The sequence below is a fragment of the Maylandia zebra genome, linkage group LG20 (genome assembly GCF_041146795.1).
Source record: "Maylandia zebra isolate NMK-2024a linkage group LG20, Mzebra_GT3a, whole genome shotgun sequence".
NCBI lineage: Eukaryota > Metazoa > Chordata > Actinopteri > Cichliformes > Cichlidae > Maylandia > Maylandia zebra.
The window spans coordinates 1,918,129-2,061,632 of record NC_135186.1 but is presented as its reverse complement, the minus strand read 5'-3'; the positions used below and the strand labels follow the sequence as shown (position 1 = coordinate 2,061,632).

At 40.8% G+C, this 143,504-nt stretch overlaps 7 protein-coding genes across 14 annotated transcripts; 2 read left to right on the top strand and 5 right to left on the bottom strand.

Annotated features, from left to right (window-relative positions):
• Nucleotides 1-25,002: 25,002 nt before the first annotated feature.
• cbx5 (chromobox homolog 5 (HP1 alpha homolog, Drosophila)) lies at nt 25,003-28,557 on the bottom strand. Its single transcript, XM_004558813.5, has 5 exons — nt 28,405-28,557; nt 27,695-27,871; nt 27,117-27,342; nt 26,803-26,903; nt 25,003-26,215 (listed from the first exon to the last, which is right to left on the bottom strand). Exons 2-5 carry the CDS (start codon nt 27,823-27,825, stop codon nt 26,074-26,076), a joined length of 600 nt encoding a protein of 199 aa, XP_004558870.1. The 5' UTR covers nt 27,826-27,871; nt 28,405-28,557; the 3' UTR covers nt 25,003-26,073.
• A 528-nt stretch (nt 28,558-29,085) lies between these two features.
• Nucleotides 29,086-32,763, top strand: hnrnpa1b (heterogeneous nuclear ribonucleoprotein A1b). Of its 2 annotated transcripts, XR_001167707.4 has the most exons (11): nt 29,086-29,236; nt 29,762-29,878; nt 29,983-30,129; nt 30,208-30,418; nt 30,509-30,661; nt 30,736-30,789; nt 30,875-30,991; nt 31,075-31,212; nt 31,298-31,365; nt 32,496-32,562; nt 32,653-32,763. XR_001167707.4 is itself a non-coding variant. In XM_004558812.5 (10 exons), exons 1-9 carry the CDS (start codon nt 29,222-29,224, stop codon nt 31,351-31,353), a joined length of 1,008 nt encoding a protein of 335 aa, XP_004558869.3. In that variant the 5' UTR covers nt 29,086-29,221; the 3' UTR covers nt 31,354-31,365; nt 31,540-31,849. The 2 variants fall into 2 exon arrangements, 1 of the variants encoding a protein (XP_004558869.3); XM_004558812.5 differs by lacking the exons at nt 32,496-32,562; nt 32,653-32,763 and adding an exon at nt 31,540-31,849.
• On the bottom strand, nt 31,698-37,696 carry nfe2 (nuclear factor, erythroid 2). 4 transcript variants are annotated; one of them, XM_004558809.3, is made up of 4 exons: nt 37,471-37,696; nt 35,887-35,965; nt 35,630-35,767; nt 31,698-34,199 (listed from the first exon to the last, which is right to left on the bottom strand). In XM_004558809.3, the coding sequence occupies exons 2-4, from the start codon at nt 35,932-35,934 to the stop codon at nt 32,919-32,921; spliced, it is 1,467 nt and encodes a 488-aa protein (XP_004558866.1). In that variant the 5' UTR covers nt 35,935-35,965; nt 37,471-37,696; the 3' UTR covers nt 31,698-32,918. The 4 variants fall into 4 exon arrangements, with proteins under 4 accessions (XP_004558866.1, XP_012776653.1, XP_004558867.1 ...); XM_012921199.2 differs by lacking the exon at nt 37,471-37,696 and adding an exon at nt 36,055-36,227; XM_004558810.4 differs by lacking the exon at nt 37,471-37,696 and adding an exon at nt 36,082-36,212.
• Nucleotides 37,697-43,010: 5,314 nt separating this feature from the next.
• Nucleotides 43,011-47,728, top strand: copz1 (COPI coat complex subunit zeta 1). Its single transcript, XM_004558814.6, has 9 exons — nt 43,011-43,163; nt 43,608-43,676; nt 44,300-44,381; nt 44,471-44,562; nt 45,942-45,997; nt 46,090-46,167; nt 46,255-46,306; nt 46,389-46,427; nt 47,077-47,728. The coding sequence occupies exons 1-9, from the start codon at nt 43,146-43,148 to the stop codon at nt 47,122-47,124; spliced, it is 534 nt and encodes a 177-aa protein (XP_004558871.1). The 5' UTR covers nt 43,011-43,145; the 3' UTR covers nt 47,125-47,728.
• Nucleotides 47,729-58,767: 11,039 nt separating this feature from the next.
• On the bottom strand, nt 58,768-68,347 carry znf740b (zinc finger protein 740b). 2 transcript variants are annotated; one of them, XM_004558815.3, is made up of 7 exons: nt 68,241-68,347; nt 66,369-66,518; nt 65,969-66,202; nt 65,667-65,795; nt 65,447-65,576; nt 62,534-62,652; nt 58,768-60,938 (listed from the first exon to the last, which is right to left on the bottom strand). In XM_004558815.3, exons 2-7 carry the CDS (start codon nt 66,411-66,413, stop codon nt 60,789-60,791), a joined length of 807 nt encoding a protein of 268 aa, XP_004558872.1. In that variant the 5' UTR covers nt 66,414-66,518; nt 68,241-68,347; the 3' UTR covers nt 58,768-60,788. The 2 variants fall into 2 exon arrangements, with proteins under 2 accessions (XP_004558872.1, XP_004558873.1); XM_004558816.3 differs by lacking the exon at nt 66,369-66,518 and having other exon boundaries at nt 68,241-68,337.
• A 232-nt stretch (nt 68,348-68,579) lies between these two features.
• Nucleotides 68,580-75,269, bottom strand: csad (cysteine sulfinic acid decarboxylase). 3 transcript variants are annotated; one of them, XM_004558818.2, is made up of 14 exons: nt 75,224-75,269; nt 74,996-75,140; nt 74,792-74,918; nt 74,627-74,717; nt 73,911-74,133; nt 73,715-73,794; nt 70,627-70,681; nt 70,410-70,526; nt 70,259-70,323; nt 70,089-70,170; nt 69,801-70,000; nt 69,512-69,563; nt 69,335-69,424; nt 68,580-69,166 (listed from the first exon to the last, which is right to left on the bottom strand). In XM_004558818.2, exons 2-14 carry the CDS (start codon nt 75,125-75,127, stop codon nt 68,993-68,995), a joined length of 1,488 nt encoding a protein of 495 aa, XP_004558875.2. In that variant the 5' UTR covers nt 75,128-75,140; nt 75,224-75,269; the 3' UTR covers nt 68,580-68,992. The 3 variants fall into 3 exon arrangements, with proteins under 3 accessions (XP_004558875.2, XP_076734145.1, XP_012776608.2); XM_076878030.1 differs by lacking the exons at nt 73,715-73,794; nt 73,911-74,133; nt 74,627-74,717; ... (1 more) ...; nt 74,996-75,140; nt 75,224-75,269 and adding an exon at nt 71,924-72,302; XM_012921154.2 differs by lacking the exons at nt 73,715-73,794; nt 73,911-74,133; nt 74,627-74,717; ... (1 more) ...; nt 74,996-75,140; nt 75,224-75,269 and adding an exon at nt 72,119-72,302.
• A 1,405-nt stretch (nt 75,270-76,674) lies between these two features.
• Nucleotides 76,675-80,514, bottom strand: zgc:174906 (uncharacterized). Its single transcript, XM_012921176.2, has 4 exons — nt 80,377-80,514; nt 77,736-78,070; nt 77,560-77,640; nt 76,675-77,479 (listed from the first exon to the last, which is right to left on the bottom strand). The coding sequence occupies exons 2-4, from the start codon at nt 78,049-78,051 to the stop codon at nt 77,199-77,201; spliced, it is 678 nt and encodes a 225-aa protein (XP_012776630.2). The 5' UTR covers nt 78,052-78,070; nt 80,377-80,514; the 3' UTR covers nt 76,675-77,198.
• Nucleotides 80,515-143,504: the final 62,990 nt, after the last annotated feature.

Below are 143,504 nucleotides of genomic sequence, written 5' to 3'. Positions count from 1 at the left end.
CCACATTCTCTTCTCTTCTCTTCTCTTCTCTTCTCTTCTCTTCTCTTCTCTTCTCTTCTCTTCTCTTCTCTTCTCTTTAACCAGCTTATCTGCACAGTGCCCTGAGTGTGCTGCTGTGCTCTGTGACTTCACCATGATTGATTGTGGTGGGGGTCCTCCACTCCCTTGGTGAGAGTGAAAATGGAGGAGCGAAAACAGGAGAAAGCAAAGAAGCCTGGAGAGAGCCAGTGATGGGTAAAGTGAAACAGAAGCACTATTTGTGTACGCATGTATGTACATATGTGGGCCTATATATATAAATATTCATTAGGTGTGTAAAATGTGTTCTTGTTGGAAAGAATGAAGGTTAACTAAGTCTGTTCAGGCCTGGAGTCAGCATGCAGGTATTTATCCAGTTATAAGGCTAAAGACTAGTGATGTTTGGTGAGCACAGTGATGTGCAAGTGCTGCCTAGGTGTTGTGGAGGCTGGGGGTGCGTGGCGCTGACCGCTCCCTGTCTCTCTCCCCCTCTGTTCCCTGGAGGGTAATAAAGACTGATGACACTGATGCTGTGCCATCCGGCTCCACAGTCTCCACTGCACAACCATTTGCGCCATCATTTATCCCGCTCCCCCCTCCCCGTTCTAATTCTGCTTTAATAACCGCCAGCTCCATTCATCAGCGTATTGACAGGCATGACAGGCGGTGCGGCACACACTAACTCCCTGCCCTTTACTCGCTCACAGCCAGGGTCAGTGTGAGGTCACACAGTCAATAATCACAACACACCTCACTGTCACCTTGGAGCGACTACATGCCCTGCATATCTATTCTCATGTATGCCCAAACTGCTCGTTGACTTTACTGCCTCGTAACCAGCACTGTGCACAGTCGCTAAGGTAGAAGTTGTGGCCAGAGGTAAAGCAGTAGTGTAAGAAACATGCAGGGTAGAGGAAGAGGTGATTCTGCTCCACTGGTGAAGAGTGTGGACCCAAAGAACCTGCTGTTTAAATGAGTTGGGTAATAAGTGAGTTTGGACCATCCCCAAATCCAAAAGTATTCTTATTCTTACTCTGTCATACAGTCTGACATACAGAAGATTTTTTTTTTTTTTGAAGGGGATGGGCTTTTTGGGTGTGGTGGCGGGGGGTAATTGTGGGCAGTCATTTGTTACAGGTGCAGAGCCTCCTTGTCTCTCCTTGGGCATTCACCTCTTCATATGCAAAACATGTCCTGCTGTCCTCCAACTCCAGCACAGTTTGCCGCCGTGACACATTTTTTCTTCATTTCAGCTTGACAGTGACATTTATGTTCATTTGCTCTGTGCAATTGTGAAGCATCTGGAGAGGCTGTATCCCTTTTTTCCCCTCCTCTCTCACCTCTTTCCTTTTTTTCTGTCCTGACAAAAATATTAATACACATTTGCATGCCACAGTGACTAAGCCCTTGATGAACAGTTGGATTTTTGGGAACACACAGAGGAAAAACTCCTCTGCAATTACACATGGCAAGAAGAATAAGGACTGCAATGGAGTCTACTGTTTTTAGATAGATTACATAGAGCAAGTCAGGATATAGCCAAGATCACTGGTACTGGGAACCTACGCCAGTCCATGAATCTTGTGATGCTGCTGAGTATGGTGGTGCTGGGAGTTGTGGTGCACTGGGGAGCTGAACATGCTGCACACAGAGCTGGGCCAGGTGGCACCCACCCTTCTTCCTGCTCCATGGTCACATGATTAATCCCCGCTCTCTCACAATTCCTATTATTTTCCCTGATCCTTCCTGTGTACACAGATGTGCAAATATTACAAAGGGACAAACAAAAGAATTTTAGATTTACTGTGAAACACGTACATACATGTATGCACAGATTTCCCAACCCACCCCAGCCCTTCTTCACCTTTCCTGGACAGGCAGCAGCAGCAGCCAGGGGTGCGGATGCTGAGGGCTCTAATCTGCGGTGCAGGTCCCATCGGCAAGGATCATTGAGCTAATTAATAATGTGGCACAGAGAGGGATGGCAGTCATTAAGGAGCCATGGCTGTGTGTGCTAAGATGCTGTGGGCTTCTGCACGGTTGTTTGTGTGTGTGTCTGCTTGTGTGTGTGTGTGTGTGTGTGTGTGTGTGTGTGTGTGTGTGTGTGTGTGTGTGTGTGTGTGTGTGTGTGCACTCGGGGGGTGAATGCGTGCAGATAGAAGGGCGGGTTGATGTAGAGAGGGGGCACTGCAGACACAGGGACTGACTCCTGCGTGCAACCCTTTGATTCATAATTCACAGAGGCCAAGCAAATAGGAAGACACATCATTATACCAGACCCACAAGCACATATGCAAACATGCATACAGTGTGATTATAAATGCATGTACACCAAATGTGTCCCATAATTTCCTGCAGGTATACTCTGTGGAATTTCTTTAAGGGTCATCCAGAGTATGGTGAAGCAGGATTTCCCTGCCTCTTTTTACATCAATAAAGACAACTCTGCTCTCCAGTTAGACCACGCTGTAAGTCAGACACAAGTGGAGCAGCACAGTGCTCCATGGGGGTTTTGTTTCAAACACTCTACTGCACCAGGAGAGCCTATCATTTCCAGTTTACAGCCATATGTTAGGAGGCGCTGTATACATCACCAATATTTACTATAGACATGGGGACCAGAAGGCTAAGAGCACTTGGTTGTGTGAGGCAGCCCAATAGCTCAGCCTGGGCTAATGAAAGGAAACAACAGGAGCAATTAGCAGTGTAAACAAACAGCTCGCTGAGGCCCCAGTCTCCAGCCTCCCCCCTGACAGCAAAGGGACTGGCAGCCTGGAGTAGGAGGTAATTGGGGGAGCTAGGAGCCGAGACAAAATCAATGGCAACGCATGCACAGACACGGCGTGATTACTCACCACCACCGTCACAGCGCCGGGGACTCAAACACGACAAGGTATTACAGCAGGTTTGACCCTGCCAAGTTTACACTCACTTCAGGATGTGCTGAGTGACTGTATATCATTGGGGTTTACATGTGCATTTGCTCTTAGAGCCACAGTAAAGACAAATGCACACACTGGCACACTGACAGTTGACACAACACAGCATTCAAGCATCGCACTTGGACCACTAGCCATATAGGAGCCTAATGACCTTCCTCTCAGTCTAATTGATTTCATCTTGGTGCCACTTATGTGTCTGCCTCTACACTAATGTCTCCTATTCACTCACTCATTGGGAAGTATCAGCGTCTACAGTGCGACCATGTGGCTGCGGCCTGCAGACAGCCGTGCAAAACCCATGGCCATGTTTGTCTCCTCCCTAACCCTTAGTGGAGCCACAGGGCAGAGGGGCACCACTAATGCAGAAGGCTGGCTGGGATTTCTACACTGCAGGGCACATTCTGCTGCAGGCACGGCACTTCTGCTGTCTGAGTGCTAGCCAAGAAAATAATCAGCAAGAGAGACTTTCCTGCAGAGGTTTACAAAAGTGTACCATGCATCCATTATGGAATGCAGTTTTCATGTGAATTAGGACTTGTTGACCCTCATTTTGGGCAGTAAGATGTAATAATGAGTGCCAAGAGCTTAGCAGGGGTTCATTCCTTCACTCATCTATAATTACAAATTCTTCCTTGTAAAAGATGCTTCATTGCAACAAAAGATCTGTGTCACAAGATGGTGGTGAGACGGAGATGGGAAACAGGACACAAAGTGGACTTGGAGATGGCAGAGCAGACTGGGCAAAAACAGAAATGGGTTACCAAAGCAAGGCTGAGATGGTTTGAATATAATAGTGGATATAGTGGACAAAGGATAGGAGAAAGCTGGAGCTGCCAGGCAGGACCACCGAGAAGCTTCATGGATGTAATAAAAAAGGACATTCAGAGGGTTGTTGTGACAGAAGAGGATGGAGAGGATAGGCTTAGATGAAGACAGATGATCCACTGTGATAATCTCTAAAGTAGAGCCTGAAAAAGAAGAAGAAGATAAGAAAAGGCCTGACTTCAGAATTTTCTACTCAACTAAATGTTTCAGCACCAACAGCAAAGCGCTCTGTTGAAAAGGCCTTCTTCCATAGGCTTTATGAAGTTGAACAAAGTTACTGTATATTTTATCACTAAACTTGAAGATTAAAATTCATGACTGACTAAATAATACCAAGCATCTGTCTACTGTTTTAAATGTCTAGTTTTACTCTGGGTATTAGTATAAATATAAATGCCTAAAAAGTATTTAATTAATCATTTTTTCTGCTTATAGTTTTGTGAATATTGAAGCGTTCCAAAAAACACGTTTACTGTACTTTACCAAATGCACAAAGACACGTTGAACCTAAGGTTTTGTGTTAATAAACATCCTCTGGTATGTTCTTGTGCAAAGCACTGAATCCCTGCCACCTCTGAGATTGCTACAATCCAAGAACAAATAAATTGTCAAATATTCAGTTTTTATAATCATTATTGCTTTTTTTTTTACTCTTAGTGATGGCAGGAGTCAGCAAAATGTGGACATGAATTTCAAGCTCATACTGGAGCTTAATCTGGATCTGAGAGACTTATTCCATCATCTATGCTTCAGAAAATTGGGGGGGGACACAACATTAATCACCTGCTTCAGCTACATTTCTGATTTAGTGGTCAAATGGATGGATATTGCTTCTATTAGTCCTCATTATTACTGTAAATTCGGCAATACCGCCAGGTCGGCTCAGCAGGGATTATGGACCATTATCAGCAGAGTGGAGACAGAGACAGAGATACCTTCTCTACAAGTTGCAGAGCAGGGAAAGTGGAGAGGCAGGGAAGGCAAGTGCAATCAGGCTCCACATAATGTTAATACAGGAGACAGAGCTCTAATTGGGGTGCAACACAGTCTCATTCAGCTATACTTAACAACATCCTCCATAACAGCATCCCTCAGTTTAAAGAGCCAAATGTCTGCATGGTGAAGATGCACACACTTACACATTCCCGGGCTCCAAATACCAGTGCATTACTGCCCTGCTGATCATTGACAGACCTGCCACTCACCATGGAGATGGATGCTTCTCCTGGGACATCTCCAAACCTTGTTCTTTGACTAAGCTGTTTTGCTGATCTAACTACCTTTGAAAACAACACTGAGGTGAGTGCGTGCGCTTTCAAAGAGGGGCAACGTCAGTGTTTTCATGTGCGTTTTTGTGCCAAACGGTGACTACAGCTCTCACTCCCTTGGTACCTGCAAAACACCCTCATGGGTGCTACTAAGTATTGGTACTGAATTAGAAAGCCTGGAACCAATCTGCCCCCCCAAACTGTTCTCCCTCTAACTAAAAAGCAAGTGATGTTTTCCCTCCTGAGATGCTCCACAAATAAATCCTGTTGCTCATTTATGCACGTTTCCCTCCAAGTTCCTTGATTAAAAACATGTAAATGACTGGTTTAACATCCCAGCTTCCCTGAGCATTATATTAACCTCAACAAGTCTTTAAAATTTGCATTTTCATTCAATTTGAGGGGGCTCAAGGAATCTCCAGCCACCACTGCCACACACCACGTCACACCCCTAGAAATATCTTTATCTCCTATCAGTCTCTCTTTTTGGAGTGTGTCACTACCGCGGCCTACACACACATTTCACAGTCGCGCATTCATCACACAGTCCCAGCCATGTCGATAGTCGCCTGGCTGAGCAGGCTCATAATGAATTTGAAGAGTTGCACACCTATAGCAAAGTCATTTACTTTATCAGTCCGATAAAAGGAAGTGATAAGATAGTGGCTTGGCACTGTAAGAGTATCAGCCTCACTCCGCTATTCATCTCACCAAGATCTACAAATGGCAAAGCTCATCCCTCAAGGCAGCCGCACAGAATCTTTATCTAAAGAATTTTAAAAATGGCTAATATCTCATAAGAATGTGTGCTTATGAAACCCAGCATTTCCATATCATTACCAACCAGAGCATCTGACTGCCATACTAAGAGGCTTGTCTGGCCTCTCTGTCTCTATTCTGCTTCTGGTTCGGGAACTGCTCGGAGAATACAGGTGCAAATATGATTTTGGCCTGTTCCTCTTATGAAGTTGACCTCCTGTAATTGACACAGACACACTGGCAATTTGATTAGCTCTTCCTGCTGCTTGAGGGCCTCTGACCAGAGCAACCTCATCTGTTTCTTGTATATAGCCCCACCTATTGGGGAAGTCAGCGCATAACACATAAGCGAGCAGAACAAACATAACTTCCATGACTCACATTTTGTTTGGGATCAAGCCTCTGGGCCAGATCAAACAACATTTAACAAAGCAGACCACAGTTGAACCACACACCAATTCCCATTAATGCCGTACGCTCTTCTGTGCAGGTGAAAGGTAGCACGGTATTCATGGAAATTGCTGATACAATTATCCAAATGCTTTTCATTTTTGTCATGTGTCAAACGGGAAAGATTTAAATGGACGTATCTCATAATTTTTTTTTCTCATGCTATGTCTTAACATGCATTTAGATACGTGTGAGAAAATGCCAACATTCACTTACAATGATTTGCATAAAGCTAGAGGTATGCTGTTGAGCAAGTGAGTGTGTGTATGTACCCAGCCAGCTTGTATGTTAGTGAGTGTGCGCGCGCCGCTGAAAGTAATTCATCCAGTTATTACAAAGAAAACTGATAAGAGCCTCTTGAAGCACTTGAGATAAGCTTGCTGGCTTAAGTGCGCTGACATTGTCACCAAACATGCAAGGCGCAGGAATGGAAGTCAAGAAAAATGGTGAAAAAACACGCACACTCACAGGCAAATGAGATTCACTCACAGCCCCCGAACAAGAATGTGCTCAATAGCAAAACAGTGTGTCACATGATGTGAAAATTACTGTATATCGATTCATCAAGATACATCATTTAAGCTGTCAAACATCAAAGGCTCTCTGATCACAGCTCATTCTTGAAAGAGACACCGATAGCCTCATTTATCATATTTGTTTGAGCAAGGAAAGAGAGAAGCAAGACACCAGAGAGAGAGAGGAGGCTGTGAGAAAAAGTTAGGCAAAGTAAATTAATCTTTAACGGAATGAAAATATAGAAAATAAACAGAGTGAAATACAGACATTAAAGACAGACGAGTGTACAAATATAAGCGACAGGCAGATGAGAAGAAGAGAGGGTGTGGATGTGTAAAAAGTAGTCGTGCCAAACGAGGGAAAATTAATAGCAAGCAGCAACAGAGATTCTTAACACCTCTGTTTGTAGTGGGACACCACCTGGACCGAGGCCCTGTAGCCCCCGAGGCTCTCCAAGCTTAGCATGTTGGTTCACAGCTTGACACAACTGCCTATACCAAAAATGTGCAGAAAAATGCTGTTTTCTTCTTCCATCGCACTACTTTTATTATCTGCATCGCTCGCCTTTCACCTTTATTTGACCTGCTGAGACTTCGGGCGTGCCATTCACTTCGCTCCAGATTTATTACCATTTATCTTTTTATTAACATGGGAAACATTTTTGGGGAGATCCAATCGCTAATTTCTATCCAAATAATGCTTGTAAGAGGACATCTTTAAAGTTTATGCGGCTCGTGATCAAATGGTTTTTATATATCCCCAGGCTCTTGTATTCTCCAAATTGCTTCAATAAATAACTTGTAAGTCTAATTATGCAGCAATTAATTGCAGCCAACATAGAAAGCCCATCAATCTTCCAACTTGAAAAAGTCTTTTCCAGCAGCACAGCCTGGCAGTCCAAATAAGAAATTTGATTAAATTTTGCAGGCACGTATGGGATTGTGTACGCGTGCCAGTTTGTCATAATGTCTAGAAAAATATGAGAGTGTCTATGTGTGTGTGTGTGTGAACATGAGCAAGTGCCCATGGAGGTTACAGCCAGATCACAGAAGCGAGAGCTCCATCCCAGCGGCTCTCTGCAGTCTGCTCTCTCTGCCGTCTCGTCCCGTTGCTATGGCAGCAGCAGTGAAGGCTGTATCCATGGCCAAAGGAGGAAGCTGGCATCCCCCACTAACAGACCTCCTGCCCCCTCCTCTCTCCCTGTCTCCCCCCGCCTGGCTCCTGACCCGCTGGTGAACCTGCCTAGGGGTCGAAGGTCAATGGCTCAGAGCTGCAGAGTGACAGTGAGGGATGATGAGGGAGAGAATGAGAATGAGAGGAGTTACACCACACAGATGGGGATGAGAGATGAGAAAATGAAAAGATGAGACCAAATTTGATTAGTATCAAGAGGTGGGGTGGGTGGGGTGGCGATTCCACATTTTAGAAAATGACTGCTGTTTTTGCCCAGTGTCTTTGAAATGGAGTTGGAATACAAATGACGTTGACTTTTCTTGCTCTGAAATATACAGCATTTGTTTATTGTGGGTTTTTCTTATTAGTGTGCTCTGAGGTGATGGGGCTACAGGGGCTGGGGGACACAGAGAGAGGCGAGGGAGGGGAAGGGAGGTGAAAGTCTGACATGCTTCCACTTTTTTTTGTTTATTGATTCTGTGGGTGTGTTGGGGTCACAGGAGAAAGTGTTTCTCTCCTTGACTGTGCACAACCCGCGTGGGGAGAGTAAAGATATGCGGGAAAGGAGTCCTCTGTGTAGTATGTAGTCAAAGGGGTTGATATGGTTTGGGGAGGTCAAGTGAGTTGACCCCTGGCCTTTTTGCCTTTGAGAGGTCAGACAGGTTAGCTCAGAGCACCACTTCCTCACCTTGATGAGTTGTGTCCTTTCATACCTAGGGGCAGTTGTTTTACATTGCTCAACAGTGTGAAAAAATCTGCTGACATCATTTAACCATTTTACACTGAACCGGAAAACTTCCCTTGACTTACACTTATTTATGTTGACCTAAGTTTGAATGTGGAGGAATTCTTTTTAAAGAAACTTTTCAGATTTGGCATGCTGTTACAGTACAGTGCACACTGAACAGAGGACCAGAGGAGATGACCACTCCACCCACCACCGCCCAGGCGCACATCACCATATGCTGCAATATTGCCACCTGTGGTAATACATTTTCATCAACACTGCTGCCAATATGAACCAGGAAATCACTTCTGCCTCAGATAAGTGCCATGGTTTCACTGGAGAGCTGAGTGGCTCCTTTGAATACTGTGAGGATAACATTACCCCCCAGTGGCAAATGTTTGCAACTGCACTTTGAAACTCATGAGTGAATGTCAACAGACACCAGCACAATCAATCTCCATCCATAACACTTTGTGGTCCGTACAGTAGCTATGGAGCAGAGGATCTAACACTCTGCCTATTCCATCGGATAGATGCAATATGTCAATGCTATCAGGAGCAAGCGGCCTGTTTCATTTTTTGTCCATCATTATCTTTGGGTACCATGAAGCACATGAGCCTTTTTAGTACTGTCAATGAGAGACTTACACTGTTGCCTAGAAGGCAGGGTATGTTTGCTTTTCCGCACACTCACAGCGCTATGCAGACACTCATGCAGTCCCCCTCTCTGCTGCATTCTTTTTCTTCTGCGTTTTCTCCAGATGTCGTGTCCTCTTCGTCACCCCGTTCCTTTGCTCCGCTCTACTCGGTTCCCCCGCCCGGAGACTTGTCACAGCCCCTAACCGCATCAGGAGCACTGCTAGATTGGATATACATGATCTGTCCATCCATCAATGGGGAGAGGGAGAGAGAGGGAAAGAGAGAGAAATGGCAGTCTATCTGCGAAGAGATGAGATAGAGACGCAAGGAGAAGGAGAAAAATTGGCATGGGTCGTCACTTGCAAACATGAACCTCTTAAACCAAAGGGGAAAGAGGCATTAGACAGGCACAAAGAGAAGAATATTAAAAACCTGTCTTAGACAGCACATGCACGTAGGCGGCTCAAGCACATGTTGAGGTTCATATAGGAATAAATGGTACTCTCTATGCAGTGTTACTGATGCGTATATACATGCTCCCAACTGTTGTTATCGGTTAGTAATGTGATTAGTAGTAATGCAGTTCTGTGATGAAGTGAACTGGATCAGAAGGCTACACATTTTTTTTCCTGCAGGTCATCCAGTGTGGCAAGATTATTCCCTCTTAGAAACCTTGTTAATCAAGCAAAACAAGATTCTGCACAGGGCTGATCTGTGTGATATTTCTTCCACAGGGTGATTCCAGTAGTGCTTTAAATGTGAACTTAAATGACAGCATGTCGTGCCAGCTATAGGTTGATTGTTTAATTTAGGGTTTGATACACGTGATGTAAGACTATTACATAGTCTATTATTATTTCCACAATCTTTCAAGAACCAGAAGAACAATAACTCTACGAAAAGCTACTGCGGTTTCAAATGACCATTTTTCTTCCACTGTGAAATAAATAAATCGAGAGGCAAAACACAGCATCCGACTCCAATAAAAGCACAACAGCTCTCACATTTTTACTTGTGCGACTGGTTCTTATAGCTGCAGACAGTGTGCTGTCAAATATTTGCTTGATGTTGAATATACAGTAAAAGGAGGGTTCAATCTGAGGTTGCCCCGCGACTCCATCGTTCTGTGTTGTGATATTCATCTATGTCTGCCGCTCTATCTTTTTCATACATTTCCAGATGATGCAGTATCACATCTGTGCATCTCCTCCCTTTCTCCTGTCTTCATCGTGCTCTCCTTATTCTCTCAGCCTCTTTCTCTCTTTCCCCCTCCTTATGTTTTTCCTCACACCTTTACCTCTGTCTTCCCTTATCTTTCTTTCCATTTTCATACTGACACCCCCTCCGCACCTCTACCTCTGTCCCTCTCTCCCTTTCTTTTTGTCCCCTCTCTCTTTTGCTCTCCTCTCTCTCTCTCTCTCTCTCTCCGCTGTGTTCTGATGAATTGCCTTCCCCTCCCGGTGAACTCGACCGATAATCCTGGGGAAGCAGTAAAAGACCATCGATCAGCCCTGCAGACAGGCCCACAAGCCACAGCACAGGAACAACACGCTAACAACAAGCCTCTGCACTCGGCTCTGTGCATGCATATATGTGCATGCATGCATGAGCATGTTTTTGTACACGTGCAGCCATCTGCATACATGTGCAAACTTCATGCATGTATGCAGAAACATCAGGTGGCATGCATAGTTGTCTGCCTTAAGACAGAGGGATGTGTCGCTTTAGTATATTTGTTAGCTTGTTGCTTCACACATGTGAGCCACATGCAATGATACGTTGAAGAGCGTTCTCTCATATTGCTGATTGTCTTCCATGTGCTATGTTTAGCTGTATGTGTCAGCAGCATACTTAGCATACAGTGAAGAGTTCCCTCTGTGCTCATCCTCTGTGCTTCCTCACACGATCCACCCCCTGCTGTGAGTCATCTTCTTGGAATGTGTGTATGTACGTGCTAACATGTATGTTTATGTGCACATGTGGCATGTGTGCGTGGGTGCATCCGTTTCTGTGTGTTTGCCTCTCGAGCGTGTACGTTTGTCGGTGTGTGTGTGTATAGTACTCATATATGTATGCAGCACACGCAGAGGCCATAAATTATCTGGCATTCTCCAGGCCCATCCTGAAGGAGAAGGGTAGAGAATGCACATGATCTTGGGCAAAGCTTGATGGCTATGAAATTGACCAATTGATTGATTGAAACAATTAATTTTGCACAGTGCTTTTATGGCTGAGAAGCCAAGTGATCATTAGTTTGCAACAAGCAAGTGAGGACAGCTGGAGTGTTTCATAATTTCCACAGAAACACTGCAAAGAACCAGCTACTGCTCCAGGCTTAGGATAATGATAAGCTACCGGCTATTGGTTTAAGTTATACATAATATGATAACTCAGACTGTCATGTATAAAGTCCATCTGTCTTCATCCGCCATTTTACACACAAAATAAGCCAACTTGAGCGATTCAAGCACAAAGCAGCCAATGGTCATTATTCTATGCCCTTAAATATGACAAATGTATGACTGCCTCTATTGAATACCATTCTTTACATGCCAAATATACAACGCACTGCTGTTCGCCAGTATGGAGGAGCTTGACCATAAAAAGCCAGTTGCTTGGAAAATAAATCTCCACTTCTGACAAGCACTAAGCTACTATTCATTGAGGAGACTCACCATTCATACTTTATCTCCCTTTTTATTTTGGACCTGTTTGTGAGTTGTCCTTCAGTGCCTTTCTCTTTGCTGCCTTTGTTCCTAATGTACTGGCACGGCTGACTTCATTAAGCTCTGTATGCGGCAAACACATTTATGTCCTATTTTCATTTTTCCTATTTCATTTTGCCGTGATACACCACGGCACTGCCACCAAAGCGGAAAATAAACCCTCCATCAGGCTTGAAGCTACAGTGCTCTTTGTGAGCAATGTGCCACCTTGTGGTCAAACTTGGAAACTGCAACACCAGTTCAACTGAGATTTGTTTTTTAAACGAAGGTCAGCTGATATAATGTGCAGCCCGGGCAGTTCCGTCCTGCAGAAACAGATCGGAAAATTCAGACAGAGCAAAAGAATCTAATGTAGATCAGCAAAATAAGGCGTGCACGCCACTACCCAGACCTCAAAAGACACCTGCAACAGGTATCTCAAACATTTCACAACCGTTCAGGAGGCGTTTCTGGCGCTGATTCTTCTAATACTTGCGGCATGACTTAATGCCAGGGCGTGTGTGAAAGTGCGTGTGTGCTTTCCTGAGAGTGAAACACCACCATGGACATTGACAGATCGCAGGGGAATGTTCAATTGCAGGTTGTTGCGTCCTGCTGTCATTGGGCTCATCTGTCACAGGGCAGGGCTAGCTGGGAGGCAGGAGTGAGGGGCGGCACTCCGCCCATAGATGATGATCACACCGGAGCTCATGCCAGGCAGGCTGCTGGCCCTGTCTTGCTCGTGTGGTCCCACGGAATTCTTGTCATTCACGAAGCAATAATAGTACAGCTGTGATAGAATACAAGGCATTATGCGGAAGAAAGGGATTTTCCCACTTCGATATGCCTACAGTGCAACTCTCCGTGTTTATCGCTTCATCTTTTGGCCACGGGGCTGTGTTGATTGCAAAATTAAAGTCTTTGTTAATATCAATCTGGCATCTCTAGAGATTATTTTTGGCTCGGTGGTGAGACATTTCTCACTACAAATGCCACACACAGATGCTCTGTATCAGATATGACTCAATACAAAGGCCTGCAGGAACATAGCTGATCTGACTTGCTTGTACACACACACTGCTTGCAGGGAAGGCAAGGGAGAAAAAGAACTCCAATAACCTTGTGTCTTCCCCACCTAAACGCGATTTCCTCATCCTTCCTGTCTCTTTTGTTTCTTCTTCCTGTGAAAAAAAAAATCTGCTGTTGTCACACTGACACAGGGCTGCACTTTCACATGTGCACCCTCTACAGTCAAGGCCGGGAAGTGCCTTTGTTGTTACATGAGAAAAGATACAAACAGGAAGGCCAATTACGGCTCAGCAGTCATCTATCTGTCAACCATCTGACAGGAACACAGTACAGCCAAATATATGGCTCCCCCATAAATCACTGCATCTCACTCTAACTAGCTTGTCTTGTATGAGTAATTAGTAGTATCATGCAGAAGCATTTTGGCGTCCCGAAATACCATTAGATCATTTTCCTTTTGATTTTCAGTCACTTTTCTCCAAAACCCACACACTCAAATGGCCAAATGTTCCTGAAAATTATATGCATAAAACTGATTTAGGAGGCACTCAGGAAATCGATCATGCAACAGAATCGTTTAATGTTTAAGGAAGGGCCTTATGATTTGTGGATGTTGAAACAGAGTTCATATTCCACATTTAAAGATTAAAAAGAGGACCTTGTATTTTCATAGTGAGCCCTAACCGCCTCGTACCCCCTTTGCAGTGGTCCCTCCCCGAGAGCTCCATTGCTATTGCAGATGCTTTATGATGGGCAATTTAGCTTCAGCTGCTATCTGAGCCATCTCAGGAATGGACGCGCTTAGAATCAAGTGCAATAAAGCAGGGAGGGAAGTGGGAACTAAAGGGGGGTGGGAGAAAAACAAAATGCAGAGACAACAAGCTCGTCTGGACAGCGCCTGCAAACAAATGTTTTTTTTTTTTCGGGGGGCAAGGGGGGGGGGGGGGGGGGGTTGGGCCTGCTGTGGATGCACACAAACACAAACATTGATTTCCCAGGCGCTCAGCTAGACAAGAAAGAGCCATGCCTGTTTGTTATCAAGGGAGCCTCCAAACAAGGCCAAGCCTGTCCGAGCAAATATCACATTTTCTGCCCGTTTGTGTATGTGCATGTCTCAGTGAGGACCAATCTGAGTTTGAAATAGTGGGAGTGAGGCCTTTGTGTGGATATTTTAGGCTGGTCCTGCCTGTGCGACACACCTTCAAAGTGTTGTCTGAGGTGATAGGATTTAGGATAGAATTACATTTAGGTTAAGGTTAGGGTAAGGGGATACAGAATGCATTTATGTCAACGAGAAAAGATGGAAGTGCGAGCGTTTGTGCGTATGTGTGTGTGTGTTTGTGTAACATTTAGTCCTCCACACTGGCTCGGCTTTGTTGAGTCTGCTGAGCCCCAGGAAATCTCCAGAGACAGGGAGACAGATTTACACCCTTCCCCCTGAGAAGGCTATAATGCCTGGGACCCAGCAGAGCTATGGAAGGGTCCAAGAGCAGTGAGTGGAGACCAGGGTGATGAAACAGAGAGGGAGAGGGAAAGAAGGGAAGGATAAAGGGAGAGAGGAAGGATGAAATACGGCAGAAACCGGGACTGCGATATCGATGGAATGCAACATTGCTGAAATTTTGCTTGCCGCCCTTCGCCTCTGCTCACACAGCCTATCTCTCTTTCTCCTACACACAAACACACACACATGCTAGACATACACACACACACACACAACACACACACACAAGGGGATGCCATAAATCTGCCAGTGAGCACTGCTGGGATAGAGACACCTAAGACAGGCCTATGCTGTGTTTGGAGAGAATGCAGATGTACCTGCCTCCAGCACATCATCCTCTGTCCCTCTTCCTCTCCTTCATTCTACTCCTCTCCACCCCTTCTTTTTATCCTCTCGATCTCTCTCCAGAGTTCCCTGTCTCATGTTCTTAACCCCTTTCAACCTTAACTCAGTTCATCTCCCCTCCACTCTACTTTCTACACTCCCTTCCCCTTTGGTCTCACTTTAAGAAGCGAATCTCTTCCCACTTAGGATGAACAAAACCCTTCAGCCAAGCCCAAACGCCATTGTTGGGCTGAGACGAGACTGATTCAGGAGACAGACAATAGCTCAACCAGAGGGGTACACAAATCTCTCGCTTTGCATTGCCCATGCATCGCCTTTTGGGGGAATAATGGTAATGAATACACTGTCTATACAACCTGTTTGCTGCAGTTCTTCTGTCTGAGAGCCTGTATACATCATCCGGTGACAGGTCTAACTACCTGCTGAGTGATACCTGATGTCCTCAGATGGGCTACATTCACATGGTCTATCCACCTCTACATGATATGTCTGGGATAAAAGCAAACAGGGGACATCACAAAAGAAGCATGAAACGTGTTGAATAGGTTTCATATTTGCTCACAATTTAAAAATGGCAACAGCAGGTGTGTGTATTGAGGGGATCTATAAAAGGTATCTTTGTTAGTCTGACAGCCTAATAACTTGAACAATAGCAAGTGCTTCATACCATCTGTACCATAGCCCCGATGGCCTCCAGACAAAACAGACTTAAAAACACATGCGCACACTCTCACGTTCACAACGACACATTAACACCTATGCCTTGACATTATCACAACCGGGCCTCACGCAGCCTGGTCTTCTGGCTAAAAACAAGGACTCAAACACAGGCGCACACACGTAAACATACACTGTCCAAAAAGATGTGGCCTGTGTGACCTGATTTACAGTGGAGTAAACGATTTAAGCCGCACATCTCACTCCAACACCTAAACACCTGACAGGCCTCTCATAAATAAAGCTGACTAGAGACTCCCACATAATTTATACCCTGGCTATCTCCTAAGCTAACATGTAACAGGTCTCCACTCCATATTTCACCACCCAGAGCTCGACATTCACTGGGAAAGACGGACATGCAAAAGTGAGTCCAGAAGAAGGGGGCAAGAGAACTTCAAAAGCCGAGGAGAAAGGTTTGGATTTGGGGATGCGGTATGGAGACTAAAGCTCTCTTGATCTCTACTAATGTGTGTGTGTGTGTGTGTGTGTGTGTGTGTGTGTGTGTGTGTGTGTGTGTGTGTGTGACCCTGGCCTAGGGCGTAGCCTAAACTAGCCTAGCCACCCCAGCTCAGATCAAGGCCCACAGTCAGGAGTTCCACTTCTGCGTCTCTCATAAATCGTCCTGCCTTTGTCTGATCTCTCTTTCACTGGCTGAAACTTATCCTCTTCCATTAAGGGTGATGGATCAGTAGCTCTCAAGGCGTTCGAGACTCTGAGGTTACAGGTCCTTGTGTAGATTGTGCTCCACGCTGTAAATGTGAGAGGCATAGACACAACCTTACACCAAACATGCAACATGAGTAAATTTTCACGGCAGAGATTGACACAGAAGGGGGGGAAATGGAAGTGTCTGAAATATTTTTATAACACCTGACAGTGATTTAAAGGAGTAATAGTATGCATTTACTTTTCTTGCAGTTTCATGCTCTTATTTGTCAGGTAGCCCCCCCCCCCCCCCCCCCCCCCCCCTAAATTTGACAGCATCAGTGCTCCCTCTGGTGGCCGCTACCTGCCATGGTCGCATAATAATGTTTACTCTGAAACAACGTGCAACTCTGGGTTGTTTTTTTTCAAAAGTAGCTCTTAAAAATTTTGATTTACACTCGATCCGTTTGTTGTATCAAACAATAGGTGACAATAGCAACAAACCAGGTGACAAATGTAACAATTTGTAGCTATTAAAATCTATCTAGTGCTGATTTAAGACCGTTGCTAGAAGTGGAACAACAACAATGTAATTACACCAATAATAACAACAGACGAGACAGAATGCAAATCACGAGCCTCTCCCATCCAAGCGACCTGGCTGTGGCTGGTTTCCAGGGCGTGAGAGATAATTGAATAGTTTGGCAGGAGACTTCACAAAGCCTCTCTCCACATGTTTGAACAAGGACCTACGATCAGCAGCTGCTGTGCGGTGCGTCTGTGGGCGAGCGTGTTTACTTTAAAAAGCTGGGAAGCAATAACACGTGAAAAGTGTTTTGTTGTGTTTCACAATGGTGGCCGATGAAAATGTTAACAGCTTAAAAAAATCACTGCAGAGTTTTGAAACGTCAAAATTTCCTTCATATAAACTGAGCTGCTTAACTGAGGCTTTGTTTGCATTTTTTGCAGTGACGCTTAAATCTGCACCAATGGAAAGCACAGAGACGCTCTGAATCACAGAAACATTTATTCTTATTATATTTTAATGCATAGTATTGTTTGACGGAGGGGTGCTGTTACTTCACGTCGAAGCTGTTGAGTGACATTGCCCCCAGCTGGTGAGAGTAGGACACAGCAGCAGTGAATGTGAAGCTGCAAATGATTCACATAGTGATGCACACATGTGAGGTACAAATGAACTGTGTTTTATTTATTTATTATTTTTACTGTGCGTGTGTGTGTGTGCGCGCGCGCGTGTGTGTGTGCTCCATGGCGAGGAGAATGCGCATGCGCGTATATCGGGTGAGAGGTGGCCTTTTGTCTCGGAATGTCGGTCGCCTGCGCTTGCGCGTTGCTTCTCCGGCCATCGTAGGCGCATAAAGCCTGGTAAATTGCACCAGGGCAATAAAATGGCAATAAAATGACAACAACAGTGCATTAATCCATCACCAGGGAGCGCTGAAGGTACTGTAAAGAGCTCTGGCTGGAGTCGGAAATGATTTCTAGGTTTATCAGTTCAGTGGCTGCAGCGTCCATTCAGCTTGCCAGGGGGCAGTGAGGAGCTGGAAAGTGCTGAGATTCTCCTTCCCACTGGACTAGGCTTATATTAATAATCGGGCAGGTATTTAAATAAATAAATAAAAAATTACAAAATGTAGCAACTTTGTATTGAATGGTCCCCCTTCTTTTAATTAGAAGACAGCTTTAATGAAATGGAGCTTTTAACTTGCAGGAGACCGATAAAAAAAATTCCCAGCTCCCTACTTCTCTCTGCCTGGCCTTATTTGGAGCAGTATTTTCCATGCCATGTTCTCACAGGGAGGCAGGGCTTCATTGTTTCAGTGGTACAGCCCCTCCAGCCTTCAGCCTCCTCTCTGGCTCCCCGTGGCTCCTGGAGAAAGAGAGCTTTATTTAGGAGCACCTGGATTATGTGGAGGAACCAAAGCAGCAGGTGATGGAAATCACTGGCCCAGTAGGCTAGCTGTGGCCAGGGGGTTCTGGCAAGGTAGTAAGTGGGCCTGTGGGTCACACTGTCATTTCCTGTTTCTCTACCCCTTTGCTCTCTTTTTACTGTCTTTCTATCCCAGCCTGCCTTCATCTACTGCCTCTACCTTCCTGCCAGGATCACTTCCTCCAATAGGAAACAGATGAGTTGCTCAGAGTCTGAGGTGGCCGTGATTTGCCCTTCCCATAATCAAAGCAACACATCTGACATAGATTTTCACATAGTTGGGGCTAAAACATGCCGTTAAAGATGCTGTTTTTAAGTAATGCAGCCTTATTAACAAATATTATCAAAAGTTATTTTTCATGGAATGTTAAAATCCAACAAACCATTTTTAAAGAAGATTACCTAAGGTGAAGCCATTCTTTTCAGAGTTCAGCTTTGACGCTTAACCACTGGTATCGTGGCTTAGCACTGACACACCTTTGATTTTGCACCTACACCTCAGGTCGTGTCAGACATGACAACTGAACATTTCACAAAATAACCTCTGAGCAAGCATATTGTAGACTTTTAGACCTCCGCTCCCCAGATGAAACCACTAGCCGGCAGCTATTCCACAGAAACAGCAATCTAAACTGAACCAGGTGTGCACATGCTGCAGTGGAGAGGTCAAAAAGTGGGAACACATGATCCACTCTTTCTTCTTTCTTTTTTCCTGCTCTTCTTCCATTAATGATTGCTGCCTGGTTGAAAGAAAGAAAGAAAGAAAGAAAGAAAAGGAAAGAAAGAAAGAAAGAAAGAAAGAAAGAAAGAAAGAAAGAAAAACCATCTGCACTAAAATAGACCATTAAACTTCCAATAACACTTATGTAATGGTAGCTCAGTGTATGGCAAACAGATTTCAAACCAGGCAACACAAAGCACAATGAATTTGTGTGTGTGTGTGTGGGGGGGGGGGGGGGGGGGGGGGGCGGGGGGTAAAGTGGTGGACAGACAGTACAAAGTAGGGAGACAGAACAAACAGCCTATGCTGTGGAGAGACATCTGTTTGGTCTGCTCTGCACTCTAGAATCTCTCACATCGACTGGACCCCCGTCACGCTGCTCTGCCTGGGTTTATTTCTGGCCAGCAGTTGAGATGAAGGACTCAATGTTTAGACATGAGCTGTTAGGATAAATTGTCCCGTGCGCGTTACAGATCCCGCAAGTAAAGCCCTGTATCACTGCGCCCTCAGAAGTACGACATCCGGGACACATTATATTTCACTAAGATTCTGCAATGAATCAGTGTGCAGTCCGTCCACCTCTATTTCACTTAGTTTTATTACAAATGTGTTTACTGCTAATCAGTGTAATGGACTGGACCGTGAGCACTTGAATGTGTGTTTAACTTATATATTCTGTGAGCCTTGGGAGATGACAGGGTCCTTACAAGGATGGTGGTTGTAATATTGAATTATAAAACCTATTCAAGAACCTGTCAAGAGCCCCTTTATCCTGTGTGGAGTAACATCTATGCCTTCTTTTATATGTTAGATTTGTTATGGAACGCAGCTTTATAAAGTATTTATCGAGCCTTTATAAGCCACTAAAATTACAATCAGTTCAGGAGCCACCTCCAGCAGCAGAGCAGCCCGTGTTGTTGAAAGCTCTCAATTCTAAGGCCCGGCTGAGCCTCGCAGCATTTTAAGTTCTGCCAGAACTGTTCCTTGTGGATCAGTTAATATGAACCTCCACATCTCCTGCTGAAATAAATACTACTGTGGAAACTGTGGGGATTTCATGGCCTCTCTGAACTCTAATCCTTGATGGAAATAGAAAGGACTGAAACTTCATGATCATTTGGCTCACTGTAATATGTGTAAACTTCTACGGTAGACAAATGTGATTTTTTTCCTTACTCTAAGAAAATGAGCCTATTGCAGCTGGGCCCTTTTCACTTGGTTATAAGCCTTGCATTCTATTACCTCAGGCATATAATGCTTCACATTCATATACATGGTAACATTAGATAGTTTATGGCTCTGTATTATGTCAAGACTGGCTAAGGCTGGGAGAATGTTGTGGTCAGCGGTGGGTCAAAGACTGTCAGGGCTCTGAGCTGGCAGAAAGCCAGGCTCAGTACGTGTTTGCCCTGAATGTTAATGGATTAACGCTCACCACACATACAGCCAGACTGGGAAACTCAAGATGACTTTTTACGTGAAAGGCCGCCAATAAGTCGCCATCATAAATTCAGGGACACATGCTGTCTGTACGACCACGGCAGTCAGGCATGTTCCCTCCGGGAGGCCAGGGCTGAGGGACTCCGTGATGGAGAATGGGGGAGCAGGTGGGCTCTGTGTTGGCTGACCTTGCCTCTGGAGCCCCGCAAGATATGATCAGAGCATGCCGGCAGCTGTGGCCTTGCTTTAAAGCACCCAAGGTATCATGTAGAGCAGGTACAGCAATGCAGTATTCTACAGCCTACTGTCACATTACCCTTAACCGCTTAAGATTATGTCTTCATACAGTGTTTTAAACTCAGACCCTGCTGATTCAGCACTTTGCACCCCTAGTGAAGCCCATTGTGTTACGCAATTTTTCTCTTAATTGCTTCAAGCGAGTAACTTAGGCTTGTCTAATGTGAATTTCTGCACGGCAAAGAGAGCTGCTGTTGCACTGCTCAAACACTCTGCAGCGACAGCCACAATCTCTATGTGTAATTTAGCAGCAGGGGACAATGAGATAATCTTGCAGGAGAGCCTATACTACCAATTTAAAATCAGTAAAAATGCACAGTTTTTTCTTTTTTTTTAGGAGCTCCACTTAAGCTGTGCTGTAAATAAGAACTCAGTTCGAAGCACGTAACTGTTGCCTGCCTTCAGAGGGGGTCATTTTCAATCCACTGATGGGTTCACAGCAGATTTCACTTCAAAGTTTCACATCCATTTTGACAGTAATGCTCTCAATTTTTCCTTATTATTTTGCTATTGCACTGCGAGCAATTAGGCATAATTATGTCAGTGGATGATCTCTAGCAGTTTACTGAAGGAGTGACTTACAAGCAATCATTAGCAGCAGCATGGTTTTTAAAAAGCTGAGAAAAAAAAGTGACACATGCCTGAACCCCCCCCCCCCCCAAAAAAAAAAAAAAAAATCTTATTCTATAGTGGATAAAACACTGTGCTGTGGTTTCCTATGATTTTCTGTCTCCAACAACCCAGGCCTCACTTAATGCCTTCAATCTTTTGTGCTCTCTCTTTCTCTCTCTCTTCTCTGCAAATTAATTTATGGTCTGATTACAGGACAAGCCTCCAGATATGAAGGAACACAAATCACTGGTCCTTACCAGATGGCAGAAAAACGGCACAGGATAATTGAAAATCTAGAAGTGGATCAATATTTAGAAGCCCAAGGTTACACGAAGTATGACACTACTATTAACATGGAAATATGATGCATTACATCCACAGGCAAATTGGCTCCTCTTTCTATTTGACGGTGAGTGAGTACTGACTGATAAGCTTCTAAATAACAAAGATGCAACACTAGCTTTAAACTATTAGAAGCTTAGCTGCTGCTGCTGCTTAGACGCGTGCACGCGGCCTCTCGATACACTGCACCACACCGCTGCGGTCTTACAGTGGTACCTGTGGCCACATGTGCAGCATACTTGCTGGTCGGAGGTATGCGGAGCAGGTCTCCTTTATAACAAGCCGTGTACCCTGAAAGCTCAAAGCCCTGCCATGTCACCGACTACCTCTGGCTTACCCCACCCTTCTCCAGCATTTACCTCTGGCCTGTTAAAAATGATATCAGCTCATGGAGGGCAAGCATTAGCATTTGCATTTTATTGGAGGAACAGAGATTTAGAGCAGAGGATATATCAGCTCTGAGCAGACAGAATTAGTTAACAATGCATTACCTGCCTTTTATGGCAGCTATAACTCTTTCCCCCTGGTGGGGAGAGGAGATGAAGGGAGGAGTGTTGGGGAGGGGATGTGAAGGGGTGGTGGTGGCGGTGAAGGGGAAACACAGCCAGCAGTAGGTTGGTGGTGAGAGCTGTGGAGCAGCACATGGGTGGGGGGGCATTTAGAAGGAAGAAGCTTTGTCTGTGGTGCTTTACTGCGCATTAAGTGTGATGGGCACCCAAATTAGAGCATCACGCCGCAATCACCTTCACACAGATCAGTGCGCTTCGAGACGACGCCGATGCAGTCGTCGCCGCAGACATTTTTATCTGATTGGATCAAGGAGGCGCAGCTGTGTCTACATGATCACAGCACAAGTAAAGGCCACATCAAATTACACCGGCCTGTGTGATACTTGTGACTCACGACGCTTTGTCTTTTTTCCCACAATTTTTCGTAGTTTTGCTGAGACTGACAGAGGAAGGTGAATCTTTCCTCTTTTTGTGCTCACGTTATCTCCACGAGCGCATGTTTATTTGTTTGTGGCATCCCTGAGCAAGCTGTAACTCTGATGAGGCCCCACTGCTGCAGTCCCTTTCCTCACCACAGCTGCACAGTAGCTCCCCCGACGCTCATTTTGTGCAGTGTGCAGCAAGACGGCCCACCTCTGCTGTGGACAGTACCCTGTGGAACTCATTTGCACTAGAAGTTACTAGCGGGGGGAAGTATGTTTGAAGTGCAGAGAGGCTGCTGCGAATAAATAAATACATTTACACCAGAATATGATTCCCATGGCAAAAAACAGCGTTAAGGGTTTTATAAATTTTATATATTACAAATGTCAAGTTGTACTTCTTTGCAGCGTCAAAAATCTGTGTCCTGAAAAGCCAACACTTTTTAAGCATTTCAAGCTTTGATGGAGCTTTATACTTACATCCTTCTGATCAAATACCCTCTACGCCGCCTTTACTTTGTACTGCATTTGCCACACATAGTCACCAGAGCCTCTTGTTAATGCACAGTGTCTTTCCCAACCAAACCCATACTGGCCTGGGTTTGTGAGCAGACAGCTCCAGGCTCCATAAAACAGCCTGCTGCTCCCTCTCTTTGCCCAGCTTAATGGTCCCAGGGGCTGGATATTTACTAGTGACCTTTGCATTCCATTTGGAGTGTAAAAGCCTTTTTGCAAGGAAAATTCCATCACTTTAGACGTAGCCAAGCAGCACAGTGTGTGTGTGTGTGTGTGTGTGTGTGTGTGTGTGTGTGTGTGTGTGTGCATGTAAAAAAGAGTTGCTATAAAGGGCAGCAAGAAAGAAAAAGATGGTGGTGCGAGAAGAACAAGACTACACCTTCACTGCGGTTTATGACTAATCTTGCAGCTGGTCCGTATAGGAGCGACATTATTCTTACCTTATATTATATACCATTTTTTTTTTTAAATAAAAATTAACAACTCGTATTGTAATGCACTTAGTTATTTCATAATTTGTTATGGTTGCCAGATAAAGGGAATTATAATTTGTTCTCACATGCTTAGAGTCTGGTTTTAGCATAGCTTCAACTCCCTGCTTGTGTTTTTCTTTGAGTTTCAAGTAGAAGAAAAAAAACCCACATATTGCAGCGATGCATATTTGTTTTTATGGCTGCATCATGAAATTGAAGTGGATTGCTTCAGTGGCCTAAGGGTTTAAGGCACCAACCATGAATGAGCCATAATAACTGAAGTTTCTATCTAACCTTTATTGTGTGCTATTCCTTCATCTGTCTTTCTTAAACATTAATATGAGCACCAAAACAAAAATGACTAATTGTATTGGATTTTTGTTTTATGTGTTGTGAGCCACTTTAGATATAGATAAAGTATCTTAATTTAATTTAACAGATGTTTTAATCAGCTCTATGAGTTGGGGAGATATGGATGGCTTCAGCAGAAATGGTAAACACACTGTGAATCCCTGGACCTCAAAAAGCTGCATAAAAATCCATAAACACCCATTTATGACTTGTTCATGTGAGCAACTTTAAGAGTTTGAACTGTGAATGACTTGCATAAAAATACCTTTACTTTTGGATTGCTATTGATTAACAGCACCATCTGCTGGGGAAGAGCAGCCATTGCGCTTTAAACCTTTAACGGATAAAAAGTCGTTTCACTTTGAAAAGAAACAAGCCCATGTAATGATACCCATCATATGTTATCCGGCCAAGATGGTGATTTTCCCTCAGGTAGGAAACTTCCAGATATTAAGTTACAGTTTGCCTCCATAACAGTTCTTACGAATTATATTCAAGAAATTTCTAGTATTATTTTCTGACTTAAATGCTTTGTGAATGGAATATTCAGTCTAAAATGAAACCGACAGCAACTTTAACACTGAAAATGTTTATTAAAGGGTGCTACTGTACACATACTCACAACATTTCATTCACACAAGAAATAGTCTACATTTTAAAAATTCTGCACTGGCAAAAAAATAAAAGAAAATAAAAAATAATAATTCAGGAACCAAATACTTGTTATTAAAGGAATCGACACCAGAAGGATCATCTAAGTTAATATCAAGGGACATAATTTGTGTATGGTACATATGAAAAGGGGAGAGGTGCACAGCCTTCATTCACAATGCCAATTAAAGCTAAAAACATTGATAAAAAAAAAAAATTTAAATCAAAAATAAAACAGATTTTATTCGGTAGACACGAAACATTTGGTCCCAAGAGTCCACGCTGGAGCACAACAGATCAAACTGCAAAGCTGACATCCATCTAGTGTATAAAAGCTTGGAGGTGCTTTTCAGGTCCCAGAAAAGAAAGAGAAAAAAAATGTAAGTAAAATAAAAGAAATCTTAAGCTAAGAACAAATAGAGTCAACACAAGAGAACCCAGGATGTGACCAATTCAGTTCAAAGCTTGCTTTAATGTTTGAAATTATGGCAATGTCAATAACCATTTAACATAAAAATCAAAAGATGACTAACAACAACTATTAAAACCACAGGGTTGTCATAGGGATTGGTCACACATTCAAGGTTTACATCTTTTGGCCACAAGGTGGCAGACCCTAATGACAGGCACAACCCTGGCTTCATTTCACTTGGATACATAGAAGATTGTCAGACTTGAACACACAAAAACCCCAAAACAAACAAACAAAACAAAAATGCTTATTTAAAAGGGAAAAAAAAATGTGCATAATTGGTTTTACTGTCCTTTGGGTTAGCTGTTGATGTGGTAATGTATATTTGTATAGACCGGTATATTTGAACGTGAAAATAAAACTTTGTTATTTAAAAAAAAAAAAAAAAAAAAACACCCACACACAAGACAAAAAACAACCCACCACTACATTATGAATTACATTATGAAAAAACTGAGTAAATCCATCCTGGCAAATGAGAAACCTATGATATCGAAGTTTTTCCTTTTAAAAGGAAGCGATTATGCAGTCAGGAAAGTGCGGCGGCGGCTTCCTGACTTTAAAAAATAAAAAATGTTTCCATCTTTGTGGTGTCAGCTGGGTTCTTAAAAAGAAGAGGTACACCGTTTATAGCAAATTAAAAGTTGTGAACCCACAATGGAACACACTCTGGGTTAACACAGCCTTTACCAACTCTGATTTTCAACACTAACATAATCGTATCCTGTAAGCACTAAAACAATGTGTTAAATTTTTTTTTTTTTTTTTGAAGAAAGTAAAGAATACAAAGACAGAATAGTATAAACTCTCCCCAGTAGCATATCACCCATGTCAACTACAGCTTCTCCTCCTGAATGATGGATCCTTTTTAGTAGTCTGGGCCCGTGTGCTCCAATGAGGCTTGGATGGAGATAACACAGTGTCCAAAATTTGTGTGTGTCATTGCTGGACATGGTAAAAATTGAAGGTTGGGAGTTTAGGATGTGAAAAATGTCCGACTCAAGGTTGTCCCTGCAGTGAAGAGGTCCCGTTTCCTCCTGAGGCGATACACTCACGCACTGACTGCATCCTTCTCCTTCTTGTCACTGTCTTCATGCCAGGTGAGACGTTCCTCATAGAAGGCTATGACAATCTGTGGGCACTTATGATTGGCCTCCTTTGCGAGCACGAGATCAGCCTCATCAGAGTCTTTCCTGGAAAGAGAAAGTTTAAAATTACCGCTTGGGTTTGTGTCTTTGCACAACCAAGATATAATATCTCCGTTTTCAAAACACTTGCAACATGCAAATTTTGTCCAACTAGTTAAAATGTAGCATAAGATTTCACACATTACATTAATTACATGGAGTGCATTTAAATTCCATCTGCTGCAAGTGATTTTTAAAATAACTTACAAGAAATTAAAAGAAAAAGAAATTTGAACTGTACAGCTTTCTGTGATAAATTAAACTACTATTAAACTACTACAACTATTATCTGACATTAACCCTTAAACGGGGCTTGACCAAGGATGAACAACAGTGTACTACCCTTATCCCTCAAGATAATATGCAATTACATACCATAGGCCAGCTAAGCTATAAATGCTGCTAAAGGCAATTTACAAATAGAAATATCAGAGTGTAAGAAGAATTATGTCAGTACAGCCTGCATACAGCAGAAGAACTGCCTGCATCTGAATGGTTGTGCATATAAGAAGATTTCTAACACTAGGTGCATTTATTGATCGATTTCACACAAAAACTAAAGGCAAAATTAAATCAAGACTTTCAGAACCTACCACTTCATAAGAAACATGAGGTCTCCACACGAGTCTGTTGCTCCAATGATCTTCTCCGGCTCAAGTCCTCTCTCAAAGCCACGTGCGACTAGAATGTCATCCTGAAAGACCCCGAACAAAATTACTTTAGAAATCTGGATTTTGTATTAAACTCTTGAATTTACACCAGCTGTCTTTAAATGTAAACAGTCTCAGTTTCCACACACCTTAGATAAATGTGTTGTGCTAACTTAATGTCAAGTGAAAAAGGAAGCCAAATGCAGCACATTTCAAGTTCTAGACATCCTGCTTCTGCAGCCAAAAATAGTTCTTACCTCTTTTTTCTTCTTGGGCTTACTTCCACCTTCCTCGTCATCATCCGAGCTCCTCTTCTTTGAGCTGCTAGAATCTTTGGAGCGTCCAGAGGCGGCCGTGTTTGATTTGCTGGCCCCACTGCTGGGTGTGGAGGTCCCGCCACTGCTTTTCTTGTAGGTCTTCATGAATTCTGAAATAAGCTCAGGGCAATCCAAATTTTTCTCTGGTTCCCATGTGTTGTGCTTGCTGAGAAAGAGCACAGAACAGAAAAATCAGTGCAGCCTTAATGCACCAGTTTGGATTGGAAACTGCAAGATATGCTAAAAAATTTGATATCTTGCAATGTTTAAAACACTATAATCTAATGTTCCTTTCATGGTCATTACTGTGCTTTAGATGACAGCATCTGTGTCTAAGAGAGCTGTTCTGTTGTGCACTGGGTGCATCTTGGACCCGAGTGTTAGAATAGCAATCTCCAATAACCTACCTACTCCAAAATGTGACCAACTGTTTACAACATTTAATTTTAATAGAGATTCAAAAGATTTTTGACTATGGGAGCTATGACCGTTGTTAGTACATTTATTTAATTACTTACTCCGAGTATCCCTTCCACTTTAGGAAGAACTCAACCCTTCCTTTCACCACCCTCCTGTCCAGCACTTTTTCCACAACATATTCTTCCTCATCAGAGGATGAAGACTCTTCTCCGCGAGACTTTTTGCCCATGGTAAAGTTTGGTGCTTAACACAACGCGGTTGCAGGTGACACTTCCCTGTTTAGAAAGAACGGAAAAGCTCGCGTTAAAGATATTTGAGTTTTGATCGCTCTCCCACTAGCTCTAGTTAATAAAAAAAAACCGCACCAATTTTTAAAAAGAATAATGGCTACACAGCCACATCACTCCAATCGCAAAGCAGCTACAAATTACAGATCGGTAACACTTTAACATTAGCTAATTAGCCACAGCTAGCAAGATTGTTATCATATTTCAACGAGAGGCTTAATATCGTTATAGTTTGTTTAATTGCAACATGCAACGTTAAAAAGACCAACTAAACAGTGCAGCTAAATATCCAGATCGCAATCTACTCGCTAAATCGGTGAAAAGTCGGTCACTGTTACTACAAAAACGTACAAATAGCAAGGACGACGGCTACTAGCTGAATGGCGCTAGCAGCAAAGCAAATGAAAACTTGCTACAGCAGGTAGCCTGCAAGCAACCGCTAAATCGAGCTAAACTACTATGCTATCAAACCATGCGCCCATATCTACAGCGGCATGAAACTGCAAAAAATAGTGTCTTACTCTTCTGGAGGTCCCAACCGTCGATCTGTACCCGTCAAACCCTGTCTTTGTGGAGGAGCGGCGAGGCCAACCTTTCAGCTACTTTAGCAGCTAGCACAACACACACACACACACATACACACAAAGGTGCTGTGCGCAAAAAAGCGCGCGTTAAAGCGCACAATAACTGACCCGCCCCTCAGTCAGCTGATGATCTTCATATAAAGTGGTTGAATGTGCTTCTATCGTGTTTTTAAGTTTATTCTGTAACAATTTGGATTTTTTTTTTATCTTAATACGTGTGCACTCTGTATAGAAAATATTTTTCTTTGATAAGAAGGTGTGTATGTTAATGTGGGAGGTAGGGCTATTGCTGTACAAGGCTGCTGTGCTTCCGCCCACAAATCAAAAAAGGAATCATTTACGGTTCGTATGATGTTTAATCTAAAAAACTGACCATCTTCCTTGTGTTTTCCAGGAACATAACTTAGCGAGCTGTGCCCACTGTATGCTTACTGACTTAAAGCCGTTATACACGACAGACTCGATACCTTCTTCAAATTTTCCTTTTCACATACAACAACCGTAATCCATTTTTTCATTGTCGTCATTGTACACCAGGTGATTGGATGTTGGTAATGATTGATTCTATATGGCCCAATCAAAATTGAATCACTGCGGACGACAAACTGCAGCGGGAATAGCTGCCCAATTGCCGTGCGACAGGGGCGGTACCGTTGCTATTTATTGTACTGTTGAATAGCAGGCTACGCTCGTCTGACGCAGATCTCGGCTCTTCGCAAGTTACACAACACGTCTTCAAGGCTAAATCTGCAACATGTCGAGAGAGAGTGTGAGTACTGGGCTCGGGACTACTGCTCTGTTATTGCATGCGTTGTTTTATGTTAGAGAAGGTAGGAAATATGAAGTTGCGGCATGCTTTTGATTCGTAGTACAGTCTCCGGTTTGGGTCGTAGCTGTATTGAAACGCCGCCATTTTATAGCAGCCAGGCCTCGTGGCCTTTTGTTCCTGCGGGTGAGCTGCAGTGGAAATTTAGGACTTTGAATCAACATTTACGATGGGAAATCACGCTTAAATGCAACACTCATTTAAATCACGGCTTACTCTGGCAAATAAGTACTTAAAATATTTGCCCTATTCGCTGGTCTTTCAGCGGCTTTGCTAACGTTAATGGCGGCGGTGTGTCCCTCCTCCACACGCCCTGAATATAAATAAGGGGAGCAGGGAAGGATGTATGTAGACGGTGAACAGCATTAATTAATACTACTATCACATTAAAGTTATGGTTGTATTACATTAAAGCCGACATTGGAGAAGCTAATCAGATGTTATTGCATTGCTTTGTCTATTGTATAGGTCCCACGTGAGCCAGAGCAGCTCCGCAAGCTGTTCATCGGAGGCTTGAGCTTCGAGACGACAGACGAAAGCCTGCGTGCTCATTTTGAGCAATGGGGGACTCTTACAGACTGCGTGGTAAGTCGGGTTTCATTAAAGATGTAGTCATGTTTCAGTGGTCATGGTTTTGCAATAATGTGGAGCACGTTGGTTACTGGCTAATCCAAAAGCATGTCTTTCAGGTCATGAGGGACCCCAACAGCAAGAGATCCAGGGGTTTTGGCTTTGTAACATATTCATCAGTGCAGGAAGTTGATGCTGCCATGTCAGCCCGTCCCCATAAGGTCGATGGAAGAGTGGTAGAACCGAAACGAGCTGTTTCCAGGGAGGTGTGTAACAACTGGATGAGGTGCAATTGTTCTTGCATTCAAAAGGCGCATAACAATAACAAATGTCTTTGATTCCAGGACTCAAACCGACCAGGAGCCCACATAACTGTGAAAAAGATCTTTGTTGGAGGCATCAAAGAAGACACAGAGGAGTCACACCTGAGGGATTATTTCCAGCAGTTTGGCAAAATAGAGGTCATTGATATCATGACTGACCGCAACACTGGGAAGAAGAGGGGCTTTGCCTTTGTTACGTTTGACGACCACGATTCAGTTGATCGGATTGTCAGTAAGTGCAGAAGTTGACTTTTTTCCCCCAGACTGTTTTGTCAGACTTTTGATTGTTGGCTAGCTTGTTTACAAAAAATTCTCTCCACAGTCCAGAAATACCACACTATCAACTCTCACAACTGTGAGGTGAGGAAGGCCCTCACAAAGCAGGAAATGCAGAGTGCAGGAATGGGTATGGGAATGAGAGGAGGTCGCAACACTGGTGGCAGGCCCTATGATTACGACCGGGGCTTCAATCAAGGTACGGCTTATTTTGTTGATAGTGGAGTGATTGTTATACTGTGCGATAGCAAACCATATGATTATCTTATTTAGGTGGCAGGGGGCGATATGGAGATGGTCCTTACAATTGCAACGGGGGTGATGGTGGTGAGCATGGTTTTGTCGTGTCTTCCTATTTTCTTTGCATTTCTTAAATTCCACAGTGTATTTTAAGGCTGTCTTATATTTTTAGGCTATGGAGGTGGACCTGGTGGTCCTGGTGGCTATAATGGAGGTAACCGTGGTTACAATCAGGGCTACAACCAGGGTGGTGGATATGGAGGAAACGGTTATGACAGCAATGGTTATGGTAAGATAATGCCATTACACTGCCTTTTACTAGAATTGTAACTTGCTTGAGGTTGACCAATCCTACAAACTCTGTAATCACAGGCAATTGTGGTGGTGGTGGAGGCGGCGGTGGCGGCAATAACTACAACAACATGGGCCACTACGACCCCCAGGCCTCTAACTTTGGCCCCATGAAGGGCAACTTTGGTGGTGGTGGTGGCGGCGGCGGCAGGAACTTTGGTATGAGTTCCCAGACTTCACAAGTAGATGCTTTTATGTATGCTGACCTCTTGTTTTGACTTTGTTTTTGTTTTTTTGCTTCCAGGTGGATACGGAGGCTCAAACAACAGCGGCTATGGTGGACGTCCAGGACGATTTTAAAATGACAAAGTGGTAAGAGCTTGAGAGCATGCCTTAAGAGTCTCTCTTTTTTTTTTTAATGTAAAACAACAGCTTGTGGTGAGCAGGGAATCATTGAGTGCAGATAACCTTTAAACAAATTCACTCTGGATGTCAGGTCACAAAGTCAGTGCACAGTTAACAATGTTGTTCCGTATTGTTCAACAGGACTGAGTACTTAGGAGAGGAGAGCAAGGAGAGGAGAGCAAGCGAAGTGACAGGGCAACTGCAGGTTTACCTCCTAAATCTGCTCAGCCTATGAGTTGTGGCAGGTTACAGCTGCTGCAAGAAGAGATGTACAGTAGATAAATCATGGAGGGCCTTCATTTAAACATTTTGTCTTATGTTTTTCTTTTTTCGTCAATTGTGTTAATGGAAAGCAAGCATTCCAATGAGGTTTTGTGTAGATCTTCAAGTCTGGTTTTTATTTGTAACTGCATCAAATCAAGCTGAAATAAACACCTTTCAGTTTTTTTAACAGTCTCGTTAGCCTTTTCAGTGGTTTTGGGAAAGGGAGGGTTTACTATTAGGTGAAAATGGGTTCAGCCATATACATCACAAGGTGGCCGGGGAAAGTCAATATCAGTGTCTCCTACATGCTGGCTCAGGTCAGTGCATATGCAATACTGGTTAAAGGGCGGGCAAAGAAATGGTGCGCAAATGCCATCATCAGAAAAAGCCCATCACTTTGGTACAAGCTCTGCCCTGATTTCTGCAAAGATCACCTGGAGAATGCTAGCTTACATGCAAAGTCTATGAGGCTAGCCATGGAAGCAAGCTGAGGGAGAGAAGTAGCAAAACCATCGCCAGGATCATTGAAGCAGGGGAGAGTGAGAACAGAGGCCTGAGTCTAGCAGGCAGCAGCTACCAAAAGGCTTAAGTGCTGTTTGTAGGTAAGACCAGACTTCTCAACTACTGATGGTATATCTTGCATTTTGTCATGTAGCTGGTAGTGAGATATGTAGCCCAGTAATAATTTAATCAAGTTTTATGACCATTCTACTATTTGACTTAATTTGGCCTCCAATTGTGCATTGAGGCCCAAACATATTGCATGCTATGAAATGAGCAAATATTTTGTATTTTTGGGGTATTGTTTTACTTACAGTATTTCTATTTTGTAGGTAGGTAAGGTAACGAGACATGGACCCCAAAACCTGGCCTCATTTCTGTGACAATGGTTTTTGCCAGGTACTAACATTACTACTTCTAGACACATCTATATATATATTTTTTTTTATAATACATTTGAATTAATGTAGTTTTCTCTTCTCCCCACAGGTTGGCTGAAAATTCATGCTGGTGCTCAAAATATTTTAAGAAGGCTGCTGTGCAGATTTTATTTTTTTTAACCTTTTTTTTTTTTTAATAAAGTGTTTGTATAAAAACAAATCTCTGGTTTCATTCATTAAAAGAACATGAACAGTGTCCATTAATACATTTATGTGAAGCTTAACGTCATTCTTATGACAACTTCCTGTGTGACTCGGTCAAAGTCGGTACAATCGGGTCGAATGTTCTCCAGAGTAAGGAAACTACCCAATTCTTCAGCATGGCTCTCTCTTCTGCATTGTGTGAGGTACCAGATAAATTTTACCATCTGGTGTCTGCTGTAAAGAATATTCATCTATCGAGTATGGTTGTCCATCTTCATCTCGCAAATGAGAAAATACTTGGGTGTAAAGATCTGTAAGACGACATTTAACGAATGCCAAGCTGCGCTGGAACTCGAGCCTTTCTTGTGCCAGGTGTTCCCTTTGGGCCTGGAGCTGATTCAGTTCTCTTTCAAGGTGAATTATGCTTTCAAGCTTCCTCTTCCTGCAGTTCTGAGCTGCGACCTTGTTCTTCCCCCTTCGTCTAATGTCCCTGACCAGTGCTAGTTGAGCATCTGTCAGAGTATACTGTGTCAGGAGCTCATTGAAGTCATCGACAGGTAGATTGATAATCTTATCCATGGGGAAGGGGATCTTCAAAGCTAAGGCCCGCCGCTCATCTCTGCTCAGGGGAGGGGTAGAGATGCTTCCTTGGGGTTTTATGTACATGTTAAGGTGTGAGCTTCCTCTGCTGGACATTGCAGAATCATTGTATAGGTCACTCAAGGCTGCAGCTGAACCCTGGTGTTTCATTGATCGAGGAGTTGGAGTACTCGGCTGTGGCTGAGATAAAATGGGTTGGGCTGAAAAATAAGATGGATGTGCACCTGAGTGTAAATATGAGTGAGTATGATTCTGGTAATCCGCTGAGTAATGGAGGTGGGATCTTCTTGTGTGCTCAGTCATGCTGTCTGGTTCGCCATCACTATATGCCATTCCTATGTCTACGCTTTGGTAACCTGGTGCGCCACCAACAGGATTATCTGGAGAGGCCAAAGGTGGACTGGAACCCAGTGACAGACCAGAGTCGGACTCCAGGTCATCACCGGAGCGAGTGTGTGCATTTTGTCCATGTACAGTCCACTGCATGTGCCCACGTAGTCCCTGAGTGAGACACGCATTGGTTCTCCTGTGCCCTTGATTGACACCTGACATATTTGTTTGCTCCCTAAGGGGCACAAAAGATTGCTGTGGGTGAGAGGAGATCGGGAGTATTCTCTGATTGAGCTGAGGTTCAGAGTTTCCATACATTGTTTCTGTGGAGGTGCCTAGACGATGACAGGTAGGCACCTCTTCGGAATAAAATCCATTGTAAGCCTCAGCGGTTCTCAGCTCACAAGCAGCAGGGGGCTCCGAGTGGGGCTGAGCCATCCCATACTCTCCCACAGAAGCCATGGGCTCCATGGTTTGGTACTGTGTTGTCTCATAGGAGTTTTCAGTAGGGACTTCGAACTCCTGTAAGACAAACACCCACTCATGACTGACAGGTTCAAAGATATGTCACACTCACAACAGTGAAATGACTAAAACCAATTAAATTTAAATAAGACCCCATGAGACAATCATTGTCTGTTTTTTTAAAGTTTATCTGGTTTGCTATACAAGAAAGTTTGCCCCCACTTCAACCTACCACCCATAGAATATGAAAGGCTCTTAAAGATGTGATCAGGTTCCACCTGGAAACAGAACGGCTATTGTGCAGTACAGGCGGCCACTAGCAATACACAGCATGCCCCCTTTCACAATCCTCCTATCCTGCCATCACTCAAATAGACCATTGTTGCCCATCTCACCTGGATGTATATTAGTTTTTCAACAAGTGTCACATGAAATTTGTTCAAACAAAGATATTCTGTCATCTATGAATCACATTAGTCCTACTTTCAACTAGACACAGAGAATAACGTCCGTGTGTTACAATGAGAAAAGATGCACACTTGTTCCTGTAGTGAGAGGGTTATTATTTATTTTCTTAACCCACGGAGTTGCAGTGGGATCCTTATATTGCTTGCTATGCCACTGACTACAACACAGCCTCAACAAAATATATTTTCCTTCCTCAGAGCTAAACAGCTGGCAGAGGATTTTTTTCATTGAAGCAGCACTTTCTCCAAATATACCTTTGGCGACTGTGGCCAACGAGCTCAATTTGAATTCATCTTTCCACAGCACTTGTTTTAAGAACAACTCTGGCTTTTCCAGATGTTGCTCTGTACATTATAGACACTGAGTTGAGACATTGTGATGAGGTTGCAGGTAATGCTTCCTTCCTGATGACTCTGCCAAGGCCCTTTTTTAAACACTGTAAGTGTAATGCTGCACCACCACTCCTGCAACAGCTAAGCTTGCACCCTCTTCAGAGTCATACGGGAATTTTGTACTCAATAGAAGAGGCGTTCTAGCGGAAAGTTTTCACTTTCTTTTTTATTGCTCTACCTTTCACAGCTACTGTAAATCCCTAAACACAGCTGTGGGCTTGACTTCCTCTGACATCTTTGTAGCTATCTGCTTGTAGACACTTAATAGCCCATACTGTTAAAGGTTACAGCTTGAGCTTGTATCAGCTACAGCTTAACAAATAAGTGAACCTGACTGTTCAGCTATTTTGGTCTTTTCTTGAGTTCAGATATCTCATCAGGTTCTTTTCACTTTAAACAACCAATTAATAAGAGAAGATAATCAAAGCAAAATAATGTGAGAGTTTCTGTTATATCATGTTCTCATTTATTTATTTATTCAGTGACTGATTTATTAAAATTAAACCCGAAACTCTATGATAATGTAACATAAAGAGTTGTGATGATGAAATCTACATCCGCAATGGGTAAAGTAAAATTTAGCATTGTTTTTTGCAGTGCTCCCAGTGTATTTGGTGCTATAGTTACCTGCAGCTCTGTGATGGCCATCAGCTCCTGCCAAGCCACATCCATCTCTGTGTCTTGAGGAGCTCCATGAGATCTCACTCCAGGGAAATTAGTTGGCATGGGCACTCCCCCACACAACTTGCCTGATGTGGCTGCTACCTTTTAGAAAAATAAGAATTTCTGATTTGTTTTGTGGATTTAAAAAAAATTATATTTATATGGACTTATCTATTTTACATGTTGAGGTTTGTGTTTTCATGCCTTGTAGACAGACCTACCTCACAGGGTCTCCTCAGAGGGAGAACATAGTTGGCTGTGGAACACATTCAGGAGACGCTTTTGTTGCAAAAATTCAACCTGGCAGAGAAAGACAAGAGCATGTCATGAAAGAAATATTACACTGAAAAAGAAGGAAATTCAGAAAAAATTACAAACAACGCATTTACTCCATTGACTCGTGTGTACAGGCGAACCGTTTAGTCACACCACTCCTTCAAACACAAATTCCTGATGAGTCTTTAGCACATTGCACATATGTGCTAAACAGACGACTGTTGGGGTGTTGTAAAGGTTCTGTTGGGCTACATAAAAGGTTCAGTTCAGTTGAGATGACTCCTCCCATCAGCTGTCTCAGGGTGCAGCTATGCCTACTGCTGATAAGACAATCTGCCTGGTGGCAGCTTTGGAAATGTTGGTGCAGGGCTAACATGCTTCCAGTAATGGTTCTCTCAACTCTTTTAATTAGGATAGACAGCATTGTGGTCATTTTTTATGTTTCATAGCTGTTTGCTCAGTCATTCAAAACCCAGTTAGGGTTCTGAATGGGACATCACTTCTGTTAGACCACTATAGTCTCTATCTGTTGACTGAGACTTTTTATATAACAATCTGTATCTGTGCTGACCCTGTTTAAAACACAAATACTGAAATTATAGTGGGAATATTCCTTGACATTGTGGTTGATGACTTAAGGCTTTTTTTGTGGGCGAAAATTATGATAATCATCTTATTTCATCCATGCGGTTGAAAGGTCATTTTTATGAATAAAAATAAGTATTTTTGAGCAAGCAGCAGTTTTTTCATCAATTAAAGAATGACATGAGATCCATTTGTCATCCTCACATCCTTATAGAAAGTGGTCAGGAAATTATACTACTAATTAAAATTAAATAATTTAAAATGAAAAAAGTTAGGCTGTGTCTGAGGTTCCGCAGATCACAGTTTATTTCTTTTAGATATAGCCTTCAAAGGATCTGCAATTCCCTGCATTAAATAATTTTACTTAGATAGTCCAAATGTGATATAATCTCATAGTTTTCTTCATCTGCTGGACTTTTCTTCATTTTCCTTTTTTTATTTGAATGAAACATCTAATATAATGTTTCTGACCTTCAAAATCAAACCACATGCATTTAACATGCAAAAAAAAAAATGTTTGGAGAGTCTGAGTAAGTCTGTTTGCAATTGCGTAAATGTCCTGCAACATGGAATTATAAGTATCGTATTCTGCTTTATCCAGTCCTCTGTTGGTGGTGAGTTGCTTAAGGCTCCTTCATGTACAGAAGGAGTTTAAATTCAAGATTAAGAACTAAATGAAAAGCAAAAATATTATCTAAAATGTCAAAAACATAAAATCTAATAAAGAAAAACCTTTATTTTACTGTAAATGTATTCTTTATTGCTTCAATGAATGTTAGTTTTACCATTAATGCAATACACTCATAGCACTTTTTTATGTTAGGCTTTTTATAAATCGCAAAAAATATAAGTAGGAAAATTACAGCCTCCAAACGTCGCTTTGAAAAAGCTTTAAAAAAGCAAAGTCTAAAAAATCAACAAAAGGAAGATATGAATGAACTTACCTGAGCAACATTCTCTGCGACTTCAGCTGGTGATGAGTTTAAAAAAATCAGATGTGAAGAAGAATCCTGGAATTACAGGCAAGAAAAGTACTGAGTGCTGCTGTCGCAGTGTTACTCACTTTTAACAGATCACAAGAAGTAAAACACATGAGGCCTCCCGCTCTATCTCTTATTCAACTGTGAGTCTCTCTTTCTGTTCAGCTACACATACAGCCACCGGCATAAATGGGATGGCTCAGTGCAGACAAACGCAATCTTCCTGTAAAGCACCCACACCACAATTTTTTGCACTCTTGTATCCTTAATAGCACACTTGCACCCCAACCTCCAAATTTCCCTTTTGCCCACATGACAAACCACAAACCAACAGTCTGGCACATAACACGGCAATCATTCTGTCAGTCCACAGTGGAGTAGGTAGATGTTTACAAATATATATCTAAACAATGTAAGCAATTCTGATTCTAATTGTGTAATGACAATACACATAAAAGGATCCGATTAAACAACTAAATGTGAGAGAAAAACTAGCCGTATGATTATCTCTGTCCCGGCCAAACCGTACAAGAACAATGTCCTTTCAAATCCTCCCAAAGGAAAGGTATGAGGAGTGTGATGTGGAGCACCTGGAGTCAGAGCCGGCATTGCAGTGAGGGCCCTGTTAAAGCAGGGGTGGGCTTGAAGGCAGGATTGAGACTTAGTTTAGCAGAGATGGAATGCACACCCTCCAACAGGTAAGAAAGACTACATTGTTCCTCTATCTGGCAGAGCAACCGCCAAGGGAGAGAGAGGAGCCGGGGGAGAATGGAGGGGAGCGTGTCTTACATAGCAAGTGACCATTACAATCCTTAACAAAAAATCCCCTCATTGCCCTGATCTGCAGCACTGTGAACAGTGAATTCACAAAGGCTGTGTGTTATAGAGAAACTGCCCCATTGTGCAAAACTTTTCACACAATTCCCGATGATAGAGATGCATATTTATCGTGTTGTAGAGTAATTCATATTTATTGTGTTGTAGTGTGTGTACAGCACTGGCAGCCTCACAGTGACAATGATGATTTTGGAACCAATCTGGGCCATATTAAATATTTGGCATCTTTCTTCCTCTGTTGCAGACCCCTTGCCGCGTACATTGTGTACAACACAATGGTTAGATTCACTCGTTCATCGATGGCACCAAATCACTTGAAGCTGTTATTTCAGCTTCTGTGTCAGACGCATATGTTAATACTTTGTATAGGATTCAAGTATTTGTTAAAGCAAGCAGAAGTAAACACATGCTTGGAGAACTGCTCGCAGAATTTCTCAGAAATGTGAATCTGAAAACCGATGTCACAGTCATTTCTTTCCTCGAACTGTAGTCGCTGAATTAACTTGTTAAACAGAAAGCGGGAAAACACACACAGACACGCATGCACACACACACACACACACACACACACGCATGCACGCATGCACACGCACGTCTATCTATCATCGTACAAAACATTTTAAATGAAAATGAAAATTTTACACATCTGCACAAACATCCAGAGAAAAGTTGTAAATGTGATGATAACTACATTTGAGTTAATTAATGTAACATTAAATATACACTGATGGGCTACAGTTACAAATTTTATTCAGCTGTACATTCACAAGCTTTGGGAACATGGATGGTTTTGTATGGCCCAATATAATATCACATCCCACTGAGACATAAATCACAGTGTTTTCTCATTGTTCTAAGATGGAAAAACTAGGTGGCTGACTAAGTCAAGAAAGGTGAATGTCTACCAGGAATCAAAGAAGGGACTTCCCAACCCAAGTTCCTAGCACCCAGCCCCTGACTCAACCACTGCCACAGCATGCCAAAGAGCACCCTGTTATTACTGCAACCACAGTGGTTTTGAATCTGGACACAGTTCCCAGGTCAACGCCCACATTCCCTGTTTGTGTTTGTTTGCTTCAATTAGTCTTTGACATCTCTGCTTTCCAGCTTGCCTGAACCTTTCATGGCTGTCAGAGTTTACTTATTGTGTAGCTCAGTTCTCCAAACAACTGTGCTTAAAAAACAGGCCAGAGGTGCTGGCTGGGAACTGCCCACAGTTGAGTCGCTCAGGCTTAGATTTGCTTCATGTGTGTTACGTTTTGTATTGACGCTAATCTGAAATGATTTGTCTGCTGTTCTTTACGTGGTCGTTAAAATGTTCATTAAAAATTAAGGATTTGTGGTATCTCTGGTTTTTTTTGTAGTATTCAGAAAGCTTTAGCAAACATGAGTGGGAAAAACCGCCTCATGACCAAAAAAAAAAAAAAAAAAAAAATGGATGTGTGCAATGGGTTGTGGTATCAAAAGGGGAATATTTTTGGAGGCAGTTTCTGGGAAGGGAAAAAAATAGAGAGGGCAGTTTAAGTTTTTTCTTTTTTTATATTGATTGAGAAAAAACTAAAAAGCTAAAAATTACAAAAGGGGTGACATGTATCAGGTAATGTGTGCAGCCGTTAGTGGGAATATGCAGATCGGTATCTGACTGAAAATGCAACCCATGTTATAGGATGTTGTTACACAGGTATCGCTGATACCGATGTGGCAGACAGAATGAAAAAATGTGCATGAAAGTTGAAAGATTAATAATCGTTTTGGAAATTAACTGGAAGCGCAATGGTCTGTCGTTCACACAGCATCAGTAGCTCTGTTTGTCACGATGGTCACACATTACCAGACATAAGAACGAGAAAATGAGGAACCTGAACATGCAGCATCATTCTTCTGAATGTCTCAATAGTGCCTGTGCTTATCTCAAGATGTTCAGATAAAGATAATGTTTTGCAACAGCAGTATTGCGTTGCCTGATTATTTATTGAGAGCCTCTTTTATTTTTGTGCAAGCGTGTTTCTCAAAAAAAAAGTTGACATGCCCTGTACAGTGTGAACTAACAGCGAATGCAATGAGTTGCAGTTTTTGTACACATCTATATTTGACTGAAAACGTTACAAAAACGACATAGTTTCAAGTACTAAACCCGAGAAATGTTACTGCTGAAGAATACAAAGCAACGCTTTTCCAAAAATATCTCGACGGGGTGTTGCATCACCGGGTCTCTTCAAGAGATTCTTCAAGCTCTTGGGAACGGAGGGGATGAATTGCTTTTCTATTCTTACTTCATATATGATTCCATTTGCTCAATTGCTTGGAGCCTCCTTTGTGTTATTCTTTGTTTAATAATACAGTAAGTATTTTATGTGCCATGTATGGACAAGCAGGCCAGTTTAGCAACTGTACTCTTTTACTATGGAGCCATGCTTTTGTAATAGTTGCTGAATGTGATTTGGCATTGTCTTGCTGAAATAAACAAGATGTACCTGAAAAACGGAGCTGCACTGGCCGTATATGTTTCTCCAAAACCTGCATATATCTATTTGAACTGTGTGCTGATAACAAGCAGAAAGAAAATGGTGCACATTGCTGTTTCTGGATTTTTTTTAAAATTTATTTATTTTTTTGAATGGTAGTATGTTAACTTCCATTTTTTGGATGCACAACAAGCTGACTTTACTGGAAATGTTTTTTCAAAAGTCTCTCCAAGCACATCCAGTGATATCCACTGCAGAATGTCATTTTTAATATTGGCCTTTCTCTGAGTTTTCTGATTCTTTTATATGATCTCTACCATGGTAGAAGATGAGATATACAAATTCTTAAACAAAAGAAATTCTCAAACTGTTGAAGCAAATGCCTACTGAGCCTCCACAGAGTGTTGAATCCATCTCCAGTTTTCATCTTAAACACTCAGACTCTCTGGGAGCATCTTCTATGTTGCTTACTTATTACCAATCTGTGTGAGTTGTGAGATATTCCATCTGTTTTTAAAAAATAAGCATAAGAACATTTTTCATTTTTAACTTCTAATATTCGACTCATTATAATGTTTAAATTGGTTGCAATTTTCTTTTTATTTAGGCAGTGCATCACATTCCTCTGGAAACAGGTTGTGTATTCTTTCGGTCAATGTGCTCTTCAGAATGAAAGTCAAGTCTGGTTGATAATGAACACATATTGGGGGGGGGGGGGGGGGGGGGGGGGGGCAGGGAAAGGAGGATGTTGGTTGGCGGAAGCTCTGTTTTACACCGATAAAAGGAGCACTTGATTCATAGGAAGGGAACTGCTAACTGCTGTGGTTGCTGGCATGTTGTGGCGAGAGGGAAACAGCCCATACTATTAAAATACTTCACTTTTATATAATGCAATGTTATTATTTTCTAGTTTTAATCTTTTACGTAAAAAAACACTGCTGATAATTTTAAAAAATAAGGTAAATACTTGATGAAACTCGAAAAAAGCTCCTGAAGAGAGATTATTAGCGATCAGTTTCCTCACATCATGCTTTTCCGGTGCAGACTTTATTATTTAGGATGTTTTCATGACAGAGTAGTGGTGTATATGTTTAATACCACTTACTTTTTGTAATAATCAATCCAGTTCTTTTTTAGGTAAACTGAATCAGTACCATATGCCATCCAGAAAACTTACAGTCATTATATACAGTAGGTATTTTGTTTCTGTTTATTCATTGTATGTGTTGATTCATCATTCAACTTTCAGACATCAGTCAGCTTTGCCAGTCATCGTCACCACTGTGATGCTTTTCAAACACAAAAGAATAAAAATAAGTTTAACTTTGCGGATGAGATGGCATGACAATATCAGGCGATATTTAACCTTTTAGTATGAGCTAGTTCAAGGCAGTATACAGTTTCCTCTCTGGTCAAGGCAATTTTGAAATCGTAGTGGCTAAATTTGTGCAAGCATACTGCAGTGTTGCAACATTTCATAGTTTCCCACAGTCCTCTTGTGAGCACGCATAAGAATAGTTGGTATCTCCTCACAATACACGTTCTGCAGTTAAATAATGGCTGGACATTATTTGCTTTTCAGTGATATTTGAAGCCCAAAAATATCCTACAGTAAGGCCAAACAATGATGTAATTTATGGAGTTAGATAGAGGGAAATCCCCATCAGCCTGTGTTTCCAAATGCTTCCCAGAAGTGGGAACTAAGATAATTGGAGTTGGTTAAATGTAGGAGGATACTGAAAAAAGATGTTGATGAGTACGAGCAAGCTAAAATGGCTTGTAAAACGAGAGATTTACCACTAAGTCCTACAAAAACAGCAACCACCTTTAGTCATTAGGTTTAATTACAGTAAGCTCTGCAGGGATGTGAACTCTAAAATAAACATCCTGACTTACACGTGTTTTTTAAGAAGCTCATACGAGCTACTAAAGGCATTTACATGTTTGGATTTACGGTTTCAACCACAAATGAATTTTTAAGTTCTATTGTAGTTAGTAATCTTCATAGTTTGAAGTTTTACACAGTAACAGGAGACAGTCCGAAATTACAGTAATAAAGTTAGTTAATATATTGTTTAGCTTTACGTTTGGGCCATTAAACGGTTCAGACTTTTCCGACTTAAAGGGCAAATGTGTTATAACTACAGGCGAGTCTGAAAGTACTTCTTTATTAACCACATCGCTTTTGAGGCTGTTTGCTCTGCAGTGAACTGATCTTTGCCCTGCACGCACAACATACGGCACCGCGTCAGCCAATAGGAAAGAGACTCATTTACTGTACGTATTACGTAGCCTAATGCTGCTAGCCCGGTAGCTGGTTTGCTAACAGGAAAGAAGATGGATTCTCCCATACTGGTAATGTTAGCCCATTTATTCATTTCTGACGATGTAAAAGCCACCAGCGTTATCTCATTAGTACTTCACATAAGTATTTACTAGCAAAATGTTTCTCGCGGTTTTGTTTTGTAGAGTCAGGCGAATAATCCCAGTGCTAACTACAGTAAACGGGTTGGCCGTTTTAGCTAAGGAGCTAGCATCTTTAAAGTTAGCTCGTATATGCGTTTGTTGATGATGTGGAACTGTCATGTCTCCTTCACGATTTGGTGATTTAGAAGTCTTTTAAATAACATTTAGACTGATTTTGTGACGCCAGTCGACACCCAATTTATTCAATTTACTTGCATAGTTTTGATAGTTCATGTTTATTATTTAACATACGAGTTGCCACATTTTTAAAGAATTAAGGCGAATTCGTTCCTGGGTAGGATAAACAATGCCTAACGTGTGCTGTCTTCACAGGAACCGTCCTTATACACGGTCAAAGCTGTTCTCATTCTGGACAACGATGGAGACCGGCTTTACGCCAAGGTATGAATTTCAGACATCTGTGCCATCATGATACTTCATTATTATTAACGCCGGTGAAATGCCAAATAGTGATCTTCTGCGAAACAGTGAATACTGGACAAAAATCACTGCTGATATTTAAACGCATGTAAATTAATTATTGGCCTATAATCTGTCAAACTCTTGTGAATGGTGTCAAGTTATTTTGAGACTGCACTAATTTTAATTCTGATTAAATATTCTGAGTTTGTGCGGAGGGGCCCACAGGAACTCAAAGAAAAATCATGGAAACACTCTTACTCTGAAGTTAATTTTTAATTGCCACCTAAAAAAACCCCACCAAAAAAACAAAAACACTGCCTGATTCTGTAAATTCTCACATAGCTACATTAAACACAAAATTCAGTCCATAACAAATGCTGTATTTTTTTCCTGATTAAAAATTATGTGCTAAACAGCTCCCAGTTACTTTAGAAAAGTGTAAACCTTTAAAACATGTATGACTCACTATTGTCTCGTTTTCTCATTTTGGGTTGATTGTTTGCAAGAAAATGTCATCATCTAATAATAAAAATGAAAACTAGTGAAAAGGATGTAATTTTTAGACTAATATCTAAATGTGACTTAATTTCTAATTTCTGCAGTATTATGATGACACGTACCCGACAGTGAAGGAGCAGAAGGCATTTGAGAAGAACATATTCAACAAAACGCACAGAACAGACAGTAAGTCGTCTTTACACTGTTAAAAACAGTTACTTTGCCTCAATGCATACCTAATATCGAGCATGGTTGTTTTTTTTATGCCTCTTTAGGTGAGATAGCACTACTTGAAGGCCTCACTGTCGTCTACAAGAGCAATATAGACCTTTTCTTTTACGTGATTGGAAGTTCACATGAAAATGAGGTAAGTTTAATGACCATAAAGTTTTGTAATGAATCCTTTTTAAGTAGGAGTTGAAACTTGCTTATGTTGTGCTGAGGAAAGTGACAGCACATGCCGAATATGGATCCTGCCTCATCATCCAGTCTGTGATAGCCTGAGTAATGGTGTGAATCACGGTACATGAGCAAGTTTTGACTATTATTGTTTTGCACTTGGAACCTTATAATTGCACTAAACCACATAAGAAGTTTTCACAAGTAAAGTCCATAAAATTCCAGGTGAGTCCAGTGGAAACGCTGCCCTTTCTCACACGTGGCAGACAACTGGAAATAAACAGAGTCATTTGGTTCCTCATTATTGAAACATTTCTAAAACTACGCATGGAGAAAATGTTTTAGTTAACTTAAAAAAAAAAGGGAGGGGGGCTTTTGAAAAACACAGAAACTAACTGAAAAAATTGTGTTTGCTTACAAAGCTAACTAAATTAAACTTAAAAAAGTCAGCTTTACTCTTAAGGGTAGTCACATTTTATTTGTTAACTTATTAATATTGTAATATTAATAAGTTAACAACTTGATAATATTACAATACAATAGTACTCTTTAAATCTTACCCAAAATAATAAATCTTACCCCTGAATTATTATTATTATTATTATTTAATCTTTTAATTGTATTTATTTTTTGTTATTAAACTGATAAACAAACCTGAAGATTTACAAACCAAAAGAACTACATTAAATAGATTTGAATCTATTTAAATTGAATTGAAAATAAAAATGAAATAAAAAATTAAAACTAATGAAAAATATAAAAGTTTAATAACTCTGACACAGACTTCAGTGGGTAACCTGGTGGGTAAAGATCGTCTGATGACGTGATATTTGCGTTCACTTGTGCGCGTCGCAGGGTAGAAAAGTTGAAGGCTACAGCACACGTGTGAGGCTGAGCCTTAATTTCCATCTTCATTCTGTAGTTCAGCTTTTGTTATATAGTAAATTATTGAATTTTAAGTTTTTCACTCCCTCCAACTTGGTGTCAGGATAACCCCCCCCCCCCCCCCCCCCCCCCCCTCCTCATATGTAACTTTGTATTTGTCTTACCGAATAGAATTTTAAAGCAAATTGTAGAAGCGTATAATTTGCTATCATGATTTGGCTATAAGCTGCTTTTCAAATGTATTAGTAGTATTTTGTGTCCCTGTTTTTTCTCACACGATATATGCGACTCTAGCAAATATGTCCTAAGTAAACCAATATAAATAAAAGAAACTGTTGAACCTTTAGTAACGAATCAAGTGTTTTAGCCTCAATAAAAAGTGGCTTTTATTTGTACACTGTTGTAATTTAAGAACTGCTTATATAGTGCACCGATTCTGATGTGTTCTTTTGTTTTCAACAGCTCATGCTTATGGCTGTTCTAAATTGCCTTTTTGATTCGCTCAGTCAGATGTTGAGGTATGTTTTTGCAGCAGTTATTTACAAACATACAAACTTTTTTAAGGCACATTTTTTTTCACTAAAATTAACGTGTATATTTTTAACTGCAGAAAAAATGTTGAGAGGAGAGCTTTGTTGGAGAATATGGAGGGACTCTTCTTGGCTGTGGATGAAATTGTAGATGGCGGGTGAGTAAAACTAACCTGATAATTCTGATTCTTGTCAGTCATCTTTTAGAGTTTTACATCACTTTGTCTCCTGTGCATTTCCTGCAGGGTGATCTTAGAGAGCGACCCACAGCAGGTTGTGCATCGTGTGGCTCTTAGAGTAAGTTGCTCTCCTCTGAAACATTCAGCCAATTTTGACATCGGTTGTTTCTGCTGCTAAAGTAATGTAATTGTTCTTGTAGGGTGATGATGTGCCTTTGACAGAGCAGACAGTCACCCAGGTGAGAAAAACATTCGAACTCTGATCTTCTCTCTCCCATAAAGTTTTAAGGCTCCATTAGTTTATTGACTGTTAAAACTAATTTCTTCAAAACCTGCAAATGCAAGGTCATTGCACTCATTCTCATCCATGCTCGCATTTTGCATTGTGTCATATGCACGTCAGGGTACATGACTACTCATTTGTTCAGTGGTGAGGTGGTAGGTAGCCAGCGGTGGTTCCTGTCTTTTAGCTCTTACATGTGTGTGTGTGTCTGTGTGTGTGTGTGTGTGAGCTCTTCTTGATTAATGCTGTCATTTAAGAGGCCTGAGACTGGCTACTACCACCCCTCCTTTGGCCATGATTAATAGCTGTGCCCAGTCCCCATGCTTTATGGTTATGATTCGGCTTTCCTTCAGTGGATTAAGATGATTAATGAGCTCTTGCATATTTTCCTTCATTCATATCACTTGCTCATCATTTTTTTCTCTCAGGATTTCAACTTTATTTTAATTGTGCTTACTTTATCTTCCTTGGTCGTGCCACTTGTGTTTTTCTTTTACTTTTATTTGGTACTGTTTCTCCTAAGGGTAGCCGTTCTTTTCTGGGCCAGTAAAGTCGGACTTTAGTCAATGTGATCTCTTTGGTCAAGCTTGTGTTTTTTTCCACAGGTACTTCAGTCTGCCAAAGAACAGATCAAGTGGTCCCTTCTGCGATAAGAGTCATGGCTGCACCAGAATACCATCGAGCCACTATACAGCCAAGATTTCACAGCACTGATCTACATATTCCTTTTCCTCTGATTTCCACTCCTTCAGTTAACGCTGTGACAGTACTGACCGCTGGTTCAGTCACACTCCCAGGACTACTTGACAAAGTTTCATTTTCTGTTTTTTTTCTTGCACAGGCGTGCATTGTTTAACATGCTCAATGTGGGGATAAGATGTGCTGTACATTCCAGTAATGGTTGTCCTGTTTTTATTTCTGTTATGGTTTTTCTTTTCTTTTGTCTTCATCAAAGAAGCTGGTTGTTTATAAAAACAGTATACAGATGTAAGATGTTAATAAACACCATCATAGCTTGTGACAACATTCCACGTGTCTCCTTACAATAACAGTTGTGTCATTCAGGACTGCATCCTTCCACCTCCTCCACATTACTGTAAAACAATCCAGTCAGTTTCTGTCCCTTTCATTTACGTGGGTGTTGTGATTAAAGTATTATTGTAGTCATTAAGTTCTGTATGGGATCTTCCATCAGCAGATACAGTTAATAAATATCTGACACTGGCATGGGAAAAGCCATGATGTGTCCAAACACTACCTGTTTGTATGGTGTGGCTTTAATATTAGTTAGTACTCTGTTGCACATAGACTAAGAGTCGCGAACTGTTTGTTAACATTCATAATTCTGTTATTTAAAAATATTCACACCTTCAAGTTTAGCTTGCTTTTAACAGCTTCTGCATTTCAGAGTTGAACATTTTAAGTGTTCTTTGTTCTTCAACGCCTAAATACATAACAGAAGCTCAAGGGCTCCATCTCCTGGCGTTGGCAACAAAGTGCAAAAATACTGTGAACGGGAGGAGACTCATCCATGCAGGTCTGTTGTGGAACTTGCATAGTACTCGGTACTGTGACATGAGAAGTTTTATGGAGAAACCCCTGATTCATTTCTTTACTACTGAGAGCTGCTATGTGCACCGTGAATTGTGTGCTCCCATGTATGTACCCCCCCACCACCTTCATATGCTGAGCTTGTGCTCATTTGAATGCAAATGAAGGAAACCCCCCAGAGAGGAATGGGTACGAGTATAGGCACTAGATCATATTGGTACCTGATGCATATTACAAGAAAATGATATATCTGCATTCTTCCAGCGAGGTATTCCCATATGTTCCAATTCTGATCTTTTCAAAGTACTCTTTGTGAGCAGAGATTTGTGTTGGCTGTGCTGAAAACCATGTGCTTATATCCATGTCTAATCCAAACCACGTTTGGTAGCAGGCCTTATTAGAGTCTCTTCTCTCCTCGTACTTTAGATTACATAAATTATCCTGAAGCCCTTTGCATGCTGTGACAGGTCTCAGGTCATCGAGCTACTGTTTGTAGGCTTTTTCACAAGCTGTCATATGTCAGAAGTTTGCCAATGTTTCTGTTCTGGATATCTAAGTAATTTTGCTCAGACATCAAAGTAAGAAACTGACAGAGCAAATGCGCTTGATGTAGAGGTGTCTGTGGCCTGGAGGAGTTTGCTGAAAGGATCACACACATTTGTGGTAATGTTGGAATCCAGAAGGTAAATTAGCGTTCCACCTTTGATTTGCCCCATGGAAAATTTTATACCTCCTCCTGTGGAAAAAAAAATCTCGTGAGAAAATAACCCGAGAGTGTGAGAAGCAATTGTGATATTTGGATTAATTCAATGTTAGAAATAAAATATTTATGTTTCCTTAGCTCAAAAAAACGAAAGGAAAAAACACCTGAAACATATCAAAAATACTGTGTATTAGGCTTCGTGACAGCGGTTGTTAAAAAAACAACAGTGTGCGTGTGTTTTTGCCTGGATGCATGCATGTGTGTTGTCTTTACTAAACAGAGTAGTGCAGTCAATGAAAACGGTTATTGGGTGTGAGCTGTGGTCCCAGTGTCTTGACTTTGCCCCAGTTTGTTTCAGTCCTTGAATCTGTGGCTCTTTATAGCTGCACAGATCGACTGAATGGAGACCATGATGATGCTACTTGTGATTATTAAGCGTTTTACTGGATAAAAAGCAGTAAGAAAAGGAAAGGTAATCATTATAAATGGACTCCATTATTGCACCAGTTTACTGTTATCGCAGCGGTTTGGTGGTATAATGAGGACAGCTGATGTCTCTGTGTGTGGTTTCACTGAAGGAGGAGGAGGGGGTGGGGAGATGAAGGTTAAAGAGGATGAGGTTAGCTGAAGTAGACAGCAGTAAATGTAATTAGATGAAATCCCAGTGAGGGCACAATGCAGAAAAGAGAGGGTTAAACCAGATCCCCACCCAAGGTGCCCGTCCAGACCCTCACTCTTCATCTAGATAGCCCTGCAGCACCATCGGCAGCTCAGTGACGCGATTTCATCCACTAATTACAGTTGCACCATCATAAAAACCAGCAAGGTAATTTATATTAATTATATAGGAATGAGTATAACAGTTTGAAACGCCATGGCTTGACATGCTGTACATAACATGCAGTAAAATTGTCAGAGACGTGTGGGCTCAGAGCCTTGTAATTGATCAATGCATACAGTGAAAGAGTCGCTCAGCGTGTGTGTGTGTGTGAGTGACTTTCTAAATTAGAGTCTATAAATTATCATCATCTGTAAGCTTACAGACTCTTTATGTCATAGTCAATAGGCCCAAGCACCCATCCAATGGCTTGTCCTGCTAACCAGAAACAACACAGGGGAAAACAATGACAGCATGTTGGATGCAGTACAGTAAATGTATTAAAGGAAGTGCCATTATACTGTCTGAGCGGAGCAAAGGGCAAGACCAAATGATGTTGGATGACCCACTGTATTAAAATTAACAAGGCCATTTTACCTCTACTGCTTTCACATTTCCACCCAGTATATAAAATTACTAACATAATGATGCTGCTTTAGTGTTTTGAAATAAAATATGAAAGGAAATCACTCCCTCGCTGGCTCATTTTTCACATGCCTTCATTTCCAGTGTTTAAAATAATAACAAGAGACCATCAAAAATCTATAGCATCGCTGCAAAGGCAGCATTTAGAAATAGGTCATCGAAGGCTGCTCGAAGCACGTGCGGCTGCATGTGTGAATGCGTGCATGCAGAGAAGAGGAGGTATGGGCCCGGGCCTGCTCCCTTTGCCTCAGCAGCATTGTGGCAGCCTGGTGTGGTTTATGACCGCAGTTGCCCTCTCCGGGTCTGTTTATGGATTCCCATAGAACAGAGAATCATAGCCACTTCAAGGAAAGCCAGCCAAAAACAACACCTCCACCATTGCACTCTTGCCTGCTTTAGCCATAAGTCAGCCCACTATTTATGTTTCCCAAGGAAAAAAAAAAAGAGTTTTCATAGTAATGACATAAGATGACGGTAAATTCTGATGCTAATGTTTAATTTTTTTTTTGTTGATGTAAAATAAAACTGTCACCACAAATGTGTCTGCTTTATTGGATGCTGTTACAACTGGGTGAAAAAATTGTGAGGTTTGTTAAGGGAAAGCTTTTTTTTCTTGGGGATGGAATGGCATTGCCTTTGCAGGACCGGTTACTTTATGATACCTGTAAGATTTATTACATGAAAATGTTCAACTTTGATAGGATAATGAAAGTGCACCACCAAGGGCATTGTTAATCGAGGAAATATTCCACCTGATGTGTTTTCCCTCTGTTGTTTTTCCCACAGTTCTCTTGTGCCAGAGCAGTGCATTACTCTTCTACTGAAAGCATGCTTCAGAAGAGTGATGGTGAAAATCCTCCGAAAATGCTGCCAGTGGCTGGATGCAGCAGGATTGCTGCGTCCAGCCAGCATTCGCATTGTGTTTCTTTGTTGCTGCACAACAAAAACTCAAAATCCTCAAGCACGGCTGTTCAAGTTTGTTGAGCGGCTGGGTCAACTCCGCCATCCTGTAAAGGTGCACAGCTGGCTCACATCTGGTAAGAGGATGTGCTCAACTGCCTCCTCCAGACCCTTGCAGGCAGGGTGCACTCTGGAGGACATGCTTCTGGTGATGCTGTGTCACACCAGTCAGAGGTTACTGGGTTACTGCGGCTATCAAACAGTCAGCACTACATTTTGGTCCAAAAATGATGCAAAATTGTGCTAAAGAAGGAACATCAGTCATTTTCACTTGTCAACATCGGACTCCGGCATGCTGGCCGTAACGGTTTATGAGCGTTTCTGCTGGTGTTATTCAGCTCCCACCGCATCCGTCAAAGACTAAACATGGCTTACAGTTCATGTTTAGTCTTGTTTTGCATGGAAAAAAGAGGATCCTCTGGATAATCCACTCTCTTGTACTACAGTGTAAGTGTGTGAGTGTGCAGGAGCTCAAGAATGTAAAGAAAAAGCATTTTCTGTGGCATACCTCTAAACCCCCAGCTTGTTCCCTCCTCCCTCTGTCATCTACCCTTTCTCCCCTCCCTTCCCCGTGGATTCCCCAACCACACCACAACACCGTTAACAGAGCGGCCCTGACAGATTTACTGCCATCGTCTTTCCATTGGCCGCCAGCGTGACAGCTGAGATTTAATGCTGCCTTCTTATTGGCCAAGACCTGACAGGTTAATTTATAGGTGCACTGTGATTTGATGCCTCCTGCCTTTGAAGTGAGTTACAGCTCTGTCGCTTATAGGACACAGAAACGGTGTCAGGTTGCAATCGTAAAATCTTATCCCTGAAGGGAGGTGGCACTGGAGTATAATAGTCCTTACATCATAAGAGCAGAGGAGACTTTCTTGTGAGCACAGAAGGAAGAACAGAGAAATGTGTGGTATGGTTAAAAAAAAGACCACTAAATTTCTATTGAAAATGATTTACATAGATCACAAAGCAATATACTTAAAGGGATAGTTCACTCCAAAATGAAACTACATATTTTACCTTTGCCGTGTACTGTTTTGTTGTGAGTCGGCCTGGTTCTGGGTGTAGATTTCTCTGCTTTCTCTGGAATATGAATGCGTGAACTAAATACCTCTGTGTTCAAATTCCAATAAAATACATTTGAAAGAAAAAACCCAGCAGCGGTGATCCAAGAGTCCTGGCAGGGAATAGAAAGAGACAGCATATTTCTCCCATAATGGCGTCTCTTCATTGTTAAATCAGAATCAAATTTACAATCCTTCTCCTCATAAACAAGGTCTTGAATAATCAGGCCCCATCTTATCTTAAGACCTCATAATACCACATCAACCCCAGTAGAGCATTTCACCCTCAGACTCCTGGCTTACTTGTGGTTCCTGGATATTTAAAAGCAGAATGGGAGGGTTGTCTGTTTGTTTGGGTTTTCTCTGTATTATTGTAGCATCTTTACCCTACAACATAATGCACATTGAGGCCCCTTTTATTATGATTTATATTTTATTAGTATAATTAAATTGAATTGAATGTAATGGAACTGAATTCCACTGCGTCTCTTTCTGTGCTTAGGCTGCTGCCCTCATGAACTGGCCAAAGATAAGCGCAACAAAAGAGATGGATGAACTGTGTCTCTTTCTAGAAATATAGATCTAGTTAGTCAAAAAAAACAAAACATCTTGCTGTGAGCATTTACTTTTCTACCAAAATACACCCATCAACCGCATGACTCTGCTGACAGAAGGGTGCGTCGACTCGTGGTTAGAGGCTGTGACACCATGACAGGATGTAAACATTGATGGGTGTCCCCCTCAGCTTAGCTGTAATGTTAGAAAGCTGCATGCTACTTTGCGAGTTGCTACTATTTGGGTTTCTTTTGAGTAACTGGATCAGGATTTCTATTTAGACATAGTGCTTTGAGCAAGGCGAGTGCCCTCTGGTTGTGTTATATTAAAAACAAAGGCAGCCATCTCTATAACTGGTATGTCCCAAACTGGGCTGCTAACAGGTAAAGTGTTCGTTTAATCTTCCTGCCTCTGATTTGGTGTTTTCCTACCTGAATATGCATAAAAAAACAAATATGGAATAAATAAACTTATTTCTCACCTCATTTGTTTAAGCTGTTTTCTTTCTACTCTCATTAGACATCTCTCACATCCAATAATGAGCAGATTTTCAGGTGACTCAGGGGTCAGAAGATCATAACTGATGGAATAAATCACTATATCGCTAAGCTGATCACCAGCAGCAAACTGCCAAAGTCACTTTGGAGTCTGACTACTATATCTGCTCGCTGCAGCCCCAGTGTTCGTGCAACACCGTCATCTATCTGCAGCCTATCTCTTCATCAGCCTGACAGTCAATCCTGACAAGATCAAGAAGACTGAGAATGTGGCCCTGTAACAGCCTTGACCCACGGAAATCTCTTAAGGGTAAATAGCATGACTGCCCCTGCTCCGTCTATCAACCTCTAGTGAATTCATGCACCGTTTCCCTTGGAAATCAAATCCCTCTCTTTACTCTCTCACTTCACACTTGAGGATGTCTGCTCAAGTGGAAAATTGTTGGAAAATAAAGAGACTGAGGAAAGCCCTGGTTTTGCCTTGTCAAGTGGGATTGCATAATTTCATAAAAGACCTTCTGTTGAACTCGATAACTTGGGGTTACACAGCATGCCCTCTGACATTGTGCCATGTCAGTGAAAGAAAACAGGCTTTACATCTTTAAAGAGACATGATCCCTCTGAACTCAGAGGAGTGATGGATTGTTTGAGTGTGTGTTGGAAGGGGTTGAGACAAATATACCTGTATAGAGTTAACAACAAGGTCTTTTCTGTAGGATCATGTTATTTGTGTCTGTTCTGTAATATATACATATGTAAAAGGCTTCTTTTATCAAGTCTACAGTTTGGAGTTCATGGAAACGGTTCGGTTGAAGCTTAGCATCTTGATAACCTCACACTACAGAATCTCCCATGTGTTTCTGGTCTTTGGAACATAAAGTTAATGGCTTATCAATATCTTTTCTCAGGGCAGTGATCGCCAAGGATCTCTGAAACTGAAATATGTTTTTACAGCAAAGAAAACAGTGATCTTGAGTGAAAGAGACAACATAGTCTGAGGCTATACCAAAGCACAGCAGTGGATTGAGTTGCCAGTGTTCACGATGTCAAAAGATCACCAGAATTGTCATTAGTCATTGTGAGGGAGACATGGACATTTGTACCAATTTTCATGGCAATCTATCAAAGCAGTTGTTTAGACCTTTCAATCAAATCTGTAAACGTCTCGAGCAAGTTTTAGAAAAGAATTCCAGGTGATAACTGTAGTGGTGTTAGAAAGAGCATATTTTCAGATACTTTCAGATTCATTTTTATTTATCTTTCTGATTGTTGTTAATGCAATTGGCCATTTTACATTGTTTCATTTCATGTCATGACCTATAATGCTGCCACGTCTGCTCCTCGGCAGAGCTAAACCATTTTAACTGCTTAGAGAGGAATAAGAGAAGGATGCTGTTATTACTCTGGGAAGGATGACATGATAGACAAAGCTAGTAGTGTTTTTCTCTACGGTCAACAATGACTAGCAACCAAAAGCTTTCACATAATGTAATAGTTACATACCACAGACTCACTGGTGTGAGAAGATTGAAGGCCTCTCGTGTTAGGCAGGCCACCTGCTGGACCTGCTGCAAGGAGTGAAGGAGAGATGGTAAATCATGAAATCTGAGGTTTTTTGCCTTTGGAGAAATGAGGCAGGCATTTGGCAAAAAAAAGGGGGAAAACCCAACTGTAAAAAGACTGAAAGGCATTTCTTCATTTCTTGGCATTGAGCAGCATACAGGGCGCCCTATATGCTGCTCAATGTATGAGATCATGTATAAGTTGCTATGAGTCACGTTTCGCCCCAGTTCAATACATCTTCATTGTTGTTGAAATATCAAGTTATTAGTCATGCTATTAGCCAATGCTAGCAAGCTTCTTTAGCAAGATGCATCCATAAAATCTATATAATGCAACGACACCCATATTTGCTAATAAAACACTACAGTTTCCCTCAGCAAACCGTAAACACAAACTTTTTAAGCAGTCTACGCTCCACACCAGCCGCACTCATTTTCAGATAAACGATATTAAAGGAAAAGGGTTGTTTTCCTTTAGACTTCCACACGACTGGAAGTCTTTTTGCAAACAAAGATATCCTGACAGAACAACATTTGACTTTTTCTTTGAAAGCACTGTAGCAGATGACCAACATCAGCAGCACATACTGTAGGATATTTGAATTGATATAATTCATTTATTCCTGTTATATTCTTGTTGAAACCAGCGGACGCTTTGCTCTCTTCATCTTTCATTTGATGTGTCCTGGCAGTACTGGACGAGCCTGCCAATTAGGAACTCAGACAAAGTTGTGACTTAACCCTTTTTTGTCAGAGTGGACATTTTTGACTTGACAGGCACAAGTTTTGATTAGAAGCCTTAAAAACACGTTTCATGTGTCCCAGTAAGACACCAGGACCACCAAGACGAGGCTGGTAAATGAAACTCATATAAATGCCAGGCAGTCGAACTGTTTTCATTAACCCCACATCCAGTTTCTCTTATTTAATTAATTGCATATTGCAATGAGGGAATTTAGAAAATTCAGCTCTCAACTTCTGACCGTTCCCGGGGTTCATTTTCACGTATGAATATTCATGATTCGGATCTATCATCGCACACATGGGCTGAATACAAACTTTTCCCTCGTTACCCGTCAGACGGGTGAAAGCTTTCGCTCCTCTTCTCCTCTGTGTTGTATTTTGAGTACTGGGAATGATGTGCCGAGGCTAATTAATCTTGTTGAGTTGCACTAATTAAAAAAGAGTTGGCAGCCATCTAAATATGGGACAATATGAAGCATGACATGACTGAACGTTCCCATTAGAGAGATTGTTTTGAGGTGGGCAGACAACCCCTTTTTAACTTTCACAAGTTACTAGACTTTGTTAACGGTGAGAGTCGTGCACTGGCACCCTATGGACGCCGCTACACCAACTTTGCGTACGTTTTGGAAGCCATTTTGTCCATGGATTGGCATAAGATGGCTGCCTTTGACTAAAAATGTTCGTTTAATTCAGCAATTCTTTATTTCTGCCCCCGCTGAAGTTCTCATTTTGGTGCAGGATGCCTTTTGGTTATAACATAAACCAAGAATCGGCTGCATAAATAATTTATTCTTGAATAATAGCTCCTGGTATTAGAGAATATTACAATATTTGGTAATCATTAATAAGTAATGCATTCACACTTTCTTTGCTCGTTGTTTGACAAGAACTTTAGATTAATGTCAGACTCTTTCATGTAATATCAAATAATAACTGAGCGAGTGTGATAAGTCAAATTGATGTTTTTACTCTCAAATGCATGAGAAAGGCAGGGTGCACCAACAGAGTCATGAATTATTGTAATTTAAAGGTCTTTTTTAGCCGTTCTTTACATTTCTGCCGTGGCCCCGTGCTTCTGCGTGAACGTTTTAGGACGTGTTCACTGAGGTGTCACAGAAAATGGGAGTAACCTGGGCAAAGGGATTGAAATTTTAATGATGAGCAGCAGCACCGCACGCTGACAGTCATGGTACGCCTCAGACAGCTTAAATATCAGTGCTAATTAACGCAGAGAGGTGGGCTGTCACACGCATGATGGATGTTCGTAGGGGGCAGATCGTTGCTTTCAACCAACCAGCGATTCCTTTATTAATCAAAGCCTGAGATGAAAAGGCTCTCCCACACCTCGGGGAGAAGGAGATAGCAGGAGCTATTGTTAGGAGGGTTTGAGTCATTTGCAGCAAGCCTGTGATGTGTTTGATCAGAGGGCAACCAAACATTTGTAGGAGACAGTGGCTTTCTGCTGCTGAGCACTTGTTTTCCTAAACCTCTGAACCACCTACGTGATGACACGAGCCCCGGCGTACACAGTTAGCTGAGATTTACCGGTTGTTTGGGAGATTTCAGTTTGTCAAGCCTATGTTTTTTTCTGCATCCCTCTGAGGGGAGAGGTGAGCATGTAGAGAACTGGCCATCAGTCTTAAGGAGAACTCTCCTCCCTGATAGAGTGAGCCAGACTGAGGACGAGGCAGCACTCCCACACTTTACCTCTGGACTGACTCCATGATCAGTCTGTCGTGCAGAGATGATTTCAAACCTAGATGATTTCAGCACTTTGTGCATGAAGATGGAGTGTTATCTCCCCCTCTCTGATCTCCTCCCCATCTACCTCACTTAAGGAGGTCCATTGTTAAGTGCCGGGGGCCTGTGGGTGCTGTAAATCAGTCTGCAGAGGGAGGGGATGTCTCCCATGGGGGAAAGCGCACACTCCCAGCAGCCTTCAGGCTGATCTCATCCTGCCTATCCTAATGCTGTGTAATTAAAGAACTGGTCAATAGCAAAGAAGGTGCTAAAGGGTATGATCTGCACTTCCTATGGTACAACTGATGTAGCAATACCCATGCAGCTCGAATTACAGGGCAGCAGGATGGAAGAAATTCTTCCCCATTCTCTTAAATCTGGCTAAAGCCACAGAGGCGTTTACGTCCATTTGATTGGGTCCTTTGGAAGAAATCTGTTAAACAAATCATCTGTATGAACGACTGTTGTATATTTCACATTTCTTCACTGCAAACTGCAGGTTTTGAAATTTGATTTGCCAACTCTGCTCTGACCAAAAGTGTATTTATGGGAAATTTTACCTTATTTTTACAAGAAGCAGAATTTCCAAGCAGATGATTTACAGAGTTTAACCCCAGATAAGGTTTATGCCACAGCTGCCCTAAACTGAATCAACAATATCGGTAATTACCGAAATCATTAAAAGAAAAACATTTCTGTGATGGTTAATCCACCGGTATGAACGAGCTCTTAAATGATGCTGAAACTTAATTATTGTTATCCATGAATTTTCTATTTGTTTGTTTTACAAAAAATGTAATCTTTGATTTATTTATGACTTCTGAGAGAAGTCCAGTGTGCCGGCTAAAATTTGGGTATAAAAACATGAATTCAGTTTGTTATTCGCCTACCAAATAAAAATAACATTTTTAGCTTAGAAATGGTCCTTTGACATTTTCTATAAAATTTGGTAAAATAATTTAACCGAGGTTTTCTGTTTTTTTCTGACAGATGGCCTGATAAATGTGTTAAACACAGATATGTTTGTATGACATATTCACCAGATAAGGTTCACTGAACACGTCCTCCATTGAGCGTTTACTAAAATACATCCCATAAACTAAAAAAACCCCAAAAACCAAACACTTTTACACAGTGCAGGTACCATCAGTGTCTTTGCATTAGGGAGTTCTGTAAAGACGCACTAAATTATGGCCCAGGTTTTACATGCTTATGTGTAAGAAAACGTTTGCTTGTTGAGTAATTGGTATGTTTGAGATTCGGTGTGTTTGACAGCTGGGTTTCTTGTTGTTCGCCAGCTTCACACTGAAGTCAGAAGAAGCGACGCTTTTGGTGTAAAGGAGGCAGCATTCTTTGAAACAACACACAGAGCACTGTGCTGAGGTTTGTTTCCATTTCCATGAACAGGCTGGGAGGAAACGCTCACATGGTCATGGCTGCCACCTGCTGACATAACTGCTGCATTACTTACACAGATGAACGTAGCAGACTTTACAGACTATCCTTCAAAACTGTTATTAGAAAATCGCCCACGAGCCCTAATTTCCCTCGGGATGAATAAAGTATTCTGATTCTGAACCTTTGCTGTAAATATATGACCAATACCAGCCGTTTAAAAAGAAACAACTTTATTTTTGCTTTGGGCCCAAAACTCCATTCACTACAGTGTGAAACTGACTCGATGTCACTCCTGGCATAACAAAATATAGGGGCTGATAAAATAAAAACAGATAAACAAAAAAATATTATTTTCCAAACAAATGAACAAAAGATCCTCCAACAAATACATGCAAATGAAAACAAAATATCCTAACTAATCACAGCTGCTGCACTAAAAGGGCAAGTGTGACATTTTCAAACTTTTGTCCTAAAAGCAAGCTTCGTGCTGAGTCACCATGGCCTATTGAGCTATAATAAAGAATAACAATGATCAGACTAAAGGTTAAAACATCATCAAAACTTTGATTTGCCTTTGGAGTTTAGGTCCCATACATGCTATTTTCTAGCCCTAAAACAATTTATAGATATATATATATTAACTTCATAAACAGTAGACAGTCAGCAATGGGCCCAAACTCTTCTCACATATCTAAAAGTCTGACAGAAACAGATCTACCTGTCTATTATTAAAAAAACCTTTCGTCTAAATAATAGTCATCTACAACTGAACTAACATCTGCAGTCCAGTGACTTCACAATATACAGGCCTGAAGTTTCATATTGCCAGTAATCAACATACAAACGACCCTCAAAGTTCCACAACAAAGTACGACTTGTCATCTTCACTGAAGATGCTCAGTGTTAAATGACATGGAACTGCATTTAGATCACACTCAGTCAGGCAAACACACAATTCAGCAGTGAGAATCTGTATAGAGCCAATTTATATTATGACCTAGTTGACCTGGGCCATTCACACAAGTGCTGAAGAAAAAGGTCCCCAGTGCACTCGTGTGAAAAGCCTCGAGCGTTGATCCAGCTGCATTTAAAAAATATTACGAGCATGATTCTGACAATATTTCATAGATATTTAAGTAAGAGTAAACCTAAGGATTTACCAAAATACAATGAAGGGAATAAAAGTCTTAAAGTGAGAACAATCTCTGATCACTGAACAGGAAAAGGCAAGACAGCGGTTTCTAGGAAGGGAGCGTAACCACAATGCATTCATACGGCAGGTCATTTTACAGAAGCACGTCAAGAAAAACCTCATTCTTTGCCACACACGGGTCATCCCTACATCCAGTAAACATCAGCTTCAAAAAAACTGGAGCTCCTCGAAAATCTGTCAGCTGTTAGCCAGTGTAGGTCTTACAATTAGGGCCATATGCCTTTAAAACAAGGTAGAACTCTAAATGTGTTTGCCATGGTACAGATACCATCTATCCAATTCAGCTTTAGTGTTTGTTTTGGTTACCAGTAGGGACGTGTAGTTATTTTTCCAGATGTACAACAGCATGAACAGCAGATTAAAATATTTTGATTAATTTAAGACTTGTGCACAGAAAGAATACGGCACATAAAGTAAAAATGTTTGACTAATTTGATGGTTTTTTTCCTCTCCAACAATCTTTAACATTTAGATCAGCGGCATCAAAAAGGTCATTAAATTTAGCTTCACGTGTGTTAGCGACCTACAGTATTTCACTGACTAATCACTTCCTCAAGGCAGCACACAGAAAGCCTGCTGTGACCTTTTGCTTATAAGCTGCAGCCGGTACATAATTAGTAACAAAAGAAACACAAAACAAATAGGACGTTTTAATGCTTCATGGTTTTCTGTCTGTCTACATTAGCGAACCGTTCGTTTGAATTAACAGGCAGAGTTGGGGTTGACTGCAGGCTGAAAGCACGGAAGGTGCTGACTGTCCATGCAGTCACAAATTTTGTGTAATCTTCATTTATTGCCGCAATACGATGTCCGTGACTGCAAATGAGTCCGTTCCCCAATCGCCTTCTTCCTGGATTCTAAAGTGACAGTAGGTTAAAAAACCATAAAAATCCACTATGAGCTGGTGAGAGCAAACTAAAGGTTGGCTGTGGAAAAGTTGGGCTATTTTCAGGTCACCACTCCAAGGTGTGATGTTACTGAGCTGCAGACTGATGTTGGGTCTCTATGTGGAAGTTGAGGGTCAGACAGTCAGACGGTTGCTCGAAGGATGTAGGGGGCTCCATGAGGCCGGATGGGTAGATGAGTCCTGGGAGTACTGGCTTTCCTCTTTGCTCATCCCAACTGTACACAGCCGTCGGTGTCTCAGAAGCCTGTCTGTCCGTGAGAAGTTCTGAAGCAATGCAAACAAACATGTGGGCTTCAGCCAAAGTAGCATTTGAATTAGGGTGGGGTAGTACATTTCCAGCAGTTTTATTTGGGTGATGTCTGTCATTTTTCTGTTGCTCATTTATTGGTGTACCTCCATAAGAATTCCACTTGGTAAATACTTCACTTGTAAAACAGTTGCTAAAGTGGTTCAAGTAGAGATCTGCACACAGAAACTGGCTGAGATTCTGATCAGAATTTAGAATCGAATGCCTTGAAAAGCTTACACTGTCTGGTCGATGCCAAGTGCTGTAGAAAATCTCAATTTCCATTAGGGCTGGGCCATATCATACCGTTCACGGTAATACCGGTATAATGTCGGGCATCGATAAGAAAATGAAATATCGCGATAGAATATGGGTAAAACGCGCATGCGCAGTGCCTTTGTTTTCATACACATATGGCGGAAAAAGCATGGCGGCGACAGAGAATGAGAAGGGCGAAAGTGGATCGTTGAATGAAACGGACGAACCAGAACTGGTTTGTAAAAATGCTGCAGCTTCAGTGGTGTGGAACTGGTTTAGCTTTCCCCCGTCAGATACACAACAAAGCACTATTTTTGGTAGCGCATGCTAGCGGGCCGTCGTTGTTACTGTGTTGTTTGGAAAATGCGGCACACTTAAAATCAATCCTTTGATTTTTCTGAAAGTCGACAGAGCCCCTTATAATCCCGAGTGCCTTATGTATGAACTCTGGTTGTGTTTACTGACCTGGAAACGATTTTATGTGCACAGCGCTGGAAAATCTGTTAAATGTTTTAGTACGACTTTGCTAAGCTACGAACCCGCACAGCTTGATGGGCATTACGGCAATGATAGGCAGGAGCCTCGCGGAGTGATACGTGCTGTGCTTCAACATAATATTACCGTATTGTGTGTGTATAACCTCTTTTTAAGTTTTGTGGATGTTATACATGGTTATGCTGAGGATATGTCGGCCAGTTTCCACTGGAAATGCCTTTTGGTTAAACTGTCAGCGAGGAGTTTGCACTGTTACAATTTTATATAACTTTAATGCACATAAACAGCTGCTTGTTTAAGTGAAAATACATTGATTTTTTTTTTTTTGCACGAATAAAGTTGTGGAGTTGTAAAGTATTTCGTCTCGTGTCAATTATATCGTCAGTTACATCGTTATCGGAAATTTTCAAATGTATATCGTGATAAATATTTTTGGTCATATCGCCCTGCTCTAATTTCCATGCACAACCGATTTTAAATATAAAGAGGAGCAAAGATAGATAAATTAGCAGCATATGGCTAGTTTTTCACTTGCACTGCCCACATTACAGATTATGCACCCTAAACATTGTTTGATTGCTTCCTTTAGGCCCCCTCCCTTGGTAATTTTTGTTTTTCCAGCTTAAAACTAAAATATTTCTATTTTGTTTTTCTGTGTTCGTTTTTGTTTCAACACAGCGGGCACATGCAGTGCCATGTCCACCAATACATCTGCAATCCACTGTTGTTGGAGTGATTGAGACAAGCTGAAAATCTCTTAATGCAGGATCTGTTCAAGTACACCAAGTATATTAGTGAAAAAAAAAAAAGTATGAATAACCTGATGGCAGCGATCGCACTGATAAGGCTTTTCTCCGCTGTGCACCCTCTTGTGCCTGTCCAGGTGGTAACGCTGAATGAACCGCATATCACAAGCATCACACGCAAATGGCTTTTCCCCTGGAAAACAAAACAAAACCCACACACGGGGAAAATGAATTTAATCATCGCTGATTTCACAAAAGACATCTAAATCTAAATTACTGCGTTAAAGTCTGGAGACACCTCTTTGATGAGAAAAGGGGTGCAAACAAAAACATAAAAGGCAAAAACACACTTTTGGCAATTCTAATGAGCTTAATAATTGATATTAGATATGACCAGCTTTTTTCAACTGAACTCTCTTAGACAAGCACTCTTGTCATTTCTTTATGCAGTCTTCTTCTTCAAGGACACACAAAGCTCTGCTTTGGATGTTGGCTGCTTTTTGTTCCGTTCGCTGTCAACATGATCCACACTGCGTCAGTAATGTTGAGGCCAATCCAAGACTGACAGTGTTGCATTGTGCGTTTTTTGTGCTTTTACTGCATTGGCTGTCAGTTTGGGATTATTGAAGCCACTACCAATGAGATCATTTTAAGATGGTACTGTATGGTGGATCAAAATCTGATGTTACTTCTCTGCTTTCAAAATTCCATCAATTTTAAGGAGATCTGCAACAGCAGTGACTGAAACGCAGCCCCAAACCATGACAGAGCCTCCACTGTGTGTTAAAGATAGCTTCAGACACTCTGTTGACCTCTCTGTGACCTACTCTGTACATTCTGATGACAATTTGAAACAACAATTTCAAATATGGATTAACTACTCCATAAGTCCTGTTGCCTCTGATTTTCAGTGTAGCTCTTGTTTGATTTGACATATCACAGCATTTTCTCTCCATTCGCCCTCCTAAAGAATCTAATCTCGACACCCAGCCTTCCACCAATTTCACTTCTTGTTCAGCAAACAGTTCAGAGAAGGTTCAGATGCATCTGCCGGGTCCTGTGTCAGGTCTTCGCTGGATTTGTCTTCCATTTTCTTCATGAAATGACTTTCAAACACTGTTCGTATGCTACAGATAGATTTTTAGGACTACCATCTTTTGTTTCCCACTTTTTCAGTTTCCTCATTTTTTTCAGTAAATAGACTTTTTTGGGAAAGACCTGTTTGGTCTAAATACTGTTTTATGCTTGTCAAGCTGTGTCATTACTGGCCTTTTTTAATAGATTCAACTGAAGAAATGGGAACAAATGACATGATTTTAAAGACACTATTTAAATTGGTTCTTTCCTAAGCTGTCTGTTATGTGTAGACATGACAGGGGTTTATTCTTGAGCTAGATGCCCTTTTCATGCTTTAATGATTCATACTCAGTGTTATGTGGCTTAACAAAGGAAAGAAACCCCACCCCTCTGAAAATCAACTATGAGGACTAGGGCTGCCACGATTTGTCGACTAGTCACGATTACATCGACTATCAAAATCGTCGACGACTGATTTAATAGTCGACGCGTCGTTTGAAGCTTTGTAAGATCACAAAAGACGCAGGAATAAGTAGTAGGATTTAAGAGTGTAATAACGGACTGAAACAGAAGATGGCAGCACTGCATGTACAAGGATGCCAGCTGCCGTTAAACCCCGAAGAAGAAGAAGAAGAAGCAGCTGTGTCCCAGAATTCATAGCGCGGCCCAGCTTAGTTTCCAACAATGGCGGTAGCTAGTTAGTTTTAATATTACTCTTATTATTCTTTCTGGGTCACAAAATAAACGTTTAACATATTTTCAGCCGAGAATGTAGCTGTGTAAACCTCAAATATCTGCTCAGTTTATCAGGACACCGCATATTTTCAAAAGCGCTCCGACGTTTTCGGAGACGTCTGTTACCCACCAGCTCGATAGCTAGCCGGGGGCTAGGTCACTAGCGCGGTGAGAACACCGGACTCCCGGCAAATTGTTTTCAAACCCACCACCGTCTTTCGCTACTCAGGTTAAATATATATGAGTCACTTAGATAAATTAAAAATGTTGTTGTTTGGCTTTTTTTTTTTTTTTTTAGTATTTTATTTGTTCCTGAGTAAATCGGTTTGTCTGAGATTAAAGTTATAGTTTTTACACAGCTGAATAAACATCAAGCAGACAGCTGATTATCAGAAGTGTGAGATGCTGGAGAATTTACTCCGGTGTCCTGTTATAGTTTAGATAGCAAGGAGTTTATTAAACTTCACTGAAACAATCTGCAAATTTCATTAAACTTTAATAAACTATCATCTTGTCTTTATTTTTAGTTAGCACCTTAAAAGCTTAAAGCTGTAAGCTAATGATAGTTATATAAGAGCAGATGCTGCTGGTGCAATAAGCTGTAGTTTTACGTCCAGTGGATGATGATCTGATTAGTCGACTAATCGCATAAATAATCGGTGACTAGTCGACTATCAAAATAATCGTTTGTGGCAGCCCTAATGAGGACTATACTGAAAATGAGTGAAAAAGCATCGATGTCCAAAGAAAAACTTGGAAAGACTGGAGAACTACTGCTCCGCCTTCTATAGCCCATTGTAAAAGATTATAACAAAACGTGGCTCCTCAGAAGCAAATTATAAAGAAAATGATGGCAAGATTTTTTGCACATTACTTTAGTATGAGTCTTATAATTGAGTTACAAATTAGGACCAATGCAGAACTCAGATCAACATACAAACTTAGAAGAAGAAACGTGGAAAAGACACATTTTACAAACTTGTCAACCAACCTCTGAAAATGCATCAAAACTGGTTAAAGGAGCAAATACTAAAAATAAAGGAAGTTGGTGGGTGTTTTTAAGCTTATTCTGAGCAACATCCTCACAAAGACTTACCTAGTTGACATACAAAAAAAACATAAAATAAATGAAAAAATAGTCCAATTGAAGTAAAGAGGTGAGGGTAAGTTCTCACCTGTGTGTGTAAGAATATGCCTCTTAAGGTGGTAGCTGCTCCGGAAAGCTCCATAGCAATGATCACAGATGAAGTTCTTCTGGACTTTCAATGAGCTGTCGTCATCCATATCAACTGATGGAACTAAATGCTATAAACGTGAAGACAATTAGATGAAATTAACTTAAGAGCAACAGTCTGTTCACTTTCTAATTTCAGTATAATTTTAACCTTTCTTTACCTCCACTTTTACTTTGTTGGCTAAACCGGATTTTTTGTGTTTCTTCTTGGGCTGCATATTCTGGTTTGCCTGCATGCCCTTTCCCTCAATTATCCTTGATGTATGATAATCTCCATCTTTCCGGATGAGCTTTTGAAAGATGAAAAAACGTGACAACAGGCTTCTGTTAAATGCTGCTTTGCAACCTGTGTACATTTGTCAACCAACGACTTAAATTGGCTTATAAAAGCAAAACTGTGAAATAACATAAGCAGACTTAAAGTGAGTTATTTCTCCATGCAAAATAAAGACGCATCTCTCACCAGGGGTGGGCAGCTCCCAGTTGATGGATGGCCCATGTGGCTGTGATGTGGCTGTCCATGGTGCACCTGGTGGCTGTGGTGGTTCTGGCTATGCTGCGAGTGGGTTTGGTGGCTTTCAGGACTGGTCCTTTGCCCCTGACCCAAGGGTGACATCATCTTCTTTTGGCCTGGGATGTTGTTGGCTTGCATTAGGGCCATGCTGGACAGCACTGCCTCGCAGCCCAGCAACCCAGCCTGACAATACAAGCAAAATGTCGTTTTGAAAAAGAGGAGATTGCAGGACTCCTCACGCAGCGAGGCATCAGAAGGAAGGAGAGGGGGACTGAACAATGGGAGTAACGGATACATGCATACGATAAAACCATGATCGTGATCTTGAGATGAAGAGACTTCCACTGACCCATTTCATATGGTCTCGAACAGAATTGCTGGAATGGTGTGTCATCGCCGTGCTTTGAATGCGTGTGTGTTTGTGGGGACAGAGGGGCTTCACTCGGGATGAGGGGTGACAGATGAGACTACAGCCTCCAAAATCATCAGGGGCAAAAGTCTGAAAATAAAGGCATATGCATATATGACTAAAAATGTATGTGCAGCTTTAATACGTGCTGTCTATCAGACAGGAAAGCACCAGTTGCTCGGTACATGGCTGACAGAAAACACAACAATAAAAGGTAAAATGAGAAAAATGATGGAGATGAGGAAAAAGCTCGTTATGCACAATGCAACTGTGTAAATAATTCATTAACCAAACAAATCCTTCAATGACAATAGCCGGTAGTTGAATATAGAAATGATGCTTCTTTTTAAATGGTTTGCAATGCACTTTAGTCCAAGTGTAATGAAACACACACCTGTATCTACCTCATACAGCTGCAGTAATAAAAAAAACATCCTAAATGAAGCAGGAATTTGTTTGAAAGTCTTTTTCATGCACATGACAGAGAAAATTAGAAATCACATTACAAACACATTAAATCAGTGTGGATTTTTAAATAATTACATTTATCAAAATATGTTTAAATCTGATTATGTTTTGTGTGTTTGTGAGAATTAATATCAGCGGATGTTTTAAAATGAATTTTAAAATAACAAGATATAAGTATTACTCTGGAAAACCCTACACACAAATGTGGCTTTTAAATCAAATCAAATCACTTTTATTGTCACATCACATGTGCAGGTACACTGGTACAGTACATGTGAGTGAAATTCTTGTGTGCGAGCTTCACAAGCAACAGAGTTGTGCAAAAATACAGTAACGTAAAACAAGCAAAATATAAGAATGGCTAAATCTGAGACTAATAAATATATGTACAATATATAATAGTATATGCATTACTGATTACAAAGGCTATGAATGACGCTGCTTCTGTCATACATGTAAAGGCCATAAATACTGTAAAAACCAAGCTACTAGGAGGTCGGTATAGCTCATTGGGTTTGGGGGGGTATATGTATATGCAGTGGCTTAGGTTCCAGTCTGCCTTGAACCCTGTGTGCTGTCCTGCTCTCTTACCCTCCTTTCTTGTCTGTTCTACCTGCATTTAATACTCGTGTATTAGATAATAAAATACATACAGCAGCTTCCCAGTCAGGTCAAAAGCTGGTGCTAGAAGTACTTAAATGATGAATGCATACAAACATGCACAATAAATGGCACGATTACTGCATGATCTATTATGGTAATGTAAAGGGGGCTGTTTCGACGACCCAAACCCACCCATACAGAAAACTCCATAATACGGGCAGAGATTTTTATTTTAATTGATTCGACCACATCTATTATTGGAAAACGTTTTGTTTTGCGATTCATTTGTAAGCTGGTGGGTTTATTCTCTGATCGATCTTACAAAGATCAAACAGTTAGCAGCAGTTAGCTAGCAACGTATCCCAGCTTTTTTTGGGGGGGGGGGGGGGGAGAGAAAGTAAGAGGTTTATTTTTCCGCTGGGGTCACGGGACAGACAGCTTTGTGTATTTCCGCGGGGGTCTGTATGAAAGTGTGCCGCACGCTGAGAGTCCCCGCTGAATGAACCGAAAGCAGAAAGCAGCTAGCCAGCCCGGAGTTGGATTTTGGGACAACTCTTGTGTGAGTGAGCGCCCACCCCACCCCCCGCCCCGGACAGCACAACAACAGGCAGGGCGTGCAGGCTCCGCGCCGACCTCAAAATAACGCCGCCCTCGCGAGCTACAACTGCTCCAAACACACGGGCACCAGAAATAAAACGTGTACAGAGCCGCGAGCGACGTGCTGCACACTCGACCGCTTACCTTTCGCTTTTCACAGTGCTGAAGATTAATATTTCTTGTCGCACTTCCAATTTTTTCTCAGTTTACAAACACTGACAGGAAACACCACCGGAAGTGCTCCCCGGGGAGAGTCCTGATTGGTCGTACGCCAAGACACGTGACCGAAGCGGAGTGACCCAGATTTGCGGCCATAACTGTAAGGTGTGCTGCAGAAGTTTTGTTTAAAGGCTTTGTGTCTGGCAGACTTTATAAATATTACATTTTGACTGAGAATACTATTTCTACACAAAGAAAGTAATTTTTTTGCTTAAACCTAACCAAATAATTGAATAATTAATCCATTACAAGACCAAACGCAGGTTCTCAGAGGTGAGGATTTGTTTTATTGTTTGTTTTACATTACACTTACAGAAAGACATTGTGACCCTGAACTGTTTTTCTGAGTAAAAACAAAAAACAAAACAAAAGCTCCCAATCACTTTTCTTGGAATCAATTAAAAAAAAAAATCAGTAATTAGTTAGGTATAAAATGTAAAGGGTAGGCATTCTCCAAAAATGTTTTAAACTCCTTTACAATAAAGAACATGGTGATATAAAGTTCGTAATACCAAGTAACCTTTATTTATTTATTTAACAGCTGTTGGAATCTAGGAAATCAGATATTGAAATGAACACAATTTGACTTGTTTGTTGTTATTTGTAAAATTACAATGACCAGCATTAAACGCACAATCACATTTTCTGAAGGGAAAGGTGTTCACTTATGGGCTTTGTCACAGGTCCTTTCCAAGTCTTTCAATTTCATCAAGGAAGAAGTCCATGTCTTTCTGGGACAGTAGGGGAGAGAATACAGTCACACGGAAAAAGTTGACCTTGTTTCCCAAAGGCTGGTAGCCGACCATCATAGTGCCTTGCTTCATCATACGTTCCTTGATGACAGGAGCTACCTTTTAGCAAGAAAACAATACACAGAATTAACTGTACATTTCAGATAATGGGCACACTACAAAAAATGAAGATGCCACATCTAAGTACATGTCAATATGTGTGCAACGGAAGGAATAAAATATCTCAAATGTGGCGGCTAATTCTTATTCAGCAACAGACAAACTTACTTTTGCCAGTTTCTCCTGGTAATCTTCAGTTCCTTCCTTCCCTCTCAAACTCGGTGGTATGAACCAGAAGCAGACATTCACAAACTCTGGCTGTCCGCAGAGACAAATGCAAGCATGGTAATGACATTTTGCAGGTAAAAAACTCAGGTATGCTTTATGAAAAATGTATGAAATTACCATGCTCAAAAGCTGGAACCCCTCTCTTTTCTTCATCTGCTCCACCAGATATCTGCAAGAGAAAAATTTAGCAAAAGACCCAAAAAGTAACCATATTTAAAAAAAAAAAAAAAAAAATCATATTTCTAACATATTAGACATAATTTATTAGTTAGTGAAAACCAAGAGAAAGACAACTGGTTTCAAGGGGTCTTAACTGGATGTGTAAGGCTGATCTTCTGTTAGAATGAGACAAATCTGACTTTACGACTTTACTTGAAGCTCGCCCTGTGACACATCCTTTATTTACCTTGCATGAATAAAAGCCTTGTCTACACGCTCTTCTAAGCCCATGGAGCCAACAGCTTTCCACATCAACCACAGCTTCAGACAGTCCACCTTGCGGCTGCATTGCACAGACTTATCCCCAATGTCCAGGTTCACATCGTAGAACTTATCTTGCTGGAAGAGGTATGTGGCATTGGCACTGTGGCACTGCTTCAACAAATTCTGGAACAAAGTCAATGATTGTCAAAAAACGTACAAACCCAAACTTTATGATTATTAATTCTGCAGCCTTTAAATTGTGAAGCCAAACCGTGGTGTCCTTCAGGAGTAAAGCAGAACACTGCAGGCCAGCCACCAGCATCTTGTGGGGATTCCATGCTACTGAATTTGCTCTTGTTATACACAGAAACAAACTCTAATCAACATCACAGCCTTACACTGTATCTCCACTTATGTACAAGCTCATGTACATTTTAATACCTGTCAACTCCTTTCATCAGATGTCTGTGTTTCTTAGAAAAAAGCACGCTCCCTCCCCAGCAAGCCTGACAAAAAAAAGATAAAAGATTCTCACAAGGTTCACAAAACCAAGTCTCGTCAACACACATCAGTCTTCCACAAGTGCACTCACATCTACATGCATCCACAGCTTGTGTTTATCACAAATATCAGCTATGTGATCCAGCGGGTCAAACACACCCTGCACTGTGGTCCCTGACATGCAGCTTACAAGAAATGGGACTGCACCCTAATGGAAAACACACAAAAATACAGTTAGAGTCAGGAGATGATGATTAAAAGCTACATGTTACATTTGATGAAAACTAGCTAAACATCAGCAAATCTACCTGAGATTTGGACAGCTCTATTTTTTCATCCAGATCCTCTGGAATCAGACGACCTCTGCAGCACAAGAGACAGCATTTAATTAGATGAAAGGTATTATTTTTACTTGGCACAACTCCAGGTTACAATAGATCAAGGTGTAACAATTATTTCAATACAGAACATGAATCTATTATTTACAGCCCCAATCAAAAGTTTAAGATCACTTGAAAAATGGCAACTCTGTTGTGCCTGAAAACGGCCTGTTTCATTTTAAGCGTTGTTTTCAATATTTTGAAATTGCTTTGTCTCACTCCCATTTCTTCTTGTTGCATTTTGAAGCTCTACTTGGAACCTTGTTAAAATCCGACCATGCAAAATATGATTTTTTTGGCCATTTTTCTAGTGTTCTTAAACTTTTTATCGGGACTGTATTTTGAATAATTATTGAGTCTATAGAAAAGGTCATATAACATCTGCAAGTTGAGTTTTATGAGCATTCGTTTTGCAATTGTATAAATTAAGGACAGAAGAAAATTCAATTTCTTTAATGCTCAATATTCTTTCAGCGGGCAACTGATAACTAACAAGTCATCCAAAGCATCCAAGATGGCAGCGCACACGGACGCAGCAGCTTCAGCCTCTCCAATTAGGCGTTTTTCTTTCTGCAACGCAAAACTTACCTACAGTCATCTGGAATTATGCAACATCGGCTATAACAGCCAGATCCCCGTTACCAGTGATTATCAGAGGATCAACAACATCCCCCCGGAGATAGCGAGAACACCGGGCGCTCCGTGGATTGTTATCGGCTCTGCCAAGCAACCCAGGCGGCGGACAGGACGCAAAAAAAAGCGGGGCTGCCGGTCAGGCGTGCGAGCCAGGCTAAAGAAGCAGCCTTTTAAACCACCGCTTCCAAGCATCTTCCTGACCAACGCACGCTCGATCGTCAACAAAACAGACGAAGTGAACCCACTTCTCCCCGCACAGCCACTCGTCCGCGACTGTTGTGCCTTGGTCGTCACAGAGACGTGGCCACAAGAGGAAATTCCCGACGCCTCGATGCAACTAGCGGGCCGCACAATGCATCGCAGCGACGGAAAGGCTACAGCAGGTGAAAGCAGAGGTGGAGGTTTGTGCATTTACACACATAACAACTGGTGCACAAACACCAAGATAATCACCACAGTCTGCTCCCCGGACATAGAGACGATGTCTGTCGTGTGCAGACCCTTTTACTTGCCTAGAGAACTGCCTGTAGTGCTAATCACAGCAGTCTACATACCTCCAAACGCTAATGTTAGCTCAGCCCTGGCCCACCTGCACGACTCGATCTCTGAACAGCAACGGAGATATCCAGAGGGAGTACACATCATCGCAGGGGATTTCAACAAAGTGTGCTTAACAACCGTGCTGCCTGCATTTGTTCAACATGTGACATGCCCTATGAGAGGGAATAACACACATGTTTACTCAAATATCAACCAGGCCTACAGATCTGTTCCCCTCCCACACCTGAGCATGTCCGACCACCTCTCTCTGCTTGTTGTCCCCTTATACACACCACTCAGTAAAAGGACAAAGCCCACAATCAGAACTATTAGCACCATTTCTGAGGAAGCTCTGGCTCAGCTGCAGGACTGTTTTGCCCTCACAGAGTGGAGTGTCTTTGAACATGACGACCTAGAGACTCACACAGCTGCAGTGCTGTGTTACATCATGTATTGCATTGACACTGTCACCACGGAAAAGCGGTTCCGCGTCTACCCCAACCAAAAACCCTGGATGTCGAGTAAGGTTCAGGCATTGTTAAAGGCACGTAACTCTGCATACAAATCTGGGGACCAGAATATGTACAGAAGAGCAAAAGCAGACCTTAAAAAAGGCATCAGAGCAGCAAAACTGGACTATTCGAGTAGACTGTCAGATCAGCTCTCAGATAACGACCCCAGAAAGGTATGGGAGGGCCTGAAACACTTCACCAATTACAAAGGCAGTGGGACAAATGCAGATAACATGGACATCTCATTAGCAGAAGAACTAAATAACTTATTTGCCCACTTCCAGAGAACTGTAGACACCCCTACCATGCACACTGCCCTGCCCATAGCCTCTGATCACAGCCCACACACATTTACCCTCCAAGAACTCCAGGTTCACAGTTTGTTCAGAGCAGTAAATCAGAGGAGAGCTGCTGGCCCTGACGGAATACCTGGGAGAGTGCTCAAAGTCTGCGCTGACCAGCTGGCTCCTGTGTTCACCAGACTGTTCAACCTCTCCCTGTTACACTGTCCCTCACTGGCTGAAATCTGAAACAAAAGTCCCAGTCTCCAAGTCCACCATGCTCAGTGGCCTCAATGATTACAGACCCATTGCACTGACACCTGAGTTTGCAAAGTGTTTAGAGAAGCTGGTCCTATAGCTCATTAAGGACTGCCTCCCACCCAGCTTTGGTCCACCGAGGATATAATTTCCACTGCCCTCCATTCTGTTCTGCATCACCTGGAGAATCCTGGGACTTCAGCGACGATGCTCTTCATTGATTTCGCTCGGCTTTCAATACCATCACCCCAGACACTCTTGGACTACAAACACATCCGCCTTAGTGAAGAAAGCCCAGCAGCGCCTCCATTTCTTGAGGGTCCTGAGATGGAACAGGCTGCAGACTAGTGTCTTTCTACCGAGCCACAATTGAGAGTGTGCTGGTGCACACTGAAGAGACTCCAGAGGGTCATCAGAACTGCAGAGAAGGTGATCGGCTGTCCACTCCCCTCCCTGGACTCCATTGCCACCTCTAGATGTCTCTCTAGAGGCATGGCAATTATAAAGACCAACTTCGTCCTAACCACCACCAATTCAACATCCTGTCCTCTGGAAAGTGGTTCAGATCCATCAGGTGCAAAACATACAGACTAAAGAACAGCTTTACAGGGTTCTTATTATGATGCCCATGTATACACCCCCAACAGTGAATAATGTAACTAATACATTGTGTATATAGTGTTTTTATATTCTTCTTTATATATTTCTTTACTTTTGCACCTTTGTGGTCTTGCTACCTACTTTCTCTGTGCAAGCAACTGTACAATGACAATAAAAAAGTTCAATTACCTGTCGTCCACTTTCACAAAGATGATGTTGTCCAAACCAATCCCCAGAAATGCAGCGCCTTTCTTTACAGAGTAATGGCTCTGAAAAAACAGAAGTATGTCTGTTTCAACAGTGTCATGAAGTTAGAAATAAACCTGATGAAGCTTCCATTGCATCAACAATACACCTTGACAAACAGGTGAACAGTCGCCCTCACCTCTGGAGATGTAAAGATGCTTAGCCGTGGGAGAGCCCACACCCCCTGGCTTTTGACCTCTGGGAAGCGTTGATAGCGTGCAAGGTTCATGGCATACATGTTGGAGGTTGAGCCCCCCGGACAGAAAATCCCATCACCCTCTGGCCAACCAACCAGCTGACGTAGGCCCCTGAGGACCTCGTTCTCCATCAGCACAAAGACTGGGGCTGCCTCATAGGTGAAGCTGCAGTTGTCACAGAAAACGTCTGATCATGTTATTTGCTGGATTAGCCTCGTCTTCATTTTATCTTTCAGTTTGTAAATCTCTGCAGCGCTGCTCTATGAGTCAGGAAACCTTCCTTGCTTACGAACCAATATATAAAAAACCCACAACATTGTGAAATATGTCATCAGCATTGGTGCCAAGAAGCACCACTCAAACAGTGCACCCAAACATCCTTTTGAAACACTTTGACTTTATATTTTTGCACATGCTTTCTAATAAATTCGGTTTATTAAACACTGATACACTAAAAATATGCAAAATACCTAAAATAACCTCACTGTTGGAGGTTATTCTTTCTGCTTATTCCTATTTCTAGAGTATTTCTACAGTTTGCTACCAAAGCAGAAACTCTGATCTCCTTTGATCAGTGCCTAACACATTTTATTGTTCAATATTCTTACAGGCTTAACCTTCCATCCCCTCAATATTTATCTTATCTGCTCCTTCTTACAGATTAGTGTTGAGAGCCTCAGTGAGGAATCTTCCAGCCAAGGAATGATAGTCCACCCCACCGTACTGTTGATTAAAAAAATGTGGGTGACCTGAAATTAACAAAAGAAATAGTCCCTTCAAGATCGGACAAGTGCCTGTTTGTTTAGCTCATTTTTCTACTTACTTGTTTTAACGCTGTACTTGGCAACATCTCTTACTCTCTGGAGGAGCTTGTCCCGTGGCTCTCCTGTCTCTCTCACCCCCAAATCCAGGAGCAGAGCCAGCTCCTCGGGCTCTTTCCACTCACAAACCTGCACGAGGAAAGTGTGGATTATGAAGTTTGTTAGCTACCGCAGACAGGGAAACTATTTTGTGCTTCACAAGATACCTTCTGTTTGACATCTGTGCCATTGGAGAGCACTTCCTCCATAATAATTTTGAAGGCTTCATTTAAGAAGAACTGGCCTTCAGCATGGTCAATGAGAGGCTCATTCAGGTCACGGAGACTAGCTTGTTCCATTATCTCTTATGTGCTGTTTAAAAAAAACATGAATACTTTTAAATTCAAAAGGTGTGATAAGAAACAGACACATGGTGCAAACTTCATACTACTAACCTGAGAATGGAGACGGGTTTGTGCTGCTCTGAAACCAGACTGCAGAAAATGGCTACAAAGCAAAGGTAAGGTGGCAAAAGAGGGAGGGAGGCAACCTTTGTCCCACACTTCTAGTTAATGTTATCTGAGCTGAGAAAAGACAATGGGGCACACACATACACTCAACTGTGATTTATGGGCTCACAAAAGTTCATTTTTAGAAGGTCAATATGCTTTAGTAAGTCATAAGTCATGTATAGCACTTTAATGGATAAAACTTTTGTGGATTCATGAAATGATTCTCATCAGTTCACAACAAAGAGCATCAGATTAGCTTGTGGGTGAACATTGTTAAAGGCAGTCGTTTTACTGTGATGAGTTATGGAGTGTTATGCAATAGAGGCTGTATATCTGCTCTGATATGCATGAGAAGGTAAATGAATCTTAAAAGACACAAGTCAGCCTCTACAGAAACTCTATGAAACATCAATGCAGGAGCAAAGCGATTCCCAGATTGCTCAGACAGAAAACCTTCATAGTTTTACAGAAAAGAACTCCTAGGATTGCTTTGTTCCCAGTTATGGCTTCTTTTCTTCTTCCAGCTGTGATTTTTATTTATTTACCTTTTTAATGAGCAGCAACAGCTAACGTTTAGGAGAAGTTTGCAGCTAGTCAAGGACGAATGTACGGTCATCAGCCACCTCAATAGGTACACCCGTTCAACTGTTCGTCAATGCAAATGTCAGCCAATCAAAAGGCAGCAACTCAATGCATTTATGCACAAATGGTAAATGGCCTGTATTTGTATAGCGCTTTTACTCAGTCCCTAAGGACCCCAAAATTCAGTCATTCACCCATCCACACACACATTCACACACTGGCGATAGCAAGCTACATTGTAGCCACAGCTGCCCTGGGGCGCACTGACAAAGACATGTTCGAGGTGAACTGTTAAAGTTCAAATTGAACAACAGGAGGACAAAAGATGATTTAAGTGACTTTGAGCATGACGTGGATGTTGGTGCTAGACGGGCCGGTCAGAGTATTTCAGAAGCTGCTGCTGTACTGGGAGTTTCCACCACGACCAGGGTTTACAGAGATTGGTGCAAAATGAGAAAATATCTGGTTCTATGGGTAAAACAGCACTGAGAAAAATGTAACTGATGTAATCAACACGTACCAGTGGGGTGACAGCATTACCCCATCATTCTTTTACGGCTGAGGGGTAAAAAAGCAAAAAAAAAAAAAAAGGATTTCTATAGTCTCTTATGTTTCTGGGACATTCAGTGATGCTTTCGTCTGTGGCTGAACTTGCTGATCTGGTTACTCTGGTGATTAAATTCAAATACCAAAAAAACCCCCAAACATTTACACACCAGTTTATCAGCCTTCAACTCGATTTCACACCATTTTCTGTCCAGTCACCTGTGCCCCATTTGCAGTGGCTCAATACTTAAACACTGGTTAAAAAATTAAAAATAAAAAATTTTTTATTTTATGGCAGTTGAACGAATAATACAATTACAAAGAGTTATTTCAAGTGGTACTAAGGTTCTCCTGCTTCTGTCCTTTGCAGATGTTTTCCATGAAAGAGTTTTGAAAATGTTCTTTTCTCTGCTGCTTCATGTGGACCGCTGAGCTTCATCCCTAAGATGAATAATCCCAACATAAAAAGAAAATACCGTTCAAATGAAGTAAGTACAGCTTGCTTTTCATTATCTTCTCAAATGAAAGGTGAATAAAAATCATACTACATATACCACAACAGAAAACAGACATAAAAGCAACTCTTGTAAGAGATTTCATGAAACTTCTGGCAAAACTTCTATGACTTTCCTACGATAACTGTTAATGCATCATTTAAAAATGTACAGTATAAAGTACAGTAGTGCTAAATGCAGAGTAGTAAACAATAAAATCTTGTTCTTGTTTAAGCCCTGATATTTATGATCTGACTTGTCAGTAAAAACATTTCCTTTATACTCCAAGCAAGTAATCAGTCAGTCTTCAACAGGAAGTCGATGCTTTCAGGTGGCAACATCCACTCTCCCTGACTGAGAAGTGAATGCAGTTGAGTGGGTGTGGCTTTTTCCCTCTGTGAGTTACGCCAGTGACGCAGCATGGCAAAGACTCGCTCCACATGGAGATTATGGTCCTCTTCGATTTGCTCCAGTTTTACAGATGAGATTTCCAGAGCTTCTCTGCCAATCGCCCTCCAAGATTTGCCGATGGTACGGGCCACAGACATCAGCTGTTTCTCACTCACCATGCCAGAGCCTGTGGGATGAGGCCGTTAAAGTATGTGACTGTTTTACAGAGTTTGACAGTGGAATATATTTCAGTGCATTGCCACTCACCATTGTTGCAGATCCTTTTGTTTGGAATGACATCTGGTATCTCAGGCGCTTGTTTTCTTTTTTCTGAGGTTTCTTTCCCCCCTTGGAAGTGAAAAAAAAATCATTATATTTATAGATCAGAAATAGAAATCTAACTGGATTAAAAGATTGCTGAAAACGAGCAAATTTTAACCTACCCGAGGACCGTGTGTTGACTTTCAGTTTGTTAATAAAGTCAAGCCTTGGGAAGGTTTCTTGCAAGGCGTTATCCTTGAAAAGCTCCAGCAGTTCTTTTGCTGCTTCGGGACCTCTCTGTATGACGTGATCCAAAAGCTCTGTCACTTTTTCACTAGGAGTGCGGCAAGATTTCACGTGCTGGTAGGCGTGAAGAGGCAGCAGACGGCAAGCATCTGCATGCTGGAGTACAAAGTCAGGATCGGCACTTAGGATTTCTATAAGCTTTGGCTTCTGACTTCTGAGTAGCTGGATTTCCTCTCCTGATTCCTCAGCCATGACTGATTTAAATCAACTCCTGGCAAAACAAGTTGATGAAGACCTCTTTTAATAAAAGTATATGTGACATGTCCAACAAACTCAACCAAAAACCTTTTGACTAAATTAAACTTTCAAAAAAGTAAACAGCTCCAACATCCATCCATTCTCCAACATTTCTAGTGGTAATAATTGTAGCTGTGACGCTATTCTGCTAAATGTGCTGCAGACAGCAGGGAGTGTATTGGAACCAGAGTCAGGGTCCCTCTGCTGGTCAAATAGGCAATGACAGCATGTCTACATTCCCACAAGCATTCATTGCCTTCTCATTATTTTAAAAACAAAGACAAAGAGTTTTCAAGTTGCTGCATGACCGATAGCATGTGCATCAATGCTTATATATCTGTTCTAAGCCAATACTAGCCAATGACATTGCTCACTTGATATATATCTATCAGGCTCTAATGCAACACTTAATTGTCCTGCACATGCCTGCATAATCACTGCTAAACATATTCCTGGCTGCCTTTTAATTTACGTGGCTATGGAAAAATGTGATATTCTCACATTTATTTTAATGACTCATTCAAGTCTCTCCAATAATCCAGTGGATGAAGAATGTACAATGGGAAATATTCAAGACTGTTTAAGATATCTAATAAATAAATGTTTCAATTTTGCAGCTACTTTTTTAGTATATAAAACTGTAACATTTAACATAAATTAACATGTAATATGTAACATAATATGTTATAACGTGTTGAAAACCACAATCTCTGATGACAACCTCTGACAAAATAAACTCACCGGCCACTTCACTGGGTATACTTGTGTGACTGATCCTTAACTCAAATATTTAATTAGCCAATGATATGGTAGAAACTCAGTGTATTTAGGTATGTAGATACAGTCAAATTCAACCTCAGAACAGGGAAGAAAGTTTGGGATTTTCCCACAAATCCATGTTACATTCCTCTAAAAGTCGAGGGGATGCAGGGAAGTAACAAAAAGTATCTAGGTTGGGTCAAAAAAGAGACAAGGAGGCAAAAATATAGATGAAATAGTTTTTTTTAAAATTAATAACTATACTAAAGAAGACAGACAAGTCACTATATGCATCAAAAGATTTAATGCATAAGAGCACATCAAAAAGGTTAAATGGTTAAAAATGCCCTCTGCTCCACAGAGCAGGCATAAGCAGTTAAGCCATACGCAACTCAGCTCACTACAAAGGCTCTCCAGGACTGGAGCTCACCTGATCCCTGATCTTAAGTACTCAACGCCTAATTGTTGAATAGAAAGGACAGCAGAGAAAGGGCAGCATCTACGGCTGGAAAGAGAGCAAGTCATGCCCAGCCATGGCCCTAACAAGCCATCTTTAGAATTTACAGAGAAAGATCAGAAACAGAGAAAGTATCACGTGAGTGGCAGTTCTCAGAGATTAAAATAGCTGTGAGGAAGGCAATAGTAGCTCAAATAACCACTCATTACAACCACCATTTGCATCGGGTCATTGAAATGATTTAATAGAAGACTATAAAACATTGCCTGATCTGATGAGTCTCAATTTCTGCTGCGACATTTGGATGGTAGGTTGAGAATTTGGCAAAAAGACAATAAATGATGAATTTAGGCACCTTGTAGTGGTGGAGAGCCTACCTATACAACATCTCAAACTGGTTAGTTGAACATGTCAATGAGTTCACAGTACCCAAACGGCCACCAAAGTCACCAGATCTCAATCAAACAGATCACCTTTGGGACGTGGCAGAATAGGAGAGATGCATCATGGATACGCGGCAACTGTGTGACGCCATCACGTCATTATGGACCAAAATCTCTGAGGAATGTTTCAGCACCTTGTTGAATCAATGATACGAGGGGATCCCACCCACTGCTAATGAAGTGAGTGGTGAGTATTTCACACTGTGATACACGGGAGTTGAATAGTGCTTATCTTATCTGTAGCTTCGGACATGAAGAAAATTAAGTGGCATTAATATTTTTTTCCGTTCAAGCATAGACCAGTAACTGTAGCATTGTTCAAATAAGCGTTAATACTGATGTACACAGATCAGAAATCACAGCACGTGCACAATCACTGATCAACTTTTTTTCTTTGCCTACGTGACACGATCACGTGCTTACAGAGTTTATTACTTTCAGTGCGTGAAGGACGCAAAGCCTTTGTTCTACATCCAGCACTTCAATTCGAAACCCCTTTAATCTCTGCACTTCCTGGGTTTGTGTGGCATCTGTGGTCGATCACTTCCAGATGCGCTTTACAGACTCGCTTTCATGCCCCAAGCAGGCTACAGGCGGAACGTATTTGTGCTTTTCTCTTACCATTTAATGCAACAGCCCCAATAACACAGATGGTAAACAAACGCAGCGTCACAAGTTCACCATCGCTTCTTTTCTCCCGCTGCTTTTCCTTCCTTATTTTATCCGGTCAAATCATTTCCGGTTATTTCTTTCACTAGCATTTTATTTCTGTTTGCTTCCATCCAGTGGGTGGATGATTTAACTGCAGGAAACCGCCCCAGCTCTGAGCATTTAGCGTCACCTGGTGGAGATGCTTACACATTGCACTGCAGTGACAGAAGTGTTCTATAATCTTAAATTATACTTAATTAAAAAAAAGTATATAAGACTTTATTATGAAACAGAGACATTTCAATAAATACAAAAAGAAGTGACTAAAAGAATTATATGGGAGGCATAAAAAAACCTCAGGTTATTAAGGAGAATAAGGCAAAATTTGCACAAAAAACTCTGCAGCTTTAAAAGCTCTAGATTTTCTGTGTTATAAAGAATAATGGCTATAAAAACAATATACACAGCCACTGCATATGCACAATGCAACACAAAGCAACAGAACTTAAAGTGGATATAAATAATGCAGCATGTCTAATGATCATTTCTTTAGTACAAAAATGAAAAGCAGCAGGGGAGGACAAAATATGTATGTTTAGTTTATTTTGTTTCTTTAAAATTAGCTCAAATTCTGTGGCCAGAAAAACAAAATACACTCACTGCAGCTAAACTGTAAACTAAATAGCTTCTCCACCTGGGCGCCTCCTCAGAGCAAGAATCTCTAACTCTCACGTCGACACGGAGAAATGTGTTGCTGGTAATATTGTGAAAATGGAACGCTGTAAACATGGGAATAAATATTTGATTGTTTTTGGTTGAGCAGAGTCGGCTCGTTGCGTGCATACCAAATAGAACGTGTGCCTGTGTGTGTTTATTGGATGTGCGCACTTGCCAGGTATCATGAATGATGATCTACATTACAGTACATCCAAGTTTAATGTATCAAAAGGCACCTGACTGTTATTGGACAACAATTATCGGGAATCACCAGTCACACATCTGCTCAGCCTATTTACAAAGCTCCAGCTCTGGGAAATGACAAATCAATATCTTATTCCTGAACAGATATTTGCTTTGTGTGAGTGGAAAAGCCTCTCGAGCCCATTTCATCCATACACAGTATACACTCTGAGTCACTGTGTGTATTGGTTGTCTGAATAAAACCAGCTTTTGCTTCGCCTACAGTGGGTGGAAAGACTAGAGCAAATCACTTATTCCTTATTTATTCTTACCACTCAGGTGAGGCTTCTGTGTTAGAGAGAAATTCATCTTCCTTTATGTACTACTAATGACTTTATTATGTTATAAATTTGAATTATATCCAATCTTGAGCTTCAGCGTAGCAAAGCTAAAAGGCAGCGATCTGCTGATCTCAGAGAATACATACACTGACACTCAGGGAGCTTTCAACTTGAAATGCTGTACAATGTGCCTGCAAAGTGTGCAGTTATTCATTTTGCATCACATTACTGCAGCACAAGTGGAGCATACTCTGTTTGAAAATGACAATGAACTTAGTTTGCCGCTGATCAAGCACGATCCCACTCACACCCTGGTTCTTTTCAGGCCCCATCGCGCTCTCTGTCAAGTGGCAAACTCCACTTGTATGTGCATGCTAGTGGTGGATGGTATAATAGCTCCAACTCTCCACACTGCTGATGGAGAATAATGCAGTTTCTGTATGAGTGGCTCTGGCTCTATTCTACAGACCTCTGCACCTGGAAAATTGGGATTTTTGTAGATGAGTGTGTGTATGTGCGTGTGTGTGTTTATTTATGCATGTATACAATTGAAGAGGGAGCCAGCGCAGCAGCTTATCCTCTCCATGCCTTAACAGAGAAATTTAAATTTACATGTAAAGTAAGTGACGAGGGAAATCAATCTTACTGACAGACTTTAGCGCTCCGAGCCACAAGGGACAAGACGGAGTTGGGTCTGCATTTGTGTGGATCAAACACTGCTTTGTACACTTGCTGACAGTACACAAGCTGGGACTTTTATGTTTAGACACTAACATGCACACAAAGCTCCTTCACAGATAAAGTTGTTGATAAAAGAAATGGCACTCTTTTGTTATAACTCAGATATGAGCCTGCAATTTTAAGGGTTCTGCACCAAACTGCTATTCACTAGTATGACTGGATGTGATGAAGTAGGTTCACTGTTTTTTTCTTCCCCTTGTATAATCCACTGTTTATATTTTTTGCAGCCGACTGTAGTACAGATGGACCTCTGCACAGGGAGGCCTTTGATATGTGGTTCCCCCATCCCTTCCCACTGACACACACATACACACCCCGCTCCCAGGATGGGGGTGGAGGGGGTAGAGAGGGTGGAGGGATGGACATATATTTGAGTGGCTCTGACATGTCTGTTTGTTTAACGTGCATTGTATATGAAAGACCAGAGTGAGGGAGGAAAGACCATGGCAGCAGGGCAGCCAAACAGAGCAAACACGCAATGCAAGAGATAGAAAGTGAAAGAGGGCAAAGCAATGCTGCTGTTTACAGCTGGGTAGACAAACTGTAGGTGGAAAGCTTCAGTTTTCAGCACAAACACACTAGATTTAGTATCACAGGCTCAACTCAGACTGTTAGGTAACTCTATCTGAGATGTTATCATGCCTTCTTTTAGAGGGAAGAAGGGTTTAATGCTGGATAACAGCAGGATGACCATCCATTACCATTCATCATGTCATATATATTCTCTCAGATCAAATATATATGAAGCTGTTGTTCATTATGGGAGGAAGACCGTTTGCAGAGGACTTATAGATTGAGCCTGTAATGTAATTGACAGATCCATTAAGGCTGATAGAAGTGTAAATAATTTACCTGTGTGTTCGTGTGTGTTCGTGTGTGTGTTCTCCTCAGCACCCCTACTTAGAGTTACTGAAAAACAGCAAACACAAAGGCATTTTCCCTCCTTTAAGTATAACGAAGGGAGAAGACAGTGAGTCTGACAGACAGAGCAGACACATTTTCAGACAGCATTAAAGCCACGAAGGAGCTCCTGGAGGAAATGGATGTGTATGTGTTTCTGAATGTGTGTGTGTGTGTTTGTGAGTGTGATGTAGCAGGAGGCTGAGAAAGATTTTTTGAAGGAGGTCAAAGGGGAGCTTAAATAAAGGAGGAGGACAGAGTTGAAGAGTTCAAAGGAGCAAAAAATAGTCACTGCTCCGAAAAAGAAAAAAAGAAAGAAAGAAAAAGCTCTTATCGCATGAGATCATCCAGCTAAAGTCACCCAGAGAGGCAGGTGTCGGCTGATGTCAGCGTTTAATATTTGCTGTAATTCAGTGAAGTCAGCGACTTGTCGAGACCTTGTTTGCAGGATTCATTAAGCGAAGTCTGCGGATAAGGTAATCTGCCTCATTACATTAAAGACAAAGGCACAAAGTGAAAGAGGAGAGGGAACATTTTGCTTTGTTGTGGCTCTACTGCAGTGTGAGCTGACCTCTAGAGGGAGCTCTTATCATTCTAAAGTATCAAAACGCTTTTAGCTGGGTGATGCACTCAGCTCATAATTTAACCATAGCTTTTGTGTGATTTGAGCCATAAAGCTCAGGCTTCCCTCAATCCCTAAGACTCTTTGTTTTGGGCCATGAGACGACACAAAGTCCCTCTGGCAAAAGAGGGCGAGCCAGGTTTCTGGAGCTCCCAAAAGATCAGTGGCAAGAAAGAAACCCACATCCTGCTGGCTTTGGAGTTTGGTCTGTCCTAAACTCAGTGACCAGTGTAAGAATTGGAGAGACTGTGAGAAGACTTGATGCCTGACTTTTTTAACCTCTGGAACACTGAGTAAACATTAAATGCTGGGACTTAACACTGAAGTATTTTAGGCTTGCTGTGTAACCTGGCAAGTATACACTCTTTTTAATGAGATATTTGAGGCAAAAGAAAAACATATGGCTCATCCCTTTGATTCCTTAGTAAGTTCACTGCTAATTACGCCACATAAATCTGTATTACATGTTGTTAATGTGTGAGAATGAGGTTCCAGGATTTTACATAATCACCATATTTGGAAAATAATTGCTACCTGTCTGTGCCCTTATGTTTAAAGTCTGATGATATTAGAATTATGATACAATTCTGAACTTTGATGCTATTTCTGCTGATTGCTTTGAAAGTGTGAACATAAATTTGTGTGTGTGTGTTTTTCTTGAGCCAAACTTGCCTGCATGCTGTTTAGTTTCTTTATGATTAATGATATAATACAGAAAACTAAAACTAATAAGATTCTGTTTTTGCAGTTACACACTAGTTATTGCAGGCATACACCATTATGTGTACAGCGGGCACACACACACCCCTCCATTTCTCCATTTTCATATACATATTTATTGAACTATTGATGTTTTTCAGGCTCCAGTGAAAACACTGAAAGAAGTATTCATTTTATTTGTGAATGAAGCACAGATAAAAAGCATTTGGAGGCAAAAGAAAAAGGAAATCCGAACAGTACAAAGGGCTTATTATTGAACTGTTTTCCCCTTGTTCCATCAAGTGAAGACCAATAGTTTTGAAGGCTTAAATGATCCTCTGTGCTCATCATCAACTGAAAGAATCTTTGGAACTTCACTGATCTGATCAATACTGGCGCTGATTGAGACAGAATTAAATTCAACGCGTGTGCTTTCATTAGGAAAATGATATGACTTAGCCAGATGGCTTTCATTCTTTTCAGTCAGCCTCCAACCATCATTGCTGCTTCCATATGCTCATTTCTGTTCAAGTCACCACTTTCAAATAACAGTGTAAGTGTTGGGAAAACAGCAAAATCAATGACCGGGTAAAAACCCTACACTGGATATAATGTTTCCCTCTTATGTTTTTTTCCCCACATCACCCTGAGCTACGTAGGCTAATTAAACTCCAGGAAACAACACAAACTAATGACTTGAGTGATTTGCCCGTGTGTTTGTGTGTTTGTGCAGCCAGAGCTGTGAGGTGGCGTCTATGTCTCTGTGATTTTAAGTGCTTGTGACAGCCGTCACTCTCTCCTGCTGTGTTTCCACTCCACATTGGTGTGAATATGTGTATTTGCGCCTGCGTGTGTGTATAATCATTTTTTGGTAGACCAGATATGCCAGTGATTCATACTTGTGTGTTGCATCACACCCAGCATCCCCAGAGGGAGGAAGTATCTTAACTGATTCAACTGAAAAAACATCTCTACTTCAGAACCTTTAACAGGATGAAGAGTTAAAACATAAAAGAGGTGTGACATATAACTACTCAAATATGCTTCTAGGCTGCTGCCCCCGCGACCCGGCCCCGGATAAAGCAGAAGAAGATGGATGGGTGGAATATGCTTCTATGTTTACTTCCCTGCTTGAGGAGTAACGTAAAAAAAAAACAACAACTGACAACTTACTGACCAAATAATTATTTGCTAGAATTTTGTGATGAGTTCAAATACTTTATGAGGAATTATAGGAGAAGCATAAACTCTTGAGGTAAATAATAAAATTGATCTTGGATTTGGAGGTCTTGCATTAGGCATAATTGCATAGGACAGTTAAATGTCACCGGGGAAGAAACACAACATGGGAACAACATGCCAAACATGTCTCTTCTGCTAGGATCTGTAAGCGAATGTTGCTGTTATGTTATATGCACCACAACTCCCAATGGCGCCCATTACAACCTAGTGTTAAGAAAGCTAATCAATATATGAATGACTTAATTCAAAATGAGAAAATTAAGTGATGATTCTCCCCTAGTATAAAAGATGGACATACCAACATGACGTCACCTACTTGTTAGTGAAATTAAGATATGAAATCACAGACATTTTTCACCAAGTCATCTTGATCCGCTAACTCTTTTCCCCTTGAATGCCTAATAGGCGTAACCCTAGTTTTCCTTTCATAAACTGAGTGATTTCTGTTATATTTCAGTCCTGCTTCGAGAACAAAATGAGAAGAGAGATGATGAGAGAGCCTTTATTTGTCAGTTGCAGGTCTTTTGCCCACAACCGAGATGACAGACCTTGCCGACCGTACATACAATACAAACATCACATTGGGGAGACAGGTCAGGCTAGGTAGCGAGGAAAAAAACATCGAAATGTGCAACACAAAAGGATAATACAGCAATGCACAGGTATCAACACACCATAACACAATAAACACAGACAGCAACATGGGAAAGTGTTCCAGTGTGTACATCTGATCTGGGACCGCTGCAATCTTCGACTGCGCCTCCAGCTGACCCGATGTCCACATCATGGGGGAGGTAAGCGTTGGAGGTAGCGTTGGATAGGGAGGGTGATGCGTCAGTGAGTGCTTATCAGTATATGTATGTGTGTGTGTGTCCATAGTTCTCAGCTGAGAACTATGGACAGTCAAAATGATTGACTGTGCATCAGGTAACAATGAGAGTAATCTCTGCATATACAGCTTACCCAGCTTACCCCTGGAAAAAACCCAGAACCTCTTCTAACCAGTCCCGTCTTCTGATATATACTGACGTGTCAAAGCTCAACATTAAGGGTACAGAGGAGGTTGTCAAATGTCGTCTTTATGGGGTTAAAACTGGATATGAGGCGGAGCTGACTGTGAAACCGGACTCTCACTAATTAATTACTTATCAATTACCACTCATTAGCCAATGAGCATTTCAAGGATAATCCTTCTGTCTGAGTAGAACACTCATAATTTATAAAATTGACTCAATGTTCGATTCAATATGACCTGAAGCTAGTGATCGAGCCCATAAAGTCATCAGCGAAGTGTTTACTGAGGTCACAGAGCAAGCCCCCCCCCTCCCAGTGGCCATTAAACAGAATGCAGGATTAAGGCGTGCACATCCTGAAGCTGCATCCATCTTTTACACTGTTTTTGTTCTCTGTATGTTCACTCAAGTTTCATTCCACATTGCCAATTCATGCAAGTCAGACAGACTATCTATTTTCTTGCCTCACTGCTGAATCTCTGCCCACCTTGTTTTCCTGCTTCCACCCTTTTTCTGCTTAAAAATTCTAGAAACTGAAACTCTCCATACAAGCTGTGGTCATAAAAACGTAGATGCACAGACTCGCTGCAATTATTCAATGTAAACAGATTTTAAGATGTTTCATCGAGCACATTTACTCTGTGCTGCACGCCTTTGTGCATTTTAAGCAGTCCATGAGAGGATTACAGGGCTCTACATGTGGTTCCTATTAGGGGTGCAACGATACACAAAATTTACGGTTCGGTTCGGTTCGATACTTTGGTGTCACGGTTCGATATTTTTTCGATACAAAAAAAATGTTCATGCCTTTTTAATTTGTCATTTATTAAAATTATAAATATATATTTTAACTCAAAAGTACAGTTTTTAAATTTAACCCTAACCCTTGTGCGTGTTTTTTATTTTGACAGCGAATGCGCACCTGCGGACCACTTATGTGCAGCCCTGGTTATTTAGCTCGTCATATTGCAGCCACAGAAATTCTTTTGTCCATGAAACCATAAAGCTGCACTTTCTTTTTGCCTTATAGTCTGATTTGTCATAACTTCTCAGTTTTGTGGTAAGCTTTTCTTTGGCTGTCACTTCTTCACCCTGACCAGTCTTATTTGGCTCAGCAGAACTAAAATATATATCTGTCTGTGAAGGTCATCGTAGTCAAATATATATCCTGCTGCTTTTACACACGGACTCACATAAGCTCAGCGATTCTCTGCGCGATCAACCTCTCACATGTTTAAGCTGCGGGAGATTTCACTTGTCATGTTTGCATAGTAAGCTAACGATTAATAAGACGATGTCAGAGGAATTGGTGCACAAATTATCATCACTCACAGATCAGTGCTGTCATTGCAAAGTGAAAGCAAAAAAACAAGCGCAAATTCAAACGCGATTTCAATATGTCACATATTGACAGTGGCTCACCGATGCCAATGACATAATTACCCAGCTACATTTCTGAAAGAATGCAAAAGCATTGACATATATTTTTCCTTCCTACAATAGCCCGACGGGCAGGGCAGAGATAGATTTTGGTAGCCCGACTGAAAAGATCGCTAGCCCCGGGACGTCGGGCTAGCGATATTGCGAGCCCTGTATCTGATTGAGGAATCACTCATCTTTGGAAAAAGAGAGTTTATTACAGAGAAATGTCTCTTTCCAAAATAAAAGCTATACTATCCGCTTCTTCTGGGCTATATTCTCAGCAGCATATTAAACATATAAGGAGAATCATGTGCTAACAGCTGTCTAAATGACTCGGCTAAAGTTAGTAGCATGCTTGTTGTTTTTGTCTTTGCACTAGGATGATGTCGGTGTAAATGTGCAGTCATATTCGTTGTGTTCCCACTAGTGCTTTCAGGTTAATCTCGTTGAAATGACCTTAACGCCACAACACGGCAAATCTCCGTTAACGAGCTACCGCCGATCGCCCCGTGCATGGGGCTAGACGGCCAACACGTTAACGAGCTAACTGCGCTAACACACTAGCTCCCACCCATGTAATTGAGCATTGCATGGCACATCCAACATACTGTTTTACTTTAGTCCATGACTCGCTTACCTTCAGGGTCATACGTCACATGAAAACCAAAATAATTCCAAACGCCAGATCTGAATGAGGGTGCGGGAGGTCCATGTTGTAAGGAGAGCTTAACTTCTGTCTCGCTAGCTTGCCCTGCGCTCTTCCTTCTGATGATGCTGTCTGTGTTGAGCGCTCAGTGAATCTGCGTTCGACTACTCCGCCTAGGCTGCACTGTCGAGCCTAGGCGGAGTAGTCGAACGCAGATTCACTGAGCGCTCAACACAGACAGCATCGTCAGAAGGAAAGTTGATAAAATAAATTAAAAATTTTGTATTGTTCGATACATATGCGTACCGAACCGAAAGCACTGTATCGAATGGTTCAATATCGATACGAATATCGTTGCACCCCTAGTTCCTATGTGTGCTACTGGCTGCACCCACATCCTCACATACCTCTGTCTTACTGAAAAACTGAAACTGTCCCCATAGATTTCTATCCTATAACCAGACAATCACTTAGTGTCTGGCTGTGGCCTGCAACCCACACACTGCACTATTCCTCACTCGGCCACATAAATGGTATATTATGCAATGGGTGGCCTACCTCAGGTCATTAAGATGCCCTCAGTCAGCAAAACTGGCACATCTGAGTGTGCTGATCAGCCTGGCCCTGTGGTTGGTGGAGGAATGATAACTGCACGCTAATTAAAAAGCCATTCATTGGAGTGAAAGGCCAATTAAAGGCCTAATATTTGATAAGACTCTCAGCTCACTCAGCAGCAAGCCCACCTGGGAAGTATTTATTAAATGTTAATGGAGACTGTAATTAATATCCAGGGTGGATTAACGCGCAACTGAATATCATTCACATTCACACAGAGGACGGGAGAGGGGGTGACGAGTTCGAGAGAAAGAGAACAAGTACAAATGAGAGAACGATATGTAACCTAATATTCTGCATTTGTAAAAAAAAAAAAAAAAACATCTCTCATGCAGATGTGCCATTCATCGGGAGCATTCCCACCATGAAGCATAAAGTTTTTTTTTAAAAACAGATACAGAAAAAAAGTCACAGAAATATTAAATTCCTTGTTGCAGCTCTCGTTTTCCATTTTCTAAATATAGAAGCCAGTTAGAGCCTGATAACTGGGTACTTGTGCCTCTGTATATTTCTATCCATGCTAATGGGCCATCTGACTACAAAGGGTGTGTGTGTGTGTGTGTGTGTGTGTGTGTGTGTGTGTGTGTGTGTGTGTGTGTGTGTGTGTGTGTGTGTGTGAGTGAGTGATCGTGTTTACATGAGCTTTATTTTTTTGGCTGCTCCTTCTGAATTCAGTTAATTGTGATTACTTGTTTAATTTCCTGTTTTATTTTGAAATTCTGATTTCATTGTTGCTACACTGGTCAAAAAAAGGAACACTCCAGATGAGATCACGAATCTGGTCCATCCAGGGCATCACTGAACTCCTGGAGAGTCTGCTTACATTGTTGTTCACCAGTATCATCCCACACCCATTACACCAGGGTAGGTAGTCTGATAATGGGTTCAAAGATTTCATCCTGATATATATATATGTGTGTGTGTGTGTGTGTGTGTGTGTGTGTGTATATATATATATATATATATATACTTTACAGACATTTTTGCATGTGGCTCATATAGAAATTAGAATTCAAATTCCAAAATTTGGTGTAATATACATGACACATAATATTGCCAAAACTATTTGTTTGTTTGCCTTCACACACATATGAACTCGAGTGCCATTCTTAGTACACAGAGTTTAATATGGGAAGGCTCCACAAGTGAGTGTGTTTATGGCAATTTCTAATCAGAAGTGCGTTTGTGAGGTCACACACTGATGTTGCATGAGAAAGCCTGGCTAACAGTCTCCACTTTAATTCATCCCAAATATGTTCTGTCTCTGACTCTGTGGGCACCAGTCAAGTTCCTCCACACTTAACGTCCTCATCCATGCCTTTATGGACCTTGCTTTGTCCACTGGTTCAGTCTTTTTAGAACAGGAAGGGGGCAACCCCAAACTATTCCCACAAAACTGGGAGCATGAAACTGTCAAAATGTCTTAATGGTAAGCATTAAGAATTCCTTTCACTGGAACTGAGGGTCCGAGCCCAACTCTTGAAAAAATCCCACACCATAATCTCCCCTCTAGTAAACTTTACAGTTCGCACAATGCAGTCAAACAAGTGCTGTCCTTCCAGCAACTGCCAAACCTAGACTAGTGCATTTTGTTGTAATACCACTAAAGGCTGATTGTGGAATATTTAGTACCAAGGTGCACAGGTGGCATCCTATCACGGTACTTCACTAGAATTCACTGAACTCCTGAGAGCGACCCCGTTGTTTCACAAATGTTTGCAGAAACGCTCTGCATGCCAAGGTGCTCGATTTTATATACATGTGACCAGAACCAGTGTTGGTCAAGTTACTTGAAAAAAGTAATCAGTAACTAATTACTGATTACTCCCCCAAAAAAGTAATCCCGTTACTTTACTGATTACTTATTTTCAAAAGTAATTAATTACTTAGTTACTTAGTTACTTTTTAAAAACATGATTTACAACCTGAAGAAGATTTACAACCTGAAGAGGTGATAAAGTGATAGATATTTCAGCCCAATTCTACTTTTTCTACATAATCCATCATACAAAATGTAATCAAATGGAAAAGTCTCTTTTTAAAACTTGTTTTATCAGTTTTAATCTTTTAACTTTATGCATCAAGCAAAACATTTAATTATATGCAACATTCTCTGACTTGAATAAATTAGTTTAACATTTAAACCTATTTTCTACACATTCCAGCAAATAAAATAAAATATTTTTTGTGTTTTCACTCACTCTTTCAAACAGATGCAAGTAAAACACAGCAGAAAATAAAGTCAAAGACTCAGCGGTCCTTTTGCTCTATTTTCACCTGTAAAGCAGGAGCAGGGTAGGCGGAGGGTTACCCTGGTGCAGGTGTGCTGCGGTCAGTTGAAGAATCCGCGCGAGTGTCTCTGTGAGTTTCCCATTACGTCGTAGCTACTCGGTGCTTGCTCGGAAGTTTAGGGGTTTTTTTCGCTGTAAAAAGAAGTTTTCTTCCCACGCACGATGGACGCTAATGTTTTTGTCACTTTTTATGGAATCAAACTCAAAGTAAGGTCAGTACTTCCACACTTTAAACGCTGCACGCTCATACTCTCTCCCGCACTCGATATATTATCCATTGTTGATCTGCACACAGCTGCTGTCACCAACGTCGCACTTGCTTACCGCACTGTCATGAGACATTCTCGCAAAAAAAATCACGGTTTTAGTAACGCAGTAACGCAGCGTTCCTACGGGAAAGTAACGGTAATCTAATTACCGATTTTGCAATAGTAATCCCTTACTTTACTCGTTACTTGAAAAAAGTAATCAGATTACAGTAACGCGTTACAAGTAACGCGTTACTGCCCATCTCTGACCAGAACACAGAACCTTCTTGCTGTGAGGTAACAGTGTTAAACACCACCCACTGCCTTTTCAAAAAGATATGTTTGAAATGTAATTAGTATCACAGTAGTCAGCAACATCGGTCTTTTTGTTACAGAAATGTTTTCTTTTAGCTATAATTTATTTCAATTTGTATGAAATTATCTTTTTAACGATTTGAGTTTTGTGCTTTACGTAAGCAACTGTAAGCACTGAGAGCACAAAAAATGTAATTAGTGCCATATATAGGCTACTTGAAACCTTTTGCTTTATTTGTATTGTATGTTGCATGAAAAGAAAATCAGTTCCCTGCTTGGCTGTGTCAACTGCCCTTGTTTCTCCCTCAGAAGATGGCCTCCATTTATAAGTTGTTCTTTTTAGAAAACAGTCCTCATGGTCTTCCTAAGTAGCACAAAGCTTGGGAGAGATTCACAGACAGCAGAGGACAGGTCAGGTTGAACTGTAAATAACCGTGCACGGCAGAATGATTTCCCCCAAGAAAATACCTTTTGCTCCTTCGTTTTTCTGCCTACAAATACCTTCGTTTATTGCTGTTACTTTGAGCTGAGTTACTGTTTTACACGGTCTTGGTTGTCTTTCATTAACTTCTCATTGTGATTAGCTGTTTTGATTTTACTTTGACCTTGTTTACATCTCTCCAACAAGTCATTAGGAACTATATAGAGTGTCTTCATTACTGATGGCTGCTCTATTAACCAAGACTACTAGACATGGTCACAGAGGACAGACATGCCAATAGCACTAAAAACACTAAAGCTAATTATCTAGTGGATTGGGGGGCTGGAGTTAAGGTTATGGCTAAAGACTGAGGGTAGAGTTAGAATTTGGTGAGGTTTACTTGACTTTTTCCCAATAAGCTGTCAGCCAGCCAACGATGCAGTGACCCTATGTTTCAAAAAGGCTGGATGTTCATTGGTTTGGGTGGTTGTGTCTCAGGGGGTAAAGTGGGTTGTCTGTTAACTGGAAGGTTGGTGGTTCAATCTATGAGAATGTAAGGCGATGAGTGCTTAGGCTTAGGAAAAAAGCACTTGTATGGTTGAATGAGGCATGTAAGAAAATACATTGAGTGAAAAAGTGCCATATAAGCGGTAGTCCTTTTAATCTATGCTCAGTGTGTGTTATTTTGACATGTTTCAGGTTTGTGTCTTTGTGTGTATCTGCATATATTATAAGAAACAAACACCATGAAAAATATAAAACTGAGTTAATAACATTTATCTTAATACCATCAATAATATTCATAATAAAGCAACACACCACTGATTTTCATATTGCACACATATGTTGCGCTAGTGTGGCTTTGGATCAGTGTTGCCAACTCCTCAGTAAGGAAAATCGCTATTGGCTGTCCTAAAAGTCGCTAGAAGTCGCTAAATGACGTCATCGCCTAATTTGCATAATTGGTCATGCTAATGTAATTGTAACCTATGTTGTTGGAGAGAGAAATAACATCTTGGAAGAGACATAAAGTCAGTAAAAAACGTCCTAAATGCATTTAGAGTTTATTTGGAGCTACAAATTAAATTTCTTTTAGCAATTATTGTTTTTTAATGTCACAATTCCAACCCTGCTCCTTTGGCTTGGACCAGCAAAAGTGACCCGAAATAGGCACTCTGGGGTAGTTACTTTGTGTGTGTGTGTGTGTGTGTGTTTGTTTATTAGTAGTTTTAAACCTTGTGATCGGCAAAACAGCATAACAGTAAAAGAACTGACTGAGTAAGAGAAAAGTCGCTAAGGGGGTCTGAAAACTCGCTAAATATAGCGACAAAGTCGCTAAGTTGGCAACACTGCTTTGGATGCCTCTTACATGTGCAGGTCCTGCAAATGAAACCAGGCAGTATTACACGCACCATTGAGAAGAATCAAGGACTCAGTGGTAACCAGTAATAGTTTAATTAATCGATGTATGTGTGTTCCTGAGCATGTGTGTGTGTGTGTGTGTGACAGAGCTTGTGAGCGTGCATCACTGCATGTTCAACAAACTACATAAATGAAGTGTGGTCAATAACATACACAGCTGTGCACTTACAGTTAGTGTAAATTTATTGTTTCCATGGTCAGTTAGCTGTGTATGTGTGTGCGTGTGAACCAGCGTTAAGACCACAGTAACCAGTAAATCAAACAGATACAGCAGACAAAATGTTAAAAAGTCACTATAGAGGTAGTGAGCCAAGATGGATGAGACTATTAACTGATATAAAGTAAGAATAGGAGGGAAGGCAAACTCCAAGAAAATCAGCAGGAAACGGTTGCTGAACGGCTCTCAGATCAATACTAATAACCACACACAGTGTATGACTCCTCTCATCTCTAATAACTCATATGGCGGAGAGAAGCACACACGGCGAAGAGAGAGGCTAGAACACGGAGGCTGTTAAAGGGGAGGCGGAGAAAGGAAATATGGGTGTAAAGTTCAAATTTGTCTGCTTTTGCTCTCTCCGTTGGTCTCTTGCTTTCTCAGCCTCTCCCCCAACTGTTTAATAAACAGGCAGGGCGGGCAGACAGCCATGTTTGAGATGCCACTTCATCACTGTGGAAAAGCGGTGCCACCCATTTCCACCTCCTACAGCACTCGCTGAGCTCACAAAGCTACAGTCATATTGGGAAGATTAGAGAAGTGTGCGCGTGTGTTGTTGGAGAGCCATACAATTTGTGGTGAATTAGATTGTTCTAAAAGCATCTCTCAATAAGAGGCTGGTGAATGCGTTTGCCCTAATGGCCTGCCTTTTTATATTTCTTTAATGAAGTTACAGAAGAGGAGAAAATGGTCAACCCTGCCAAGCTCCTCTACACATGCACAGCACTCTCCATTTTCTTCCTAAACGGCAGTACAGGCATTAACCTCAGCTAATTCTGTTACCAGAGAGAAACTGAAGCTGCATAATGCTTATCTTCTCACACTTCAGCACACAGGAAAATTTGCTTCTGTGTGCGTGTGTTTTCTCTCTGTGCATGACTATGTCAGCTGAACTTACCAATGCTGTATCAAAGCATAATAATGTGATCCCAGCTTTTTTTTAAATGACAATCCCATTTCACCCAGGCTTCACAGCTTTGGGGAGATTTCAGTACCTTGCTAAAATTCAAACATATTCACGCTACGTTGAGTTGAAACCTCCCCGTGAAGGAGAGAAAGTGTAAGAGAGAGGCACAGGGGCAGGAAAAAAAAGAAAAAGGGGGGCTTATGTAATGTCAGATGAGAGAAACTAAGCACATATGCAGATATCGCAGCGCTGCTGAGTCTTGAGTGGAACGATAAATCCTGGGTGCTATTTTTGTTAGGTAATAGATTGTTATCAACACAGCACAGTGGTGTAGTGGTTAGCAATGTGGCATCACAGTGAGAGGATCTGGGTTTGAATCTACCAGCTGGGGCCTTTCTGTGCGGAGTTTGCATGTCATCCTTTTGCCCGTGCGGGTTCCCTCTGGCTTCCCCCGACAGTTCAAGGACATGCATGCTAGGGTAATTGGTGATTCTAAATTAGCCATCTTAGTGACAGGCTGTCGATCTCTCCAGTATGTACCCCATCTCTTGCTCCGTGACAGCTGGTGTGAGCTCCAACCGCTCCCTGTGACCCTAAATTGGATAAGCATTTAAGGAATTAGATGGACTGATAGATTTCACCAGTATGCTGTTTGAAGAACCTCTTCAGAACATTTCCAATAACTGTGCATGTTGGAAATGATCTGATCTTTCTGGACTTGTTCTGATTCAAATGGCAAGCGACCCATTGTCTGCTGTATATACATGGAGCCAAATTTGGGGATGTAGCTTTCATAAGCCAGCCATTATGTTGAGGCACAAGAGCAGATGGCCTCCAAAGCCCTGCCTGGAATTTGCTTCCTACAAACACCACGAGGACATATTGTCTGTAATATTTCTCAGGCATTACTTTGCTATGGCATGACCCTTGGGTATTAACAGAAATAAAAGAGCTGATTTGAATCGTCACATAAAAAGCAATATGTTGCAATTAATTCAAATAGTGTTTGTTGACGGCGATTGGATCATAGTGTGTTATCCTAGCAATCTGCTGAAAAGGACCTCTGTACTTGTCAACAAAAACCTGAAAGAAAAGTTTCGATGCTTTGAGGATTTGAATATTGACATAATTAGAAACACAGGCTTGAATGACGCACTACTTTTATGCAATAGAGGACAAATTTGAAACACTGACTTGGAACAAAAAGAGACGGGGTATAGTCAGAGCATACTACGTGTGACAGGTACTGCAGCTCAACAATTTTTGTATTGCTCCCTAAAAGGAAACAGAAAGTATTAGGAGTAGAAATAAAACAGGATCAGCTCCCGAATATGTGTACGACTCAGAAAAGCTCAAAGAGGGCTCACACCTTACAGGTAGGTGATTATGAGTTAAATCAAATTGAATGGGGTATATGAGGATTAGCTCTTGATCTATTTTGATGATGTACATTCTTCTGAACATTTCACTGGTGCACATTTTATTGATCCCTGCAGCCTTATTTGCTGATCAATAGTTTACCCTTACCCATAGATTTTCTCTAGGGCTATATTAAAATAGTACAACACCTCATAAAACAACAATGATGCATATATCTATTGACTTATCCTAATCAGTGACTCAGTTCTAAGTCATAAGCCATATATTCATATTTTACAGGGCCTAATGGGTTTATCTGTCTACTCCTGCTTTTCTCGTTCCCTCTCCAATATTGGTATGTTCATACTGAGAAGAATGATGTCTGACTAAAATCCCATTGATTTGGACACACGTGTCTGCTTGAGCGTGCGCATGGTGTCAATTTTCCATAGGTAAGAATGCATGGTTACAAGATACATGCAGGTTAGTCTTTGTGTAATGAAACCTGTATCGTTATGCCTGCGGTTCTAGTTCATGAAATGTATTTTGTGGGGTTGAAATCAATGGAAAAGCAATACTGATAGCAGCAAAGCTAATTTTGCATATTAAAACATACATAAAATTAGCAATGAGAGGAAGAGTGTAACCTGAGTTCCTTCTTTGCTAGTGTACATAAAGACCAAAAATATATTTTTAGGTGAATGTTAGTGAAAAAGAACCATCACGCTAAAATTGTCACAGGCTGGGTCTCCGACCCAGCACTCTGTGTTTTCTTTGTATTTTTTGATATGTTATTAGTTTGTGTTATTTCCTATTTGCCTTTAGTTTAGGCAGTTATTGTTCCTGGGTTTTCTATGTTTTGGGGTTTTCTATTTATTTCATCACGTATTAGGTCTGTTAAGTTGTGTTGTCATTTCCTGTTTTATTCTGACAATGTCATGTGTTCTTTGTTCATTGTATTTAGCTTTCCTCTCCTGGTCCTGTCATTAGGTTTATGTCTGTCAGCTGTTTTCCCCCATGTGTCGCCACTTCCCCTGATCACCTCATGTCTGTATTTAAGCCTTTTGTTTTCTTCATGCCATTGTCAGTTCGTCTGTTTATTCTCACCAGAGTCATGGTCATAGTCTTAGCCTGTTTATTTTTCCACCTCGGTCATAGTTATAGTTTTTGGTCTTAGTACCTTTAGTGTTTTGTTTCTTAGTGTTTTGTCAGTTCAGTGTTTTGTTTCTTAGTGTTTTGCCTGTTTGCTTTGGTCTCTTGGTTCATTTCCTGCCGTCATCGCAATAAAGGTTCACTTTTCTGTTAATCATTACTATTCCTCGTCATCATCTGCTTTTGGGTCCTGTTTCCGCACACATCGGCGCACCCCGCCGTGACAAAAATCATGGTGGTAATGCTGAAAAGAACAAGCTTAACATTTTAAATTGTCTTAGGAAAAGAAAATAACTGGAGAATCTGAGAGGAAACACAAGTGTGGGCCAGACAAAGAACAACTGTTTGAATAGTTATGACATGTGTCTCATATCTGTGCTATAAACATATCAAGAAAGCTAGCAGAGAGCTGAGAACAGCTTAGTTCTGTTACCAATAATGTTGTTAAGCTGTAAGAAGATATTCAAACGCTGGATGAAGCCAAAACAGGTTTTGGACATCCTCGCCATAATCTTGATAACTATTGATTCAAAGTCAGACCAGTGCAGCTGAAACCAAGATGGGAGACTTCAACGAAGCCATAAATATGTGTGGATGGATCCAGCCTAGTAGCTGTGAGTGAAAGTCTGTTATGTGAAATATTATGAGGTATTGTGTTGACACAAGAAGAGAAGGAAAAAGTGTTATACTCTATTTGGCTATAGGCTGTGTGTGGCTGCAGACATTATATCTTTATCAATGGATCACCTCATTCACCTTTATGCACTGAGCTGTTAGTAATATCAAAGTAACCTGTTGGTCGTTTTGACAGCAAACTGAGTTGTTTATCATGTTTTGTGGGTTTTGTGTGTAGCGAATTTAGATAGTTGCCTTATTTGTCCTTGGACGTTTGGTCAGATTAATATTTGCTGCTTTTCTTATTTCTCATAACTCTGTTCTTACTGTGTGTTGTTGAGTGCTTTCCTCTTTGAGCTCTATTTTAGCTAGTGATGAGTTTTTGTGGTTCGATATTAGCACCACAGCTCCACGGTGTTCTTGTTGAGAGAGTGGTTCATACAAAAAGACTTGTGTTGACTCACCAGCACACCTTGGTGCTTGTGATTTTCTGTTTCATAACATTTTGTCCTAATTTTTTTCATTTGGTTTCAGTATTTGCATTTGGTTCAAACTCCAAGCATTTTTGTGCAGTTTTAGAACTACAGACCTTTATTTGTTGCTATAATGACGTCTGTGTATTCTAGAAAGTTACTTAATCGTCTGTAAAAATGATGTTTGCATGTGTGTTTGACATATTATGTGAATTAGTTTCCTTAATTATTTTTAAAGATTAATTTGCAAAAACATGACAAACAAGAAACAAATGAAGAAGTAACAAAGCTCATAGGTTAATTATGAATATGCAATTTTCTTTCCAATGAAAAAAGTCTGACATTATTCCAGTTTTCTGGAAACTGTGTAAAAGTTTTGTGCCTTAAAAATATTTTTTGGGCTCACCTATTCTTAATGTGGCCGTTCACACTGACAAATTTGCAGCATTTGTTTTTTTACATCATGTTCAATTTTTCTGATTTTCAAATGCGAATAAACAGATCTGACCAATCAGATCACTGCATTTGGCAGCGGTCTGCCTCCTCAGATGTGGTCCCAACTCTGTTTGCAGGAGCTGCTTCTGCCTTCTGTTGAGAACTGAATGAGTTTCACGGTGCATTATTTGGGGATGAATCGTTCACAAAACGTGTGTGTGTGTAAATGCACTACATGACAAATTCACATTCGAAAAAATGTTGAATTTCATGTTGTTTTTTTCCTCGGTGTGTAATAACCTTAAGAACTTTAATTGGCTCCATCATTTACTTGTTGTTTTCTATAAAAAACAGACAGTTAAAAACCATTTACATTTTTTCCAGACATACACTAGGTTGCTCTCACAGATCTAGTAAAAAGGTTACTGGACAGAGCTATTTTTTTGTACATATAAAACCCGCCTATTGATGCATTGCAGTGTGTTTCACTTTGTCTAAAATGTTTTACATGTGTGCGTGGCTCTGTAATTGCATGTCTAAAATACTAAATGGTGATGTTACTGTGCTCATGTGTTGAGTTTCTTTAAGCACCTTAAATAATGAAGACTGAGCTGAGCAGGTGTTTCAACTGAATATTTTATATTTGTGTTTGAGAGAATGAATGTTGAAGAAAGGAAATGGGGAATGCCAAACTGGAGATTAGTGGCTGTAACATTAGCATTGTATATTATAACCTCAATTCCAAAGAATTTGGGATGCTGTGTAAAATGTAAATTAAACCAGAAAAAATGATATTCAAATCACATAAACCCATATTAAAAAGTACAGTTCAGTACCCTCACTCTTCTGCTACAAAGCTAACACTGTTAGATGCAGTTTGTGGTCGAGCATTATCTTGCTGATATATGCAAGGTCGTCCCTGAAAAATGCATTGTACGGATGGGAGCACATGCTGCCCTAAAACCTGCAGATTCCTTTCAGCACTGATTGTGGAAATTTATTTGAGGCTGTATTATATTATTATATACACAGTCACATGCCAATGCATGTTACATTTGGTTTCAGGGAAGGACTATCTTGCGCAAATCAATATTCTGTATTTATATTGACCTCTGCGTTTCTAGGGTATATTGCTAAATTGCTAAACTACCACTCTGATTGATCCTGCATCCTGGGATAGTTACATTTGTGGCCAGATGAATGTAGGCTGTGACAGATCAGCACAGAAACAGATTAATCTGAAGTTCATCGACTGGTTACCAGTCGTTGCCAATCAGCTGAAAACCAACTGATTCCAGCCACTTGCTGATCAATTGGTGCATCGCTAGCATACTGATAACCTCTGCATATGTACGTAAGCACATATGCAAATTTGATTGTCATATAAGGAAAACCATATGTGTTATTAATGTCATGCAGCTTCTGTGCATGCAGGTTGTATAAGAAATCATATATATATAAATATATTAGTATAGTAAAAAAAAAAGGACAAACGTTATCAGCAGCACCTGTGTTTTCCCTGGTTTGGCAAAAATGTGTTCTGTGGAAAAGGTCTGTGCAGATATAAAATATTACTACAGAATGATGTCATTTATTTAAATGCTGTTGCTAAAATTAGGCTTAGTTAGTATTCAAAAGATCTTTGTGCAGATAGGATGATGAAAACACAGCATGGAATCGTTTATTTTTCTTTTTTAGACTCACTCTATTGCTTCTCCACACAATATGAAAGTGGCATGTTGTGTGTGTGCGTGCACTCTTACTTACATGTGTGAAGTGGGTGAGGACAGGGGAACTAATGGTGACTTATTAACATCATAATTCAGCCAGGCAGGACAACTAATCACTGAGACCTCAGATAGACCAGCCACGGGGGGTGATGGATGACGCCCCTGTGTGTGTATGTTTGTGTTGGTGTGTGCTTGTCTCCATGCATGTGTGTGTGAGTGAGTGGCTGTGTGCGTCGGTGATAGATGGCTTGTGCGGGGGTCCTTTCACAGTGAGATGTCTTCTAATCAGTCTTAATGATTGGACTTCATTGATGAGGGGCATCGATGAGAATGGGATTGTAGGTCCCGGGCATGGCGGCAAAACTCTCTGAAACAAGAAACACCCAGCTGATATCCTCTCTACTTCAGGATTTGAAGAAATTATAACAGTAAACAATAAATCCCTATACGTGTGTGTGTGTGTTTGCATGGGTGCTACTGATTACTGCCGGTGTTCTCCTATGTGTCAGCTTTCTTTAGCTAGCAGATGGCAGGGCTGAAGAAGTTTTCACGAGCAACTCTATAGAGAGGTGTGTGTGGACTTCCCTTCTCCTGTCTTCTCCTCCTCTGTCTGTGTCTCTATCCATCTCTCCCCCTCCTCCCTTTGCGATGCCACTCATCCGCCTCGGGCCCAGTCAGGCTGTTTACACTCATTTAGCTCCAACTGAGGTGCAGCAGACCAGCCTGTTTGGTATTTATATCTAAAGAAAGAAAAGGAGTGTAAACAGGATGCAGAAGACTAAAACTGGAAAGAACATGTCCAAGATCTGCAGATAGGCGAGAATGAGATTGCCATCATGGTTTGTGCTCATTTTTAGCCTGCAGTTATTGTAACTAATGCAAGCAATGAAATTACTTTGCCGCGATAATTTAGCACATGTCAGATAGGAGTTATTCATAATATGGACATTTCCCCACCCTTCCCCTCTCTTTCTCTCCATCCCTCAGCAAGTAACCAGGGCCAATGGAAGAAAGGAAGAGACAAACTGAATTAGTGTTCTTTTCATCATCGTGACCAGCGAGTCGTCTGATAACCCTGATCTCATTATGAACGCTAATTGTTAAGTTCCCCCTGCTCTCTTCCTCGCTTCCTCAGCATACGCATGTTCAGGACTAAATGCCCATCTCAGTGAGAGGAAGCTTGTGTCTGAGTATTTACTTCCTGCCTGCTAATGGCACCAACTTCAGTTCCAATATCCACTTTAGCATAATCATTCTGAGCATGGGTAGTATTACAAGAGATTGATGATGCGTTGAATGCAGTCTGGCAAATCTTCCAGCTTTCACATGCAACCATCTGCATCTCAACTCCCGTTCTTGCATGTTTGTTTAAAAATTTTATTGCACGTGTATCATTTATTTAGTTATTTTCATGCCGATTTTTGTATCTGTGTGTGTGTAATGTTGTCATAAGTCGTGATCGAAATAAACCATGTACACAAGTAAGTAATATTATTTCACATGCATATTAGCTGCTGCAGAATACACACAAATACAAATTCACATTCTGGTCCAACTATATGCAGAGTTACACACTGTGCTACAAACTGAACCTTGTTTTGTAGCCTGTTAATATAAAACCACTTGCAATAATCCTGATCATGAGATTTGTTTTCATAATCACATCTTACAGCAGACTAATGGGGCAGACGCGGCAAAGCCTGCCAAAGCATCCACAGGTTTTAAAAGGATTGCACTGTCAGTACATCCAGTGATACATAGCAAAAAAGGGCTGTTAAGAGGTCCTACATCCTACCAGTTTAAGTCATGTTAACGGTAATGGTAGTCTCATATGTTTCCAGAAAATATATTTCAAGTTTCAGCCTATAAAACCGCACCAATTGTTTTTTGCACTCTGCCTGCATACCCTTGGTTTGGATGTCCGATAAAGGTTTAGGTTTAAGATTAAGCACAGGAAGTATAACAAATGGACGTATCTAAAGGCTTTTTTTGCACCTTGCGTATTTCCACCATCGCCATCTTAGCTGCAAAAACACATGACAGGTGTTGGGGTGGGTTCTTTTATTTCCTTCCTCTTTTCTCATCTTCATTATCTTCCTGATTAGCCTTCTCTTTGTATGTATAGTGTCTTCTGTCTGTGCTTTTTTCACATCATGTTCTGCCTGGTAAGCATACTGCGTTTTACTTTTGTCAGCCATAAACAGCTCACTTTTTGTTAACTCAATCTGATTCATGCCTACTGAATTTGGGTTCTCATTTTTGATCTTTATGACAGTCTTCCTGGGTTAGCTGGTAGTTCAGCTGGGACTAGCAGAAGAACCGCTAGTGCTTTCAGCCTTTGGGATCTGTTGCCATCTGTCCATCTTTGGTTGGACAAAGGTTGATCGCTCTAGGCTAATTAGCACTCAGTTGAGAACTGCTTCTCTTCTTCTACAGTGCTTTGTGCTCTTCTCTGCTCCTCCTCTTCTGTTTTACAAACAGTGACAAACAGTCAGAATTCCGACTGAAGAGAAAAACTAACATGGTTTTAATAAATATCTGTATCCACTTTAATTTTTTTTTTATATTTAATTCCACAAACCTTAGATTTGCAGAAGGTTTGTATAGGTAGTCATAATACAGATCAATGTAAATACAGAATATTTATTTGCATTTATTCCCTGATATACTGTGTATATATTAATAACAGTATAATACAACCCCTATTTCAGAAACTTTCCAAAATGTAAATAAATCTGTACGAAGCTGATATAGTGCGGTAGACTGGAACATGGTTAATTAAAGCTCTTTATTAGTGAGGTCATGCTCATGTAATTGGATTAAATGTTAGTAATCACAGGAGGATCGGTACTTGCACTTGGTTTCACAAAACTGGCAAAAGACTGATTTGTGCACAGAGAATTTAACTTATGTGTGCTCAAAACTCTCACGTGTGTAGTAGCTGCTTTGGTGGATTTTTTTCTTTTACATAAAATTCTGTTACAAAATATTCGTGTTCTTGGTTCTGCTAGAAGAAATCCTGAATGTGGGACAAGGGAACATCAGGCATCTTTTGATTATTGGTTTCCTCTATGTTCCTGCTGTGAGTAATGACCATGTGTTTTAATGGGGGTCTTACCAGTGTCCTGCTATTAATTAAAGCTTGATTGGAAGAATAAATTAATCTCACCGTGGTCCGCCCGATCAATAACCCATATGAGGGCTCCATTAAGCACCAAAGGCTGAGCACTCTGCATGTGATGTGTGTGTGTGTTGAAGGCGTTAGGAGAGTCAAATGGTTCTCTTAGATTGCAAGTGATTTTCGCCCCTATTAATCACAACAACCTCATCAAGTCACGGGAGGTTTGTGTAAGCGTGTGAGGCTTCTCCATCCACCTATGCAAGTGTGTTCATGCATCTGTATCTGCTGATTTTAATTTTTCCAACACGTTTAATTTAATTTGGAGTTTTTCATGTAGACTGCAAGGATGGTATTTCACACATGCAAGTCAGAGGAATTTGACATTTTTCACTTGAATCAGTCAAACCTCTGCTATGAACCAAAGGCAAATGGCATTTGCACATTTTAAAGTTCACTCATATGAAATGCTAATCCGGGATCCGGAGTCATTTTTATATGCAGGCCCAACTTGGGCAAAATTATTCAGAGAAACTTTATAAAGATGGCAAATATTGACTCATGATGAAAAAAGTGAGACACGTTATATTCAAAGTGATATCATTTGCAAACCTTATCTATCTCTGGAAAACTTAACAAGACATGACAATGGTAACCAGTTGAAATGGCACCTGTATGGACTCGTGTTAGGGTTTCTCAAAATTATTGAGATTTCTAAATGTAAAGTGAGTGACTGGTATATTAAAGCACATTTTGTATATGCTTACATTGTCGGTTTTTGATTTCTTATCAGAAAAAGGGCAATAAAAACATTTACACCGTGACAGGTTTGGGTTTAGGAAAAAAACTTTGTAGTTTATCTATAAATGGAATCACTCTTACAAACTTTGTTGAAATAACTTGGTTATTACTTGTATATTTATATATACATTGTATATTACTTGTATCTGCTATGTCTGTGCATATTTTCTGCAGGTTAGTTATGAAACATGAACAAATTTGAAGTGAAGACTTCATTTATAAAAACTAATTTACACCATTGAGCTTCACTCTAATTTATTATATTATATTTTTAACAGCCACAGAACTGAAGCTGTTAAGCTCAGTTTACATTGTTTATGAATTCATGTGTTCTCAGTAAAGTGTACTTCCAAAAAAATTAAAACAAATTCAGGAAGTTAAACTAAAAACCAAAGAAATTTCATACCGAACTAAATGTGAACCACCACATAATTTGAGACAAATACATGAATGCATGCGCTGTTACATTCGCTCTGAGTACAGTGTTGCTGTTAAAATCTGTTTTCTCACAGATTCACAGAAATACACAAACTTTACACTTTTATTTCTGTGCATCAAAAAGTTAATGGAATTAATGTTATTAGTGGATTAAAATGGGATGCAGCTACTTAGATGCTTTGTACACTGAGTGCTTCTAGCAAGAATGTCAGAACCCAGGAGTCACTCGCACTGGTGCACCCAAATAATTTGTCATATTCACAAACTATAAATATCAGTTGCTTCTGTGAAGAATGTGTCTAGAAGACTGCAGAGGTTGCATTTTTTGTTCACCAATTCTGCTCTTTCCATCCATCTTCACCTGTTTGCTTCTCAGAAGCATTACTGTACTAATACTAATACGAAAAATCTGAACAAACTTTAACATTGATTTATTTCCCATATGTAATGTATCCAAATTAACATTCGTGATTTGCAAACTTCAGTAGGAGGAAGACAGAACAACTGAATAATGTGGCAAATTGTAACCTTATAGTATAAATGACACAGCTGAGGTAACTGGAGATGAAATATGAAAACTGAAAACTGTTCATTTCTCAGACTGTGACTGATGAACCTTTGCTTGATGTTTTGAGAGATTGCTTGTCTCTCTGCCTCTATTTGAACATTTAATCCTCCTTTCTTTGCCACATATGCTCTAAGTGAGATATTCATTGTGAAATGTACAGTCCTGGTGAGACGTTTACATACATTCATGAATGACATGGCAATTTTGGGCTTTTAATTATTTATTTTAACTGTTTTTTTTCCAGGGTGGAAGGATTGTACAGCTACACTATATTGCCAAAAGTATTCACTCACCCACCCAAAGCATTGAATTAAGATGTTCCAGTCGCTTCAATGGCAACAGGTGCATAAAATCGAGGACCTAGGCATGCAGATTGTTTCTACAAACATTTGTGAAATGTTGGAATTCACATGGGACCGTGATAAGGTGCCACTGGTGCAAAAAGTCCAGTTGTGAAATTTCCCCACTACTATTGGGATTGTATCAAAGAATTGTTCAAAGATATGCACATGTTGGGAAGGTCTCTTGGAGCCATTTATAAACAACTGCAGATTTTAGGTCCATCAGTTCAAACAAGTGTACATAAACAGAAGTTATTTGGATGTGTCACCCAAAAGTTTGGGTCTCCTCCCCAAACCTTCACCCTCAGATGAATGGAAATTAATTATAATGTTCAAGAACAACGCAGGAACCACACAGACTCAACGCTGCCATCAACTGGAAGTTGCTGGAGCACCAACTGTATTGATCAAAGTGAAGCGACTTTCACATCTCCATGCATTAAGAGGGCGTCGAACCAAGAAAGAAGTCCCTGCTACAAAATTGACACCTTCAAGCTTGACTGAATTTGTAGCTGTCCACATGGACAAGCCAAATGTCTTTTGATGAAAACTTTACGCTCAGACGAAACAAAGATTGAGCTAGTTGGTGACAATGACAAACGTTATGTTTGGAGGAGTAACGATAAGACTTTTAAAGGGAACACTAACAGCTTTCGAGCATGGTTGAGTTAGCATTTTGCTCTGGGGCCTTGACTACCTCCAAAGTCTTCAAGATCACCTCAAATCAACAACTAAACCACTAAAACTTAGAAACAATTGGATGTTCAAACAGGACAATGATCCCAAAGACAAATCAAAACGGGTCTTAGAATCGATAAAGCGGGCTAACATTAATCCTCTGAAATATCCGACCTCAACCCTATTCAAAATTCATGGACGATGATGAGTCTCTGCCACGAAATCAATAATGGGCATCAGTACCCATTACTCTTAAAGCAATAACTGAACAACAAAAATGACCATAACTACTCAACGTAGAAAAGAACTTTGAAAAGGTCTAAAACGGGATAACTCCATACTTTATGAACTCTTTATATAATAGAATAAGGAAACACAATAGATAAGCTGTATAAACATTTGATAATAAAATATACAGTCAATGTGATATTAGTATTTCATTTATTTTGTGTAGCTCTTACAGGTTTACAGGTATTTCTGAGTAAACATGGATTTTCATTGAGTTCTTATACAATATTTGATCATTTTAAATAGCAGATATTTACTGTTACACAGATTTATGCAGTATCTGTCTTATGCTCTGTGTCTTGTCTTTGTAGACACACACACACATGCGCACGCGCACACACACACACCACGTAAGTCTAATTTTAATATGCACTGGACTGTTTCACCATGAAAGCTTTCACAGATTGGGGCTAGTTAGACAGCAACACAAACCCCGAGCAAACAGGAGTGAGTGCTTGTGAATGCACTCTTTGTCATGGACTGTTGCAACGCTTGTTAGTCTAGTAAATTGTTTGTCTTGCTAATGATTCATTTGTTGTAATAGATGTTTTCCTTGCAGCCCAAAACGATGAATAATCAAAACCTCTCTTTAGTTTCTTTACCGCATCATAAATATGCACTCTCGTCATTCTGCTCTGCATCACATTGCATTTCAGCCATATTTACACCAATTTCTTACATAAAGGTGTCAAAAATGATATTTTCATGTTTTGTTTCCCATTTTGTTTTGTGTCTGTGTGAACATTGATGGTATTGTGTGGCTTTCACGCTTTAATGGAAAACCTTGCTTGGTTCCCACTACCTCATTATTTGATACACCAGATGAGAAATAGCTTTATGATTCTGATTAATAGTGTTAGCCAGAGTTCATTGTTTCCGCCAGTCAGCCGAACAACTTCATATCAGTCCTACTAATGCGTTTGAAACACCAGTGCTGTGTGTTTAATAATATTGCTGTTAGAAAAGCCATTTGTTCTCATTTGAACAGCAAGTCTCATTTGGTTGGATGGAGTAGCACTCCACCTCACCAATCCTCCTGACACTACGGGGAATAGCAGGCAAATGGAGGGTAGAAATAACAATATTTCTACCATCTCATTTTGCAGATCTCAGAGTTCATTTTGTAATATAGGTATTAGAATGTATTGAGAGAATATATTGAAGACTTTATGGGAAACAAATGAGGACAAATTGGGCTTTCAGTGTGCACTATTTATCCATGTCTGCAAGCTTCTAAGAAATGTGTGCACATGCAGCTGTGAGTTTATATTACAGTTTCAATTAGCTTCAGTTATTCTGTAGTTTTTAGAAGAAACCAATGGCGATCTGAATTTGGTGAATTTTAACAGCTGCAAAAGAGCAGGATGTCACTCTGATTGTGTTTAATGTCATTGTTAGGCGAGTTATTACTAACTTGAAAATCCTTCTCCTCACATACAAATGTCATGTAGTGTGGAGTGAGGAACCTAAATGGAAACCCGGGAGTCAAACCGAATAAACTGAAAAGGGTGGGAAGACATGGGTAACAGTAGGTAATGCAACATTGAACAGAAAGTATAAAGACACACAGCTATTCAGGGAAGGTGACTACAGCCTTACAGGTGCAACAACAGGGAAACTGATGCAAGTGACAAAAACTAACAAAACAAAATCTGAAGTAACACAATGGAAATACCACACAGAGACAAGACACAAGAAACATGAGGGCTGGGAGCAGGAAACTAAAGCGAGAAAACCTAAAGACCAAACTTAAGAGAGTATTAATTGAGGAAATACTACTACATGAAAATAACGCATAACTCAAAACACCAAACTCGAAGAAAGATAAAGAAAACCAATAATCATAGCCTCAAAATACTCAGGAGATACAAGGTAATAAACAACAAACTGCAGCACATCCTTGACACGACATAAATACAAAGGAAACGCACAAAGGTTCAAAACTACACTACAAGAAGACTATGAATGAATCTAAATGAAATGAATGATAACATAACTTATCTAAAATGTAAAAACTCCAAAACATGGGCTGAGCAGTCCAGGTCCGTAATTGCAAAATCTTGAATAATCACGCCATGTCTTCTCTTAAAACCTCTGTAGTCTCATATCATCCTATCAGAGCTCTTCACTCTCAGACTGGAGTCTAACTTGTGGTTTCTGGAGCAGAATAGGAGGCAGTCTTCAGCTATCAGGCCCTCTCCTGTCATCTCCCAGTTTGAATTTGAGAGACTAACCCCATGTATCCCTTAACCTCCTAGGACCTGCGTCCACATATGGACATCACATTTTGGGTTATTTAGACCAAAATATTCAATTTTGCTCTACAAGGGCCTGATATCCACTCACGAGGACATTATACTGCTACTGTTCTATTGAAATTTTAAATGAATATCCTCATATGTGGCTCTGATTTTTCTTAGAAACTAAAATTAGGTAAAAAAAATAAATAAATCTGGTAGTCAAAGGAGCTTGCAAAGAAAAGAAAATAAATAAGAAAATAAGAAAATAAATCTGGTAATTCTTTGTTTTTACATTCATCAGGCCCCAATCAGCCCAAATATCAAAAAGAAATTAAAAATGTGGAAGAGTTCGGACCTTAGGAGGTTAAAATTAGACTTAAAACTTTCTCTTTTGTTTAAGATCAAACTTAGGGCTGGATCAGGTGATCCTAAAGCATCCGTTAGTTGCATCCCTTTAGGCTCAGGCTGCTGGAGGATTGAAGCACTGAGTACATCTTTTCCACTCACTGCTTTTCAGGCTTCAGCTCTTTAAACACCTTACTGCTGCATGACATAAAATTTGGCCTTCTCTCGTATAGTTTGTATCCGTCCTGTCTACCTACGCTTTCGTTTTCTCTTCTCTTTCCCTTAAACTAGTTCTGCTGGTGGTTTCTTTCCTGTCAAAAGCGAGTTTCTCCTTTCCACCATCACCTAGTGCTTACTCACAGGAAATGTTCTGATTGTTGGAGTTTGCTTTCTAATATTATAAAGTGCACTGAGGCAACTGTTGCTGTGTTTTGGGATTATGTAAATTAAACTTAATAGAAACTGAAATGAATATCATTCGCTGAACAGTAATTCCTCAGAGGGAGTCTCGAGCTCGAAAGGGGATTTGGGTCGAGGACAGCTGCATTGATTTAGCAGTGAAATTTGACATCAGTAAAATCATTGACTTAGAGATGACAGGTCAAACTCGATTGTGTAGATTGTTTGTCAGATTGAAAGGAAGAAAAGCTGAAAGTAAGAGCTGGGCGGAGCGAGAGCTAAAAAATACGAGAGCAAAGAAGGCAAACGAAAGATTTTTGATCGAACTTTCTTTAGGTTTAAATTTACTACTTTTATAGTTTGTATTTAAGTCCAACTACAGTTGGTTCAAAGTTTTTCTTTCTCACGTGGTCCGGAGTACTGTGGGCCCGAGGTGCAGCTGTGAACAGAGGTGCACTCTAACGGTAAATGAATGTGGCAGGGAAGGAGCTAATCGGCCAAACAGTACTGGTCACAACGGGATACCAGCAACCCTTAATCATCAAGCAGCAGCAAATTAATTACCACAATCATCTACCTACGGAAAATTAATTATCACAATCAATCACCACAAATTAAACTGGGCCTTAAAATAGCCCCACGGTCAACTAGTAATCAGCGCCTCTGGCCTGCACCCAGGGCAGGTCCAGTGACTGGAAACAAATATGCACACTTATTTATTCATAGTACACATGCATTTAGCTATACATAAACATAAAAAATTAAGCATACATATTAATTATTTATACAGAGAGAAAATATTAATTTTAGTAGCATATGTCATCTAGATAGCACACTTTAATTAGGGGAGAAAGAGGAAGGTATGGAAAGTAGATTAAGAAAATAAGTCTGGGAAAAACCGTGGAAACATTTGGGAAGCTGAGAAATGTTGTTTTTTGAAGAGGGAATAAAACCTGAGGGCTGGGTCTGCCCTCCATTGCATCTTGTGTAAAAGTAACAGAGAACAGTAACAGAACATCATACCAACAGACAAATTTGGTGGTGGTAGTGTTACAGTCTGGGGCTGTTCTGCTGCCTCAGAACCTGGAAGACTTGCTGTGGTAAGTTGAACCATGAATTCTGCCATCTACCAAAACATCCTGCAGGAGAATGTCCGGCCATCTGTTTGTGACCTCAAGCTGAAGCGCACTTGGATTCTGCAGCAGGACAGTGATCCAAAACACACCAGCAAGTCCACCTCTGAATGGCTTAAAAAACAAAATGAGGACCTTGGAGTGGCCGAGTCAAAGTCCTGACCTGAATGTGGTGAGATGCTTTGGCATGACCTTGAAAAATTCAGTTACTGCTCAAACTTTCCAATGTGTCTGAATTAGAACAATCTTGGAAAGATTGGGCCAAAGATGCATTGCCATTCAGTGCAAATGTTAGATTGCAGTTGTTGCTGCTGAAGATAGCCTAACCAGGGTTTTTCACACAGAGCCATGCAGGTTTGGATTTTCCCCCCTCTAATAATTAACATCTTCATTTAGACACTGTATTTTATGTTTACTTGTGTTATCTTTGTGTAATATTTAAATTTGTTTAATGATCTGAAACATTTAAGTGCAACAAACATACATAAAAAAGGGGAAACTGGGAAGGGGGAAACACTTTTTCACACCAGTGTGCAGTTGCATTTACTCTTAGATCTACTCAACAGCTTGTTTTAAGGTGTAAGAAATGTGCGGCTCCAGATCCGTCCATGTTTGAGAAAAGTCAAAACCCGGCTTGACCTAATGAATTATCTGGCTAACTCTGCTTAGCTAAATAACAAAAAAGGTATCCTATTTCAGAGGGATGAATTGTAGATTTAAAATATCACTGCATTGCTATGGTGTGCAGTTTGGAGATGGACGCCCTGATTAAAATACAGGAGGCCGAGCTGGAGGTGGCAGAGTTGAAGGTGTTAAGATTTTTAAGAGGAGTGACCAGGATGGACATGATTAGAAATGAAGATATCAGAGGGACAGCTCAGGTAGAACACATTTTGATAGAATCAGAGTGGCAAGGCATGCATGGAGAAGGGATAATGGCTATAATGGACAAAGGATGTTGAAGATGGAGCTGCCGGGCAGCAGGAAAAGAAGAAGACCACAGTGAAGAAGGACATGCAGAGGGTTGGAGTGACAGAAGAGGATGCTAGAGATGAGATGAAGCCAGATGATCCTTTGTGGTGGCCACTCAAGTGAGCAGCTGAAAGAAGAAAGAAAAAGAATACTCACAATTTAAATATCATGCAGCTATCATGTGAAGTTATACTACAGTTACTACACTATTGGCATACTACAATATAGAAAGTCAGAACCATTTCTGTACTTTACAGTAACCAGTTTGTTTTCAGGTTTGCTGTAAAAACGCTCCATTGCACAGTGTTGCATCACTGGAGCTATTTTCTAATGCACTGCATTCAGAGGCAGTGAACTGTGAAGCAGCATAAACAAGTAAATAGCAGCAAGCGTCCTCAATTAATGATATCTAAACTGACAGCATCACTTGCTGGCAACTGATGTGAGCAGAGACTGATTTGTTGAAAAACAATTTCAGTAAAACAGGTTTACTGCACTTCTTAAAACTTCAGTCCATCTGATTTTCTTTTCTTTCCTCCTTTTTCCAGTGGTTTATAATGTAATTTGTAAAGATTTGTTCTGAAGAAGCAGTTTCAGTCTGGGTCTGGTTGAGTAGTGACTGGTTTCTATGCGTCAACACCATTACTAAAAACATACAACTGTAAACTGAATCACTAATAGTGAATCAGTAATAAATGGACACAAAAGTCGAAGCAGTTTCTTTGTGATTTGCTAGATAACAGGTTCACTGTCTTTGCTATGATTCTCTTGAATTTTCTGCTGCTGATGTTGGGCCACATTAAAATAACATTTTCTGTGGCAAAGATGAAGAAATCTGCTTGACTCGCTTATCTAAAATGCTCTTCCTTCTTGCAGGATATCCTCCTCCATTAAGTGCTGCATTGTCTCCTGTCCAGCTTTGTATCCTAACCTCCCTGCTGTTTCTCTGTTTCCATCAAGGGCTTTCACATTTTTGTGTCTGTCCCTCCTTCTTTTTCTGTGCCACTCTTTTGTCCCCATCAGTCTTTGCATGTCTGTCACTTCTCCTCTGTCTCTCACTGCTGGCTCTGCTCTTAGAAACTGAGCAGTTCCTCTGGGATGTGGGCTAAGCCATATTGTGTGACACCCTGATGGCGCCTAAAGGCAACTTTGCACTCACACACTCACACATAAGAAGTCTTCTCTGTCACTATGCTTTTCTAGTAATGTTAAAATTTTTCATCTGGGCATTGTCACTCTGACAATCATCAATAAAGTCACAGAGCTGCGCATTTTGCAAGAGGGCAGACAAAAAACTGGGATTACAAAATAAAACAAGAAATGACAGGAAACATGACAGAATGGAGGCGCTCTTCATAAATACAGACAAAAAACTGAGCAAAGTAAAACTGATGTTATCCAAGTTATAGAATATATGTCACTGTAAATGTATACAACACGTGATTTTACCTCAGATGTGTCTGTAACAGTGGTGTGCGTCTTGTAAGTTTGTCCTTAAATGTGTGTGGGTGTGTGTGTCTAAAGCCTGTACTCTATTGTGCTGGGGTGTCCCTTGATGGCCTTTAGCCCTCATCTGGCCACGCTCCCATACTACAGTCTGATTGGTCTCAAACTGTCATGACAGGAAATCCATTTGTGTGTGTGTGTCTGTCTGTGCAGAGACGGATGCATCTGGATGACAGCTAAATTGAATGCCAGGGCCAGCAAGGCCACCGGATCACAATGAGAGAGATGAGGACAACACTGCACAGAGAGAGACTCGGGGAGAAATGCTGGCATTAAGCCCAGAGATGACATAGAGACAGTTGTTGGGAGGTGTGTGTGTGTAATTGATTGAGTTTTAATGTGGTCCCTGATGAAGAGTCACTGACATCAGGGGGAGGAGAAAAGAGGAAGGAAGGAGAGGGTGAGATGGAAAAACTTTCTACTTCAATGCAAAGTAAACTGGGGATCAAGCACATTGAAGGTGGATGAAGAATTGAAGAAGAATTTAGTCATATTTCTGATCCATAGTTCATGTAAACCTTCAGAATATGAAGTTGTTCCTTTAAGTGCTTCAGTTATAGCTAAATGTTCACTTTGCAAACATCAAGTTTTAAAAGCTTGCAGCAAAAATATTAATTTAAGTCAGTAAGTAGTATAGATGAAAGCTGAACTCTGAGAGGAGTTAACCCTCCATACCCACCATATGGCACTGGGGTGACTCAGGGTCTATACACCCACTGATTCTGTGTTTGTGTTTCCTTTTGAGATCTAGTGCTGTGAAAAATCATTTGGCTCCTTTCTGATTTATTATTTTGTTACACTTATTTGTCAGATCATCAAGCAAATTTTAATATTGGACCGAGCTAGCCTGAGTAAATACAAAATGTAGTTTGAAGGGAACAGCTAACCAAATCTACCAGCAGTTTTTAATTGCAGTTCTTGCTGCCGAGGGTGGCACAGCCAGTTATTGGGTTCAGGGTAAACTTTTCACACTAGGACAAGTAGGTTTGGGTAGCTTTTCTTCCCTTAATAAATGAATCATCATTTAAAAACTGCATTTTATATTAACTTGGGTTATCTTTGTCTAATAGTAAACATTTGTTTGGTGATCTGAAACCAGTAAGTAATGGGAAAAAATAAGAAAACAGGAAGGGGGCAAATACTTTCTCACAGCACTGCACTACTTATCTGAAGCCATCAACGCTGAGTTCACAGTATGTAGATTCTACTTCATTCAATTTCTCCCTGCCAAACAGCTAATGCTTGCTAGCCAGCTGCCTGCAGATATTAGGCTGATGTTTTGTCAACACAAACTGTACGGACAAATTAGTGAGCAGACTTTCAGTCCCCCCCGTCTCCCTTGTTCTCAAAGTGATCATTAAATTATAATGTTGTATAATGTCTTCCAATGCGATTTGGGTGAGTGGATAGCAGAGAGATAAAAGAAGAACATTAAGAAACACTGAACAATAAACATCAAGCAAATTGGTCAGGCAGCTCAGATCAGAAATGTGCAGGTCTGGAGTCTGAGAGCTGCAGACATTCACATGGAGGAATAGGACTGAGTGGAAAAACAAGCTGCTTTCACCTGTTTTCGACATGCTAAAGTACCTGAAAATGTCGACGCATTAAACAAAACACAGGTGCTCCTCTTAAAGATAGGTGACCTTCTTGACAACAATCCTTTTTGCTACACAGAGAAATTTTCTGAAGGAAAACAACTGCAGATTGCCCACGTTCAAATGATGTTCCTCAAATAAAAGTAGCTTTTGTCTGGAAACCATAAATCTTTCTCTTATTAAGCACAACCACTGTGTGGTGGGCAGGGCCTATCTTTTTGGGCGTTTTGTTGCAGTTGTCTACAGAAACACACATATATTTATAAACCATCTAAACTGTGCAGCTTTTATAGCTTACAATATGATACCTGGCTGTAGTGTCACTCAATATCTTTAAAAAAGAATACTTGTGTTATTTGATTGCGTTTGGAGGCTACGCCATTAACTATATCTGTTCAACTGTTAATGAGCAGCTGAGATATTATATAGCAATTAATGCATCAACTGCTATGTTGCTATAAATATTTAATCAGCCAATCACATGACTGCAACTCAGTGACTTTAGGTGTGTAGAGCTGGTCAAGAAAGAAGAAAGTTCATTTAAGCGGTTCTGAATGTCTAGATTCCTGGCGCCAGATGTGCTGTTCTGAGTATTTCCAAAACTGCTGATCTGCTGGGAATTTTCCACACAGCCTTCTCTACATTACAGAGGACCATACGAAAAATTAAAAAAAACATCCAAAATGTCTCGTTGATCCCAGAGGTCAGAGGGGAAAGAATAAACTGCTTTGGCCAGTTTGCTTCAAGCTGACAGGAAACCAACACTAAATCAAATAACCATGTTACAACCATGGTATGTTATATCTCTGACCGCAAGACAAGTCAAATCTTGAAGCAAACGGGCTACAGCAGCAAACCAGGTTCCAATTATGTTAGATAAGAACAGGAAACTGAGTCTACAATTTGCTCAGACTCATCAAAATTTGACAATGGAAGAAACTGAATAGAAACAACATTGAGCATCGGTAAGATCACAATTTGGCTTAAATAACATAAAAGCATTGATCTATTCCACAGCCTACCCGAGTATTGTTGCTGACTATGTCTATCCCTTTATGAACGCAGTGTACCCATCCTCTGATGGCTGCTTTTATCAGCATATTACATCATGTTTCTAAGCTTCAAAGATCTCTTGAACACAACAGTGAATTCACTCAAATGGTCTCAACAGTCACTAGATCTTAATCCACTGAACCTCCTTTGGAATGTGGTGGAACAAGAGATGCATGTCATAGTTGTCCAGCTGTTAAAACCTGCAGCAGCTGTGTGATACTATCACGTCAATATTTACCAAAATCTCTGAGGACTGTTTCAAGCAACTTGTTGAATCAATGTTATAAAGAATTAAGGCACTTCTGAGGGCGAGAGAACGTCCAACCCAGTACTGGCAAGTCGTAACAAAGTGGACGGTGAGTGTATAATTAAGTTAGCTTTGTGTGTGGACTTTAAGCATCTAGTATACATGAAATACCTGAGGTGACTAGAGATGAACTATGAGCTAAACCAGTACCACTAAGGTGTACTGTATCTAATAAATTGGCTGGTAAGTGTATTTTCCATTGAGAGTGATGGTTTTAAAGTATGTAGCGGTCTGTTTTTGTGACGAGCAAGTCAGTCGGCTTCATCCATGCAGATACTTCGAAGAGCACAGGTGTTTAACATGTGACATTGAAAGATCTGGTCTGTACTTCTGAACCCTGAAGATTGAAACTGCTGAATATTTCTGACTTCTCAAGGGTCAGCTGTCTCTCCAGAGATATTTCTGACTGCCAATTGACATTTTCAGCTAAGGTCTTGAGCTGGTTATCGAGAAAAGAATAAGCTTTTCCTGTTTTTCTATTCTGCCTTGACTTGACCTGTAAAGCCGGGTCTGAGACCTTTGAAGTAATTTATTTGGTACAGTAATAATTTGCCTGAGACACTTCAGTCAATCAATGAGGGTAACTGTATGTTTATTCTATCTGTATCGGTTGGCCAAAACATTAAATCACCTGTCTAATATTGCACAAGTGCTGCTCGTGCTGCTGGGACGCCAGAGGTCTGTGGTGCCAAGTTGGATGGCACGTATTAGAGTAAACAATCCAAGGATTCCAGGCAGAAAAGTACTCTGTGCCACCTGTTTGTATTTTTGATAAAATTAGGAAGCAGAACTATACTTCCAGCCATAAAAAGGGCTATCCTGACAGAGGATGATCCCAGGGATTGACGAGTGATAGTTTGCCATCAAGGTGATTTTTGGTCATGTTCCAGTGCATGTATGAAACTAATAAAATGAGATAATAACAGGAGATGTTTGTTTTCTTGTTTTGGCTTAGCTTCCAGTGAGAGGGTCCTGTCTTTAAATCCACCAGCTGGGTGGGGCCTTTTTATATGGAATTTGCATGTTCTGTAGGTGCCTGCATGAGTTTTCTCCAGGTAAACCTCCAGGATGTCCCACGTTCAAAGACATGTATCTTGGGTGCATGGGTGATTCTTAATTCGCTGCAGGCATGGAGGTCTTAGCCTGGTGATGGGCTGATGACCTGTGCAGTTTGTACCCCACCCCTGGCCTAATGACGATCAGGATCAACTTTCCCACAGGAAAATTGGGTTAATGTTAAATTTGAAATTCTGCCTCTGTAGTTCCAGTTCAACATGTTCGCCTGTAACTGAACAGATGTTGTCTGGTTACACACATGGGGTGGCGCATACACATATAAGCTGATGGATGGGCCTCTACACTCTTTGAAATGAATGTGTGTATCCTTCATCATTACATCTCTATATGCACATATACAATAATTTCTTTTTACACCAGAAATCAAGTATAAAACTCACAGTAATACATTTTACCAGACACTGAACACAAATTCCTGTTTTATCATGTAGTACTTGTGGATAATCTTTTTAGTAGAAAGAGGCTTTTTGTCAAACACAGGCTCATTGGGAGCTGACTGTATTTACTCCTGCATGTCTTTTTGTTTTTTATTTAATATTTTCTTCATTATTTTTCAGTCTGACTGCTACATACCTGTACTGTCTACCATCTAAGTACCAAAACCCCCCAAAAATCAAACACAGAAAACAAAGAAAACAAATATTGGAATTGATTATTATACCGATTTTTTCTTCGTTATCAACAGAACGATTTAGAGTTTAATGCTGATTGAAAGTTAAATGCGAAAAACGACTGACAGTAGGGCTTCACTGCAGTTTGTCACACTTTACAATCAACTCCTTGGGTGAACTTGCAGATACTGAGTGCTTATTTGTTGCCTTTACATGTGTACCCCCCCCCCCCCCCCACCACCACCACCACCACCACCACTCTCTTCATCTTCCTCTTTGTCATCGTCATCATCGCTACAGTTTCTATCAATTGCTCATCGTCCGTTTGATTTGTTACTGAGCATCCGAGGTCAGCCACTTCACTGCTGAGCTTAGCCTTGGTACGCATTCCTTTGATGTTCTTAGAGATGTAGCAAACAGAGAAACAGAGAGGAAGAAGTCACGTACAGTAACATTAAGAAGAAACAGAAGAATAAGAGATATCTTGGGAATGGGAGAAGCTTGACGTTCAGCTACGTATGAGTTAAGGATTTGTGTTTAAATGAAAGTGATGAAAAGTTCAGTCTGATAATAGTGCAGTTTGGGTCATTTTCAAGTAACAAAGAAGAAAAAGAAACAAAACACAAAACAAACAAAAACATCAAATGAATGTAATAACTGTTTTTATACATGCAGACGTTAGAGATGGGAGTGACAGTGTGCGACTCTGTGAGGAGTACCCTTCTTGGACTGCAAATGAGCCTTGACATACTAAATGCACGCTCTCAAGCTGAGCTTCAAGACACACAAATACTTAGTGAGGTAAAGTTTTCTCATTTAAACTCCACCATGTGAGTGGCTCTTCTTCTGCACTGAGGTCAGGCATCTTTTCATATATTGCAAACTCATTTTTGAGGTGTGTGTCTGCACCCACTTCTCTGGATGATGCATTGTCTCACTTTAAAAAAAAAAGCGTAGTCCCTGACAGCTGACGAATGGTTGCTGTCAAATGAAGTTGGTGAAACTGGCCAGCTGTGTGGTGAAGCTGGTTGAAAAAACGGTCTTGTGCAAAAAACAATCCTTGCAAATGCTTTGGTGGCTAGTAGATTGTTGCAGTCACCCATAATTGGCATGGATGGTCACTACTGTTTGGTGAGCAGTTTGAGAGTGTTTGATGGCGTGTTCTGGTGTGTTCAATGCAAAATATTGACCTGCTAACAACCAAAGCAATCACAGGGAGATTTTAGTTGCAGTTCTTTGTCACCAATTACATGTTAGTGACTGCTGGCAACCTCCAGTGACCACTCACAACCAGTTAGAGGAAGACACTTATAACTGGTGGTTGTCAGATAGGGCTAGAGACCACTCAGACACTGTGTGGCTGATTTAACTATAGTGATTAACTTTAGTCATTTTATCCAAATGCTACACTTTGCTAAACTTTCAAAAATATACAGTTCAATTTCAACCTTTGATAAGGCACATTTTATGTAAAACAAAAGGTTAAGATGTCAATTCAAACCTAACCAAAGATGTTTTCTGGCTAACAATTTAAAAAATTGTGTGCTACAAAATGACTTTATGTGGTGTCAGAAATAATAATAATAATCATATGTAATTCCAGTCCCTAATTAGATCTGGTCAAAAATGGCAAAAAGGACATTGTTTGAATGATGTAAATGCATATGAGAGGAACAAAGGGGCATACAGATGAGAGAGAAGCTCCTTGTGATGAGCCTCCACCTCACATTCACTAATCACTCGTCCGCTATAATTTACAATTACACACTACAATGGAAATGGCAATGCAGTGAATGATAGCCCGACAGCAATGAGGAATGGGTGAAAAGGAGCAAATGAGAGTGAACTGAAGTAGCAGAGATAAGAAGCGAGCAAGCCGAATAAATGGAGACAAAGCGTGGAGCTAAAACGTAAGAAAAACGAGAGACAATTTGTGCAAGAAGTGCAAGTGAAGATGGTAAGTTTGTGACAAAAGACAAAATAAATGGTAGCCAGTGCGAGCGAGAAAGAGAGACAGGTCATATCCTATCTCTATGGGTGAGCCGCCTGCCTATTAGAGTGTATTAGCCTCTGGCTGATGTATGGAGTGTTGTCAGGGATATGAGTTTTAGATAGGCCGCAGTCTGGGTTAGATAGAGTTTGTGTAATGGAATCCAGTCCCATATCACTCGCTGTGGGCCGTAGAGGGTGGGGCTAATTCAATTGCCCTCTTCTGCACCCGAAAGAATGGTCTGAGGATAAAGGATGGACTCTTTTACAGGTGAGTGCACCAGGCAAATCTATCAGTCAATCCAAATAATGTTTTCATTCTGATAATTTGTGGTTTAGTACAGCGTGAGAGTCATCCTAAAAGACACAGCAATCAATTTCCATTACAGAAGAACAGAGAAGCCTGCATCGACTCAGTTCCCATTTAAATTTAATCTTTGCTTTTCATAAAGAACTTAGTTTTCTTACTTAATCTGCTTCCTCTTGTCTGGACTGAAGTTTCTCTTTTTTCATCAACTTGAAACACATTAAAGCATTGACACACCATGAAGATCTCACACAGGGAACACGGTTTGACTTTCCAGAAACAGACGTTTGTTTTACTGCAAACCCACTGAATACAGTTCCCCAAGTAAGCTGGTTTTCATGTGCTTGGAAGATAAGGTTAGAATTGTGTGACTGGCATTCACATGGGATTTCACTTTTTACGAAGGTTTTAAAGGACACGAGTATGGTCCTGCTGCAAACATAATGTGTATGATGAAGGAAGGGTTAGACATTTTTTATGGTGGATTAGAAACACTTTAACCCTCTCCAGGCAGGCGTTGCCGATTTGCAAACTAAAAACTAACAACCTGATTACCCCACATACATATTTTATGAGTTTCTTTTACTCAGAAGTACCACTGCAGGACTTGGTTGTGCATTAGCAACAAAAAGTTTAATTTGAGCCTGAGAGGGTTAACTTTAGCGTCTTGGTAGATATATTAAATAATATATTTATTGTGGCTGGAGTAGCGGTCAATTATTTTAGTTCTTTCACAGGGTGCAGAATTATTTAATCGCCATGGTCACAGGTTTACCTTTAAAAAAAAATAAAATAAAATAACGTGAGACACAAAATGAACATGGCAGAAATGTCCAAATGGATGTTGAATAAAGAAAGACCCCTGTGTCCCAGGGCTGAGTGATGACATTAATTTTATTCGTATGAGTTGATATCGATATGTATCACAGAACAACAGAATCTGTCAAGCTTAAAGTGTCCTTCTTGCTCCTAAATAAGATGTTATGAGGTTGAATTTTAGTTTGAATGTCATTTATTTTCTGTTAGAAGTTGAACATAACAAATGTACTGTAGAATATTATGCAACTTAAATGAATCACATGTAATAATAAATAATAAATAACTTTGGTTGGAAGTGAATTAGCCTTTTTGTTAACACAAATTGCTGTCATCCTGTTTCTCTTTTTATAGGTGATTTTAGCACAGCAGCACTTTAATCAGCCATTGCTGTCCCAAAGGGATGAAGCAACTAAATGTTTATTTTCTGGCTGTGCCAGCTGTTACCCAGTTGTAGTCAACCTGTCTGTGCAGCAGCTTTGGCTGAGTCACACAATAGCATAGAGAAAGCAGTTGATGAATCCAGCTGTGTTCCAGGAGACTGGTCTATTATTTTCAGAACTGTATAATAGGTGGAAACAGTAAGTAAACATTCTTTGGAGCAAGATGCACTGATTTCAATGTGCACAAGTGTAAAAGCAATTTGGCATTAACATTATCGTGAGAGGTCATTAGGTAATTGGTAAACAGTTGTAGCATTAGCTTTATTCAGTCAGTTTAATTTCATAATTGCACAGATTTCTGAGAAGTGAGAGAACTATGTGGACATTCATACAGTTTTGTATGAGGTTTTTGGAGCTCATTCATTTTCTGTTTCACAGTACAATCTGCTGATATGATGACACAGATTAAGCACTGAATGGAAATACTGCTGTTTAAACCCCAGCATGACTTAGTATTTTTAGCCTGCAGAAGTACATTTATTGGGCTTTGTTCACATTTTGGAAAAATGTTATCAGCACTTCTGGATCTCAGGAAATAAACACATTTTAAACACGTTTCTGTTTAATATATACAGAGGTCAAAGTTTAAATATAAATGTATAACCAATATTTAGAATATAAATATTGCAAAGCATAAATAGACAGATTATTGATAAATAAATTCTTTGAAAACACTATTAACTCCTGGAGGATGGATTCTCAACATTTTTATGAGTATAAATCTAGGCGGGCTAGCTGCGTACCCTGTAAGGAAAAGTTCAAAGTCAACCACCAATCATTTAATGTACATAACAACTCTTTCTGTGTTTTGCAGCACAGGAGAACCTGCAGACCTTCCTAAACCGACAGATGCTTGTTAGTGGGCGCACTTTGACACTGTAGTGTGATTAATGTAGGCTCTAAATATGGTGATTATTTCCCACCATGCCTGTGATGGTGTGTTAGGCTTTCGGTTTTACGTGTTAAGTGTCATTAGTGGATTGTTTGTCATGTGTCAGTACAAGGTGATTCCCAAAGAGCTATTAACTGAAAACTTAGCAGATGTCAGCATGTTGTACTCGGTTTTCTTAATAAAAGAGCTGAAGGAACGGAACAAGTGGAGGATAATAGAAGCCACTGGACTAAAAAATATCTACATTCGATGAAGAGTAGAAAAACCTGACACACTGGCCCTTCACTTTATCCATCCTACTGTTCACTGAAGCCTTATCAAAAACGGTCTCAGTGGAAGTGAGGCTGTCAAGAAGCCGTTCTTAAGGAAGGGAAACAGAGAGAAGGCTAAAGTATGACAAACTACACAAGAATCGAAATCAGTGGTTCTACAACATTATATGACATTCATATAACATTATGGGCTGATGAATCTAAATGTGAACTCTGGTTTAAATTGTCACCAATATGCACAGAGGTCATCAGGAGTGAGGTACAACAGAAAGTGTACTTGCTGAACACGGTGGAGGCTCTGTCATGGTATGCGGCTGCATTTTAGACAGTGGTATTGGAGATTTGGTCAAAATTGGTGGAAATATGAAGAAAAATTAAAGGAAAGCAAACATCATGGAATACCAGTTGGAAAGCTTCTGATGTGGTTTGTCACACTGATTTTTTTCAGTCTGACATTGACCCCGAACACACTGCCAATGCAGTAGAAGCATACCTGGATAGACAAACACATAAAGGAACACTATGAGTCATGGATTGGCCTTTCCAGAGCCCGGGCGTCCACATTACTGAAGCAGTGTGGGATCATCTTGACAGAGAATGAAACAAAAGGCAGAAACATCCAAAGAAGAACTTCGTGTCTCGTGTGTATTCCTGAAGACTACTTAAAGGAATTACAAGAAAGATTTCCTAAGAGGGTCAAGCCTGAATTAAGTAAATAATAGACTTATACAAACTTTTATTTTATACACTGCATTTGCAATTATTTTTAAAGTGTTTGAATAAATTGCTGCACCTACTTCCAATTTTTCTAATGAGATATTGTGGAATGAGGGCTGGCTCAAGAATTTTCCAGAGTGCTTTCCAAATGGTTCCTGTTTTCATAACCAAATCAATTTTCAAAGATTTAAACAGATTAATAGCAACATTTATTTGGAAAAATTCAAATCCCAGAATGGAAAAAACATATTTGGAAGTACCAAAAGAGGCTGGTGGGCTAGGGTTGCCAAATTTTATCTTTTACTACTGGGCGGCTAATATCACCAAATTATTGCACTGGAACTATGTTTATGAGAACAGCGAGGGTGAGGCTTGGGTAAAAATGGAACTGATGTCTAATCCACTTCCCCTCCTAACCTCATCCGTAGCTCGAAATCAAAAACAGAAAATAACAAATCCAATTGTAGGAACATCTATTAGAATATGGCTTCAATTCAGAAGGTGCTCCTGTTTGCAACAGGTTAGTCATTTTTTCCCTGTTGCTTTTAACCCTTTTTTGCCATCCGTTTCAGAGAAAGCATTCCAAATTTGGCACAATAAAGGTTTGAAGTTTTTTTTACAATTTACTTTCAGGAGAAACTTTTAACACTTTTGACGCTTTGATGAGAGATTACAATATACCAACCTCACATATGTTTAGATACCTGCAAATACGAAGTTTTGCAAAAACATTGTTTCCTTCATTCTCCTACTTACCTCCTAAAAATCAAGTGGATACCATTTTGGAAATGGATCCTTTTGGCAAAAGGTGAATCTCCGTCATACACAAACTGATGCAGAGCTTAAGGCCTGTTACTTGGGAAAAAACTAATAATAATTGGGAAAAAGACATTGGGGTGGATTGATCTGATGATGAGTGGAGATCTTGCTTGAATCGTATACATACCTCCTCCCTTCGCATTCGCCATGGTTTAATTCAGGTTAAAATTCTTCATCGTCTTCATTATACAAGAGGGAGGCTTTCAAAGTTTTTCCCAGAAGCCGATCCTGCCTGTCCCAGGTGTGGACATAATCCAGCAAATGAGGGTCACATGATGTGGTCTTGTCCTAACCTGGATAATTACTGGGGAAATATATTAAAAGTATTATCTCACATCAGTGCGCAAAATTTAGTGCTTGATTTCCGCATTGGCATTTTTGGAGTTATGCCACCTCAATACGAAATTAGTAAATCTCAGGAAAATGCCATAGCATTTGCTAAATTGCTTGCCCGTAGACTCATTCTATTCCCCTGGAAGTCTGATAAGGCTGCTTAAAGGAGGTGCTTTTCTTTTTACCACTGGAAAAACTTAGTTCTCTCATCACAGCAGAAATTCTCTGCGACCATTTATTGACTATATAAAAACGTATTTTCCAGATGTGTGACGTACATTTTTAGTTTGTTTTGTTTCTCTTTACATGAGCCTCGGGTGGGGAGGGAGGGGGGTTTCTTTTTTTTTGTTTTTGAACTTTGTGCTTTATTTTTTATGTATAATTGCAACATTTTCATTTTGTATTGTGACCATGACGTGTGTAAAGCGATTACATTTAAAAGGTAAAAAAAAAAATTAATAAAAAAATAAAAAGACTTTTGCAGAGTGCTGTGCTTGCATGGTATTCTGACTGTTGTGAAAGTTACTATACTGGGACAGTTGTTGCACACAGCACGAGCTGGCATATGCACACAATAAAACATAGAGGTTGTATGTCATGACATAGGAAAACATCTGCTCTCCAATAGATTAAAAATGAACAACTTTACATTTGACCAGTTCTCAGGTTTCTTAGATGCACATTATGCGAGCTGTATTTTAATAGTTGTCTGTGTATTAGCTTGCAGCAAGCTTTAGGGCACAGACTAAAAGCAAAACTAAGTCAGACTCTTTGCTGGAAACTATTCTGATTGTATTACTGTAGCAGACAGTATTTATAAGTAATGCATAGGCCTTTTGGGATAGTCAAACCTTGTGTGTGTGTGTGTGTGTTTTTTGACTATTTGTGTGCATTTGAGACAGACATAACAAAAGAAAAGGATTTTCTGAATTTAAGAATTCCCAGCTTTGCTGCATCATCTTTAATGCATTTCTCTGAGATGTTTTGAGAGTCTATTGTCATGGGTATCTCAGACTGTCCTGTCTTTTGTGTCATATTGATCAGTGACATTGTCACCGTCCGCTAAATATTCCCTGTACACACCACTCACCTGTCTCTGACCTCCATCCTCATCTTATCCTCTTACAGCTGCTGTGCATTACTCTCTCACAGTACTTCCTTTCCATTCCCATTATCTCTGACCCCTCCAGAGTTCTCCTTTTCCTTCCTTCAACCTTTCCTCAGCTCGGTGAAGGAGAGATTTGTTTATGATGAAGGCTGGGGGACTATCTGGTTACACAATAACTGGACTTTATTGTAACCCCCATAAAATTCAACAAAATGGGCTGAGGGTAATATACAGTGCTGTGTGTGTACAGTATAGATCGCTTTGCATTTCTTCCCTACCTTAAATTCTTTGAAAGTGTACTTCCGCATGTGTGTATAAAGGCTACGATGTTAAGAGGAGCTAAGACAGAATGGGCAGGCAAACGAAAGATAGAGTGAGCTTTAGGAAAGGAAAATGGCTTAGTAGGGAGGGAAGAGCCATTAAATACAAACCCTTACTGGCCATAGTCCCCCTGTCTCCCTCCATTTTCTTCCCCGAGCACTCTCTCTCCCGCTAATCAGTGAAACTCTGTGGGACCATTGGATTCTTAATGGAGCTGCAGATTCAGGCCTCGAATACCCCTGATGGATCCCCTATCTGCACACACACACACACACACACACACACACACACACACACACACACACACACACACACACACACACATTCACATCTAACTCTTTTAAATGTCATCTACCTTTGTAGTGGCATATTGGCAGACTGCGGAGCGACACAGCTTTCTGACAGCATAAAAGGTATCTGCTTGAACACTTGAACCTCTTTGATGGTCAAACAGTGTTGAAATGTGATCCACTCACACTCACAGAACAAGTGTCTGGTGGGTGCTCTCCAGTGTATTGTGTAGTCATTCAAGAGAAAGGGCACTCAGACATCATAGACAGACCTTACAGTGGGTGGTGTGTATATGAAAAAAAGGGAGAGACAGACAGAGGAAATAACAAGACACATAAAGAGGACGAGTGAGCCAGAACAGTGTTGCATCCATAGCCTGTTTTCCAAAACATAATCTGACAGTGTGTCTGCATGAGCTTCATTTTCCTCTGCAGGAGGAAACCAAACAGACTCAAAGCGGTGTGCTTTTCACAGATGTCAAGTCTCCCTGGATCAGATCCGTCAGGTCAGTGCTTTCAGAAAGGGAGGGAAGCATACCATGGTTTCTGTGGGCTCATCTACCACCAAGCAGACACCCTACTGGAGAAGAACAGGTCAAAGCTGCTGATGTTACCACAGGGAGCAGGGATGGTAATCTGATTGGATGCAGACCAGAGAAATCCTAATTTGATTAGACAGGAAGACAGAGAATTGCGTGAGAATATGGAAATTCGCTGTAAGCTTTGAAGATATCACAGAAACTTCATCAGAATGAATTCAGTCACCACGAGGGTGGAAGTGCGTCTGCATTACATCGGAATAGTAAAATAGCTGTGCAGCACAGCTGTCATGACACTGCAGAAATACCTGGTTATTTGGTGTGTTTTCTGACACAGTTGTACCGAAGAGCTTTAAATCGAGCTCCGTTCACCAGCGATGCATTCATCAAGCTCACCCAGGCTGCTGATGATAGAAAAGCAACCTTTACACAGTTTGGATGCTGTGTGAAATACAAATAGAAACAGAATGAAATTATCTGCAAATCTCACAAAGCCTCTTTTATTCCAAATAGAACGTAGAAAACATGTCAAGTCTGAGAGCAAAAAGGAAGAAAACAAAACAAAACAAAAAAATGCTCATTTGGAATTTCATGGGAGTGACATGGTCATGTTTACCACTGCGGCGAATCCTCTCTGAATTCCCATTCTTGTCTGTAGGATTCTTGCTGCTTAACACTCCTGGCTCGTTTTTGCTGTACTTTTTGTTTAATGATTATTTTCAATAATGTAAGGACTGGACTGCAGGCAGACACTTCTGCATCTGAACTTTTCTACTATGACGTTATGCTGCTGTAATAGATGGAGGATGCAGTTTAGGATTGTCTTCCTGAAATATTCAAGACCTTTGCAAAAAGATGTCATCTGTATAGTAAAGTTTAAAGTTTATTTATTAAGCGCTTTTCATAGACAGGTAGTCACAAAGCGCTGCACACAGAGATTAAAATAAACAGTACGATAAATAGCAAAATGCACAATATACACAATATAGAGTTTAAATGTAAATTAAAAATATAAGAATGTAAAAAGCATTGGTCAACAGAAAGATTGTTTAAACAGTAAAGTTTTTAACTGTTTTTTAAAGGATTCCACAGAGTCAACCAAACGTAGTTGTAGAGGTAGACTGTTCCACAGCCTTGGTGCCACAGACTGAAAGGCTCCGCCCCCTTTCGTCTTCAGACGTGTTCTGGGAGCAACCAACAAACTCTGAGTCTGTGAGCGGAGACGGCGAGCAGTAGTGTATTTTGTGAGAAGCTTGGATAAATAATCTGGGGTCATTCAGTGATCTGTACGTTAAAACAATCATTTTAAAACGAATTCTAAAATCTATTGGGAGCCAATGTAAAGAACATAAAATAGGAGTGATGTGAGCTCGCTTGCTAGAGCGAGTTAGTAGTCTGGCTGCTGCGTTTTGTATAGCTTGGAGGCGAGAAAGAGATGATTTATCCAAGCTGGTAAACAGGGAATTACAATAATCAGGTAAGTATAATATAGGAGCATTTGTTGCTCTTAAACCTGTAAAATGTCTTTCAGCACTGATCGCGCCTTTACAGATGTGCAAACTGCCAATTCCAGAGGCACTAACGTAACCATCAACACACACACACACACACACACACACAGGCTTTTGAATTGACCGCTGATGGTCCCTGTCCTATTTAGCCTAGTGGTGTCCATTTTTTTCTGAAAAGATTCTCATATTTTGATTTGTCTGACTATAGAATATTTTTTTTACCTTTCTTCAGTCATTCTTTTTTTTTTTTTTTTTTTTTTTTTTTTTTAGAAAACAAGCAAAAAAAGACAAAAAAACCCAAAAAAAACAAAGCAACATACTAAACACAACACCATCGCATTAATCTAGCTAAGTGTAAACAGCAGTAAATACTAAATATTCAATGTTGTTGTGCAGCACGCAGGACAGATGTGCTTCGAAGTAGCGGCCAAGAAAGGTGTAATTTGGGTCTACGAGCAGTGAACACCCGTGTGCATACCTGTGTGGATCAGCGCGCTTGTATTCCAAAGGTTTCTCCATGTAATGATCTGCTAGGGAGTGTGGGGGGGCCACAGCCCCGTCCTCCAGGGTGTGAAGCAGGTATGGAGGAGATCAAAACTCCAGACATCCAGAGGCCCCCAGAACACAAGAGACCATGGAAGACCAACAGAGGGGCAGCCGCGCCACTGTTCCAGTAAGAGCTGAGGAGAGTCCCAGATGAGGGCTCGCCCAGCAGCCGCGGAGCAGAAGCCAGGGGGAGTTGCAGTGACGCGCCCGTGAGCTCCGCCGGCCGCCAGCTGTGCCTGAGTGACCGAGTCACTCAGTCATTCTAAAGATCAGATCTTTGACCCAGAGAAGACAAGACAAAGGATCGTGATAGACAGAACTTACTTTTCCAGCCTTTGTTGCCAGTGTCCCAACATTCTGAAATTCAAAGTTAGCAAAAAGCTAACATTTTTCATGAAATAGTCAAACGTCCCAGTTCAAACATTTGATGTGTTTTTGGGAATAAAATTTTTATTTACATTTTAAGGTTGTAATTAATGGAGACTTGTTCTGTACGTTAACACATTTTCTAAACTCAAATATTATGAAAGACTGATCTGGCCTCTCTGTGTCTATACTGTGTATATTTATGCATATGTGTGCGTGTCTGTGTGTGTCCATGCATATATGAGTGAGTTAGTTTTGATGGAGCTGACACCCCCTGAAGACAATGACCTAGCAATTGACTTAAGGGCCATTTATACCCCACCGCTGTCAGAAGCTATTGGCACGAGTGTCACACAATCAGCAAGAGGTGTGAGCGTGTTGTTAGTGTGTACTGTCCTGTGCCAGGATGGGGGCGGTGGTGCTGTGGGTCACTGCTGAGGAGTGTTGTAGCCTGAGGGAGCTGTACAAATAAACACACACAGATAAACATCTGTTGTGCAAGTCCTGGGGTAAATTGACAGCACTTTGCTTATAAATGCAAAGTATTAGGATTAGAACTCTTTTTCATCCAGCTCAATCAGAGTGCTGACTTTAAATACTCTCCACACATATTATCTCCGTTAGGCTCATGCAGATATAACATTATGGTCTAAACATCATATAAATACTTTTTTTGGGCAATTTTACTAATGTTAGATTAGTCTAAGAGGTTCAGATCCCATCGTTACTCATGTTATCACTGCGATGATCAGTCAGTCAGCATGACCTGTTCATCCCTTATTTCCTCCCTTATTTCTGTATTAGCAAATGAAAAACGGGAAAAACGGCAAGGAGAGACCTGCATTTAGAAATGAAAGTGATAAACAAACACAGAGAGGTCACTCGGGGTAAAATGCAATTTGAGTCTAATAATCGGAAGCCCTGCTGATAAGCTAAGTTGTTTGTTTCTCTTGATATGATTGGATTTCTTAGAGGATAAACGGAGTGGACTGCTTCCAGTGACAGAGAAACACGAGCACATGTAACTACTGAGGTTTGGGGATCTAAAACCTTTTATTAGGTGAGTGATAACTTCAAATTGTACACATGCGTTATAAAATTACATTAGTATTTATGGAGACACTGGGAGATTTTTTAGACTTAATATGATGCTGTAATTAGATGGAAAGTACTGTTTGCCTAAAGCAAGGATTTGGTTGCTAACCTGAGCCAGCCCTGCTATCTGAGTTTGGTTGAGACAGATCAGGAGCGAAACTGAGATGGATGGGCTCCAGACAGCTCCCCACATGCGTATGCACACACACACACACACACACACACACACACACACACACACACACACACACACACACACACACACACACACACACACACACACACAATCTCGAAACCACTATCTATTGTTCTAAAGCACAAGTGCCATACAGAGACAGAGAGCATGTGTGGGAAGACGCAAGACTCCATTTCTTTGTTTTTTCTCTTACAGGCGAATGTGTCAATCCTTCCTTCTAAAAGGAAACTGCATATATATTGGCGAGTGCTAAAACAAGGGTGGGTGTTTAAATGTCAGATCTCATAATTGCCTCACTCGCTTACCGTCTCCCTGCGGTCCAAGTAAAGCTAGGCTTATTTTTATAGAGCTTACGCACACATACACTTCTAGTGTGCATCACAATCATAACCCTACTGTGACGTTGTCCGTGATCTGGTACCTTTCCTCTCTGCGGAGGAAGAGGGAAAACAATAGAAGACCCAAGATGGTTTGTGAGTAAAGTAGACTGTAAACTGAGATAGCAAAAAGTGAGCAGAGAAGAAAAAACCCCAAACATAATAGTATTTATGTGCATAACCATAATATGCAAAATACATTGCAGTTTTACTGGACTTTTTACAAAGGACTTAAATATCAACACCAAGTTCAGTCACATTAGTATTGGAGTTGACCAGCCCTTGCTGTAAAACTGCACTGCGTCTCACACTTGTGCACGAATTATCAAGGTACTTGGCAGCCAGCATGGACAACTTTCCACAGTTCTTCTGTGGATTTAAGCCATCTCAGTAGCTTCTGTCTCTTCATGTAATCCCAGACCATCTGTTGAAAGACTCGTTGTTCGTGGAGATAACAGCTCTTTATAACTCTTGCTGAGGGTTAATGTTGTTGTCATGCAGAAGAATACATATCTGGATCCGTAATTAATAAGACTCTAAACAGATGAAGCACCTTAACATCACTATAGTGTGTGATGTTTTTGTGTACTGTATGTGAAGATGCATATGCGCGGATGTTTTCCCCACAGCACATTGTTGCCATTTCTGGCAGCTTAGCTATTGTTAAGCATAAGCTTTGAACCATGCAGTTGGTTTTACGTATTAACTTGTGTCTGAATTTACACTTTCTCTGCTCCTTGGACAGGAACGGGTGTACTCTCACACTACGCCAGTTCAGTCTTGGCATCCGCTTAACAGATGTTCAGTCTGTCAGTTATCCATGTGTTAATATCTAGGGAGTGTGAGGATCACTGTTCAGCTTGGATAGTTTCAGCATTACTGATAACGCCATCTGATCGATAGGAGTCTGAAGGAGCCACTTAAACATTCATTAATTCTCTTACTTTAATATTGATTCTGTTTTTTTTAACCCCCAGACCAGAAAATGGCCTCCGGCCAGAGTCGCGTAGTCTCCATGCAGTACGTCAACCAGAAAAGATGATTATTAAAGTATGAAATATCACTGTTTGGGTTTGGACAAGTCATCTGAGGACCCCCTCGAAGTGAACCAGGTGTCGCGGTCTGATTTGTAAGATAATCTGCACAGTTGTGATAAGAAGATTTATTGTAAACGTAAACTGCTGCTTATGATTACAGTGGAGGGTATGATTTATGCCTTCTTCATTGAGGCAATCAGCATAATTTCCCTATAGCATAGAGATGAATGCGCACAGCCACATGTGCACGTGCATGCACAGCTAAATTTATGCACGTTAGCACAAACACAGAAGGCTCACAGAGCAGTTGCTATAATTATGTCATATATTGAGAGTTGATCGTGTCTCTATGTTCCCTCTCATGACGACTTCTTCAAATATGTAAAAACCACGTGAGGGATGCACGGGTAAACCCCAAACACCCACACACACATACTTACAGAAGAAGGCTGACAAATGCCATTCATTTGTAATTCATATACCTTTCCTGCATTAGAAAAAACTTGTTTGCATTTCAAATTGGACTCATCTGTTTTCTCAGAGCTATCTGGTGAAGTTAGGTCAAGCAACTGAGATCATTACAAGGAAGATGCTCCAGCCAATTAATCATTTTTTAAAATGGAAAACCTGTCCCTCATTGTTGTTTCCTAGAGACAATTACATACTCCCAGCTTCCTGTGTTTTAACTCATAATTATTCTCACTGTGAATGAATAAATCCTCTCTGAGACAGGTTCACACATCTGTTCATTTCACTTTATTCTTTAGACATTTGTGTGTCCCGTTTCTTTCGGTTTCCTGGAATAGACAGGAATGTTCTTGTTTTTGAAATGTGTGTCCCTTCATTTTTTGCACAACCCAACATCTTCTCAGTATATGACTGCTTTACAATATGCTTATTTTCTGAAACAAATTAGTTTCCTGATGATTTGAAACAAAACCTCTTAGGATAAGTGTTCGAGCATCAGTAAACAAACACGGATTTCTAAAGAGTCTGACTTCTCCACCTGTATGAAAATTATGTTTTGGCACAGAGGGACCTCGGTTTTGATCTGATTGCAGTGTAGTTGTTTTCTTTACCTGCAAAATCTCTGTGTTGTGTTACTGTGGAGGATTCTGTTTTTGTCGTACAGTCTGTTCTGATGGGATTTTACTTGAATATTTTCTGGCAGTTTACTTTTAAAATAGTGAAACATGACTCTCATCTTTATCTGTGGTATGCGCTACAGCTTGAGAGCAAACCCAGAATACTTTACAAACACACACACACGTGCAGACTCACATGCGCACTCTCCTCTTGCTCAGTTGTTTAGATTCATTCCAGTTGCCTTAAGATATGGTGGAAAGAAATTTGTCCAGCTAAGTGCTTAGTCCAGCACTATCTGGAGTGGGGATGCTCTCCACTCCCAGGCTTTCGACTGATACTCTTAATGAGATACTCTGTTTTGGCTAAATGGTCAAAGCTTTTATTTCCCCTGTGTGCCGTTGAGCTTGTTTGTACACGGCCACAGTATTTCATGATTTTATGTGGGTAAAATTACGCTGGTATTTCATTGAGCCTGTCCACCCTCCCTATCAATCATCCTATCATCCAGGTACAGTCTCACAGTTTCAATGTTATGTGCACACTTGAACACACAGGCACACACATACTATAAGTCATCTTAACATGTTCATGGAAGCACTTGGATCGATAGGCAGCCAGCCTCTGGCCATTAGGAATCAATACTGCAGCACATAGAAAAGCAAGAACAAAGCTGCGCCACAGATCCACTGACTCATGCACACACACAAAGAAACGCAGAGCTGTAATGCAGTGTGTGAAAAGGGATCCATTTGGAGTGAACCGGAGTCCTGGAATGCAGTGAGGGCAAGAACTGTAATGTGTAACCGCATCGACTTCCACACATCACTTACACAGTGAACAGACACAGAAACTGTGATTTTTGCACTTGGTGCAGAATAGAAGCTGACTAATTACGTTCTACAAGAAGATATTGACTACCAAATGTCCCTAGAGCTTGTCGGTCAATCAGAATTATTTTCATTCACAACCAGCCCTCCATTGTTTTCCTTTGACTTCAAGTCTGTCACTTAGGTTCCTCCTGATCCCTTGAAGACCTCCCGCGGTGGAGGGCAAGTAATTGTGTTAAATGTGATCCCAATATTGACTAAAATAATAATGATTACAATTTTTTTTTTGCCCTCGTTGAACTTGCCCTTATAGTTTCTGCTCTAAGCCACTCAGTTTAGCCATTCTTATAGTATATAGTAGCAATAGGTCAGGAGTTGCTGGATTGGTGGCAGTGCCATCATAATAGCCAGCAATGTTCCTGTGCAGACTCACTGAGCTGCTAGAATGGTTTCAGTCTTGGCCCTATTTTTCTTTGCTGTCAAAATAATTACATCCCTATGAGGACGGAATAATTTATGTCATCGCTATATATTTTTAATAAACCTGAGCTATTGTGTTAGTTCACTGTGCAGTCAAGTCGAAGAAACAGGGTTCTCTCTAAAACGGCTCTGCGCCACGGCTCTCTGTTGGCTTATAAATAGCACAGCAAACCTCACCAAAATGTTTACCTGACTTAAAATGAGAGGCAGTATGTCTTATGGAAACAAAGTGTGCTTTTTTTATAGTCGGGAGGAAGTCCTGGTGGAAGGGAGCGCGGGAAAAAATATATGGGCAAAAAAAGCAATTAGGAGATAGGGAAGCAAAAAAAAAGAGAAAAGAATCTATTTTGGAGGATTTCAAACAAGCTTGTCACAACAGTGCTAAGGGACTCACGCTGTCTGTCTCCCCATGTTGATACGCACACACACACACACACACACACACACACACACACACACACACACACACACACACACACACACACACACATGTCAGTCTGTGTGAGTTTCTGTGACAGTAGGATCAGTCTGCACCCCACAGGCTGTAACCCCTTGAAAACCCTCTCAAAACGCTTTAATTAAAACGTCTCCCACAATTACAGCACATCCTGATGCTTTGACCTTCACACCTCCCATGAATACTGTATCATACAATGTCTTTCTCTCTCAAGCACCCCTCACACACAAACACCCACACACACGTAGATACATACATATTTGCCATCGAGATAAGATAATAAGGTAAGAGATACATCATCTCAAAAAATTACTGTGCTACAGCACCAAAAACATGAAAACCAACTCGATGAAATAAACATAAACACAAAATACAATATTAAGCTAGAATAGCTCACGTGGCCTATGATAGACTGGCAACACATCTGCCTGTTACCGTAGACATCTGGGACAGGTTCAGCTTAGTCATGACCCTGAAATGGATAAACGATCAAGAGGATGGATGGAAAAATAGCTCCGAAAGGTTACAAGAAATTATACTAATAGAAGAGGCCAGTTAAATAGAAGATACAAAAAATGAAGGGCTCAATAAACCAAAATCTAAATATGATGCAATAATGAGCTTAAATCTAAAATGAATACATGTATTGTGATTTGAGGTGGCAAAAATATTATTTATCTATCTAAGAAGTGGTGCAGAAGTTAATGGTCCATGGCTGATTGTGCCTATATTATTGTCCAAACAGCTCACATTTCCCATGATGCTCACTCAAATAGCTCCAGCAATGAAACTCCGTCACTTCCTCTGTAGCTCCTCTAGAGTTGCATTCCTTGCTCTGGGCAGCAGGACTGTTAGCACGATCAGCTGCAGCACATTAGCCATTTCGCCACAGCAGGAAAACTTTACTTTATCATATAAAGTAATTCAAAACAAAACAACAAGAGCTAAAGTGACAATTAAGCTATAATCCTTTTAAAAATCACATTTTTGTGTGTGAAAAGTGACCAGTTACTTTGTCTTTTGGCTCAACAGATCTTATAGATATTTTTTTTAGGTTTCTGCTACCAACAAATAGATATTCACTTACAGTAAACTTCCAAAAAGAAAGCTTGGACTTGGAATAAAAACCCAGGAGTCTTTTATTCATTGCAGTCTTATGGTGAAAATAGTGTGCAGCATGACTCAACAAGTATTTGCTCCCTGGGTTGACAGGCAGGACGAGAAAGTGTTGTTTTGCTGTGCATGCAGTCTACTGCAAAAGAAGAAATGTGTTCTGCTGCTGCCTCTTCAATTGATGCTCCGGTATTGGTGTCTTACAATGTCTGGCTAAACTGAGTCTTTGATAATAAGTCATGGGTACCTGTGCACCACATCTCCCAAAGTGCGGTGTGATAAACAACATCTAATCCTGAGCTTAATTAGCTAACATTAATCAATTCTGCCTCCCCAGAGCTACTGGTTTCTCCCATTTCTTAAGTCTAATGACCACAGGACTACACACTACAAGAAAATAACACCCCGGCATTACACTATACACTCAAAAAATGAAATTGGGTGGTTGTTACATTTACAAAATGGTAGGTAGCTGTTTGCATTCTATGCATACTCTCTCTCTCTTCATATGTGTGTGTGTGTGTGTGTTTCAGTATGGTTCCAACAACAGTTTTATGTTAATGTACAATACTTAATATATCTCCCTCCCTCGCCAGAGGGAGTGTTCCCCCAGGGCACCAAACAGGCTAGGACCGCCGCTGTACGTATGCCTTTGCTATTTATTGTGGTTTAACCTGTAAAGGACAAAAACGTACAGAAATTCTATATCAAGCCTTGTAATCATAGCTTCCCTATTTTTTTAGTCTAGACTGACAGCTCAGTGGCACAGTGGTTAGCACTGTCGCCTCACAGCAAAAAGGTCTTGGGTTCAAATCTGCAATCTGGCCAAGTTTGCAGTGGGTTCTCTCTGGGGACTCTGGTTTCCTGCCACAGTTAAAAGTCATGTTTCTAAAATATCTGTGAACATGAGTGCAAATGTTTGTCTGTCTCTCTGTGACAGACTGGTGACCTGTCCAGTACTCTGACTCTTACCCATCACGTCTGAGACAGGCCCCAGCCTCACTACAACCCTGGTGGAGTGGAAGTTATTATAAATCCATTAACATTTTATGTTAACCAGACTCTAGACTTTGTTGAACACTCCAAAAAAACCCAAAAAACTCTTTGAATGAACTTAAAATAATCATGGGAAGGATTTCCACATTAATAAATGGATTTCTATTACGATTAAGCATTTTTGTCGCACTAACATAATTTGCATGGGTTGGATCAACTCAATTAAATTAAGTCGAACTCAAACAGTCGATTCATTATTAATTCATCCAGTTAGTCCAACTCAAGTACATAAAGTTGGAACAACAGAATTGCATAATGCTAAAATAAAGCAATTTAATTTCATGGAAATTCTTTCCATGATTTTTCTATGTTCATTCAAAGAGTTATTTTTTTGAGTGTAGAAGTAAACGAGTCATCCCAAAAGAACATGGTGCAGTAAACTGGAAATAACTTAAGTGCCGCTGTCTTACTCCAGACAGCAAGCTTGTTTTCTAAAACTTTGTTAAACTCAGCAGAATTTGCTACAAGAGAAATATCTCAACCTTGTGACAGACATTTTTTCACATGAGGGAAGTTTGAGACTAGATGAAGTTGCTTGTTAAGACAGACTTTTATTTTTGTTGTTGATGTTTTTAGCATTGCGTGCATCAAACACTATATTGTGTTTTGCTTCGTGGCACGTGACATATCCAGCACAGTGCAAACATAAGTCCAATACTATGTTTTGCCTGTTCAGCGCTTCTCTGTGGCAATAACACAGCAGTAGAAGTGATGCACGGCCACACCAGGGATAGCACATATATGATATCTAAGAATGATGTATTGGTATTAAAATACAGCCACAGGCACGCACGTACACACACACACACACACACACACACACACACACACACACACACACACACACACACACACACACACACACACACACACACACACACAGATTCTTGCTGCAGGGTAAAAGATCGACACAATGTGCCACGGCTTATCTAAAATAGGGAATGATGATAGTGGCCAAGCCCCATGATTGGTTATCCCATTTAGACCAAAGCCTGTGATTGGTTGTCTTATTGGATGGCTCCCATCATGCATCAGGCAGATTCATCTGTTTCTTGGGGTCCACTCAAGTAGGACCGATCCATCTCTCCCTCCATCTTGCCGTCCTCCCTCTTTCTGCCCCTAACATTACTTATCTCTCCTTCTTTTCCTTCATCTCATTGCCCTCCACTTTATCCCTGCCCTCTCTAGCTTTATGTATCTATCTCATCACTATCCTTTCAGCTGCCTGTCCTCATCCTCGCTCATTCGCCTTCCTGCTCTTCACCATCTTCATTTGCTTAACTTTTTCTCCTCTTCTTCCATCCCCTGGTCCATTTTCCCAATCATCGTTCACTCATAACCTCTATTTCCTTACAGTTCCCTCCTCCTCTCCTTCTGTGCCATCTCTCCTCCCACTCCTGCGCAACTCATTTTTCCTCTGTATGCTGATAACGTGAAGGGATGGATATGTGGGGCCATTTATCAGGCATGTGTTTTACTAGCAGCAGAGACCACGGCTGGGTTAAAGGGGGTGGAAATACGATTTAGATTGAGATAGGAAATAAAGGATGAGGAAATAAGGTGGAGATAGAGTAGTAAGAACAGTAAAGTGTACTTATTTGATTTCATATTTTACTGTGCAACATTATAGTGAATTATAGTGAAGCTTTTTCAGCAATCACTGACAAATTGATATCAGTTGACTTAGCATCAGTCTCTTCTCTTCTCTTCTCTTCTCTTCTCTTCTCTTCTCTTCTCTTCTCTTCTCTTCTCTTCTCTTCTCTTCTCTTCCATACAGTGTTTTCATCTCAACTTGAGAAGAACTCAGCAGGAAACTCAGTGGGGGAGTGAACTTTGTGTTTGTCTGTTGTGCCTCACCCTCCGACCGGCTGTATGTTTTCCTGCCCGCCTCTGGTAGTGTGCACCCATCAGTCTTTGAGTCTATCAAGTATCTAAGGCCTATCTATCACCTTCTCCCTGTCTCTTTCCCTCCACATCCCTTCCTCCATCTTGTCGTTTTCCCTGTATTTCTCCGCCCAGTGTTACTTCACAGAGCCATCTCTGTGTCACTATCTGTCTGCACACTTTTTCACCGCTCAGGTTTAACTATATCACAGAGGCAGCGGCAACCCTGCTCTGTCAACCTAAGTTTTTATTCTTTCTTTCTCCGACTCTTTCCTTTCTTACCTTATTTCCTTCGCTATCCTTCCCCCTTCTATGTCTTCGTCTCTTGGGATTGTTGTTATCAAAAGCGATAGCTCACTAGCTGAAAATAATAAGCGGTGTCTTTTGAAGTCTACGATGGCTGTTTGACATCTCTGTGGTGTTTCATGCAGATATTCCCTCCATTTGTGACGGGGATAAACAACAGATTAAACTTATTTTAAGGTCGGTCGATGTGTGTGTGTTTATGTGTGTGTACATTTGTGGCAATTCAACCCCTAAGGGCTCACAGTGGCCTCCTGTCACCTTGCCAATCATATCAGTTAGGTGTGTTCTGATAACCTTATCTCTGCCTGAGCTCTGCATAGCCATAGGGCCTCCCCCAACACACTCATATACTCATACACTTATACACACATGTGCAACACACACACACACACACACACACACACACACACACTGAAACACTCTTACCCATGGCAAATGAAAGAGGCTAGAGAGGAGATAGGGATCGATGCCGGTAAATCAAGGACATGCACTATTCTGGTTCCCTCTGTCTCTCTGTGGCTCTTATCTTTAATGGAAAAGCCATACATTTACAGCTCCCTGCCTAACTTATGGTCACGCTCAATCACAACATAAAATACTACTGCAAAGTGTGGCAATAGGAGAAAAGTAGCAAAATAAAGATTTTGGGGATCAACTTGCAAATGATCACTTTACAGTATTATGTTGGGACGGCATATCTGGGATTATTTTGTAGCTCTTATAGCAAAATGTGGTAATGCAGACACCTACTGAAGCATGAAGTACCACAAATGAAGATTTGAGTACTTGTGCCAGATGTTTAAATTTCTGTTTGCATGTGCAGATGCAGTCAGAAAACTATATAGGTTACATCAAAACTAAGGCTCAGTTAAAAAATGGCTGTGCTTCAGCCTATACAATAATGTAGAAGGGACTGCTGAGTAGTAATGGGTCTGAATGCCAACATGCTGACAGGCTTTGCAGGTGATGTAATTGTGTATACTGTAATTATTATCATACGACTTATTATGAGGCAAGAATGTTGTCACTCGAAATATATTCGGCCATTCACAACAATGATTTTTTTCTTTCGATTACCTCCACACAATCATTTCCTCCTAGCAAGCAGTAGTAAGAACTCATGATAAAACAAAGAAGTGAATTGAAACCAAGAGTTAAAGACTGCAGCTATTGTTTGTGCCTCTTTCACATGTTTTTGGAGACTTTGTTTGGACCAACTCTGCAGTAATTAGGGGAGTTATAAAGAAGCACTCCTGTAATGTTACATAAACGGGACAGCAGACATGGTACTCAACACTGGGGTCGTTTTTACACAGCACTTGGCATATCTAGTTACTTTATGGCTGATTATAGTAACTTAATTATCTCTGCTGGCATGTATTTCACAGTGGCAGTAGCTATATTTCGATTATGGTTGACTCCTCCAACATTGAGCATACAGCATGTCAACCATAGATAAAATAAGCACATGCTCCTTAATAGATAGCAAGAGCAGTGTTTATTTCAGCCTCTGCTATCAGTTTTCCATGAGCACAATAAAAATTAACAGAAAAGGAAAGAATGGTTTTGTAATTGTTAGATTAGTGCAGTGATGTAATCTGGGGAGTGCAGATAATTCAGATATGATATGATATACCAAATGGATCTTTTTCCCTTATCTTATTTTTCTTTTCATGCCCTTTATATCAGTTTCGCTATCATGATTCTAGTTTGCAGTGCTTCAGGTAAATGAGGTATGTTTCAACTGCAAGGTTTTAATTATGATAAGTTTGGTAGCATGTCCTGTCAATTAAAAATATTACAGGTGCTTTAGCTTGCCGGGTCAGTGGTTGTGAGTATAGTTCTAAACCTCCCTCATAATAGATCACCAACATGGCTCAGCTGCTGTGCTTTCAGCTTCTCACTCAGCTTCCTTGACCTGACACGGGAGAGCAGTTCAGGCAGACAGGTGGGCTGATAAGAAGTGGGCAGAGGAATATTTTAAGTACTATGTCTAATTGAGCTACTGCCTGCTCCTTTTGTGCAGTCAGCATGTGTGATACCTGGAATGATTTAACTATAATAGATGTAAGGACTTATGTTGCCACAAACCATTACTGAGTCATAAACTAATTATTCTCTGGGCAAGGAATAGTATAAAACAATAAAGCCTCTTTGCTTTGACATCTGAGTACAAAATTTCTTTCTAAGCCCTCCAGAAGCTGTCAAAGCCATTACTGAGGAAATATGTATCATTATCTGCTACTTCAGAGTACTGAAACAGAGACGTGAACCTGGCTTTTCATCAGTACCAATGCCTCTCAACTAACTTAATAAATAACCCACTATAGTATTTGCAGTGCTGAGGTGGTTATTAAAAGAGGGTAATATATTGGACATTCATAAGTTCTTTTTAAAAACAATGCAGTATATTTTAGGAGTGGCTGTGGCTCACGTGGTGGGGTGGGTTGTCTACCAATCAGTGGATCAATCCCCACCTCCTCCTGTCCAGATGCCGAGTTATTCTTGGTCTAAGATACTGAACCCCGAGTTGCCACGTGCATCCATTGAAGTGAGTGCATGTGAATGTTAGATAAATGTGCTTAAGTATATAAAAGTACTATTTGAATGTGTGTGTTGAAAAGATGCTATATAACGTACAATGCATCTACTTAACTCACTGGTTACTGCTACAACTACACGTTTCTTTTCCAGCTATTTATTAATGAGTGACTTATGTATATATGTATATATTGTACTATTCTTAGTTAGCGTATTGTCTGTCTAGTTAATGTTGGTTTATGTTGGTTTATAATGGAGCACTGTAACAAAAAATAATTTCCCCCAGGGATCAATAAAGTATTCTGATTCTGATAAGTACCAGTCCATTTACTAATTTACTGAATAAAGACGGCAATTTGTTACATTATTCTTACGTTATGTGATATGGCTTGAGATCTTTGTCCCAAACTCCAAAACACAAAAGAAGACACAATACATGTTTTTGGTGTACTAGAATGACTCTCTAAAAACGAAGTACAGGCTTGCTGAACATTGTGTACCAGACAGAAAGCCACGTTAATCAGATAATCTGTTAAAAATTCCCCAAAAGTCTCCGACAGCGCAAACACAGTGAACTGGTCACGTTTAATGTGAAGCAGTGGATGTCCATCAGCTACACCTATGTCAATCAGGCAGTGTTGGGATGCCCATCAGTCAATGCAGCCATGTTCCTAACTCAGTTATCTGGGTGGATGAGTTACATGAGACATTTTAACATGAGAGTCTATGTGATTCACTCTTTGGTTTCATCGTCAGAAATGATCTTTGCGTATTCATGCAGTGTGTTGATGCGACTTCCATCTTTTACACCATCCATGTGTGCCTTTTTGTGAGTGTGTGTGAGTGTGCGAGCTTTAAAACACTGACCATCCTGTGACACTTAAGCGCTGTCGTATTGGGCGACAAATTCACACAGACAGGGTGACGTCTGGTCGACCACACAAACAGTTCTGGTACAGACACCAGCTCACATTGAAAAGACAACAGCCCATGTTTTCTTTAGCATTTCCGGGATTATTAGCATTTATTCTCATCTGATATATCACTGTCTGTCACTTCGACTGTCAATAGAACTAATATTTTGTACATTGTTTTACTAATAAAAACAGAGAACGTCTGCGTGCGCTCCATATGTTCAAGTCCATATGTTAAAAACAGATGTGGATATTAAAAGC

Bases quoted from the DNA above. Each gene is read 5' to 3' on its own strand.
- cbx5 (XM_004558813.5), bottom strand. From the start codon at position 27,825: ATGGGCAAAAAGTCTCGCGGAGAAGAGTCTTCATCCTCTGATGAGGAA. The intron at 26,904-27,116 runs GTAAGAACTATT...GGGGTCTTTCAG, and splicing joins AGCCCAAGAAGAAAAAAGAG to GATGACATTCTAGTCGCACG. The intron at 26,216-26,802 runs GTAGGTTCTGAA...TTCTCTTTCCAG, and splicing joins CTCATGTTTCTTATGAAGTG to GAAAGACTCTGATGAGGCTG.
- hnrnpa1b (XM_004558812.5), top strand. The intron at 29,879-29,982 runs GTAAGTCGGGTT...CATGTCTTTCAG, and splicing joins GGACTCTTACAGACTGCGTG to GTCATGAGGGACCCCAACAG. The intron at 30,790-30,874 runs GTGAGCATGGTT...TTATATTTTTAG, and splicing joins TTGCAACGGGGGTGATGGTG to GCTATGGAGGTGGACCTGGT.
- nfe2 (XM_004558809.3), bottom strand. From the start codon at position 35,934: ATGTGTTCCACAGCCAACTATGTTCTCCCTCTGAGGAGACCCTGTGAG. The intron at 35,768-35,886 runs GTAGGTCTGTCT...TTTTTCTAAAAG, and splicing joins CTCTGAGGAGACCCTGTGAG to GTAGCAGCCACATCAGGCAA. The intron at 34,200-35,629 runs GTAACTATAGCA...TTTGTCTTACAG, and splicing joins TGGCCATCACAGAGCTGCAG to GAGTTCGAAGTCCCTACTGA.
- copz1 (XM_004558814.6), top strand. The intron at 45,998-46,089 runs GTATGTTTTTGC...TTTTAACTGCAG, and splicing joins TCGCTCAGTCAGATGTTGAG to AAAAAATGTTGAGAGGAGAG. The intron at 46,307-46,388 runs GTAAGTTGCTCT...TTGTTCTTGTAG, and splicing joins TGCATCGTGTGGCTCTTAGA to GGTGATGATGTGCCTTTGAC.
- znf740b (XM_004558815.3), bottom strand. From the start codon at position 66,413: ATGACACACCATTCCAGCAATTCTGTTCGAGACCATATGAAATGG. The intron at 65,796-65,968 runs GTGAGAGATGCG...ATCTTTCAAAAG, and splicing joins CTGGGAGCTGCCCACCCCTG to CTCATCCGGAAAGATGGAGA. The intron at 60,939-62,533 runs GTTATTCATACT...GCATTGCTTCAG, and splicing joins AGTGCGATCGCTGCCATCAG to AACTTCTCACGGACAGACAG.
- csad (XM_004558818.2), bottom strand. From the start codon at position 75,127: ATGGAACAAGCTAGTCTCCGTGACCTGAATGAGCCTCTCATTGACCAT. The intron at 74,718-74,791 runs GTAAGTAGAAAA...TGTTAATTTCAG, and splicing joins CAAGTACAGCGTTAAAACAA to GTCACCCACATTTTTTTAAT. The intron at 73,795-73,910 runs GTGAGGGCGACT...CTGTTTTTTCAG, and splicing joins GCATCTTTACATCTCCAGAG to AGCCATTACTCTGTAAAGAA.
- zgc:174906 (XM_012921176.2), bottom strand. From the start codon at position 78,051: ATGGCTGAGGAATCAGGAGAGGAAATCCAGCTACTCAGAAGTCAGAAG. The intron at 77,641-77,735 runs GTAGGTTAAAAT...TTCACTTCCAAG, and splicing joins AGTCAACACACGGTCCTCGG to GGGGGAAAGAAACCTCAGAA. The intron at 77,480-77,559 runs GTGAGTGGCAAT...CTCATCCCACAG, and splicing joins CAAAAGGATCTGCAACAATG to GCTCTGGCATGGTGAGTGAG.